The sequence below is a fragment of the Euprymna scolopes genome, chromosome 19 (assembly GCF_053919585.1).
Source record: "Euprymna scolopes isolate OS-2025 chromosome 19, ASM5391958v1, whole genome shotgun sequence".
NCBI classification, from domain to species: domain Eukaryota; kingdom Metazoa; phylum Mollusca; class Cephalopoda; order Sepiida; family Sepiolidae; genus Euprymna; species Euprymna scolopes.
In genome coordinates, this window is record NC_136500.1 from 79,944,745 (window position 1) to 80,088,923 (window position 144,179).

Below are 144,179 nucleotides of genomic sequence, written 5' to 3' on the forward strand. Positions count from 1 at the left end.
GTGAATGCTCTGACGAACTACAAGCACTTGTACCCCCTCAATGTGAATACCCCCAACAAACCCGACAAGCAGCTAAATCCCACCCCTTCACAGTAGAGATCCCTAAGTGTAAGAAAGCCTTCTATTCCAATAGTTTCTTCCCCAGAACTGCTACACTTTGGAACTCTCTTCCAGGATTCTGCTTTCTCAACTGTACCGACATGCAGAAGTTCAAGTGTAATGTGAACAGACATCTTGCTACTCATCTCCCTTCATAATACTCCCGCAACTTATGTCCCCAATAGTAGCCTCCTACTTCAAAGTGGCACTGTGCCTTGTTTGAGGTGAAAATTGAATTAAAAAAAAACATGTCCAAAAATGACACTTTTTGCTCCATAGCGTTTGATCTATCCATTAGATTTTCCTGAAACTTGGCCAAATCTTAATATAAACTCAGTATGGGTGACCCTGGCAAAATTCTGGTTCACATCCCCCTGGGACTTTTATGGCTAAAAAACATGCCTTTCTGGAGCTCTTTTTTTCATTATTACTCAAAAACTTGATATGTATGTCTATATAGTAGTTTTCCATAATGCTGAACTAAAATATACATGTCTTAAGGCGTGAGACTGTACCATTTGTCCATTTCACTGGGATTCGGCATTCCCAGGAGCTCAAAAGAGGTCATAAATTTCCCAAAATTGCAAAAAATGACACTTTTTACCCTATAACTTTTGCCCCAATCATTAGATTTTTCTGAAACTTGGCGAAAATGTGACGGCAACATTGACCTTTCACCTTTCTCACATTCATCATTTCTTCACTATTTTTTTGTGGTATCATCTCACATGCAGCATCAGAGGGGGACCATGCATGCGCAGCTTGTTTACACTGTACCTGCTGGTGGTAGTCACTATTTATTTTTAGTTTATATTTTATTTTGCTTAAATCTAATTTTAGTTATAATTTTATAGGCAAATTAAAATAGCGATCATGGTGTTAAATGCGAACCAATGTATTTTCATTAAAGAAAAAATTCATGTTTCTAACAATCCCTACTGGTTTAGACATGTAACAGATTCTTCAATAAGGCCAGATGATGCCACTAATATAGAATCCATATTATTTCTATAAAGTGCTAACCTTTAAGTGACATGTGTCAAAATTTGAGCCCAGTTTATAAGTTTTGGTTACTCAAGTTAAGTCATGGTTACAAATTTTCAAAACAATGGAAAAATCTGAATTTTGTGCGTTGATAAAACATTGCTTTGACTACTGTTCAAGCAAAGCAGCGCCCAGATACGTGTTCAGCTTCATCAGAAAAAATAGTTAAGAGATGATATATTGACTTTAAATGCTGTTATACAGACATAATAGATCAACCAAATTCGGCAGTTATCCCAAAAAGCATTAAAAAAAAAGGTTGACAACTTCTTTTGACCAATTGTGACTTGAAATTGCGTGAGATAGCAGAGTATTTGAAGATAATTAGTAGACAGAGTATACACCATTCTGCCAGAACATTTGTCCATGAGAAAACCATGTTCAAAATGAGTGTCACATTTTCTCACAGTCGATCAAAACACAAACACATTAACAATTCAAAGTGTTGTTTGTTTTAATGTAATAAAACAGTTTTCCATCAATATGTAACAGTGGATGAAACATGACTCCATCAGAGTCAAATCAGCAGTCAACTGAATGGACAGCAGCAGGTGAAAGCCACCCAAAGCAACCAAAGACACAAACATCAGCAGGTAAGGTTTTGGCATGCACAGATTATTCTATTCATATTCATTACCTTGAGAAAGTAGGAACCATTGATAGCAAATATTATACAACAAATAAATCAAATCGCAAAAAAACAAAAAAAAACAGCTACAAACAAAGAAGAAAAAAGTGTATTCTTTCACCAATATCATGCATTATGTCACAAGTTGATCACAATGATGATAAAACTACATAAATTGCTTCCTCACCCATCCTATTCTCCCAGTCTAGCTCCCAGTGACTACTGGCTGGCTGCAGACTTCAAAAGAATACTTTAGGAAAAGTAATTTGGCTTCACCGAAGAAGTGATATTGGAAATTGAAAATTATTATGCCTTTTGGTTGTCATTCAAATACAAAAAATATAACTTCTTGAATTAAAATGTTTGTGTTAAAATTTGGTGATATTTGTCACATCAAAGAGTTTTAACCTCAGGTTTTCTTTTAGATTATTCCATAAGTTGTGTCATGGAAAGAAGTATGTGGCAGAGAAGTGAGATCAGTTGGTGTAAAGGTGTGTGGATGATATTTTCGAGGGTCCCACTACTTGACCGAGGGTGGGGGTGAAAGATGCAGCTAATCTATACGCATCAGCTGTAAATTGGTGTAAGAAGTAAATCAAATCCCAGAGCAAATAATGTAGTTATTTGTTGTTCTTTTTAATTGCTCCCATTAGTGCAGCTAAAAAAAAGGAAAAAAAGCCAACAACACTACAATTGCTACTGCTATCACTGTTGAGAGACTCATTATTCGTAGCGCTGTCTACTTATGTGTCAACAGAGTAAGCCATTTTCTATCTATGAAGAAATTACACACCATCATGATGAGGAGGATAGAATTGTATCTACCCAGAATTGCTAGGTTAAAGTTCATAATTAAAGTTCATTTGAAGGAATTGTCATTAAAGACAGATCAATAATTCTGACCCTTAAAAGTCTCTGGGAGACATATATAATAATAACTTAGCCTAATCATTTAGGTTTTAAAAATAAAATCTCAAGGAGACGAAGTGTAGAGGCGCCAAATGCCTCATATCCAGAGAAAGTTGAGTTCCATGTTTCTTCCACAGCTGCTTATTCTGGAACTGAAGAAAAAAGGCATTCAAAAACCCGGCAAAACAATCGCTCAGTGGTTAAATCTTGACCAATCTGATTGGTCTAAACAAAGGCAGTGGGTAGCCAATCAGCCAATGAGGGGCTTCCTTATAACTGGTAACATCTCGAAAAGTAATAGTCTTTTTTATCTCCAATAGGAACTGGAATTCAGGTTCAACACTGTTCGAAGATCGGATTAAGGTTGCATTATTACTTACATGTTGCATATATCCAAAATTGCTAGGAGATATTTTTACTTCTACATAAAAATAAATACAGTTTTATTTTAATTTTGAATTTATGAATACATCTTTTACATTAATTGCCCTATTTTTTATTTTTTTTACAAAGGAATCACCAGAAGCCACTCGAGGATAGGGGTTAAAGAGTGTACAGTGGTCAAAAGGACAATATCATAATAATCGTTAGAAGTGTAAATTTAGTAAATTGGAGTACTTAAGGGGAACGGCTCATCAAGAACTTGTTTACATTGGACTTGAAGATGGCCATATTGTAGTCAGCTGGAAAGCAATAAACGGAAGAGAGTTTCACAGGTGTGCAGTTCTTAGAAAGAAGCTTTGTTCATGGAATCTACGTTTAGGTTCAGGCACAGAAAAAATATTGCTTATAATAATATAATAAGAAGATATTGCTTAAAATTAGTTCAATCAATATAATAATAAGATATTGCTTCATGATTAGTTCAATCGTTTAGGAGTTTACCAAGCAAATTTTTATTTACTTAAAAAAAAAAACTTGTTGCATTTGTTCTAATTACTCTGTTACTCATACTGTTACCCAGAATATATGTTCCATAATCTATTATATAAATCTCACCTGTCTGTTTAAATGTATGTATGTATGTTTGTATATCTGCCTAAAATTTTCGACAGAAGCGACGGATTTTCCCAAGATCGGTATCATTTTGAAGCTCGACCCTTCGGACGACAAATATCGAAAAATTAGCTAAAAACATTAATTCCTTCACCCTCAAATAGGCAGTTTTCTACAAGGAGGGTCGTTTTTTGTGTCGCCCTTGCTATTGATGCTCATGCACAATGATCCTTTTTTTAAAAATGTATTATTTAATAACAGTAAAAATTTGATGTAGAAAAAAATTTTTTCTTTATTAAATTTTTTGCATTCAATTTATTTTTAAAAGATTTTGGTGGGACAGATGCCAGTTTAGGTGCCCCTCTCCTAAATGGTGAAGTTTACAACAACAAAAAAAAATTATGTGCCTATGTTACTCATTTGGTTGTCATGAATATATATTCCAAATTTTATAATGATCGGTAAATTATCCTGTATGTATAAACCGCATTTAGAGATTTTATGCAAGTTATGAATTGGTATAACGATTTGCGTCTTTAATGTTAAAAGTTTTATTATAATGTTGTTTAGATTCTTCTCAATATTATTAACCTAGATATGTAGTGATAGAGAAAACTATCATTTTTGTTTGGAAAAAAAATTTTTAACAAGTTAACAAAATTGACTAATTTGACTGTCAGTAGTTTATTTGCAACTTTTTATTTTGACTTTTTGAATTGAAAGCCATGTTTAATTTCAGAAAAGTATTCAATGGGTCGCTAATCTGTATAAGTCTTAGACTTTAAAATTTTGCAGGCAAAGAGCAAAGATCTTTCTTGTGTAAAGACAAAAAAAATTATGTGCGGGAATTCTAAAAGATCCAATATTTTGATGGAGCAATTCCAGTTTCTGATTGGTAGCTAGCAGAGCATAACTCTATTTCATTGGCCATTTCTTATCACCAGTTTCTATAAGTAGAACCTTCGAAGTTTCTTTAATCGTACCTTCATTATAAAAAACAATATTGTAACATTGATACTTTTACATTATCATATCTTGTAAAACTAATGTAAAAACATAATATGAAAACATTTTAGAACAAATTCATCAATTTCTTAAAGGAAAGATATTTTGAAAAAAATTTTATTTTAAAAATAAAAGATAGAAGACAATAAGAACCAACAAAAATTTATTGCACGAATGTGCTTTTCTTTTCAATAACTTATTGTTGATAGTTGATATCAGCAATTTTAGTTGCTGGTGGTTTGTTTTTAACTGGTCCCCCAGAGCTCACACGTGCTGTTGAATTGCCTTCCATGGGATTCCAGACAGCTATTTGAAGGCCAGTCCATAAGAGAATTTTCAACGAATGCTTTTCGTTCAACCAGGAATTAGTAAACTTTGATGCATGTGTGGGGTTCATGAAAAACTAATAAACTCCAAACCGGATGTTTACCAGTCAGCTGTTACAGACAAAGTCTGTAAATGCGTCAATACAAATAGGCTCGATGCACTCATCCGGTCACAAAGAGAAAAATAATAAAAATTAATTAACCAATGTGAGAGCGGGGCTCGATAAAAATAAATTTACCAACCAACGCATCTATGAGAGCCAATAAAAAGAGATAAAAAACCAGGATTTTTGTAAATGAAATAGAAGGGAAGAAGACACCAAGGAGACAGCACAGGTACAGTTAGGCAAGAAGTCAGCCCGCTTTCACTGTTGAAGCCAGAAAACACTTCTCCTCTTTGTGACCACTACTCGACCAACAAAAAGAAACAAGGAATAAGTACTTTTTATGTCCTTCTTTTTCTCCGTTTATTGTAATGCCTAACTTTATACTATTTTGAAAAGCAACGGCACATAAAATGAACCTTTTTGAACACACATATTCAATCTAGTCTTTTGTTGATGATAAAAGTTATTCAAACCTTAAATGCTCATAATTTGTCTTGTGTTGAATGGAGTTTCTATTCCATGCTTTTCTTATGCTGTGATACTCACAAACAAAGCTATAAATGGTGACCTTCCAACGTTTCTGACTATGATTTAAAAAACAACAAGAAACAATTCCACATGCTTCTCGTAAAGCAATTCAGGTGACTGAAAGTTAATTACGAAGTCATGTTTTTTCCTTTGAAAAGAAAACATTGTTTCTAAAACCAAAAACAAAATTTTTATTTACCTATAAAAAAAAAAAATCTGCTGAAATAATATTTCTACTAGCCATTAACATCTCTCCTATAAAAATCTACAATGGAGAATACTGTGTCGTTGGTTTCGGTAAAAATTGTAGGGTTTACGCATGCTGCTGTTGACAAGTGGTTCATTATATGCAAGGCTCAGTTTGAGTTGAGGAATATATCCAATGATACACAAAATTCTATCATGTTCTCTCAAATCTCCCCCCCGGACTTAATCTCAAACCTATCCACCACCATCATTAACTCAAAGAGCTATGCAGAGATGAAGGAAGCCGTAGTAAACATGCATGAGCAATCAAAGCCCGAGACTCATTGGTGCCACAACTATGGTACAAAAACCATCAACTTACCTACAGGAACTGACGGCCATGGCCAGTAAAATAGGTGTCCGAGAGGAACTCGTGCAGCACAAATTCATACAGGCGCTGCCTATTGAAATAACCCCAGTTATTGCAGTGGTTAAAAACACCTCTATATGAATTGGGTACCTTGGCGGACAAAATAGTACCATTTCTGAAGCAAAGATATGTACATAACATGACCACACCACCACAACTAACAGCAAATAGACACACAAACTCCACTGGCACTACCCCAAGGACAAATTAAGGCCTTTACATGAAGACCAAAAACCCTATATATGTTGTCGACACCTGTACTTTGCCGAGAAATCAAAGACCTACAAACCATGGTGTAAATGGCCACAGAAATCGAATTGCAAAATGATACCCACATCAAGATCATCTTCACCTGCCAGACAAGCTAGCCTACAAGCTTTGGAAAACTTATAATGCGAGTTGAAGCAGCAACCTACAACTCGCAGATATTTGAGGTTGCCACAAAAATTGAACAAAAAACAAGCTTCATCATAGACACAAGTGCCTCTGTAACAATATTGCCACACAATTTGACACCTGGTCTAACCATTAATTCCATACCTATGCATTTCTCAGCAGCAAATGGGAAGACCATAAAATGCTTTGGGGAAATGCAGTTGGACGTTGTTATTCCACGCCTATGTCACTCATACCCTTGGACTGTTGTAATCGCAGACACTATCAACCCTCTTCTAGGCACAGACTTTCTTCGCCCTTATGGCCTTATCCTGAACTGCAGTGATGGCAAACTGAAAGACGAAACAACATGCTGTTATGTACAAGGTGGATGGGCCACAGCCCGCATTCAAAATATAACAGTGAAATACCATGATGGTCTACCTTCAAAAATTCCCCAAACTCACTAAACCACGCACTGAACAACCTCTAGGGTCTAACATGAGAGTAACTCATGTCATAGACATTGGAGATAATGCCTCAACTTATGCCAAAGTTCGACAAATGTTTGAAGAGAACTATGAGGCAGCAAAGCAGGAGTACACAGAACTTTTAAAAGCTGGCATAATGAAACCTTCAAAATCTCCATGGTCCTCACCAATCCACCTAGTTCCAAAATCAACTACAGCGAAATGGAGAGTACCTGGTGACTTAAGACAACTCAACGACCTGACAAAACCAAACATCAACAGTCTCGGATCCAAACTTTTTGAAAAGTTATTTTCAAAGATTGACCTATTACAGGCATAACATCAAATTTCTATTCAAAAGCTGATATTGACAGATCTGCAGTGATAACGCGATTTGGATTGAGAAATAGCAGTTTGACATATTTATAGACAGTATATTGATGTTAGATGCGTTTTTGTACATATCTATGATATTTTATTGTTTTCCAAGTCACAAGAACAACACCACAGTGACCTCAAAAAAGTTCTCTCACTTCTTGAGGAAAATAATCTCTGTCAACAAATGCCAATTTTATAAAACCAACATTTTATTTTTTAGGTTACAGTGTAAGTTCTGAAGGACTTAAGCCAACAGCACAGGAAGTTGAAGAGATGCACACAAACAAAGCTATACTTGATGACTTGATGTGTCATCTTGCATAAAGAATCATAGATCAACGCTTAGGTAAAGTCATTCAAAGAAATAGAAAAATCATAGTAACATCTGGATTCATTTTAACCCAATCTGTTACTTTAAAATGAACGCACAGACTTATTACTAATAATTCTAGCTTATCTCATGATTCCACCTCTGCCTTGTTGGCATTTAAAAAATTGTTGAGTCATGTTCTTATTTACTTGTCTCCCCACGAGGCAAGTAAATAAGGTTGGTTTTTAATGTAGGGAAAATCTAGCTCTCCAAAAAAGGGCAGTTTGGATAGGAGTAAAAAAAAATTGTTTCAGTCATGAAGGATTTTTCCTCCACTGACTGAGGACAGAAAAGGTGAAGTGTAGCATCAGATGATGTTTTTATCATTTATTTTCTGTAAATGTAAACATTACAAATATTAGTTAAAAAAAAATAAACAATTAGGTACAAGGCAGATTCCAAAAATGGAGGGGGTAGTTATCCTTGTCACTGTACCTTTTTATTTGTCTAAGGGGTATTCCTAGCTAAAGTTCTCATTCACAACAATCACTCCAGGGGCTGTCCTACTGTTTCCAAAATCAAATCGATTTTTATTATTATATAACAGAAAAGATTGATAGTTTTTTATTTACAAATTTATTTTTTTAAACAAATTTAACGAGAGTAGAAAAAGATTTCATTCTAGGGGATGGGGAAAAAACAATCTAAAAAGAAAAAAGTTGTTAGTAGGGCCCTCCCAACCCTCGCTAGATAACAGACCACCCACTGTTTTCCTGCTTGATGAAGGCCAAAAACAGGCAGGTTGATCAGGGATTTGAAAAACTAAGTTTGGGATAAAATAAAAGATGTTGGAGTTGGTGGGGGGGGGGGTATACTCCAAGTTTGGGAAAAGGACATAAAAAGAAAGGAGGTAGGCAACTTGGAGTTCTCTATCAAGAGAGGAGAGGGGGACCATTCACTCAGCTAGCTAACAGAAACAAGGCTTACCTTACCAGAACTGGGGTCCAGTAAAACTAGGAGCTGCACGCGCCATGCCTAGGCATGGAATACATAATGTAACTTGACGCCTCTTCATACGCACAAGCTCGCTGCCTTAATCCATCGTCTTTTGAAAACCACAGGATGTAATCTCTTATTAGTCCTAATCTTGGCCTTCAATTTGTGTTTGAAAGACGTGATCAGATCCTGATCTGCCCAAGATTCAACCCCATGCTTTTCATTCAATCCCGACGTCCACAACCATTCTGGCTATGGCCAGGATCGTGAGAAACACCATTTGTTTCTCCCCTTTTTGCAGCGGCCTGGCATTGTGCACAACCAGGGACACGTTCAGCAGGTGAGGATGCTTGGGATCAATGCGGTCCATCACCTTGTTGACATATATCTAGTACCGTTTACTGCAATCGAAGAAACCGTACTCTGATGTTTCTTCTGCTGAGGTCCTGCAATGGGGGCACTCAGGCGAACTCACAAGTTTGGCACTGCATTGTATGGCGTTGAGGGGCAACACATTTTGGGACAGTCGTCAGGTTAGGGCAAATTCAGAGTTATTTATCATTCTTGTACCTAGTGCCCAGCTTTACGGGAGCAGATTTCTTCCTCTAACAACCCAAAATGCTCGACGAGCGGGTCGTCAGCAGTCTCCCTGATTAATTCTTTATATAGTTGCTTTCTCGAAGTCCACGAAAGGTCGCTGGACCTAGATAGCCTCTTGAGCATGGCTCAGCATTCTCCGAGAAACTGCATGTTGCCCCGTGGCCACTGATGTGCCTCAACTGTATGGTCATGGATGAGACACATCACACTCCTAGTTGGGCATTCCCAAGCCTTTTTCACAATGTGTTTAGCAGAGTTATGGGCCTGTAGTCATCTAATTCTTCCCCGCCATGTCTTTCCCTCTTCCTCAGCAATGTGATTACTCCCTTAGTGACTTGACCTGGGATGGATCCCTGATCAAACCAATGGTTGAACATATGCATTAGAATCAGTACAAACATGAGCGACAGCCTCAAATAAGTTCATGGGGCAGACCATCGAGCCTTGGTGATTTATTGTAGCTGACCTGCTTCTTCACAGTCAGGACCTCTTGTTGAGTCACCCTGCCTTTGCCACGAGCTGCTCTAGCTGCTCCGAGGTGGGGAGAGTCTGTCAAATAGTCACCGAATTCCTGTATGGGTAAACAAGGTTCTTGCATAAAACGCTCCTCGAAATGTTTCCGAAACCCCTCGCAAATCTTCCGAGTCGATGTCAAGGTTTGTCCATCTGGGTGTTTGACACTTGTGGTGTACTTGTCCGAGTCACACCTAGAGGCTTCACGATGCTTGTCTGCGTCGGAGTTCATGACTTCGTTGGGTATCTTACCAAGTCTAGCCCTAACTACCTGCCCTTCATAGTGCCCACTAACCTCATACCGATGGTCCTTTTCTTTTAGGTGCTTCTTTGTGTAGGCCTTATTTAGAGCAAGGCGCTGAGCATATCTAGCAGAGAAGTCTCTAATCTTAGCCTTAAAACTAACCCACCATCTACTCCTTGTAACTGCCCTCATTAAAACCCTCTGTATGAATAGCATTAATTGTTGGCCGAAGTCTTGTATCTCTAGTATTCAACTTCCAGTACCCTGCTAGCTTAGGTCTATTTGTTAACTTTAGATAGGCCATAACTAGTTTATGGTTCGAAAAACCTAGCCAGTGGAACTCAGAACATGCTATGCCTCTTCTGACTAACATTTTATCCAGGTATTTGGGTAGGAAGATATACTATTAGTCCATGTCTCCCTCCCTGGGTGTTCAACTCAAAACCTGTCAACCAGATCGTATCCAACCATGAGATCGGCTATGCTCGTCTCACACCTCTCTGACCCTCTAGCTTCCCCTCCTACCTGTTGGGTTCAAAGATGGCATTCCGATCCTCCACAAGAACTATCCGCTTCAGACACGCTACAAATTCATCGAGCTGCCGGAAAAACAGAGGCTCTCTCCCGAACGGTGCTAGGCGCATGAACCGCAATGACCAAAAACATGCACTGCTTGATGGCAACATCGACCACAATCAGCCTGCTTCCCTCATCCCTATGCACAATGCTGTTAAAATAAGATATCTGTAATTTCTTCTGTGCAGCTACACTTTTCTTAGCCAAACATCTCTCACTTGCAGCAAGTCTGCTATTCCTATGCTCCGCAAACATGCAGCCCACTAAGCATGCAACCTAGTGCATGTTTACAAAGATACCAAAACAGTAATCTATATATATAAAAGTCTATATATAAAAGCAAAAATGTGTGTGTATGTATGTGTGTTTGTATGTTTGTTTCGCAAAAACGTTTGACAGAGGTGACGGATTTTCACAAGATCGGTATGATTTTGAAATGCGACCCTTCAGACGGCAAATATCAAAAAATTGGCCAAAAATATTAATTCCTTCACTCTCAACGGAGCACTTTTCTCCAGGGAGGGGTTGCTTTTTTTCACCAATATTTTCGAAAGTCATCGCCTCTTTTCGATTGTCTAGCCTTAAATTAAACCTATGTCACTTCTGGTTTGGTAATAGGCACAACAGCAAACGCATTACATTTTTTTTTCACTTTCTTTTCCACCCTCGCATCACGGGTTCGAGCTTGCCTCCCTCCTACAACTTTTTTTTTTTTTTTTGCCTCAACACACACCTACAAATACATGGCAACGCCAGGAACCCCGGCTAGTCAATAGAGAAAAGAGTGTTTAATTACGTGATGAATGTTGGTTACATATTGTCAGCCTTGTATGCAAGCAAAAGAGAGAGAAGAATGAATAATGTAAAACCATACACAACCCTCACGACCACCAATCCCAAGTCTCTGGAATGGTTTTCTTCTCCCTCATTTTCTTTCCATGTTTTGGCATGTTGTTGTTTGCAAACACTGGTTTACAAAAAATCAAACAACACAAACTCAAAAGAGAAAATATGACTCCAATACATTGTGTATAAATAAGTTGTATTCCAATAAAACCTACAAATGTTAACCTTCACATTTTAGTTACATAACTCAATTGAGATAATTTGTTTATCAAGGTCATCACTATCAGTCAGTCGATTAATTCATCTCATTTGCTAAAGCTCTGCCAGATCTGCTCTGAGCCACAAGCTGTTGTTGCTTGTTGTAAACTCAAAGCTGTGCTAAACTAACTCCAAACTTTTAAATATATTGATTTTGTGATAAAAAAATCCTGTGTCTCTTTTTTTGTCTTAGTCTAAGCAGAGAATGACTTGCCATCTTGGCCACTCCAAGCCTACTGCCTTTGATGACCATTTCTAACCACTGGGCTCAGTCAAAGTTTTTTTTATTTAAAATTTTTTTAATTTCCAACAACTTTTCCTCTTTTTATATGAATCACTCTCTAACGCTCCTTAGAGTCCTGATTCAGAGGTGTGTGTGTGGGGGGGGGGTCATAGTATCACAATATGAACAAAGTTCAAAATAGAATTTTTTTTACATTTCACTTTAGTCCATGCTATTGTATTTTTTTTTCAAATTTTGGTAAATATTAAATTAATAGTGAATTAAATAATTAATAATAATTAAAAAGAAAGTAGAAAGTGAACCTTTAAACTCTCGCATTCCTTATTTTTTCCTTTAGTCCTCATATTCCATAAGTGATGTTTCTGACAAAGGGAAAAATTGCTGTTTTCATGGTCTGAATCTATCTAACACTTATCGTTAGCAAATTTTGACCTTGAAGTAGTATTTTTTAAAAACTCCTCACATCAAGTGGTTTCATGCCTTGTCTGGAGTAATTTTCATTTGAAAAAAAAAAATTCAAGATGTAATTATCAAAGTTATTTTGATTCGATAAACAGACACACATGAAATCATCTCATAATTTTATTAATATAGATTAACAATTTTTTTTTAATTTAACAAATCAATAAAAAGATAATAAAAATAATTTTTAAGTAATAAAAAATAATTTTGTCCATTTAAAAAATTTTTTTTTTTTACAATATTTGTAACTTGATTTGTGTTTTTTTTTTTCTTTTTATCAGAATTTGGTATTTGCAAAATGAGGTATTTTGAATTCTTGATAATACCTATTCATAGTCATGGTATCTTGGAATTTGGAAAAGTGTCGAGTTGGTTTTTTTCAGTCGAAAGCTACAATGGTCTTCTTCCTTCCAGGATGTCATGAATGGTGTTGAGACTTTCCTCTAGGGCAGCAATCATATCACTGGAATTTTGATGCGGTTTGTATGTGGTAATGTTAAAGCCTAAGCGTTCATCTTCAATAACGTAGCCTGGATAAAAAAAATGTAAAAATATTATTATTTATTGCAATGATATTCAATTCATTCAGCTTCTACTAAAAACAAGACGAACCACAAAAAATGCACCATATGCAAAACAATGCAAGAACTGCACTGTTATTGCCAAAAGAAAATTCAATTTTCCAATGTGAGGAATGTAGGAAGAACCTTGAAGATAACAGCTGGGTGCAAGTTGAGAATTCAACCTAATTACAAAACAAAACTACAGAAAATTCTTTACGTTTCGGAATTTTTGAGATGAGGATTGGTTATTCGTATTATTTGGATTCATCAGACTACTGTTCTCATCTTGAGTGTGATTTTCACAACAGGAGAATATCACTTGTGCAATAGATTTCTCCAAGTACTCTAACCACTGTGCCACAGGTCCTTGCAAAAGAACCCTCCTGAAAATTGAAGGTTCAATTCTCAGTGTGGACGACCAAAGAATATAATTGCAAATTACTTAGAACCACTATCCAGTCATGGCTGACTGAACGAGAGCATGCTATTCCCCGGAAGTAAATAAAGGGTTCTGTTTGAAATTCCATCCAAATTCCCAAGTTCAACAAGGTACACCTGAAGAAGGTCAGAGGTTACATTGACCGAAACATTATGAAAATGACACTCAAGATGAGAACAGTAGTCAAATGAATCTAAATAAGAAAAATCTTTGATATACATACCCATCACAAAGCAAAAATGTCATATTCCAAAAATTATGTTAATTGATCAAGTAGTTCCTTTTTTTTTTTACAACAAGAAAATCAAATTGTATGACATTATGTTTTGATCCACCATGTTTAATAAATAAGGGGAAGACAACTCAATTTTGACTATCAAGATTAAAATCAGCCTTGTAATGGCTACAATTTCCTATTGAAATTGCTAAAAATCAATGATTTTCTGTATTTAAAAAAATTACTTGATCAATTTACGTGATTTTTGGAATATAATATTTGTATTCTGTGATGATATGTATATGGTAAAGATTTTTCTGTATTTTTTTTTTTTTTAATCAGATTGAATTCTGGAACAGAACTGCTGAAATTGAAGTTGGGGTAATAGCTTTTGGAGATGAGGAATAACAGTATTTATAATTAAACAAATTTACTTAGGCCTCTGTTCAATCTTAAGAGACAATGGATATAATCTGTAAAGGGTGCTGCGTGCCTAATTGTGAAGCAAGAGTTGTACAATCACTGACCATACCTCCCCCGAGTTAGTACTGCGTGATTCCAGTGGCAAGGAGAAGTTCAGGATGACTGCAAACAATACCGAAATAAGTAGAGAACACGTACAACACTTGGTATTCCTAAATGGTCACCTATTTTAGTACTAACCAGGCTCAACATTGCTTAACTTTGTTGATCTAATGAGAACTAGGGTGTCAAACGTGATTAGACCATAAATGGATAAGTAATAAAAATGTGAAAGTAGAGAATGAGAAGGTTTATAAGTATTTGCTTTGACAAGAATTTCTTTGAGAAAGATTAATTCAGGGGCAGTGATGATATTGTTGCTTTAAATAACTTTTCACAGATAATAAAATGAAAAGAATGTTACATGTGAGGTAATCTATGCCAGTAAATAGTGATTATGTAGACTAGTGTGAATTTTGACAAGGGTCACTCGTAGTGCATGTCAGAATAACCCATATTTATAAAACAGGACTGTTTTCAAGGTTGAATGAAAGATGAGCGACAAGGCAGGAGAAACAGATCAAACACTGTAGACAAAAAGTCAAACGATGACATGTTTTCGTGTGAGAGAAATAAAGATTTTCAAATCAGTTCTCCCCTATGCAAATGAGACAAGCCGATGATGCATAAAAACTGATTATCTTAACGAATGTAACCGATGAATGTTTGTCTACGTTGCTCATTTCTTAAGGTAGAAAGAATAAGTTAAGAATTATTTAATTATTTAGTCTATATCTCTTTCTCTGGAAGTAAATTTTCTCCAAATAAAAACCTTGAAGAAACTTCAGTTAATGTCTCCTTGTGCCTTTGATGTGTGAAAATTGTTATTTCTCCAAGTTAAACAGATAAGGCGACAAACAATTACTAAACAAAGACAATGAAAAACAGAAACTATGCTGAGAATAAAAAGAGCATGTATAAACACCCTGCATGTATATATATTTATATATATGACTTTTATTTTATTTACTTTATTGATCACTCATTAATGAAAACATTACAAAAAAGACCAATGAATATTATTTCAATATAACAACATTCATTCAAATCAACTTCTTATATTTCTGAATTTTTGAGATAAGAATTGATTGTATTATCTGGATTCTTCCGACTATTATTCTCATCTTGATCTTGCACATTGATTTATATGAGATTATTTGTATCAATTGTTCTCATCTTGAGTGTTATTTTCACAATGTTTTGGTCGATGTAACCTCGGACCTTCTTCAGGTGTATCTTTTCAAACTCTGGAATCTTTCTGTCAAACTCGGGGATCTGTACAGAATTTCGAATGAAACTCTTTATTTAATCAATAGGGGTAGCTTACTCTTGTTCAGTTAACCATGACTGGGTGGAAATCCTAAGTAATTTGCAATTGTATTTTGAGTGTAGCCCACTCTTAGAACTGAACTTTAAACCTCCAGAAGAGTGCAACTTTAAAATTGAATTTTGCTAAGTATTTTATTCACTATGCTAAGAGTCTCTGCGAATTACTTAAGACTTCTACCCAGTTATGACTGATGAAATGAGGCCATACTACATCTATAGATTAAATAAAGAGTTCCATTCAATATTCTATGCAGATTCCCTAGTTTGACAAAAAGATTCCGAGTTTGACAAAAAGATTCCAGAGTTCGACAGAAAGATTCCGAGTTTGAAAAGCTACACCTGAAGAAGATCAGAGATTACATTAACCGAAACGTTATAAAAATAACACTCAAGAATCTAAATAATGCAAATTAAAACAAAATGAACCAACAAAACTTCTCCATGTGCAAGACCTATCTGCCCTCTCAAAGTCCAACTCTTACTCATCATGGTAGGAGAAGTGTCAACATGATAGTGTCAGAGTTACCCAATTAATAGGGCTCTGTTGAAAATACATGAGTCAGCATTTACCAAGATACACAGTATGCAAGACAATGTACAGCAAAGCATGATATTAACCTCCATCCTACTGTGAGAAGATACCGCATAAATACCCACATACATATTTTAGTTATTTTAATCAACTTTAAATCCATACCATCAAGTGGAACAATGCATATGTAGGCACCCTCCAAGAACTGAGGATAATGCTGTCAGTATACTTCTTACATTTATTAACATGCGATTAATTTAAACACGTTCTGAGAAGAACAAAAGATTTATTCAACCATATGATTGCCCAGTGATTGAAAGGGAGAGGGGAGAAGAGAGAGTTACTTATGTTTCAAGCACATTGCTTAATCATTATCCATTTGTCAGACCATTTCAGCATGTCTTCTCTCATTGAGGCTTCTACCAAGACTGAAGATCCTTTGACCAACATTCTCTTTCAATCATATCGCCTTTTTTTCAGCAAATGGAAACCACACCATACCAAAAGTAGTGCACTTTTTTTTCTTTTTTTTTTTTTTTTTACAGACTCACCACTTATCAAGGCCCAGAGGCCACTCGAGGATAAGGATCAATAGGGATACCATGGTCAATGGGACAATGCCATAGTAATTGTTAGTGGAAATTTGGTAAATTGGATTACTTAAGGAAAATGGCTCATCAAGAACTTGTTTATGTTGGACTTGAAGATGACCATATTATAGTCAACCGGAGAGCAGGTGGATGGAAGAGAGTTTCACAGGTGTGCAGTTCTAAGTAACTTTGTTCATGGAATCTACGTTTAGGTTTAGGCACAGATAAAGAGTAGGGGAAATTATTGATAGTGTTTTCAGCTAGACAAGTGTTTCTCGTGAAAGTTTGGCGAGTGAGGGGGGGGGGTCATAGATTGCAGCTCAGATGAGCATTTGCCATGAAAATAATAAAGCAGAGACAAGCTCACAACATGTCTTCTGTGAGATAGAGGTTGCAGGGAAGAGGCTACAAAGTCTATTTTGAACTCTGTCAAGGCAGGATAAGATCTTTCTAGCAACTCCTGCCCAGATTTGGCAACAGTACTCCATCCTTGGATGTACCTGGCTCTTATGTAGGTAGAGAATTGCATCAGCAGTGAGATATCTATTGGATCAATAGAAGGATCCCACTATTTTCCCAGTGACCTTGGCAACTTTTGGTGCAAGATTTGATGTATGTGTTCGATTTCAGATCAGGAGTGATGGTCAAGCACTATCATCGCAAAGATGCCTGAGCATCCCAGTTAGCATTCCCTGGTAGAGGTGATTTAAACAATTAGCCATAAACCAGTCCCTTCTCAAAGTGAGCAAATAAAGCCTGGGAGTGCACGCTTCTTAGGACCAATCAGACAATATCTCAGCCCAGTGCTGCAGCAATCTACTCTGTCAGACTTCTGTTTGAGGATGTATTCTTGACTTGTTAGAAGCGTCAAATAGAATTGTGTCAGCAGAGCGTTAATGCTGTCAACCACGGAAAGACCATACTAAGCATGTGCACCCAGAACCAATAAATAATAAAAACTTCCAATCTGTGGAACATGTTGCCACAAAATTGCTTCCCTGAGAGCTACAATATGGTTATCTTCAAATCCAAAGTCAATATACACTTATCAGAAACCAGCTACATACAATCAAATTTTATTCATGCCATTAATGTCATCATTTGACTATTTTATAAACCCTTATCCTCAAGTAGCTTTTAGCCTTGATAAGTGGTGGCTCATTAGTAAATATCCCTACCCTCCAAAAAACCAATTGTGATTTGGAAAAAGGCACCATTTTTCTTATAACTAAAAACTTTTTTTTAAATACATTATTTACGAACTGTATTTACCTGGGATCACCTAGGTGTAGACATATTGCGTTCAGACTATGATTAAAGTGTAGTATCCTTTCTGTTTTCCCAGTCAGAGGAGTAAGATATTGGAAAGCAAATAGCAAGTGAGACAACACCCATTGTAGATGCACCATATCAAGAACCCTCAAATGAGGCAGAGATTTTTATATTTCTTTGGGAATTTAGAATAAGCATTTATCTTAGCGCAATGCAATATTCTGATGTCTGTCGTTGAATACTGTCTAACTGTTTACTGTTTATACCCACCTAATCGATATTAATAGAACTTATTTACTCCACTTCTCATGCTAATGCCTGGTAGCTTTGAGGTTAAATGCCAGCATTTGAAGTTAAGGTTGACTTTGTGACTGGGTTCAAATCTCTCGACTGGCAATAATCATCACATTAATGAGAACATAAGTTTGAAACATGTTTGTAGGTTTAAAAATAATTATATTTATTTAAAAATATTATTGCTATATATACATATACACACAAAAATATACACATGCACACATATATATATATATATATATACACACATAAAAATATACACACATATCTATGCCATATCCTGTTTTGTTAAAAACTGGTTTTTAAACCTAGTAGGTGATGCCCTTTTCTCATCCCTATAACCTCTTTCCCACAGAAGAGACATTGTAAGGTTGTTTTATCATTATTTTCATGGCACGTGCTCGTCTGAGCTCCAATCTATGGTTCCTCCTTGCCAAACTTTCATGAAAAACACTTTCCTCCACTCTATCTGTGTCTAAATTTAAACGCCACTTCCATGAACAAAGCTTCTTTCCTAGAATTGTCTGCCTATGGAACATTGTTTCACTGGCCTGCTTCCTGATCAACTACACTATAGTAGCCTTCAAGTCTAATGTAAACAAGTTCTTGTTGAGCCATTCCCTTAAATAATACAAATTCTGCCCAATCTACACCATTAACGATTACTACACTACCACCTTACGTTCACTAACTCTTATCCTCAAGTGGCTTCAGGCCTTGATAAGTGATGGTCTCCTTGTAAAAAAATAAAAAAAATATGCACACATACATATATAAACACACACACATTATATATATATATATATATATATATATATATAAATAAATATAAAAATCAAACATGTGGTTTGTTCCAAATCGATAAACTAGAAATTTACATGCCTGTTTTCCGTGAAATTTTATAAGAGTGACTGTTTATCATCTAACGTTTTTAAATGTTAAAAAGTAAAAAATATTACCAAATTAAAAAAAAAAAAACTATTATTCGACATTGTTTCTTTTCGGTTGACCATTTTGAAATTACGAAAAATAATGATTCTGACTACACGTGTGTATAAAACAAACTTTTTTTTTTAAATCGTTAAAAGAGTAACACAGAAATTGTTAAATTTAAGAAATAAAGCATAAGTAAAAAAAATATTTATTTGTACTTATGCATTTAATGAACCAGATGTAACTCAGCTTGCGACTTGGATTTCTCCGGAACCACAGAAGAAAGAAGAAACAAACAATTCGATCGGTGGATGTGTGTTCCTCCCGGGCATAACAACATAACGACAAAAACCCTACTCACTGGGGATCGGCAATATATATATATGTATATATATACCTCCAAAACCTCGAAAGTCGTTCTTAACATGGGGAGATGGGTGGATTCCTAAAGCCATTTTTAACATGATGAGGTTGAGGTGTTTATAATATGCTGGGGCAAGTCGTAAAAATTAACGAAGTTGCTATTATTTATTGCAAAAAATGCTTAAACTTTATTTTTGTGACGAAAAAAAAACATGTTATTTTTGACAAACATTTATTAAGAAAAACAAATGACCGGTAGGTATTTTTGTTGTTTTGTGTTTTTTATTTAAAATTTTACTTTACTTTTTCTTTTCACATAGCGTTATTATTTCATCGGCAATGCTCGACTTTATCCGGCTGTTGACGTTATGTGAAAGCCGAACGCTGAGAAAATAATTACACAACACTTAAAGTTCAATTCATTCTATCAGTCTTTGGAAAATAAATATTTGAAATAAAGTGGCGCTTACGTTACCGTGCTGTTTTTTTTAAATTAGTATTTACACGTTAAATTCAGGTTTTAAAATATCTTTTTGTTTATTAAATTGTTAGGTGAGAGTACAGATAACCCAGTCAGTTTCTAATTTGTGGAAAATCTAGCTCCTGAAAAAAAACCAAAAAAAAACAACGGTACTCTGGATAAAAAGTACAAAAGTAAAAATTGGCTTAGTCTTGAAGGATTTCTCTGCTGATCAAGGAAAAAAACGGTAAAGTGTACTTTCTCTCCCCCTCTCTAAATATCTCTCCCTCTATCTCAATCTATCTCTCTATATCACCATCTCCATCTCTCTGAGCCCCTTTCTCTCTCTAATTCCTTCTATCTCTCTCCCCTTCTCTCCTTTCCTCTGTCTCGCTCCCTCTCTGTTTCTAACTCTCTCTATCTCTCTCTATCTCCTTCTCTTTCTGTATTTCCCTCTCTCACTTTCTCTTTTCTATCTATATATCTTCCTGACTATCTGTCCATCTCTAATCCCTCATCTTATTGTAGTCTCCTCAATTAATTACAGTGAATAAGGCATTGTCAAAACATGGATAAATCCTATTTTAGTCACCTAATTTACTTATTGTGAGAATAGAAATTATTTGGAAATTACTGCTACCTTGAACAGCACCAGGAGTAACTGGTAAATCCTTTCTAATTAACTTGATTATGGCAGCCATTCAGTGACAAAATGACATAGCCCTTGCTGCATGGGGAATACCTGCTACCTTGCTATCAAGTAGAAGAACTACTTATTCTGCTTTGAAACTACTATTAAACATTCAATTTTTAAAAAATCTCATGTTCAACATCTCCAAAACATCCAGTATGAAGAAAAATATTGCAGAAATGCTAACTTATTGTTTAGGATGAATGCACAATGGTACACAAATAATCACTTGAGGCTCTTGGTCGATCCTTGCAAGATTTGCATGGCAATGGCAGACCATTTGGGAATGCAGTAATATTGCTTACAGGAGATTTCAGACAAATGCTATCTGTAATTCTTCAATCAACACTGGCAGATGAAATAAATGCTTCTCTCAAATACTCTACTTTTTGGTGCCATGTGAAGACATTAAACTTAACTCAAAATATGCATGTCCAGTTGCAGACTGCTCGATCCGCACAGAAATTTTTGCATCACTTGTGCGAAATTGGGCACGGAAAAGTGCTGGCTGATCCGAGTTAAGGGCGACATTCTTTGACGTTTAACTTCTGTAATTTTATTACATCAAAAGAAGAGTTGGTTAAAAAGGTTTTTCCAGATATTCAAATTAATTATACGACTTCCACTTGATTGAGTAAACAAGCTATACTTGCAACTCAATACAAAGACGTCCATGAACTTAACACTATTATTCAACGTAAGATTCCAAGTGAGGTAGTCACATACGCATCCATCGACACTGTTGTGGAAGCAGATAAAGTGGTTAATTATCCAACAGCTAGATTTGCCAGGGATGCCACCGCATATACTGCAACTGAAAATTGGTGTACTAATTATCATGTTGTGAAATATAAACCAATCCAAGCTTTAAACAACAATCTTAATAGGATCTTTCACAGGTGGAGATATCTTCATTCCACGCATTCCTATGATTCCACCGGATACACCATTACACTTTAGGAAACTGCATTTTCCAATTTTATTGTCGTTTGCAATAACCATCAACAAAGGGAACAATCTTTACAATTGTATGGCTTACAGCTACACACCGACTGTTTTTTCACATGGACAATTTATGTTATGTGTTCAAGAGTCACCAAACCAGAAAATCTCTACATCAGCTAAGAAAATGGAAAAACAAAAACTGTGTACCCATACGAAATGTGAAATTAAACCTATAAGAAACATGCATTTTCTCATTTTGGAACTTTTTCCAAAGCGTCAATTTCAGCCACAGCAACGCGTGGTAGGGTACAGCTAGTGTGTGTGTGTGTGTGTGTGTGTGTGTGTGTGTATATATATGTGTGTGTGTGTATATATATATATATGACTAAAGAAGCTTTAAGTAAAAAAAAGAAAAAAAAGAAAAAATGTAAAAATGAAGAATGCAGTTTAAATTCCAGGAAAAAAAGAAACTAAATTTAACCTATCGCAGACTTAGCAACTACATAATCTTACTTCTAAAAAGTTTATAATTACATAAGAGAATTCAATTATATAAAGATCCTTAACTAAAATCGTTAAATAGAAATAGACTTGGCACTTCCATGATCCGATTTCTCAAAAGTCTTCAATTATAAAATAGAATTTAACTATATAATGATGAAAAAAGAAAACTTTCACTAAAAATTTTTAAATAGAAAACAGGGATCATCAGCTGCTTACCATGTAGCTGTTTCAGAGATTTAAAAACAGGACAGCTGTTAATTAAATACATGGCTCTCCAGTGGATAATACTACTTCCCCAATAAGAAAATGTAGAATAATATGGTTAATATTTATACTAATATATAAAAAAAAACTATTAATAATATATATAAGTAAATTTAAGAAGATTACAAGATCTATTCTGCGATATATATATATATATATATATATATATATATATATATATATATATATATATATATATATATATATATCTAGCAATGTAAATATTAGTGTGAACATTGATGAAACATATTTTTTATTTTCTATGATTTTTGATGACGAGTGTACATTAGTTAAATATATGTAAATAAATATATTTGAAAGAAGGAAAAAGAGAAAACAATTAGACTTACCAATTCCAAAGCCGTTGGGGACAACAGGAGCAAATCCTCCAAACTCAATGGCTGGACTACTGAGTGTTGATGTCGAAAGAATGATATGATTTATGAGTTGATAGTGTGGATCTGCAAAGAGGCCAGGCAATGTTCCACTCTGCTCAGCAATTTTACGTAGGGCAAACAAGTGTCGGTCGAAACCTTGGCCTTCATGAAAAAGAAAAAAATACATTTTCATTTTTTTTTTTATTAAGTCAGGGTAAATCTGATAAAACAATATGGTTTTATTGGATTTACCCTGACTTTTTTTTTTTTTTTTTTTTACATATGAAATATTTTTTTATTTCATGAAATAATCTATATATTAATACAATAGCATGTGTTATTTTCCGTGTCTGGGTCGTTTAATTGTTATGTACTTCCATTTCTTGTCATAAATAATTTTACCAAGAATTCTTCATAAGTTTTGGTTTCGGTTTCAATTATAGCTGATGGCACTTAAGTCATTTATTTTTTTTTATAAATAATTTTATCAAGAATTCTACATAAGTTTTGGTTTTAATTATCGCTGAAGGAACTCAAGTTATATATATATATATATATATATATATATATATATATAATATGAGCAAACAATTAATAAAATATGTTAAAAAAACACTTTGAAATGAGTTAAAAACATATTTAATCTGAAAAGGAAACACTAGATAAATGGATAGTCCTTAATCCGCGGAGTTTCGAAGAAATACTCTCCTTCTCATCAGAGGGTAGGAATTAGCAAAATGCGGGATCGGATTTTGCATGCAGAAGTATTTGATGAAACAACAAGTAAGTCAAAGATCTTACTTGAAAACAAAATAAGTCAAGCAGAGGGAATATGGTAAAGAAAAAGGTGATTACACATGAATGGATAGTCTGGTGGAAGATAAAAAATCCAGTGATGGTAAAATCCAAATGTAAAACTTCAAGAAAGTTAAAAGAATTTCCATTTGTACGAGTAAAATCCAAAGACATCCCGTAATTGGAAGATATAATATATATATATATATATATATATATATATATATATATATATATATATATATATTTCATAAGTTTTTATTTTGGTTTAGATTCAAGCTAATGTACTACAGTCATATGGATATATATATATATATTTTTTTTTTTTAAATCACAACTTTATAATACATAAAACTCCATAGAACATAGCTCTATAATAATATATAAGAAATCTACAAGAATTAAAATATCATATTTAAGCGTATTTTACAACCGGGCTTTGCAGTTTTAACAAAAAAGCTACAATATCAGAGCGTCTCCATTTACACTGAACATCTACAAAATGCCAACTTCAATATATTACATATGAATGAGTCCACTGGAATTTCCACAGGTCCCGCTAGTAATAATTATTTTGTTACATATGCAAAAGGACATCATCAATGCATTGAAATGTTACCATTTAGTTCTTTTATTTTGAGAAGGGAAAATTTTCTCCCAAAATTATCAAAGATCTTACACCATCCCAGATATTTTTTATTTATCTATATATATATATAAGACAAAACGTCCGCACACGTTTTTGTATGCCCAGCAAAGGCTTTTTTTGAGAATAAGGGTGGAGATTTATATGATTTGGTTTCGATTCTAGCTGATGGCACCAAAGTCATATATATTTTTTTTAGTTTTGATCTCACTACTACATATTAGGTTTAATATGATAATTGATTAAGAATTGTCTTTATAATAATAAATATGTAATCTGCATGAATTAAAATATCATATTCAAGTGTATCTTACAATCAGGCAATGCTGAGCAGCCTGCTAGTAGCTAATAAACTGTTTTTTTTTTACCCTCCACCCTCTCATTTTTTTCAGGATGTTCACACATAATAAAAGTAGAATCTCGTGTGGAGGTGGTGGGGATTTAACAGAATGAGTTAATCTACAAATTTATACAATGTACATCTTTCTCATTATTGTTATTTTTTTTAAGGTAAAAAAAGAAATAATGCCGTAGTGATGCCAATACAAAAACCAAACAAACCAAAATGAAATTGCTCCATTCGTATTACTTGGATTCTTCGCACTACTGCTCTCATCTTGAGTGGTATTTTCACAATGTTTCAGTCAATGTAACCTCTGACCTTTTTCAGGCATATCTTGTAAAACTCTGGAAACTTTCACAACGTTTTGGTCGATGTAAGTCTTAACCTTCTTCAGGCGTATCCGATTGAACTCTGGAATCTTTCTGTCAAACTCGGGAATCTGCACAAAGCCATGGCATAGTGGATAAAGTACTTAATAAAATTCAGTTGTAAAGTTACACTCCTCTTAAAGTTAGAAGTAAAATCCTCTATGAAAGGCAACACTCAAAAGAATACAATTGCGAATTATTTGGGACATCTACCCAATCATGGCTGACAGAATGAGTGTATTCTACTTCCATGGATTAAAGGGTTCTGTTTGAAATTCTGTGTTGATTTCTATGTTCGACAGAAAAATTCCAGACTTTGACACAATACACCTGAAAGAGGTCGGAGGTTACATCAACCAAAACATTGTGAAAATAACACTCAAAATGAGAACTGTAACCCAAAAAATCCAAATAATCATTCTCATCTCTCAAAAAAAAAAAAAAAAAAAAAAAAAAAGAAAAATGCAGAAATGTGAAATTGTTTCAGTCAAGAAAGTTCAATCGTTCTACTAAAGGTTAGAAATAGTGTTTAAAAAAAAGAAAAGAAAAAAAAGAAAAGGAAAAGGACAAATGAACTTACCCATTGCAGCTTCTTTGGTTAACTGAAAATGTGCTTTCGAACAATCTTGAAGAGTTGCAGACATTTCCGCAACAGAGGCTGGAGAATTAAAAATTGCCTCACAAGCTTTTCTTGTAGCTAAGGTGCCCGACCTTACAGTTTCTGTTCGACCATGTTTGTAGGCGGACGTACTGCAAGACTCGTAGGTGGCAGCACGTTTACCAGAACTGAGTTTGTAGTAGGCCATCTGTTAAATAGTCAGAGAGGAAAATTAAATTCAGATGTTGAAAAATAAAATATTCAATTCAATTAATTTGGCAAAAAATAAAATACAGTTGTCGTGTAGTAAAACGGTGATAAAAATTTACTCAGAAGACGATAAAGTAGCCCCAATGTTGTTGGTTGGTTGGTTGTTTTTGTTTTACGGCATATCAACCCTTTTCAGGTTATTTAATGCTGAATCCAAAGACTTTGAAGAAAATTTTTTTTAATAGAATATATTTGTTGTTTTCACATCGGTTTCTATTTAACCCATAGTTGGGACCCTAACAGGTACTACCACTCCGGGTCAGAGTGGACCTGGGAGCAATGGTAATTAAAGGATGGCTCCACACTCCCCAAAGCCCACAAGCTGGGACCTCACCACTGGATATAGTTTAAGGTCATATCCAGAACCCCCATTGAGGGACTTTTACCCTCTGCAGGGGGGCAGTTGGCGTATTCTAATGCCCCACCGACAGGGCCCCGAATGTTGTATTTTATCTGTTTCCATGTTGCAATTATGCACAGAACCACTTTCATCTTTGCTCCTCCTATTGTATCCTCACCGATGGGGTTACTGTATTGAGAAAATCTTTTAATTCACAAGATGCTATGCAAACATTCATGTCTGTGGTAACTTTAATGTTCATAATGTTAAACGAGTAATTCACTCATAACAAGATTGATGAGGATGGGAGGTTTTGTCATGACTTTTACCTTGCTTATGATCTAACACAGATTCTAGACAAAACTATTTATGTACTCGATACCGACTGACATTTTGCAAGTCTTTTTCACCTTTTCTGACAACTTGTCCTGAACTGTGCTTCTCCATTGTTCTGTCTTCACTGGGATCTTCCAATCACTCAGTTGAAGATAAAAAAAAAGAAGTGCAACAAGACTTCTGAAGTCCCTCTCCATCTCAACGTGTATCGATACTCAACGGCTGATTTGGACCGTGCCGTGTAACCTTGAAGAAATTCCAATTGAAACTAAACTGCCAGCACCATCACCATTGCTCACAAAAAGCACCATCTCAATTGCTTTCAACAAATTAGATATTCTGCAATCAAAACCACTGCAAAAAATTTTTAACAAATGTGAGAAAATCATATGCCCAATCCGTTAAATCTGGAGTGGTTCAGCAGCTGTTTGGTTTCCACAAGTTTTGGTGTATAACACAGGGCTCTGAACAGATTTGTGACCTCTATTCCAACCATCATCAATGAATCAGAGGCCATTTCCACAGTATCTGATAAATCCACACTTTTTGCAAAAAACTTTGCATCAAATTCTACTCTTTTCAACACACCTGAAGTTCTGATTGAAAACACCGAGTGATATCCACATTTGTGTCCGGGATGTTGTCAAACTTATCAAGAAACCCTGATGTCAGCAAAGCGACTGGTCCTTATAACATTATTTATAATAATAGTGACTAAGAAGTTGCAATCTTATAAAGCTGTTCAATCATTGCTTAAAGGAGGAAAAATGAGAACCACATGAAAAAAAAATATTTTTCTCTTATATTTCTAATAGAAAATTTTTTTTTTTAATTTTCCAATGTTTCTATCATTTTCTAATTTTCATGTTTCAGTTTTGATAGAGTTTTTTTTCTTTTTTAATATCTACTATCTGCTTGTCTTGTATATCTACCTGCCTATCTATGCATTGCATGGAAAGAAATGACATGAGAATGATATGATGGATGTGTAATGCCAGTCTTAAAGACAGACTTTTTTCTGATGACCTCAGGAATATTAAAACTGAGCAGTATAGGAAGATGTGTGCAAAAAATTAGACTTTGAATGTCCACATTGAAAGAATGGATGAGAGTTCTTGGGTTAGTAGGTGTAGAACACTGCTTAAGAAGTTGCAACCAGAACTAACTCCTGTGCTAACAAAACTGTTCAATCACTGTTTAAAGGAGAAATGCTTCTCATCATCTTGGAAAACTGTCAATCTACACAGTATTTAAAAATACTGGAAACTGGTCTTCTGCATCTTAGTACAGACTAGTCTCATGTGCATCTGTGATAAACCAACAAGTCGCCAATCATCTGAACAGAAACGGCCTACTCAATAACAAGTAATATGGATTTTGCCCCCCAAGCTCAACAGCTGATGTGTTGACTGTAATATCACACAAAATCAGTGAGGCTTCATTTCTGAAGTAATAGTTCAATAGTTTGACATATTAAAGGCCTTTAATATGGTTTTGCCTAAAGATTTACTTCACAAACTTTGATGCAAGTCTTCAATTTCAAGTCTAAAGTTAGAATCAATAATAGAAGCTTACCAAAGCAGGGGATTTTATTCAAGGAGAGAGCCATTCAGTTAAATAGTTTTCCTCCTCAAACTGCTGGATTTTGGAATTCTTTTCCACTTTCCTTCTTCCCTGATTATATTAGTATGCATAAATTTAAATGCAATTCTGAACACTCTACATAGTATCACTGCAAACATGATCACAAATAGTAGCACATTATGTCCAAGTGGCAAAATGCCTTGCTTTGGGTGAATAAAAAAATAAGAAAAACTTGCTAGCTATGGAATATCTGAAAATATCCTCTCAATCATCAAATTCTTAGGTTTATATTAGTAGTGGTTGATGGACAGAAATCAGAAGCACATCGTATCAAGGCCAGCATTCCGGACCCAATTTACATTAATGATCTCTCAAATCATTTGTGAACATTTATGCAGATGACACCACTATCTATAGCAATACTTTGAAGAGCATTAATGATAGGTTGTTGGTTTTTTTTGTTTTGCAGCATATCAACCCTTTTCAGGTTATTTAATGCCGAATCCAGTTATTTTGAAGAAACATATTTTTAGTAGAATATATATATTTTTTTCAAGTCAGTTTCTATTTAACCCATAGTTGGGACCCTAACAGGTACTACCATTCCGGGTCATAGTGGACCTGGGAGCAATGACAATTAAAGGGTGGCTTCACACTCCCCAAAGCCCGCAAGCTGGGGCCTCACCATCGGATATAGTTTAAGGTCATATCCAGAACCGCATTAATGATAAAGATCTTTCTGATTTTCTCTCTTCTAACCTGGAACACGCGCAACAGGGAGAAAGGTGGCTGATTACCTTTAATGCATTTAAAATCAAGCTTCTCTCCTTTCACCACTAATGCATGGATACTCATTTTGTTCCAATTGAAATGAATGGCACTGTCTTTCCTTGAAGAAGCCCCTTGCTTTGATAAGCTTCTGGAACTGACTTTCACTTCAGACTTGAAATGGAAAACTTGCATTACATCTGCTGCTAAAGTCGATGGAAAAATGGTTGGATCATTCTATCACTCCAGAAGATATCTCATGCCTGATGCCTTCCTCTACCTTTGTAAGAGTCAAATGCATTCTAAGATGGAGTACTGTTGCCGCATCCAGGGAGGTGTTGCTCAGAGCACCTTTTCCTGCTTTGACAGAGTACAAACCAGACTTCGAAATTTAGTGGGGGGGGGGGGGGATGTCCTATTCTTTTACCTACAGCCACTTTCTTACATAAGAGACCTTGCTAGTCTTTCCTTGCACTATCATTATTTTCATGGTAGGTTCTCGATTGAGCTTCAATCTTTGGTCCACCCTCTCCGTAAAACATTAACAAAAACCCGCCTAGTTACAACTGCTGTCAATAATTTTCCTTTCTCTCACTATGTACCTAAAACTAAATGGAACTTCCATGAACAAAGTTTGTTTCCTAGAATTGCTTGTCTGCTGAGCACAATATCGTGGGGCTTCTTCTCAGCTGACTAAAACAGTTCTGCCTAGTTTTAATCATCATGGTGACAAATCCAAAACCAGAATAATTTACAGCAGCTTTCTTGACTTTGTCTTTACTTGATTTTGACAGCATTCATCCAAGATGGGTTAAGTTGGCTCCTTCGATAGAGCACATAGGATTCTGGATGAATGCAGACCATAAACAATGGTTCACAGCAGTTAAGATAGTTATAGATAGCCAGTCCAGGGAGCAGCGGTGAATACTGTGGATCTGAGGTAACCACATCTTAAACTGGCCTCCCGAGTGTCTTCTGGAGCTATTGCTTCGTGAATGAACTCTCCTGCATTGCAGTATGTAGTGTGGTCAAATCAACAAAATCCCCCTTTGAAAACAAAATGGTGCCAGCAGAACTTCAGAATTCATTGGAGACACTATAGGTCAAAGACGATTAATCTTTTGAGAGCCACAACTCATAAGTGTCGATTAATAAAAATAAAAAGTTCAGAGAAATATCAAATGAGAAATTGTTACCTGGATGGCCAACTGCATCACAGAATCGGGACTGAGTTTCTTTCCTTTCACATAAGATTTATTGAATCCCTTATAATCCAGAAAATCCTTCTCCAATGTTCCAGTGACATCATCAAATCTAGCCTTGGCTTTCAAAATCGCGTCTTTCATTTTTGAATCTAAATTGAAATCTGAAATGTTGAAAATTATGTCAATTATTTTGGTTTTGAAAGTTAAAAAATTCAAATCTTGTTTTTTTTTTTTTTTAATTTTAAAACTTTTTTGGCACAATGACGAACAACCCTTTTCTGGTGGGAGCTTTTAAGCTCCCCACATTTAAAAGCTTTCTTCCCAAACTGCCTCGTCTTTTTGGAGGGAGACAAGTAAAATGAAGTCAGTGCTGTTTTCATTTTGAAATGTCAGCACCCATCAGCTTGGCTGAGGCTGACAAATGTTTATAAAACCTCGCTGGTGTCAATGTAATCAGAGGACACAGATGCAAAAGGTCAAACCTACTTGGCTGACATCAGGATTTGAAAAAGAAAATAACATTTTAGACTTTTTGTTATTAATATCTATCTATCTCCCTCTGTATCTCTCTCATGTTTTTCGACGAGAGAAGAATTCAGTTGGATTTTAGATGTCGTTCAGCTTAGATCAATTTTTAAGTTCTAAGAACAAAAACTCCTTAAATTTTATAAGAAAATGTGCCTGTTGTTCATTTCATACAGCGGTCCTGACAGTAATGTCGCCGACAGAGAGCTTGAAGAGAAGACACATCAGCAGACACAGCCGACAACATATCAATCATCTGATGCAGACGTACTTATCATTTTATTGTGTCTGATACCTGCGGAGATAGTTTCTGTAGCCAGGATGTAACATCCGTTTCAGAAACATCCCCACAACATGGACAAACTGAGACACTCTCCCTGCCAAACGTTTTTGCCATATTTTATTTAAATAATCGCAGACATATTTTCAACATTTTTGAGATTATGATCAATGATGTGGATGATTCAAACTACTATCATTCTCATCTTGATTTTAATATATCTACAGCATCGAATGAAGGCAACATGTAGCAATACATACCAAGAAGAGATGGACAACCTAAAAACTCCCTGCAGAAAGTATGACATTTGAAAGAAATCTGCATCACACATGAAAAGAAATTACCTCAAAACATTTTTTTTTTTTATTTATGGAAATCGCATCAGACAAGGCATGAAGCCACTTGATGTAAGAAGCTAAAAATGCTTCAAAGTCAAAGTATAGGTTCTGACCCCAAGAAACAATTCTTCCCCCTTTATCAGAAACACCGCCCATAGAATGTGAGGACTAAACGACAAAATAAAGAAAACGAGAGTTACGAGGCTACCAAAAGTAAACCAAAGAGCCACTTTATACCACAACGTGATTTGTCTAAAAAAATTCAGAGGATACGTAATCATCAGGACAGTGTGCTTGAGCTGACCATAGAAAACGTCTAAAAACTGTGAGTATTTCATGCAAATGTGGAAAGATATACAAAAGTGAGAAGAACATCGGAAAGCCATAATATGTGGAAAAATTGAAAAATCAGGTATTGCTGACCGCATATGGAGGAAAAAGGAAATCAATTACCCTTGTGGGATGAAGTAAAAATTAAAGACAGATGAAGGACCTTGTTGTAATTAATTTTGTGTCGTTTACTATAACTAAAGATAAACATCATCTGGAGACAGTTGTAAAGAACTTGAATGCTAATGTGTGAACTATTTATTTGGAATATGGCTTTAAATAATTTTTAACCAAAAATTTAATATATTAAAATACGTCAACAATCGGCAATGTACATATAGCAATAAAAATTTAAGTCAAATCAAATTAACTCAAATATTAAGTTTCATGATTATCCGCTTCTATAATCGAGCATTCATATACAATTTTCACAAAAACAAGACAACAAATAAATTAGAGCATCATAAATACACAATATTGTGTATTTTTTTCTCATTGTTACAATTCTTTCGAAACCATCTGGACAATTTGAAACTTTGTTATTTAAAAATATTCCAGAATTACCTCTCTTCAGACGGTTAAAAAAATACCTACCTCCCCTCAGATTTTTTAGTTTAATCATTTACCAATTGCTATGAAATTTAAGAATACCCCTTTTTTTGTATTCCTATTTTTTTTAAATTTATGTTTCAACTAATTATCTATCTTTATACTACTATAATCCACCGTGAGTTTCTAACCTAAGTAAATTTTTTTCCTAAATTATTTAATTTATCTATTTTCAAAGTACTGGACGACACCTTCAAATCCTCGATTAAATTTATATGTCTCAGCTATATTCTAATTCAATATCAGAAAGTTTCGGATCTTTTGTTTTTATCTACGATCTTCTGATTGATTTTACTTAATGTTTTATTCCGTAAGAAGAAATTGTAATTAAGAGATTAGTCTAAAAAGTTTTTTTTAACAAATCAAAAATTAATCTACATTCCATACTCGTTAAGTCAAGAATTTAAAATTTATTTTTATAATTTTATCGCTGTATAATCATTCAAATTTCCTTTATTTATCTCTTCAATAACGATTCTTAAATTCCTGTGTTCAAAGGGAGATAAATCTGGTTATTTAATCCGTATCGATTCACGAAAATCTCCTAGTTGTAAGTGTTTAAACTTCTATATTTTGACTTTAGTATTTACTAGCAGGGGTACCCGGCGTTGCCCGGGTGTGGAGAAATGGTGTAATAAAGGGATCGGGGGGGGGGGTCAAAACAACTGTAGGCAGCCCGGGTTGAGATAGGTGTTTAAAGAAGAAAAAAAAGTGGTAGTAGGCAGGTAGGCTTGAACCCGTAACGTGAAGGAGGAAAAGAAGGTGTAAAAAGAAAAAACCTACTGTCTGAGATGATGTGTCTATTGCAAAACCAGAAGTCCTGAGCTTTGGAATTAAGGGTAGTCAATCGAAAATATTGTGAAAATATTGATGCAAAAACCGACCTCTCGTTGTAAAAGAAATGGTCTAGTCGAGCATGAAAGAATTAATGCTTTTGGCCAATTTTTCAATATTTGTTGTCCAAGAGACCATGCTTTAAAACGATACCAATTTTGTCACATTCCGAACCAGTAAGTTCAACCGCTTGGTATCGTGAATAACAAATCGAAATCTGTTCAGATATGTATTAATCAGTGTTTTTTTTTTTTAACTGTCTGAAGCAAGGCTATTCTGGAATATTTTTTAAATAACAAAGTTTGAAATTGTCTGAATAATCTCGAAACAATTGAATCAAAAGGAATATACAATGTGATGCTCTAATTTTTTGTTGTCTTGTTTTTACAAATATATATATAGTGTATTTATTTACACAAATATTATTGGCTACATATATGTATACATGTTTCTGCTGCAATCCCTTAAGTGAAATGTGTCTTCAGGCCAGATTTTTTTCTTGTAAACATAGAAAAACATCTGGCCGGAAGACACTGTTTCTCTTTAGGGGTTACAGCAGAAATATGTATGTACATACACAACCAATAATGTTTGTATAAATAAATACACTATAATTAGGTTCTGCTTGTCATTGAGCACTCTTTGATAAACACTGGAATTTCAGTGGATCTACATCTAGGAAACAATAATGATACAATCAATATATATATATATATATATATATATATATATATATATACACACACACACACACACTGGTAATAAACTTTTATTCATATAAACATAATTTGGCTACACATTAAAAAAAATACTTCAGTCAATTATAAAAAGACTGATTTCTTCAAGCTAGAATGTCCTTTCTTTACTTTCATTTAATGAAACAAGGAAAATTCAATCTTTAAAAAGGTCATGTGATTAATAGCAAAATATTTTAAGATCAAACTTAATGCTGATCTTTTTTAATTCTTTCAAAAACATTTAAATCAAGATTAAATAAGAGAATATGTGGTAATGATGTAGAGAGACAGTGAAATAAGCGGCCACGGTTATCATGCGCCTACTGCAAGGAAACAGTGGTACGTAAACCTAAAACCATTAAGATACATAACAAGGGCGATTATGCAAATATAGGCGCTGAAGGAGCAGACTATTTCCTAAAAAAAAACAAAAAACTTTTGTCATTTGAACGTTTTCTGTTTGTGGTGAAAAAACAAGAAGGAATTCTGCTGCTTATACAGAGAGTGAACATTTTAGTTGCTTATACAAAGAGTGAACATTTTAGTTGCTTATACAAAGAGCGTACATTTTAGTTGCTTATACAAAGAGTGTACATTTTAGTTGCTTATACAAAGAGTGAACATTTTAGTTGCTTATACAAAGAGTGAACATTTTAGTTGCTTATACAAAGAGTGAACATTTTAGTTGCTTATACAAAGAGTGAACATTTTAGTTGCTTATACAAAGAGTGAACATTTTAGTTGCTTATACAAAGAGTGAACATTTTAGTTGCTTATACAAAGAGTGAACATTTTAGTTGCTTATACAAAGAGTGAACATTTTAGTTGCTCATACAAAGAGTGAACATTTTAGTTGCTCATACAAAGAGTGTACATTTTAGTTGCTTATACAAAGAGTGAACATTTTAGTTGCGAGTGAAAAGAATAAAATAATCCAGCTTGAAATACGTATTCTTTCAACTTGAAATAATTTACATGACTGAAATTGGAATTAATTGCCTAAATACATTCTTCAGTGATGTAAATTATAAAAATATTTGAAAATTACGTTCTAAGAAGTCGCAGATGAGCAAAAACCCTGTAAACCACACTGTAAGAAAATAACTATCAACAAACTGAAAGGAGCAATTAAAGACACTTTAGACAAAAGTGATAAATGTATGTCTATTTCATGGTCTCTACAAAACTATTTACCTTTTTTTTTTAACTTAAGATTTATTTAGAAATTGTAAATATATCTTTCAGAGCATTAATATGAATCTCAAGGTCATTAGAGTTAAAGTGGGTCAATCTTCAATGAACAGAATATATTACTAAGCGAACACACTAACCGTAACTGCCTGGTTAAAAAAAAAAAAAAATGCACACTAGTTTTTGTCCAGTATTTCCTCTATATTAGATAGCAAAAGAAAAAAGAAAAAAAAAATTCTGTATGATGTATGTACCCATGATGAAAGAAAAAAATCATATTCCAAAAATCATAAATTGATCAAATAGTTGTATTTTTATAAAGAAAATCATTTTAAGCGATTAATGGGAATTCGTAGGCAATACAACAAAAATATAACAAATTTGAATTATTGTTGAATTATCTACCCGTGTTTATTGAGATTGTTTTCAAAGTGGCAACGCAAGACAGTCGCTCCTAGGGTGATCTTAAAAATTTGATTTTCTTATTTAAAAATAAAACTGCTTGGTCAATTTATGTGATTTTTTTTAATATGATATTTTATCTTGTTTTTTAAAAGAACCCATACATTCTATTAAATATTTCATTAGAAAGTAGTTTTATTCTTTTATCTTTATTTCTGAATTCATTCAGTTCATTCTTAAAATACTTTACATCTGTGCCATTTGTAATTTGGGGTGATCATTTTTTTTTTTTACAAGAAATATATTAAACTATCAGAAAAAAAAAAAATTGATGGAAATCTTTTTGCCAATAAATTTCCAGTAGAAAATTAAACATTAAAAAAGGAGTGGAATTTACTATATATATATATATATGTGTGTGTGTGTGTGTGTGTGTGTGTGTATATATATTATTCGTTTTTGTTTTTGCGATACGTTTTGAATGGATTCAATTATTTACGAAAGTGTATTTTTACCTAAATGCGAGTTGGGAATAATTTTCCCTTTAACAAACTTGGTACCCCCACATGGGGAGCGGTATACATATTGTTTTTAAAATATAATTTTTAAAATATAAATTATATATATATATATATATATATATATATATATATATATATATATATATAATTTGTCATTTATTCATTATATGCTCTGAAATTACATAGAGCTTCTTAAATAAGGAGATATACATATATATACTAACCAAGATGTTGAACACACTTGGAGGAGTCAACAAAAGTCGATGCTTCAGTACCAGGGTGGATCGCAGGCCTTTCTATCGAATCCTTGACGGTTTCATTAATGTAACGGAGTACAGCAACTCCATCTCCCCAAGAGTGCTCAAAGTTGATGCTGGCACGTCCATCAGAGGAAATTACTGGATTGATAGACTTGTCAAACCACCTGCACAAAAATAAAAAAAAAGGCATAATATCTACTTGTTATTTGGCATCATATAATTGTTAATGATGATTAAAATGACAAACATACAAGACAATAGTTTCTTGAATTTTTGAGATAAGGATTAATAATTTGTATCATAAGGATTGTTCAAGCTACTGTTCTCATCTTCAGTGTTATTCTCATGTTTCAGTCAATGTAACCTTTGGCCTTCTTCAGGTGTATCTTGTCTCGAGTAAAAATTCATTAGAAAACTTTTATCTTGGAAAAATTTGTTTTACTCTGGAAAAGACAAACAAAATCAAGGGAAATAATTCATCACCAGGGCAGTGCTTGTTTATGTAATTTTTTAAAACAATGCATTTCAGGTGAAAACATTATGTACTTATGTGTTATAGTGAAATTAATATAAATTTCCAAATTTACGAAAAATGATCCAGTAATTAGAAGTAAAAATAGAATTTATTGAATTATCAAGTTTTATCGTATGTTTTAATGTGGAAGGGTTGTGCGACTAATTACATATGACAAACAAGGGAGGGAACTTTTGATTTAAATTAAAGGTTCAACATCCTTAAACACACTATCTGAGAATGTAATTGTGGCTAATTTTTTTATTTAAAACACTTCTAGCACATCATCTACTAGATCATTTTTTTTTTGTAGTTTTTAAAATGTATACTAATTTTGCCATGACACATAAGCACGTAATAATGTTTTCACCTGAAATGTATTGGTTCAAAAGATCACTAATGTAAACAAGTACCTCCACAGTGGCTCAGCAGCTGTCCAATTTTGTCTTCTTAAATTGCTGCGTCATTTACGACATATCTAAGCCCATTCGAAACTCTAGGGATCTTGATTGAGAAAGTGTCCCTCCTCCTCCTCTGGTTCAAGCGGAATTGGCAGTGAAATAGTTTTGCAGACCTCTTTCTGATGCAGGAGGGAGATTATAATGGTTGTTTGGTTTTACGACATATCAACTCTTTCCAGGTTATTTAATGCCGAATCCAGTAAGTTTGGAAAAAATGTTTTTCTGCTTCAAGTTCTTTATATCTTCAAATGTTTATACATGGTGTTTAGTTTGGTTGTTTTGTAGAAAAAAATTTTTTTTCCTGTTTTTGGCTTTGCAGAAAATGATTGAATTTTGGCAGTCAAATTGTAGATGAAAATGAAATCACGATGTAAACATCAGCACTGTAGGGGGGAATAAAACTATGCTCCCAAAGTCAACATTTGTAGGGAAGATCCCGTAGACCCTTAACCATTCAAGTAGCCAATGCTTGAACTCTTCCCAGATTCTGAATAGAGATATGAAGCAGAAGCTTTGACATCAAACTAACAGCGGTCCGATGAGAGAAATAAAATAGTAAAAATAATTTCACAAGTGAATCAGCAAATGTAACGTCAAATGAGAAATAGGGAACTCCTTGCTTTGTTCTTTTTTTTTTTATGCAATTTTTATATGCCTCAGGCGAAAATAAATTATCTTACTACTATCTTGGGCAACACCAGGTAGCCCTGTTAATTCAAAATAAAGTGTAGCATAGTATAAAATGTTTTACCTATTTGTGCCATCTCCATGCAGAAATGTTTCAATCATCTCCATTGGTGTCTCCACAGAGTGACAATCTAAAGAAATCACAAATGTCGCACTATCTACCATTTTTAGAGTTTCTTCATTACCTGAAAATAGAAAATTCACATATTAATTTGCCATTTCTATAATAAAGAGCAATGCGTACATATTTCTGTGTGCATGTGTGTGTGTGTGTGTGTATATATATATATATATATATATATTGGTGATGGGATGATTCTGATAATAGAAAAATTCATATATTAATTTGCCATTTCTATAGTAAAGAGCAATGCATATGTATTTCTGTGTGCATGTGTGTGTGTGTGTGTATATATATATATATATATATATATTGGTGATGGGATGATTCCAATACAATTATTGATTCTGTTCTAAATTACCAGTTCCGATTCTTTATAAATTTCTAACCCTAACCCTTCTATAATAAAGAGCAATGCATACGTATTTCTGTGTGCATGTGTGTGTATATATATATATATATATATATATATATATATATAGTAATTTATAAAATATATATGGCGATTAAGCTACACTGAATATTCGGCGTTTCATCCACTCTAGGATTCCTCAGGCTTATGCGCGAATTCTGTAGTTGTTTATTGTTTTTATATGGTCCTCTTCTATTGCGGATTTAGTTAGCCAATCAGCTTTCTCGTATCCACCGCGCCCCTTCCTATCAGCCAATGGGCATGCATTTTATCGGACAAAGGATCTGTTTTAAAACTAGGTTAGTGGGTTTTTTTTTTGTTAGTTTATATATAAATATATATGTGTACATATATATATGCACATATATATACATATATATACACATACATATATGTGTAATCGTTTATGTATATTCATGTTTGTTTAATTTATTTATTTGTTTATTTCTATTGTTTTTGTTAGTTTTAAAACTATTTTGTATCGCTATCCTAGAGTAAATTTTATTTTGTGAACACAGTTATTTGCTATTTCTCTTCTACAGTTTAATAGATGTTGGGGTTCTTTAAAGTACAGGATAGCAAATTTTTCATGAAGGCATAATCTACATGGGTCGTCTAGATGCCTATACGTAGTAGCTTTTCTTATTATTTTTCATTCGACTACCGGCGAATGTCCGCTTCTTTGAGTTCCCAGTATTTATTCGCTAGTGTTGTTTTTATACAGTGTTTTTTATTGTTGAATGTACTTTTGTGGTCATAGTATTGGGTTTTGAAATCTAAGGAAGTCATGCCTACGTAATATTTCTTGTTATTCGGGTTTTCTTTCGCAAATATTGTTGCCTGATAAACTACCCTTTTAGTTAGACATTTATTTTGAACTGGGCAAAGTGTGCGGTGTCTACAGTTGCATTTATCTTGTTCGTTATTAGTATTTTTATTTATAGTATGGTTGTTCTTGTCCGGGGTTGGTTTATTATTATTATTATTTCTGCTAGTGTTAGTTTTATTTTTGTCATGGTGTTTACTTTTTTTATTGTTTATTTTGTTGTTGTTTACATTGTTTTTATTTAGTATTTTGTTATTATGTGCTTTAATTATCATCTCTAAATTTTCGCAACAACTGTAGGATAACTTTAAGGTATTTTTATTGAAAATTTTTTGTAAGGGGTTGGTTGCAGGAAAGTGTTTTTCAATAAGATCTAGAAATTTCTTGCCAAGTTTTGTTTTTAACATTTGATTGTATGGGGCCATATACCAAATTATAGTTCTTTTTCTTCTATTTTTAATTTTATTATAGTTATTGGCGTTTTGTTGCTTATATTTGATATCGATATTTTTGTATCCACTATTTTTTAGGGCTGTTTCGTAAATATTGGTTGACCTGTTAAATGCACAAATTTTTCAGGTTTCAATTTTTTTATTCCTGATTCAGATTCATCATCCCAATACTAATATATATATATATATATATATATATATATAATGTACACATGCTCAGCAAATATAATGAAAGAATTAAAGAACCTCTTTAATGAGGTTAAGTTTTCGGCTACTAGATCTTTTTTGCTGAATTTTTTAGACAGTGTTATTTTTATTTATTTTTTTTTATTGTAAAATTCAGTTTAGGAACCTGTTGAGATGTGTAAAACATAGGTAAATCAGTGTTGGTACCTCCTAATGATTATATCATTTTATTTCTAAAAGCTCTATTCACATATTAAGCACTTTTGAAAACATTGGTTTTGTAATTCATGCTATCATTACACTTGAACTATATATATATATATATCCATTAAGTAACACAAAAGTTAGCCTGTACAAAACTGCCTGACCAAGAAAAAAAAAGGAAATCAGACTACCCCCCCCCCCTTCCATCTGTCTCCCTTCATGGTTTTCATGAGACATTTTTTCTTTTTCTCTATCCACTTCCATAAAGATTCATATATTTTTTTTTATATCTTCTGTTATCTTCGTCAAATGTCTTTGATATTTTTTAACATCCTGCATCATAAATATATATTAGATGCTTTCATATATAATTCTTGAGTAATTAATTATAAATTGATGGTGTTTCTGACAAAGCTAAAAATCTTGTATCAGATAAATTGATATTTATTTCAAAATAATACCCCTCTCTTCAGTGCTGCTACAGAAAAAAACAAAAACAAAAAAACATGATTTACTTTTACACATTTTACCAAAACAATAAAAAAGAAAAAATAGAAAGAAAAAAAACTATACAAGCCACCATCTTTGATTTTAATGGATCAAACTATTCCTACAGAGTTATTTTTCCTTCCAAAATATCACAAAACAAATCAACCACTGGGGTTTGCAGAAAAAAAAAAATGATTATTTATTTTATTTTACTTTATTTTTTTTTGTTATTGTAACATTGAATTTCTAACAGCTATGTTTGGTGGGTGGGGGGTGGGAATTATATAAGAATGCGCTTTCTAATTACCTCCTTTGGATCTTTTCTTCAAAACAATTCCATTTAAAAATGAACTATGAAACAACCGATAGTTTCTTTCACATTCATTTGTTTCTAACATCTATTCATAGTATACCTCCAAACTGTTAATCTTGTGATATTGAGATCATTATTTCTATGTTTGTGAGAGTTAAGTTGCAATTATATATTACTATGTACTTATATTAATTTTTGCCAAACCTCATTTTTATTTAATTACTAGCGGGGGTGCCCGGCATTGCCTGGGTGTGTAGAGATGATGTAGTAAGGAACTCCAGGGGTAGAAGTGGAGAGAGGTGTTAAAAAAAACAAAAAAACAGTGGTAGTAGCGCAGGGTGATTAGGGTGGGGGGAGAAGATACCGATTTCGTCACATTCCAGCACGTTTGTCAGAAGTTTTTGCGAGACATACAAACACACACATTTTGCCTTTTATATAATAGACTAGCGGGTTTAGATAAGGAACCAACGTGTTAACCAACTGACCTAACGCGACGTACATGAAATTTAGTCAGTTTTTCAACTATTTAAAGTAAATCAGGTCATGACGTCATCTGACGCATGCGTAGAACCGGTCGTCATCACGAGAGGACCGTTTTTGTTGATCCCCCTGTCGAAAATTGTCGATTTCGGGGTGAAAAAATGAACGTTTTTGGTCAATTTTTCAAGCGAAGGATGGGGCTTCAATATGATACCGAGTTTGTGAATTTTTGTTCTGTCTGTCGAAAGTTTTTAGCAGGCACACAAACATACACACATACATACATACATTTACACTTTTATATATATAGATTATTAACAAAGTTTTTTTTCTTAATGAAAAGTAATGATACATCTGATCCAAATATATGGTTACTGCTTAAGAGAGCTAAATTTTGAGGGGAAATTTAATTAAAATTTTAAATAAATTAGCAAAATGTCTTGTAAATCATGTTTAAGATGCAAATATTTTATTAAAATTGTTAAATGTTTTTGACTCCAAATAGGAGGGTTTCACACCAATGATTTCGACGATCGTTTTTATAACCTCAAGTTATAATAACCAACCAATGGAAAGCTTCCAAAGTTACTATAAAAATTGTCGAATTTTGGATTCAATCAGTTCGCCGCCATCTTTGTTACTGGCAATTGGTTCCGCACTGCTTTTTTACCGTCATCTTTATTCAACATGATGTCTCAACACTTAACAAAAATTTACTTAGATTTTTGTTTTTGTTAAAACTTTTTTTCTTATTAATTGCAGATAGCAAAATATTCAGCATCCGAGAAGGAAAGGTTTTTTTTTTTTCTATAAGGTGTGCACTCTCTATCTCTCTCTCTATATATAGAAATTAAACAAGTTCAAATATACTGAATTAAAAAATATAGTTTTTCAAAAGTTCTCAATACATAAGTAGAACTTTTATAAGTACTTTGATAAAAACATTAGAAAAGGCTGTACATGGATCTACATTTTGAAGGTTAACCGTTTCCTCAGTGGTTCAATAATCAGTTATCGAACTGGTAATGAGATGATTGACATCATCTAGACATAGATCGATCAGCATAGGGCCTTTTCTGAGGTTTATATAATTTTACTTATGTACATATATGATGAGAATTCACAAAAAAGCTCTTAAAAGCATTTTTAAAAATTTTGAATAAACAGGCAAAATGTTTTGTAAACCATGTTTAAAGATGCAAATATTTTAGTAAAAATTATTTAGATTTTTTTGAACCTAACTTTTTTTTCTTATTAATTTCCGATAAATAAATTTCTTATAAAGATGCTTCTAATCTCATTACACTACATGTTCATAAAAATATGTTCAAATTAAAGAGATTTTCTCCATCATACAACATCTGACCACTGCTTCAATAATAAGGACATTTCTAATTATAGAAAAAAACAAACATTTTCTTTGATAATAGATATTTTACTATCAAAAACGTCCAAAAAGAAAAACCTAATGATCTTTCACAAAATATTTGCATTTTAAACATGGTTTATTCAAAACTAGCAGGGAGAGGGGGTCCGGCTTTGCCCAGGCATAAAATATGCTTAAATATGATATTTTAATTTGTCCAGATTTCGTTGTGATTTAAAAAAAAAAAAAAAAAAAAAAAAAAAAAAAAAAAAAAAAACTCTTTAGGTGCCATCAGCTAGAATTGAAGCCGAAACTTTCGCATTCAAAGCTGGTGACGTTACCACTATACCAACATGACACGCATATAAAGTGATTAAAAATTAAAAAATTAGAAATAAGTTGAATGTAGAAAATGTTTAACAATTATTTTCTCAATTCTGACACATTTTTGACCCCTTAAAAACAAGCACCCAGAAAAGAACAACCTGTAAAATATCCAATCATTTAAGGCCCTTAGCGCCGCTCTGCGATTTTCAGTTTCAGAGGAGATGGAGTTAGAAAATATGGAGACAGACAGACAGACATATAGCCGTTTATATATTTTTAATTTCTTAATGCTTTTAACTGCTATTTTTGCCCAATCTCATTATTAATTATTATTAACAGTGTTTTTTCTTAATGAAATGTGATTATACATCAGATCTGCATATATGGTGACTCCTGACGAGGAGGACTAAATTTTTTGTATCAGAGGCAAATTCATTTCTTACATGGTTTTAACATATGTCCAAAGTGCAAATGGAGATGACTAGATTATTATGTCATCATCATCATATTTGGTTTAATGTCCATTGGATGGTTTTAAGAAATTGACTTCCAAACTCATATCTCTACACAGGTCTTTATTTATCCCTGAGATCCATTCTTATGACTTCCTCCCATATTTTTCATGTTTCTCCTGTGAATTAAATCTGATATCTCAAATGTTTTAGATTATACATAATATATTAACTCAAAAACTCTCATCTATTTTTTCACTATGACCATACAATTGAAATCTAATCTTTGGCACATATCTTCCAATATTGTCTAGATTCAATCTTCCTCAGAGCTCATCAGAACTAAACCTGCCTTTAAAATAATCTTCAGGTAATTATTTTGTTTTATGTTAAAGAAATAAGCATCTCAAACAGACAGACTTTTATAGTCATGAATGGTTCAAATAATCTTTAACTTTTCTCCATCTCTTCTGAACACTGATCCAGTCTACTACTACTATTACTATTAATAATAATAAGACAATGGGGTTATGAGTATAGATTAATAATAATCATAGTCGTACTCAGTTTAACGTTTGTTTTACATCCAAGGATGGAGTACTGCTGCCACATCTGGGCTGGAGCTGCTAAAAACAGCTTATCCTGCCTTGACAGAGTACAAAATAGACTTTGTGGCTTAGTGGGGGATGCCCTTTTCTCTTCCCTGCAACCTCTCTCTCACAGAAGAGATATTGCAAGCCTGTTTTTGTTTTATCGTTATTTCCATGGCAAGTGCTCATCCGAGCTCCTCCCTCACCAAACTTTCACGAAAAACACCTGTCTAGCTGAAACCACTGTCAGTAATTTTCGCCACTCTTTATCTGTGCCTAAATCAAAACATAGATTCCATGAACAAAGCTTCTTTCTTAGAAGTGCATGCCTGTGGAACTCTCTTCCGTTTGCCTGTTTCCCACCTGACTACAACTTGGATGTCTTCAAGTCCAACATAAACAAATTCCTGATTAATCGCTCCCTTAAGTAAGACACTTTATCAAATCTCCAATACTAACGATTACTACGATACTATCCCACTGATTACTGTACACGCAATAACCCTTATCCTCGAGTGGCTTCCAGGCCTTGATAAGTGGGGACCTCCATGTAAAAAAAAAAAACAAAAACATAATAAACTGACTTCCAAAATAACCCAACTGTGGTCAGGTCTTTATTTATTCCTCATTCTCTTCAGTCCATTTTTATTACTTCCTTCGATATTTTCCTTGGCTTCTCTCTACTATCTCAACAGTTCTACATCTACTAAACTCTCAGCCATTCTTTCAATGTGACCATACCATCAAAGTCTACTCTTCTGCACACATCTCTTTATACTGTCTAGATTTAATCTTCCTCTGAGGTCATCAGAACTATGCCTGTTTTTAAGACTCGCATTACACATCCATCATATCATTTTAATATCATTTCTTTCCAAACAACGCATGTCCTCAACCTTCACTGACCAAGTTTCACTTCCATCCATCATAACACTGCGTACACATGCCTGATAGACTCTTCTGCTTTTCAAAATGATTTTTTATTTTGGGAAATAATTAAATTTGAAGACAGTTGACCCGCTGAACAATAGGAAGAGGAGAATGAACTGGCATAATCTGAGTAAACGTCTGCCCCCTGAATAAGGGAAAAGTGACATTTAATGAATAGAAAAAAATATCACATTCAATTGTGCTTGCAATGCAGAGGTGCATATTGAATGGTAAAAATAAAAAATAAAAAAATGAACACTCATGATTGAAAATTGGTGGACAAGCTACACATAGACTAAAGTTTTTGGACCATATATGGTCAGATTTCAAAAAAGGATTGTGAATTTTATCAACGATTTCATGAGTGACATTTCTTGTAGGGTCACCCTGTATAATTATGTAATACTTTTTTCTTTCTAGTAAAATAGTTAAACCTAAAGATTCTAACCTATTTTTATAACTGAGAAATGTTATTCCTTTTATTGGTTTCTTCTTCCTTTTCTATCTAGTTAACGTCACTTTTGTCTTCTTCAGAGGTCAAACGTTTTCTGATATTATCCAGGATCACTTTCTAATCAAGCAAGTCAACTGTCTCCAGATTCACCTCTGTGCAGTCTTGTCCAATCACTTGCTTCCAAATTGGGTGTAACTACGCTATGATAGCGAAATTCGGAAAAAAATAAATAAATGGTATCTACTGACTTTTTTGTGCTAATTTCAACTAACAGCAATGATATTTACTTAATTGGCATGTCAGAAGTACTTAAATATTAGCGCATTATTTAAAAAAAAAGTTTTCAATCTTTATGGTAAAAAAAAAAAAAAAAAAAAAGTCGCCATATTTCTTAAGGAAGACACAACATAAGGGATATAATTTGGTTATGCTAAAAACAAAGCAAAGTGTACAACTTATTTAATAGTTACATGCTATTTACCTACCCCTTTGGAACTCTCTGGTGTTTTTTTTTTTTTTTCAACCAAACATTTTATTTTTGCTAATTTTTGTCAAAAAAAAAAAAAAAATGTTTTTTTAATTTTTTTTTTCTACCTTATCATTTTTCAGAATTTTGGGATATATTCATGAGTGTAGCATTTTAATTAAGTAGATGTAATGTCATTGTAGGTAATTTCATTTCGTTCTTCTTCTCATCTGTCAACCCGAACAAAGTGCCAAACAAATAAAAGAAATTCTTTGAACTCACTTTTTTTTTGTCCGTGCTTTCCATATTACATAACAAATTTTTACAGGGCTGTCACCTGCTAGTGGAAATTCATTGTTGTCTACTGTCTTTTCCTGCTGCTCATGCTGTCGCATCTTTCCCACTCCGCTCTCTGTCTTACTGCTCTGCTGCTATCTCTGTGTGACGTCACCAATCCTGCTACCTCCTACTGCTCCTCTCTATTTCACTGTAGGACTTTTCTCTACGTGACGTTGCTTCACATTATGGTGTATAGAGACCATTGGTTTGCCTTGAAATTCAATATTAAAAATTTTGAATTTCACTATTATTATAGTGAAGTTGTATGCCAAGTTTTCCTTGGCTAGCCAATCTTCTTGCAATTTAAGGCATCCATGTTTCTACAGTGATTTATCCATGAGGATGAATGCTCCATATGACCATACCAACGTAACCGATTCATCCTAAGAACGTAGTGTTTTCAACAAATCCTCTGCTGACCTGATGTTTGATTCGATTTCACATTGCAGATGCGTCTTTGTCCAACATCAACAAGTTCTTGATGCGCCGTCCCTTTAAGTAATCCAATTTACCAAATTTTCACTCTTAACAATTACTATGATATTTTCCCACTGACTACTGTACACTCATTAAGCCTTATCCTTGAGTGGCCTCCTGACCTTGATAAATGGTGACTCTTTTAAAAAAAAAAAAAAATTTTTTTTAATCTAATTATGAATCTTCCCTTGCATCACAGTTGAGCGAATTTGAAGACAAAAACAGAAAAGTATAAATTTAAAAAGATTTTTAAAAAAAAAAAAAAAAAAAAAAAAAAGGCAGAAAATGTATTACCAGCTGCTAATAAGTGTGGTCGCAGATTTGCCCATGTATCCCTGTTCTCTGTGCTCAAAAGACCAACAGGATATTTAGTAGGAGGTCTAGAATCTTGGGAAATATATTTCAGGTGGGCAAGGATCTCGTTTGCTGGTTTGATGCTGCCTAGTACAAGAAGTAAAAAAAAAATATGTATACAAATTGAATAAAAACAAAAAAAACAAATAAAACATCATTTAAAAAAAAAATCAGTCTTTAGAACATCTAATTAATAATAAATCAATTTGATATCTATCAGTTTATATGGATAACTCTGTACAATTTTAGACCCAATGTCAGCTAAATATTTTAAAAGTGTTTAAAAGCGAGATAAATTCTGCATGTTGGTGGGGGTGGGGTGGTCTATCATACTGATACGTTAGTAAAAAAAGAAATAAATAAAAATATTACACCCTCACACTAACCATAGTTCCACGTGGCACTCTCTAACGCCACTTTCCTTAACTCTACCACTTACTTTAAGTCTGAATGGCAAACCCCCAAAACTTCTTAACCCTAACTTAGCATAGCAAGGTAGCCTCCCCCCCTCTGAAAAAAAAATTGCAAAACCACACACAATCGCTTAAAGAAAAAAAATTTATTTCCCATGACCTAAAAACAAATGCTAGAATAGTTCAAAAATGAGGGATAATTAGTGCCAAATTTTACTCAATGTGAAACCTCAAAAATGAGAACTTAAATAGGAAAGTCAAAAGCTAAACAAAATTACAACTAATAAAAATATACAGATCTGTTGAAAATTACATTTTCAACCAATCAGTAACACAGTTGTTAGCTGTATTCTTTGTTCCATTTTTGAATTTTTATAGTTGTTAAGTCTAGGATCTTTAGATTTTGTATTGAGTAAAATCTGGTGTCATCTTTAATCCATTGGGTTTAGTAAGCTACAAATGCAATGGATAAAAAATGTAAATAAAAACTTTTAAAAAGACTTTAAAAACACACACACAAAAAAAATGATGATAATGAATCCTGCAAGTAGAAAAGTAAATTTTATTGCCTTTGGTAACACTACTTATTTGCTGATTATTTGTTTATTTTGCACACTTTTTATTTGTCTGAAACCCTTCCCAATCACCTGATATGCAATATTTATTAACATAGTAACCCCTAAAAGAGTTTTATCTATCTGTCCATACATCTTATGCCAGATTTTAACTAAATTTCCAAGAATTATTCAACTGATCTCTATGAAAGTTTTAAAATCATCTGTCCACACAGTTAAAACGTTGTTATTTCGAGTCTGATTCCAATCCAACTCTCAGGAATTGTAAGGATATTTCTACGGAAAGGTTTTAGGCTTTTGAACCAGGATTATTTAATTGGGCTTCCTGAAAGTAGTACACGTACACACACACACACACACACACACACACACACACACATACCTTATAGATTAAAAAGAAGAAAAAGAAAAAAGAAAACAGGTTAATGGTAACAAAGATATATAAAGAAATTAGGAAAAAAACAAAACAAAAAAAAAAAAAAACAGTGAACCGTTGAGTCACCCATTGAGCTTAGGTTAAATTATTTGAATCCAGAAAAAGTGAGTTTGCAAAGCCAGGCAATATAAGAAAATAAAAAGATAAAATTCAAAATTAACTTCTTTCTGCTTGTTATAGATCTATCTCTCCCTCTCCAACCACAGGTTAAATAGTATTACTGCTTGTGGTTATATAACCCTTTTGTTTATAATGGACTATTCAACTTGTTTTATTCTTTCATTACTTTATTATCTTTGATTAGAAAAGAAGAAAGAGATTATATTTAAATTAATAAATATTGGACATTCAGTGATTGAGAAGGGTTTTCTGATGGATGAAAAAAATTCACAAAATAAATGAATAGTCAGCAAATAAGTGTAACCAAAGGCAATAAAACTTAGACAAATATTGTATAAATAAGAGCGTGGCAGTGAGGGAATGCACGTGAATTGTAAATTATGGCTAATTTGAATAAGGGATTTAATTCAATTGTAATGAAACCACTAACATGTACATAGCAGCAGCAGCAGCTAGACATATGCAAATGACCAAGCCATGGCACAAGGTGATGTCACAGCGGAGGAAGAGGAAGGAGAGAAAAAAAGAGAGACTGAGAATCACATGCCGAGAAAAAGCACGAGACAGCAGAGTTTTTTTTGTTTTTTTTTAGTCATGTGGTGGTAAACTTTTAAACAAGATGCAAGACGTGCTAACCCTCCAGACTTTCATCAGATTTTTGGGCAATCATGAACCATTAAACAAACTAAAAAGAAGTTATTAATTGGTCTAGAGAGGGGGGAAAAGCAAGAATCTACCACATTGTTGCTGGCTCGGGAAATATGTGTCAAGCAGCTAAAATGACCAATAATAAATGTCTTTTTATTTTAACTGAAAAAAAAAAAAAAAAAAAAAAAACTTGTGTAGAGTTTCTTTCGTTTGCTTTTCGTTTGCTTTTTTGCAAGATTCGTGTTAAAATCTAACTACAACATTACACAATCTCCAAATTGGGGAATATTTTAACATGTATTTCGAATGACTAAATATACAGGGGAAAAAATAGGCATACAATAGAACCCTGGGATACGGTGGCCCTAGGATACGCTTTTTTCAGGTTACGATGTGGAATACAATGTTTTTCTGGCCCCTGGTTATGGTATTTGCCCCGCCTTACAATATTATTTGATTATATACATGTGTATTATATACTGTACTGTATTTTGTTCCTAATTTTTAATGCCATATCTTGGGGTTCTACTGTATGTATCAACAAATGTTGATTAAATAGATGTTTGAAATTTAATTTTATAATTATAAGCTATCACCTCAGGATATACAAATATTTCTATTGGTTGAAAAATAAATCAAAAAAAAGAAAAAAAGAGAAGCAAGTCATTGGGATCAAGACTTATGTCACAAAAAGCAGTCTTACCATTTTCATCAAGAACATCAAATGAATAAAAATGTCCTTTTCTCATTACTAATAAATGACGGCTTCCTGGAGAGATCAACAGTTCATCTTTCTCTGGTCTGAAAAAAAAAAATTTTTTTTTTAATTATATGGAAATGTAAGAAAATATGGGTTAAATAGAACAAAAAGTTGTTAGGTAATATAAAATTAAGGTGCCATTTTGGAACCACCTTCTGTGAAGACACATTTTTCATTAGCAATCGGATCAGGTCTACAGTTGAACCGAGATTTGTTGCTCAAGCCAACAAAGATTCCCAAAAATAGATGAATATTCACCTCTTGCTGATAGATTTATTTTTATTCCAGTAGCAGTGGAGACTTCTGGAGTTGTTGACCCTAATATTATTGCACTGTTTAATAAGATTATATTTTAGTTAAAAGAAGACAAAACTAAAAAAGATAAAGTACCATTTCACTGAAAATAACTTGGATGACTAAAATAGAATTTAAAAAAAGAAATGCAATGGGGACTCGTTTGGGTTTACTTTCAGTAGACTCACAACTCTCACTTTCCTTATTTTGTCCTTTAGTCCTCACATTCCATGAACAAAATTTCTGACAAAAAGGGAAAAATTGCTGTTTTCTGGGTCAGAATCTATCCATCTAATGCTTATTGCAGGCTAGGTTGTTTTTTTTTTTTTACCTTAAAATAGTTCTTTTAACTCCTTATATTAATTGGCTTTATGCCTTGTCTGGAGAGATTTAAATAAAAAAAATTTTTTTTTTAAATAGACAATCACAAGCAACAAATAACAACAATCAATAGATAGTCACTCTGATGGATCCATAATGCCTACTTTTTTCATCCTGGTTAAATAAATTCTTTTTCTTTTCTATTCACTAGTTTTTCAATTGCTTACATTTATGCTATGTTAAATCAACCTCAAATCACAAATAAGAGGCAATACGATTGGAGCATAAGGTGGAGCAGGTGCTCATTGATTGCAATAATTAGGAGTGGATACAATAAGTTTTAGTTAGCTTAAATGTTGGCACTTATACAGTTTAGTCAAGACATAAAAAAATGAAAATATTGAAAAAAAAAAGTTATATTGTACGTACTCGTTATGGAATGAAGTTCTCTGAAAAAAAAATTTCACTTAATTTCATCAAGTAGTTTTTATTTTACAGCGAAAAAACAATTTGTTATGATACCGAGCAAAAGGTTCGATTTTTAGGAAGAAAAGCTAGTAATAAAGATGGGGAGGGGGTGTCGGCGTTTTAACCGGAGTTATCTCCCTTTGGCGTGTTCAACAAATTTCGTAATGGCTGACTTCAACGCGCTCTCATAAAAACGTGTTTTTCTGCTGTAAAATAAAAACTACTCGATCAAATTAAGTGAAATTCTTTTTTTTTCGGAGATCTTCAGTCCAAAACAGATACGTACAATATAACCTTTTTTTTCGATATTTTCATTTTTTAATGTCTCCATTAAACTGTACAAGTAGCTAGATGTTAGAACAAACATGTTTGATTTTTCAGTTTAAGTGATGTAGTATTGTTTAACAAAGACTGATATCTTAATTATAGAAAAAAAAATACAATTAAAAATAAAATAATAAATCTAACAAAATATTTTTAGGTTTAATTATAATTAAAAAGGTGAATGAAACATGTTCTGTTTTTGATTAAATAACAGAAATTGTCCCTTCATTTCTGTTATTGGCAAGGATTTACGGCATTTCTTTGTTACAAGAGCGAAATTCGAAAATCAAAATATTGAATTTCAAATAAAACCAATGCTTAATTGTCATGTTGCAATGAACATATCCCCCCCTAAAAGTAACAAGGGCAGTAATCATTTTCTGAAAACTTTGAAAATCTTAGGCCAATTTAGCAGAATTCAATGTTCATTTTCTTCCAAAACTGTTTTAATTAAAAATTATTTTTTACATTATTGTTTTATCATAATTTTTGGATATGTTAATTAGTGCGACATGAAATTAAGTAGATACCACTGGTTTTATTTGAAATTCAATATTTTGATTTCAAAATTTTGCTCCTATAACAAAGAAACAAAGTGCCAGATTTCCTTTGTACAAAATTTTTTAACAAAAACAGCATCCATGTGCCTAAATTGTCAAAATATATGCAAGTTTTTTTTCTTTTTTGCTAAGAAATTATTCAAAGTGTAGTATCTGTTCAGACACTACAAACTTTTAGTTAACTAAACATGAAAAACGGGTTTGATTTTGTTTGTAGTTTTGTTTACGAATTCAACTGTATTGTATGTATCATTTAACAATGAATGATATCTCAATTTCATAGAAAAAAAAATTACAGAGAAATCTATAAAAAAAAAAAGAAGTCGACAAAATACAATTTTATTTTTATTAAACACATTTTAGGTTCAATTTAAAGAAGGATAAAGCAATTTTCAATTTAAAGAAGGATAAAGCAATTTTCGATTTAAAGAAGGATAAAGCAATTTTCGATTTAAAGAAGGATAAAGCAATTTTCAATTTAAAGAAGGATAAAGCAATTTTCAATTTAAAGAAGGATAAAGCAATTTTCAATTTAAAGAAGGATAAAGCAATTTTCAATTTAAAGAAGGATAAAGCAATTTTCAATTTAAAGAAGGATAAAGCAATTTTCGATTTAAAGAAGGATAAAGCAATTTTCAATTTAAAGAAGGATAAAGCAATTTTCAATTTAAAGAAGGATAAAGCAATTTTCAATTTAAAGAAGGATAAAGCAATTTTCAATTTAAAGAAGGATAAAGCAATTTTCAATTTAAAGAAGGATAAAGCAATTTTCGATTTAAAGAAGGATAAAGCAATTTTCAATTTAAAGAAGGATAAAGCAATTTTCAATTTAAAGAAGGATAAAGCAATTTTCCTTCCATTTCTGCTATTCGTCAAATTTATTTGTTGGAATGTTACCATGTTTGTTGAACACAAAATTTTAACAAAAACAACATCATGTGCCTAATTTTTCAAAATATATGCTATATTCTGACTGATTTATATCACGATTCTAGTGTATCAAGACATGTTTTTGAGGCTGTACACATCACAATCATACATACCAGAGAGCGGGTGTAGGTTGAGAATTCATCTCAATTTCATTCTTTTTTTTCCCCACTGGCTTCTTACATCCCAGATTATGTAAATGGACGGATTGCTTCCCTTTGCAGAATTTCCCATGTTCAGTTCTGTAGGTGATTAGTAGGGCTATTGCAACAGCATATTCTTTTCATTGTTTTGACTCTCGAGTATATATCCGACACAGTTAACCAACCGAAAACCACTTCACTCTTTATAGAAGCATATAAGATATCAACGAATACACACTCGAGAGCCAAAACAATGAAAAGAATATGCTGTTGTCCTAGCCCTAGTGATTAGTATCAATTTGAATTATAAACACTTGTCTACACAAATGTGATTTTCTTCAGAAATGAGCAACTGTAGTTTTCTTTTTTGTACTGGCCTATCAACACATACCAACACACGGGGCAATGGCTTCCCAGGTTGGAGAAGCCACCTGAATTTCGTTTTTTTTTTAATTTATTGACTACTTACATACCTGATTATATAACTTTCAAACTAATCTATCTCCAACAACCAAGTCTTAGCTATCCCTCTTTCTTAGCACTTCTTCCCATGATTTTATTGGTCTTACCCTACCAACTGACCCAGATACATCAGCTATTCTACATCTACTAACCCAATAATTCATATATATTCTTTCAATGTGACCATACTATCAAAAACTCCTGTTCTGCAAACATTACTCTATACTGTCCACATTTAATGTTCCTCTGAAGTCATCAGATCTAAGTCTGCTTTTAAGATTCACATTATACATCTATATTGAAGCATTCTCATATTATTTCTCTACATGCAATGTGTGTCCTTAACCCTCATTGGATAGATTTCACTTCCACAGACACTGCACACACATTGCTGGATAAATTCTTCCCTTAGTCAACAGTGGCAATGCTCTGCTGGTTAGTAATGGCAAACATTCCTCCAACTTAATTCATCCACTAATAATTCTTGTAATTACATCAGAACCTGCTCCTCTCTGTGCTCCAATCACATCATCTAGATAATAAATCTTCTGAACAGTTACAATAACTTTTCATCTGTCCTCACTGTCTGATCATACGGAAAAAGAAGTCTTAACATTTACCTTGGAATCCTAGTTGACCTGAAGAGATTTTTGTATTGGCTCATGTCCAATGGATAAGCATTGAACATATAAGCCCCATACCATGATACTGCCTCAGGGAGCCACCTAGAATAGATTGAAAAGAAATCTAATAAATATTTATTTAATCAATTTTTTTACAAAGTGAAGAAAATTTTATTCCACCAGAAAAGAAGTTATGTTTTTCATCAAACTTGTTTGTTGGCATGTTACCATGTTTGTGTATTATGTTACAATGTTTGTTTGTGTATTATATTACAATGTTTGTTTGTTTGTGTATTACATTACAATGTTTGTTTGTGTATTACATTACAATGTTTGTTTGTTTGTGTATTACATTACCATGTTTGTTTGTGTATTACATTACCATGTTTGTTTGTGTATTACATTACCGTGTTTGTTTGTTTGTGTATTACATTACCGTGTTTGTTTGTTTGTGTATTACATTACCGTGTTTGTTTGTTTGTGTATTACATTACCGTGTTTGTTTGTTTGTGTATTACATTACCGTGTTTGTTTGTTTGTGTATTACATTACCGTGTTTGTTTGTTTGTGTATTACATTACCGTGTTTGTTTGTTTGTGTATTACATTACCGTGCTTGTTTGTTTGTGTATTGTGTTACCATATTTGTTTGTGTATTACGTTACCATGTTTGTTTGTGTATTACGTTTCCATGTTTGTTTGTTATCATGTTCATTTGTTTGTTTGTTGGCATGTTATGCGTGTTTGTGTGTTATCACGTTACCATGTTTGTTCGTGGTAACTCTTGTATCTACAATACTATGCAATTTCAGAACAATGTATTTCGATTTTATTTTGAATATTTAAAAAATATTTATTTTAATGATATTTTTATTAATACTTAAAAAAATAATTTAATAGTATTTATTTCAATTTTATTTTTAATATCTAAAAAAATATTTTAATGGTATTTTTATTAATACTTAAAAAAATAATTTAATAGTATTTATTTCAATTTTATTTTTAATATTTAAAAAAATATTTTAATGGTATTTTTATTAATACTTAAAAAAATAATTTAATAGTATTTATTTCAATTTTATTTTTAATAGTTAAAAAATATTTTAATGGTATTTTTATTAATACATAAAATAATTTAATAGTATTTATTTCGATTTTATTTTTAATATTTCGTCAATTTTTACTCAACATAAAGATTACAATTTTCAAGGCCTTGTCAAAAAAATTTTCAAGACATTTTCCATATTTTTAAGGATTTTTCATGGTAATAGAAATAAGGCTTTTTCAAGGCAAAAGTTAAAATTCAGGGACTTTTCAAGTCTGTACAAACCTTGTAGTAATAAAAAAACACTAACTTATGTTAAGTTTTATTGTAGATGAGAAAAGATAAATTCACACAGAAACACACATGCACATTTGTCATTCAAATAATTTAATAGTCTATTTTGTGCTCCGACAAGCTCAATGCACTTGTACCCCCCCTTGACATAAATACCTCAGACCAACCCAAAAAGCTGCAAAATTCCACCTCTACACTGGAGAGATCCTTAGATGCCAGAAAGCCTTCTATAATAGTTTCTTCCACCAAACTGCTAGACTTTGGGATTCCCTCTCGGATCCTTGCTTTCCTGACTGTATTGACATGCAGAAGTTCAAGTGTAATGTGAACAGACATCTCACTGTTCAACCCCTTACATAGTGTCCCTGTCAAATTGGTCCCAAATAGTAGCAACTTTTGTCCAAGTGGCACCATGCCTTGTTTGGAGTGAAATAACAGTAAAATAAATCAATAAATAAACAAATAAAACAAATAAAGCAATAAAAAAATAAAATAAAAGCCAAAGTAGGTCATCAAATAAATATGCATTTGCTGAGAAAGAAAAAATACTTTACAAAAATCAATTTATAAAGTCATTTTAAAAGTTTTCGGGGTTTTTTTGGTCTGAATTCACTCGTATTATAAAAACAAAGATAAAGAAAAATCTGTGTGATGTACGTACTCATAGCAAAACAGAAATATCATATTTCAAAAATTATGCAAATTGGTCAAGTAGTTTTATTTTTATAAAGAAAATCATTTTTAAGCAATTTATGGGAATTTGTACGCTTTACAACATAAATCTAGTAAGTATGAACTATTATTGAGTTATCTTTCTTTGTTTCTTCAATTTTTTTCAAAATGGCAGGCAAGAATCACTTCTAAAATACTCATAAAATTTCATTTTCTTATTTAATATGATTTTTTAAATATATTTTCATTTCATCATGGGTATGTAGATCAGACAGATTTTTCTTTATTTTTGCTTTTTTAATATAAGGAAAATTCTAGACAAGAGCCTTTTTTTTATTCAGCAAAATATGGATTGATGTTGTAATTACTTTAAAAAGTAATTTGATTATAATATTGTTTTGTTTTATGCTAAAAGAGTCACCTCAGAATTCAGTTTTCTTAGTTAGAATAAATATTAAAAAAAAAAAAAAACTTAAGCAAAATAAAATATATTCTAGTCAATAATAGTGTAAGGAAAAACAAAAAAAAAAGGCTAATCCAAATCGAGTATTGATATGTCAAATAGATTGCTTTTTGGGTCAAACTTTGAAAATCTAACAAGATAAATTTATAACTTAAAAAAAAAATTATGAAAGAATATTTTTTTTTTCAATCAAATTTTTTTTATATCTGTGGTGAAATCACTAATTTGATAAAGAAATATTAGTAACTTGATTAACACAAAATCATTTTTAAGCAATTAATGAGATGTGTACGCATTACAACATAAATTTCCCAAGTTTAAATTATTGTTGATTTATCTCTCGTTATTTTTTCTTTTTAGATCATTTTACAAATGGCAAACAGTCACTTCTCAGTTGCTCATAAAATCTGATTTTCTTCTTTAAAAATAAAACTACTTGATCAAGTTATGTGATTTTTGGAATATGATTTTTTCGTTTTGTTATGGGTATGCACATCATACACATTTTTTTTTTATTTTTGTTTTTTAATATAGGATGAATTAGGGACAAGAACTGAAAGCAATTTTCTTACCTAACAACATTTCGAAATGTTTCTGTGTCACTTTTCTTGGGGTTCAAGTGGAATACTTCTGGTTCCAAAACTTTTTCTTCAAGTGTCTTCATAAAACGAAGACTTGAAACAATTAAATTTGTACATCGAAGAAGCTGTTAAAAAAAAATAGTGTATGGCGATATCAAACGTCAATTTTAATTGACTGGAGAGCTAAATGTATTTAAATTACAGAACAAATATCTATGAATAAAGGATATCAAAGCTTAACACATACAAGACAATTTTATTTTGCCTTAACTGGCCTTTTCATGTATTTTGATTGGTTGTTTTATTTAACTGTATATCAACCATTTGGAGGTTATTTAACGTCAAATTCAGTAATTTTGGGAAAAGTTTATTATATCTTTATATCTTTAAACATTATTCATGGTATTTCATTTATTTTGTAGAAGAAAATTCTTGCTTTTGATCTTGTAGAACATGGTCAAGTTTTTCAAAGGGAAAGAAAAAAGCAATAGCATTAATGTTTGGTGCATTTTGAGCCAAGAAGCAAGTATCTTCAGACAACCTGATCTAATAGCACTAGACACCTTAACAAGTATTACCACTGAGTTACTAAGGAGCAACTCCACATTCCGCATGGCTCTCAAATGGAGCATCACCACAATATGTCTTATGTCATGCCAAGGACTTCATATGTTTTGTTTTCCTTTATTGATAATGTTACACATGCGATAAAAAGGGGGGTATTAAAATAAACAGCAAAAAAGGGATATAAAAATAAATTTACGAAAACAAATATTTATCGCACATGTGATAAGGGTAAAAATAAAAGGGAGACACGAGAGTCTGAACACAACAGAATGCGATAAAGAACGATGACACAAATGCAAGTAGTAATGTTTCAGAGTTAATTTTATTATAAAAATTAAACTATGGTAGGGGGGGTGAGATTAAATAAAATAAAAAAACAATTAAGAGGAGTTGGAAGGGGTATCTTAACTTACTATCTGAAAATACTGACAATAAATATATCGATACAAAAAAAATACATCAATACAAACAGAACAATGGCAAAATAAAGGGACTCACCAATTTAATATACAATAGAAAGGTATGTAGAGAGAGAGGGGACTTACAGTCTTTACTTTTTTTTATTCTTTTCTACATGAAGTTTAACCACCATTCTATTTGCTTCAGACGACCGTTCGTAACATGCAATACTCCTATGTATTATTCTTCACTGTATGTCTTTTTGGTGCGCCATGTTCCTCGTGTTTGTATGGATCAACATTATCTGTTTCGACAACATCAGCACGTTCATACTTCTTTGCCATTATCAGGTGGAAATTTTCCACATTCATTCGGCACGGCGGAGTGCATACCAAAACTGTCTCTTTTTCTCTCTCTCTCTTCTCTGTACCTTTCTTATCCTTCTCTTTCTTTCTTTATTCGTTTAGTAACTAACAGGGGTCAGAAAGCATGTCGCTGACCAGGTGACCTATCAACTGGCTCTCATCTGCTGAATGTATTTCTCACCTCTCTCTTTCTTTTATACTCTCTTTCTTCTATACTCTCTCTTTTTCTTCTATGTTCATTTTGTCTCGGTGACAAACAACAAAAAGGAAATGATACATTTTTTGTTGGCCTAAAACAAAATTTTCTTAAAACACATAATCTAATTAAAGGATTATGTCACAATAAATATTTCCTGTTTAAACTACTTTGTTGACTTTAATTGTTCATACAAGACCTAAAAATGAAAATGCATACAACTTTGTTTTAGTTGTTGGATGAAAATTTATTTTATATTAAAAGGAATGTAACTCTTTGTCCTTAGTTATCTCTCTTAATCAAAGCAGCATTTTGGAAAATAGAGTTATCTATTCATAAATTTAAGCAATTGAGAACAGGCAAATATTTAATGGACGTTTGTTCAGTGGCAGAAAATTAAATACATCTTCGTATTCAAAGTAATTTTTTTCAGTTACTATTTATGTACGAAATAAATATTGTTGATCTATAAAAACGTTTTCATCGAATTTATTTCTTCACATTTGTGTCTTTAACACTCATATAAGACTCTGGTAGTTCATACAAGACCCGAAGAAGATTCTTTATTTTAGTTGTGTATAGATAAGTTATCGACTCCTATGTTGAAATTGTATTCTGGAGTTTTTTACTCCTGATGCAGAAAGTACCTGGGAGTTATCTGTCCCTTAGAACTATAAAAAAAATAAATGAAAGCATCCATTTGCTTTTTGAATGGAACTCAGCAATGAACTGTAGAACAAGGTTTTCCATACTTTACAAGCTGTAGGAAAAAAAAAAAAGGTTTTCTTTTGATTTTATTGATACAGGATGTCCAAAAAGTCACTGAATAGTTGAAAATTTTTATCATTTTATCATTAATGATTATTTTTTTCTCTATTTCAGATATTTTACAGATAATATTTTGAAAATACTTATGGATAAGTATAGCATTGAAAAACGTAAACAAGTTGTGAAATTGTTTGACCAAAATCAAGGGTCAATTGTTTGGACTCAAAGAGCTTATCGATGGCATTTTCATGTAAGAGATAGCCCAAGTCACAACACAATGTTAACAGACCTCAAACCCTGTAAGAATTAAAAGAAAACATCAGGAACGAAATAAGGGAGTTAAATCGCAATCCATAGATTCTGCAATCTGTCATGAATAATGTTTTGGAAAGAGCACGAATATGTGAAGCTGAAAATGGGCAACATTTAAAAGACATTATTTTTTCATAAATAAAGACTGTTTCGATTTTGCATTTATTTTTTTTTTAAATTTCCCACTGTCTTAGTCAGATTGTGTTAAAATTACAGAAAGATATCAAAAATACAGAATCTATTCAAGTTCAAAACCCTTCAATGACTTTTTGAACACCCTGTACAATAAACACACAGCAAAATTATAGTAAAAAAGTAGATAGTGATCCTCATTCAATCCCGAGCAATGTTGTGTCTTCCTGCTAGTATATAAATAATTATAATATAAAACAAATTTCATAAGAGAGACCAGGTATTATTTTCTATAGTCCTAAAATGATTTAATCTAATCTTTAAACCTATTTTTTTTAAGAGAAAGGAAATTGGAAGTAAAAATATCATTAAAAAATTCAAAGTAGATTTAACAATGGTTGGATTAAAATGTAAAGAAAAAATTACCTGTTCATTGTATTCTGGACGGTGATCATTGATTAACGTCATAAAAGGTGTGTGATTCAGCACAACCGCACGCCTGTCTTTCAAGTACATATCAAACCAAGGTTCTACAAGAGGGAAAAGGGGTCAGGAAAATTGAGGTAAGTTTTTTTTTTTAGAGTTTAGTTTATAAACATTGTTATATTGCTAAATAACATATCTCCTTTGATTTACAAGTACAAAATGTAAACAGTACTTGGAAACGAAATGTATTTCTTGCCATAAATAACACACATGAAAATGTCAGACTATTTTTTAATATCCACATAATCGATACAACAACATAATTCATTTTGGCATAAAAAAGAAATTTAAAAAAGCATATTCAACTTAAAAATAAGTAAGTTCAAGGACATTACAATTTCGAGGATTTGACAATGCATATATTACATGAATAATAAATTCAAAAACCACCATGAGAATATAATTTTAATTTGAATCTGTTTGCAGATTTATTAAAATTAATCCAAAATGGATGGATAAATGTTTCCCTAAACAAACAACACCTCACCGAAAGACAAAGACACAGAAATAAACACATCTGATAATCGTCTTTCACGCAAGCTTTCTTATATCCACAACTGTATCGACATATCAGATATAAATTTGACCATCAACAGACAGTAGCAGCAGTATGGTTGATAACAGTGTGATTATTGTCGTCAAGCAGAGCAGTTTACAGCGTCACAGTCATTTTCAACAATTTGCAACAAGCAGTTAACAGCTTAAAGACAAGGACTGGCATCTCCCTGTGACTGACCAAGTCTCAAGTCGTCAAACAGCAGCAAAATCTGATGGTTAACAGAGGAAAATCCTAACCTTACTCACCTATCCAGAATAAAAGTTATAATTTGTCTGTGCTTGCTTCATACACTCGTTTGCATTCCAATAACCGATATCAGAAATTAAGATACGACAACTGATATTTTTTGTTATGAAGTTAATTATTTTCAACTGCTTGATTTAAGTTTCTATATCTTTTCATGGATTATTAACCATCATTAGGTTATTTTATACTAAAAGCATACTTTTTTTTTTTTTTCTTTTTTGTATATGACTGATTTGTGAATTCATTTGAATTCTAATATTTGTTACATACATTTAAGAAATTGCTACTTCTGCATTTAACGACTCATTTTTCCATGAATGTTGCCTCAGTATATCTTGACAGCTTGCATAAACCGTCAGAATATTGCTCAACCAATGAGAAAAAAAAAAATCGCCAGGCTGATTTCCTTAGGAATACCCAGCAGCCGAGGCCCATGGCACATTGTGGAAATTAGCGAATCTCTCTTCAACAGGAGGAAATAACATTAAGAGGCTTTTCAAACCGCTTTGGGTCTTCAGAGCGTATGACGCCACCAAAAAGGAGGTTTTCTGGTGACAGTACCAACTAAACTGTAATGCTGAAACCCTAACCCTTCCTACAATAAAAAAAGTATATTCTGCCGGGGACCACAGACGTATCTGTTGGAAAGCCCACTGAAAATTAGGATCATAAGGGTTGAAAATACCGAATGGTGAACCATAATCTTAATTTTGTAGACCCTACAACAAAGGTTACTACGGATCATGTAAAATCCTTCTTACAAAGAAAAAATAATGCTTTCAAAAACTTTTATAAAAAAAAAAAAATCTTACAAAAAAAAAAATAATGCTTTCAAAAACTTTTATAAAAAAAAAAATCTTACAAAAAAAAAAAAAATAATGCTTTCAAAAACTTTTATAAAAAAAAAAATTAAAAAAAAACTTTTCTTACAAAAAAAAAATATTTTTATTTGTTGCTATACATTCTTTAAAAAATAATAAAAATGAAAATAAAAGAAAATTTATTCATGAAACTTATGGTAGGTTAATGTTTTATTTATTGCATTCCCATTTTTCATCATTGAAATTACTGTAATGCAGTTATTATTCTTCTTCTTCGTCATTATGTTTTAACACTTGGACCCAACACGTTGTATCTGAGACTGTTGCAAAGCAAAGCGGGAAGAAATTTGACTCAGCTTTTCCAATTAAAATGAAATGAATTTATTCATGGTTCTTCGAAAATAACGCATTGCATCTCGTTTTGAAAGTCTCATATTTTATGTCGTCTGCCATGTAATTAAAAGTCTCACACAGGCCATACGTTCATCTTCCCCTGCACGCAATTTCTTATCCAGTCATCACCACGTGGTGCACTTTTTTCTTTTTCTTTCCTTTCTCCGCTGTGACATCACTTAGTGGACTGGTTTGGTCATTTGCATATGTGTCATGCAACTGCTGCTGCTTCCAACACTAGCGGATCTGTTACATAACTATACGCTAATTATTCTTCTTTTTTTTTTTTTTTTTTCTAGTATTTTTTTATTTGATCAGCATTTGGCATATTCCAACGGTTTACATAAGCTGTCAGGATCTGCTGAGGCAATATTCACAGAAAATGGGTTGTAAAATGCAGAAGTACCAAAAAGTTGCTACAGTGTGCCACTTTTTGCATCAATCGCATAACATGCCTGGATATTCTATGTATTTAGGGAGCATGATAGATCAACAAATATTTGACCTGAAAAGTGATATAGGACTCCATGCGACCTTACATATCAACCCTTTGGACAGGATCATATAGAGAGCAAGCCTAAGAAATTGCTTGATTTTCAGAACATTTGCAGTATCCTAAATAGCTAACCTTGATGATGATGATGATGATGATGATAAGCACCTGGTTTTCCCAAATGATCATCTATTTTGTACTGGTCGGGTCCAACATTACTTTCAATAATCTAATGAAAACTTGTAACTATAACCTTATATATTAAAGTTGAAAGAGTTGTAGTAAATTCACTCCAAGACAGTAGCAAGTCGACCTCGAGTTTACTTTCAACAGCCTCGTAACTTTTGCTTTCCTTATTTTGTCCTTTAGCAATGTTCCTGACAAAGGGAAAAGAATTGCCGTTTTTCTGGGTCAGAATCTATGTATCAAGCGCTTATTGTTGGCTAGTTTTTAACCTTGAAGTAATATTTTTGTTTTGTTTTGCTTTTAGCTCCTTACATCAGGTGGCTTCATGCGCTGTCTGGGGGGGGGGGGGGGGGATTTCCAGAAAAAAAAAAAAAAAAAAAAAAAGACAAGAAAAATGCAATGTATTACAAAGCAATTTGTAGAGTTTGGGCAAGAGAAGATATCAGCCCGCTATCTTGTAATAGGATTGCTGCTTCGATACCCAAATCGATCTTATTGGCTTTGTTTGAAAAGGATCACCAAGGTTTGATTAAAAGTACAAACAACTGTGATAAAACCATGTAGTCCCCTACACGACAACATGTTTCCAGTGGTCTTCATCTTCTCTTCTCGTTCTAGCTGTGCCATCATCTCTCACATTGGCGACTGCTGAGGGGAGAGGGACACAGGTTCACAATTATATCATATGAAATAAAACAAGAGAAACAAAAGCAAACACAGATCTACACATCCTATAAATAGTTGCACGTTGGGTATGTGTGAACGTGTGTGTGTGTGTGTGTGTGTGTGTGTGAACGTGTGTGTGTGTGTGTGTGTGTGAACGTGTGTGTGTGTGACACCAGTGATCCTCTACATGCTAACGTCCACATCTTAGTTTTCTGTCAAGGCTATATATTTGTCAGTTTTTCAATTCATATCAATCTCCCAAAGCTCTATCGATCTGATACAAACCATGACCTGTGTTTGACTGTCCAACTGCCAGTCGCCATATTTGCTTAGGATACATTTAAATTCAAGGGCGGACAACTCTATTTGATTAACAAGATTTATCTATTTTTCTATAATTAAGTGATCATCAATAGTTGCCAAAAATACTTAATTGCTAAAAATCGGAAAATTTGATTTTGAATAAAAAGAAAAAAAAACTACTTGATAAATTTACAGGACTTTTGGAATATGACATCCTTGTTCCATGGCAAGTATATACACCATAAAAATTTTTCCGTATTTTTTTTTTTAAGTGAAATTTTAAATATGCACTGTAAATTCAAACAATAATGATATTAAATCCTCAAAAAACTCATCATATCCAAAGTATATAAAGTTGAATTGACAAGAAATAATTTTGTGTCACTTTTGTATAGGCGGTTATATGCTGAACACAAAACAGACAAGAAATATTGAATGCAGCAACAAGTCCTAGGAACATGTACCAAAAAATTGTTGGAAATAAATTATGCACTAACCACTATGACTATGCAATTTCTACAGCTACATACCTAGAAAATAGGGCTCTTAAACTTGACAGTGATATGGGACAAGGAAAAAATAGCAACCCGAGTAGAAATTAGTGTCTCCAACAATGCTGAGTAAAACAGAACAGAAAGGGAAAAGAGAAACTGAAATCTTAGGAAGATCTCCATCATTTTAGTAATTAGAGGAGCAACCTGATCTATGAAAAAGAATTTCAAAAACTACTTAGCAAATATACCCGGTAAACCATGTGCAAGAAAGATACAAATAATTGCACTTAAAGAGACTGTTAGAATCTTAAAATAATCTCATGGTTGGAATGTTTGAGATAGCAGATTGATGTCTGGCATTTGGTAGAACAAAATAAGAAAATTAAAAGAAAAAAAAAAAAGAAATTGATAATAGATGAAGGGAAGTAACTCCTGCCAATATTGCGCTTCAAACCTAAAATCACTTTAAACATCAAAATTCAACCCATTTATGCTTTACCAGTCTTCAGCAGTTCCACGCGCACCATCGTATTCGGTTTAACATCCATAAACTATTTATTGTAAAATTTTATGCTAAATAGTTCACACATTGTTTTGTATGTAAATGGGCATAGTTGCATGTGCATGTTTTCGCCAGTGAGCAATCAAGTAACCAAATAAGGCAAACAGTCTCTTTTATACATGCATGCAAGGTTGCTGATCTTCCATTCATTTGATTGTCATTTTTCCATCTATGGGCCATGATCTCCACCCCCTCCCCCGGTTGTTGATTTTCTTTTTAACTTGAGAGGAAACTGCTCATGCATAGAAACACAATGGAGACTTGTTTCAAAGGTTTTATTTAAAGAGTTTACTCTATGGGGGAAAGACCACATGAATTAATTTTCTTAATCTTAAGATGGTTGACATATGGACAAAGTTTTGAGGCAATATTCATTAAAATCCTCTCTACATTTTTAGACATATCTTACTTCTCTCGCTTCCTGGTTCCAACTGAGTTGAAATTCTGTTCTATACCCCAAGCATGTGACGTCATTTCTATAGACTTGTTGAGGTTTCCAAAGTTTTATGTAGAGAGAGATAGTTTAATAATTTCGAGAAGAGATCAATATATAATTAATTAATTACTTCTAAACTTATTTTCCAAACTTAGTCTTAATGATGGCGACGCACAGGCAGAGTCTCGAGGCAATATTCACTTAGTTCTATATTGTCGGGCACCTCATCTGTTCTGTTCACAACGATCAACTGACTAAGAAAACTGTTCTTCCTCAAACACGTGATGGCCTTTCGTTCCCCTGTATTTTCAGGCTGCTTTTGTCTAGGTAGCTAACCTTTGCACACCCCTCCTCCGCTTAAATCTTGCCACCTGCAGCTGAGTCTATTTCCACTTTCTGCCAGGTTATGCTGATGTACTAATGTAACTCCTGCCAAAATTCATACTAGTTAACATAATTACTACTTACTGGCATAGATACATAACAATTCTGAACAATTCTTTAGCCTTTCCCTGTGAGCTGACCCTGCTACCTCAACTGTTCTACACCTACGAACCCAAAACTTTCATCCAGTTTTTTTCAACAGAGCCATAAGAGTTTAGACTCTGATTCTTCAAGAATCTCCCTATATTATCCAGATTTAATCCTCTCTCAAGGTCCATCAGATCTGAGCCTGTCTTTAAGACTCATGTTACGTATCCAAGATGTCATTCTCACATAATTTCTCTCCGTGCAACACATGTCCTCAATTTCACTGGCCAGGTTTTACTTCCATACATCATCATATTGCATACACATGCCTGATAGACTCTTCCTTTGGTCGACAGTGGTAATGCTTTGCTGATTAGTAAAAGCAAAGCTTACTCCATCCACTTCTAATTCTTAAAATCACACTAGCACCTGCGCCACCCTGTGTTCGAATGGTATCATTAAGGTCACAAAACTTTGACACCCTCAATAGCTTTGCCATTAATAAAAAAAAGGTTTAATTTAAAAAAGAAAAAATATGTCCAAAAGAAATTATGTTTACTTACCCGACACATAATTTGTGTGCTTGTTTTTATTATCTTGTTCGACGAGTTTACTGTGTAAAGCTGCAAGATGAAAATAAAATTTTATACATATTAAAAAAAATATCTTTCACCTCAAGCTGACAAAAACAAAGATTAATTATTTTGAAAAGGCGATACGAAATTCTGTATTTTCTTGAAGATTATGACTTGCTGAATGTACTGGAGTTAAAAATGAGTTTAGTATTGTGTATTAAATCTGAAGAAAAAACACCTTTTTAAATGAGTTCTAGTATCATCAGCTTATTTCCTAGATGATGATGACATGTTAAAAAGCATCTGGAATCAGTAGTATACTTGATAAAAAGAAGTCTTTTAGTGACTTATATCAAAATAGTTATAAGAATTATATTGTGAAATAAGTATTTTTATACATAGTTTAATTTTTTAAATAAATTATTTTTATCACTATCACTGCAATTATATAAAAGGAAGTGTGCATGTGTAAGTTTGTTCTCTATGGACTCTGAAACAACTGGACCAATTTATCTTTTTTATTTCACACAAAAGTACTTGATGTGTCTGGGAGTGTTCTTACATAGGTTTTATATCAGAATGCATCTGATAAGTATTGAAAATTGATAATTGAAAAAATCCGATTAAAGAAGAAAATCCGATTTTGACCAAAATCTAACATCACATGTGTATTTGAGATGTTTTATCACCACACAAGTAGAAAGGAGCCAATGAAATCGACTGTAGATTCTTTTACAAGACAAGGGTGCATTTGAAATTAATGCTTCTTTATAGAACACAATTGAACCATGATACTTGACTTTTGAACTTTAAACTTTCAATGTAGGCATTATTTATAGATAATTTTTATAAAATCAACAGTAGATTCTCCACAGTGCAATGTAGACTACAATATATTGTGGACTGCAGAGAGGCACGTGAAACTAACTCGTGATACACTGCAGGGGGAGGGTCTAATTAGTGCAGACAATCAATTTGATTAAAAAATGGCCAATTCCACAGATTTTAATGACAATAAAATTATGGATGGATGGAACATTTATTGATCCTTATTTAATCCCGGGTAACTTACTTGAGAGAGATTGTTTATAAGAGAAGAGACTAATCTAATTTTGATTACTTCTAAACTTTTTTTCTTTTTTAATTTAGTTTTAAAAATGCTGATGCACAGGCAGAGTCTCAAGACAATATTTACTTAGATTGCTACATCGTCAGGCACATCTTGTCTGTCCTGCTTCTCGACTTAAACTTACTAGAAACACCATTCTTTCCCCTGAACATGTGACATCATTTCTATGTAATATCATTCAACAATTGTATTTCTAGCATTATGTCTATGGAGGTAACCTGTGACACCCTCTCCCACTTCAATCACGTCAGGTGTAGGTGGGTTTATTGCTGCCAGGTTACTCTAACATGCACTAATGTGACCCTCGCCAAAATTCATACTAGTTAACATAATCTTTACTTACTGGTATAGGATTCCAATGTATAACATTGATAAACAGAGACTCATTATACATAGAAAAAAATTGTTAATTTGTTTTTTTTTTGCTGCTCTTTAAAGGATTAAAACTTATGATAAGCAATGTCCCACTTAAGATGTCCCTAATAAACGGTAGCAGCTTACGTCTCATTAGCAGTGTGCCCTGTTCAGGAGGAATTGCAACCAAACAAAAAGAATCATATAAAATGAAAATACATAAAATAAAATATAAAGTTGCTTCCCAATTTTAGACAAGATATTAAGTCGGAAACTATTACTGACCGGGTCCTTCTTTTTCTTGGAATAATTTAACTGCTGCCTCTGTTGATCGAAATTCGCATTCATCGAGTAAAGCTTTTTGAGAAAGAAGGTAACGCCGACATGTATCCTCCAGTTTCGGAACTGGAAGACGAGGTAAGCTCTTCTGAAAATGATATGTTGGAACTTTGCTTCGCTTTATGTAGTCAAAACTGTTGGAAAAAAAAAAAAAAAAAAAAAAAAAAAAAAACAGTAATATAAATAATCGCAATATTGACATCAATTTTAGTATTTAAATCCTCTACACTGCAAGATCTTTACAGCAAAAACTTCATCCTAATCTCTCAAAGAACCATAGATCTGTACAATGTGAATATTTCAAGTCTACAAATGTATATACTACCAATGGATTTATGGATTTTGCCAACCAACTTCGCTGATTGGATCTTGTTACTGTCTAAATACATCTTCATGCATGGACTTCAATTTGTATATTCTGACCAACACTTGCACCAAGCATTGGGAGAGGCAAGTGTCACTTAATCACCTTCGAATTTGCAAAGCCTCTTTGTGATAATTTTAATGTCCTACAAACCAAGAAATTCTTTTGAACTTTGGAAACTTTTTGTAATATAATCTCCAAAGACATTCTTCACAGAAACTGGCAAGAAGTTAACACTCCAAAACTCTTTGCCTAACTGAAGAAAAAGTTCTCCTTATAGGTGATCAACTACTGGCAAGTTATCAATTGCCTGCGCAGAAGCAAAGAGGAAATGAAAGACTTGCAAGAGAGTATCAATGTGAAGTAAATTACAATATTGAAGAATTTTCCCTTCAAGCAGAAAATTTGCGAGAAAAATTGACAGATGATCAAAGAGAAGTTTACAGTTCTTTCATGGCGATGTTGGAAGCACAAGATGACTTGAACAAAAATAGTAGCTCCCTGAGTATGTTTCTTGATGCTCCAGGTGGCACGGCCAAGACTTTTGTAATCAATTTGATCTTTGCAAAGATTAGATCCATGGTAAAGATTGTGCTGGCCACACACTTCACAGCACTTTTATAGTACCCTTGGATACTCATTGAAGGAATCAGCCAGCTTTGGCAAATGTCATTTGAGATACATCAGCAATCATTGTAGATGAAGCCCCAATAACACACAAGAATACTTATGAAGCAATTGACTGAATACTGCAAGACATCATAGGAAACAAGAAGCCCATTCCAACCTTATTTTGCAGTGATTTCTGTCAAATCCTCCCAGTGATTAAAAATGGCATAAGGGCAAACATTGTCAATGCAACTTTGAAGCAGTCCTATTCTCTAGAGGTACGTTATAGTGAAGAAACCGACAACTAATATGAGAGCCCATATCTCTGGAAACACAGCCGCAGTCAACTTCTCATAATTGTTTTTCCAAATTAGTAATAACCAATTTCCAATCACTTCACCTGACACAACTAAGATTCTGACCGAGCTTGGTAAATGTGTTGGTAATCTGAAGCAACTGAAAGACAAAGTTTACTTGTACCTGCAAAACAATGGAAAATTACCGGAGTGGCTTGCTGAGAGGGCTATTGTTTCACCACTAAACAGCAATGTGAATCACTTTAACAATTGAATAATGGATTAATTTCCAGGAGACTCAAATAAATACAAGTTCAGCTACTAATGAAGGTGAAACTGTTCACTACCCTGTGGAGTTTTTAAACTCTTTGAAACTAACTAGAAAGCCTACTCACATTTTAAATCTCAAAATCGGACCCCTAATAATGATTCTTCAATCCTTGAAATCGCCAAAAACAACTAACGGAACCAGATGTGTTCTCATCAGATTGCACATCAATGTGATGCAGGCCACTGTTTCTTGTGGTCCCGAAATGGTTCTACTGTCAAGGATCCCCTTAATTCCATCTTATAACTCCTATTTAAATTCAGGAGGCTCCAGTTTCCTGTGAAGATGTATTTTGCAATGCGCATCAATAAAAGTTAAGGTTAAACATTTAAAACCATTGGCATAGACCTGACATTAGAATGCTTCAGTCATGGTATATTCTATGTCTTCAGCAGCCAGACAGAAAGTTCAGAAAAACTCTATATTCTGTCTCCAAATCAAAGCAGCAGAAATGTAGTCTACTTTCTTTAATAAAAAGTTCTAGAAAATGATATGATCTTGACTGTGGTAAGTTTTATGTATTGAATGTGTCATATAAAATTGAAGGAGGTTGTTAAAAAAATTTAAACACCTTAAGCAATATTTGCTCTTAAAGCATCCACTTACTGCAAGTCTTGCACAAAGCATGGGTATCTTTGCTAGTATCATATTTTTATGCATCAGAGTTGTCGTGCTTTTGAGCACAGCAGAAATATAGCTAGAAATTTTTGTGGAGGAAGCAAGACAAGAATCACTTCTCTGTACTGCTTATATATTTATCGCCTGCATTGACCAGTACGGCAATCAGGCAATTAGTAATAAACTAACAATTACTCAAAGAGAAGGTAAAGCATGGGAAGGTGGATTTCTAGAGCTGATCTGACCTATACAACATCTCAACAGCAAAAAAGACAACCACGTATCCTCAATTTTTCACATGGTTATGAAATAAATTTGAAAGTTTAAACTTCAATCACGTTGACTCAATTGCAGTGAAAGCACTTGATGGGACTCTGCTCAAGGTTGTTGAAAACTTCAAGTACCTTGGAGCATGGTTTGAGAGCGCTGAAAAAGATTTTGAAGTGAAAAAAGCACTGATATGGAGTACATGTCACAAGTTCAGGAAAATATGGTCATCCATTCTCTCAGAAAAGTTGAAAGTAAGACTCTTTGGTGCTACAATAAAAAAACAGTCCTTCTCTATGATGCTGAGGCAGAGATTCTTACAAATACGCTGAAGAAGATACTGGATGGTTGTTACACACGGACGCTCAGGATGGTCCTCAATACATCATGGAGGAGCCACACAGCAAACCAACAGCTTTATGGTGACCTACCACCAGTATCACTGAAAGTACAGCAGAGAAGGATGAGAGTAGCCGGTCACTGCATGATGAGAAAGCCAGCAAGCTAGTTTGCTGGATACCAACAGATGGACACCCAAACTGTGGTAGAAGTATGACTTACATTGACCACCTGCTACAGGACACAGGATTGGAAAGTGCTTGGGACTTACAACCTGTCATGCGAGATCGAAAGAACTGGAGAAGTCGTGTAGACTCGACGGTGAAGCATCCTGAAAGACGATGGAGATGAGATAAACTAAAAATAAAGAACAAAAAAACTTTGGAACATTATTCTAGACTATGAATCTATTTATCTATATTTTAATTTTATATATATAATATTATATAAATGCATATATAATATTATATATATATATATATATATTATATAAAAAATATAATCTTATTATATACCCAGCATTGCTCAGGGCAAAAATAACCTATTTTAATTAAAATTTCTATCTCTACTTGTTTGTCTATTTTTATATCTATATTATATATATTTATATATTTTTATATCCCCATTCTCCTCTGCCCATTCCCATCTAGCTAAACACACACACACACACAACTCTCTTTTATAATAGATTGTGACTAACGAGTTGGATTTTCTTTCCAAATTAGCACATAATAATATTGAAAAACCGAGCCTCCACTCCCACCCGACAAAACCTGGTTGACTTGACCTCCAGAAATGAATATTTTTTCTTAATTTTAAGTATTATTCATCCCGGACATTGCCAATCAAGAATATACTAACTTTGTGGGTGTTTGTTTTGTAGTTTTTTACTGTTAGCTGGATATATGCACACACACAGACAATTGCCCTTTAATACATATATATAAAATTATAATTTTATTATATATCATATTGTCATTTATTTTTAGATATATACAATGGAGCAGTCTGTGAATGTACCTCCACCATAGACTTGTGAGCATGCCTCTGCTCTACCGTTACTTTCATGGCAAGTGCCTATCTGAGCGTCATTCAATGGTGCCCCCCCCCCATCCGTTGCCAAACATTCACAAAAAGCACTCGTCAAGCTACAGCCACTACCATCACGTTTCCCTACTCTCTATAAGTGCCTAAAACTAAATGCAAATTCCATGAACAAAGCTTCTATCCTAGAACTATTCCACTGACCCGCTTCCCAGCTGATTACAACATGGTCATCTTCAAGTCCAATGTGAACAAGTTCTTACTATCCTGTCTCCTTAAATAGTCCAATTCTGCCCAATTTCCACCAAAAATGATAACTGAATTACTGTCTCACTGACCACCTTGCATTCCTTAACCCTTATTCTCGAGTAGCCGCCAGGCCTTTATAAGTGGTGACTTCCTTGTAAAAAAAAAAAAAAAGTTAAAAAATAAATAAAATCGTTAGGATATTTGTCACAATTTATTAACTTACCTGGAGGCAGTTCTGCTTGGACACCATTGATACAAACCAGTCTGAAAAAGAAAAGAAAAAAATAAAATGCTATAATCTTACTGATAATCAAATTGATTTGACTAAAACACCACCCAATGCCACCCACTCCCTCAATACATATTTGCGTTTGTATATCATGACTCATATACACTTCATTCCCTAAAAATAGTACATCACCCAACGTACTAATACATGCACTTTTTATGACTTGTGGATTATCATCTACAGACACATGTTTCACGTTCACTAACAATCATCAGTATAGCTTATATAATGTACTGTCGGGCGAACAATTTGAACCCTGGAGTCAAATCCAACATCTTAAATAACTCATTAGTTAATATTTTAATTATTTCTGTGTACAATTACGTTCACAATGATTTCAGTCATCATGATATCATTTTCAATCTCCCCTGATCCATTCAGGCAGAATAAAAAATATATAAAAATATAATTATATATAAATAAATATAATCTTAAAATTCGATGATACTATTGCAAAATTTTAAAAAGTTCAAACTGTATTTACTACAGCACCTATGCATTGTATGGTACACTCGACAGATGTCTCCTCATCAGTAATCACAAAACTAACCCGTGTAGACACTATGTAGGCAATACAATTCTTCATTTATAGGGTTGAATTTAATGTTTTATTTTTTGTAGATTAAAAAAAAAATGCTAATTTTATAAACTTCATAAAAATTGTGAACTTTTAAAGTTTTTTGCATATATTTATTGACCAATGATATTAAACTTCCGCATTTTAACGTACAATTTTAATTCTGTATTTACCATCTTTAAAAACCAAGGTTTAATATATTTGTGAAGCTTTCAATAATTTCTTGATTTCTCGTGTAAGTAATTTCAGGAAAGTTTATTGAAAATTTGGCTGTTGTTCAGAATTCAACCTTATAAAAAAAAAATTAAAAGTAGAGAAAAATCTTTATGTCACAGAACGAAAAATGTCATTAAAAAAAAATCATATAAAATATTTTTAAAAATCATATAAATTGGTCCACTAGTTTTTTTTATAGAAAATCATTTTTTTTATGGGTTTTAGCGATTTTAATAGTAACTTGTTATACATTACAAGGCTGATTTTGATCTCAGTAGTTCGAATTGAATTGCCTCCCTTTAAAACAACATGGCAGATCAAAACAATATCTTGCTTCCTCATAAAATTTTATTTTTTTAGTTAAAAAAATCTATTTGATAAATTTACGTGATTTTTGGAATATGCCATTTTCATTTCATGATAAGTATGTACATCATAAAGATTTTTCAGCAGTATTGTCTTTTTTTTTTTTTTTTTAATTAGGGTGAATTCTGGACTTCCACAGAAAATCTTTATCTTTTTTCCCCACATTGTCAATGGAAAACTAAAAAATAAATGAAAGTCTATATTAGTCGTGTCGTTACATATCAATGCCTTAGAAATAGCAAGAAAAAAGAAAATTATGCTTCTGAATTTTTGCAATGAGAATTGATAATTCGTATTATTAGAACTACTGTTTGCGATAATGTTTTATCGAAGTATGATAAATTCTAACAGAGGCACCGTTATGTGATTAAATGTTTTATTTACGATATATACATCAGAGATGCACTTGTTGTTTTAACCCATGTCTTCAGCGTACAAGACGGTTTATGTCAGACCTATGCCAAGTTACATTTATAGTGTGTATGAAAATAGTTCCATATTACTACCAGCCCCCTTACCAGATTTTTCTTTTTTTTTTTTTACAAAGAAGTTACCACTTATCAAGGCCCGGAGACAACTCAAGGATAAAGGTTAATGAGTGTACAGTAGTCAATGAGACAATATTTTAGTAATTGTTAGTAGTGTAAATTTGATAAATTGGATTACTTACGGGGACAACTCATCAAGAACTTATTTACATTGGGCTTGAAGATATTGTAGTCAGCTGGAAAGCAGAGAAACGAAAGAGAATTCCACAGGCATGCAGTTCTAAGAATGAAGCTTTGTTCATGGAATCTACATTTAGGTTTAGGCACAGATAAAGAGTGGGGGAAATTATTGATAGTGGTTTCAGGTATACGAGTGTTTTTCATGAAAGTTTGGCAAGGGGGGACCAAAGATTGAAGCTCAGAACAGATGGGCACTTGTCATGAAAATAATGATAGAGCAGAGACAGGCTCGCAACATTTCTTCAGCAGAAAAGAGAAAAGGGCATCCCGTACTAGGTTACGAAGTCTATTTTGAATTCTGTCAAGGCAGGATGAAGTGCTAGAAGCACTCCTGTCCAGGTGTGGCAACAATACTCCATCCTAGGACGTACTTACTTAGCTCTTATACAGGTAAAGAACTGCATCAGCTGTAAGATATCTACTCAAGCGGTAAAATGATCCCACCATTTTTCCAGACACCTTGGCAACGGATTTGATGTACGTGTTCCATTTCAGATCAGGAGTATAGGTCAGACCCAGAAGCTTATCAAAACATGGAACCATCCAAAAATGAGACCATTCATTTCAATTGATGCCAGAGCTTTGATTACAGAAAGACAGAAGTTTGGTTTTAGAGGCATTGAAATTAACCAGCCACCCCTAGCCTATATATTTCACAGCCATTTCTTGTTGTGTTATATGTTGTTTTGGGGTTAATTGGTGTGAGATATTCTTTGCCCAGTTTGTGATGAGCTGATGTGAGGTGATCATTGAAATGAACCTGTTTATGAGCCGATGTTTCATCTGCTCTAATTTGGATTTTGTTTCATCTTTTTGAAGATCCATCTAATAATTGAAAGGTATATGATCTTGGTTCTGCATATTTACTCAGAACCATTGCTGGTTTCTATTTCCTCATTATTTATCCAGCATACATATGTATTATCTAGGGACACGTGCTCATAAATCATGAGCTGCTCTGTCATGATAAACTTTCTGCGTATCCTGTCTATGTTCTAGTTATTCATGGATATGATCAGAGTTAGGAAGTCTTGGGTTTGGAATGTTTGTGTTATGTTCGATCCCATAATGCAATTATTTAAAAGTTCAGCTGGGCTTGAAGTTTGTGGTTGATTGGTATTATTCATAGGCATAGCATTGCTAAGTTAGACTCTCTTCCTATTTGTTTTGCCTTAGTTTATGTTTTTTTTTGACTATCGTTCAATAAAACCATTTGATCTTGGGAACTTTGGAGATGATCTTATGCGCTCAAATTGCCATTGTCGAGCAGATTCTTTGAATGCTTCACTGGATTATTGTGGTCCATTGTCATTAACAATTTTGGTGGGAATACTATGTTCAGAGAAAATCTGTTTCATTGCTGATATGATCATATTACTTGTAGTCAGGCCAGTCATTTTCCGTATAATTGGAAATTTGCTGTAATAATCAGCAATTTGTAGGTATTCTTAATAATTACGGTGAAACAAATCAATGTCAATAACTTCCCATGCTCTGCTAGGGATGTCATGTGGCTGCGAAGTTTCCTTTGTTTGTACTGGTAGATTTTCCTGGCATATTAAACATTTCTTGATCATGTTTTCAAGTTCCTGTTTTATGCAGTCTTTTAAAGCAATCATGGTTTTCCTAGGTGCATCAAAGTATGATTATGATTGTGTGCTTTTATTGATTGATAGTCTCACAGAGCCAATTTTATCAAACTGGTCTGGATCTATCTGCACTATGTCTTTCATTGCATCGATTGGTTTTACTGCAGGAGTTTGGTGTGTACTTTCTTTTTTTTTTTTTTTAGCTGTGCAGTGAAGGATAATTAGCTTGTTGGGGTTATGTTGTGTTATTCAAAAAATGTCAAGCCAGATCGCTAATCAGGGTTTGTTTGAAATCCGTACAACTTAGGTGTACCTCCACAATAGACGTAAACATAAAATAAGTCTCTTGCACTTTTAAAATAATACAAACAGTAATGAAATTATTTCAAAATAATGTTTATTTTCCAGTGACTACGTTTGACAGCGTGGAGGGATTGCGAGGTGGGGTGTGTGTGCAAAATAGCAGAGAGATAATGTGTCTGTGTGTCCTGCCCATGGTCGCTGCTCTCTCTTCCTCTCATCGTTGTCTACTGTCTCTATTGACACGGATGAGATCAGAATATTCCACCATGCATTGTCTGAAATGCCGGTCAACCTCACTGACCTAATTTCTGGGGATTCTACATCCCCCATTTTGATTTCTTTGACATCATGCCTGGGGCACCTGGATCCAGGATCTGATCAACTTTACTTTGACATGATCTTCGAAAGCCTGGACAGTCGACCGTCTCCTCTGCTACCTGCAACTCCACCCTCCATCTGTAACAGTTAATGGAGAGCATATTTTCTTAGGGGTGGGAGTAGAGAGAGAATTCAACATTTTTAGGCGATTATATGTGATTTTACAACCTTGCCACTCGGATTTGGGAGTAAAGGTAAATATTTTTTTTTATTAATTGGTTTACTGCCTTAAAAAGCAAGAATGACTTGGAATTATTTCATTTTCATTATGTACGAAACTGATCTTTCACTCTTAATTCTAAATTTAGATTTTATTTATTTTTTCTTCTTTCTGCCGATTTTTTAGGGTGTTTATATGTAAGAGTCTTAAAAAAAAAGAGACAAGAAAAAAAGGAGCATCTTAATGGAAGGGGAGGGGGGGCGGAGTGATTCAGCGAAGGGTGTTAATCTACAAATTTACCAATTCTTTTATACTTGTGTAAATTGGTGATTTTTTTTTTTCTAAACCAATGCATTTCAGGTGAAAACATTATTATATTCTTACGTGTCATGTCAAAATTAGTATAAAGTGGAATGTATTTTTAACAAAAAAAACATCATCCATAATTACGTTCTCACATATTGTGTTTAAAAAATGCCAGACCCTTAATTTACGCTAAGGTAGATAAGTCAGTTTGTCATACTGAATTGGTTGCACAACTCTTCCACATTAAAACGTACGATAAAACTTGATGATTCAATAAATTCTATTTTTACTTCTACTTATTTTTTTACTGGATCATTTTTCGTAATTTTTGGAATTTATACTATAAAAGTACATAATAATGTTTTCACCTGAAATGCGTAGGTTTAAAAAAAAAAAAAAAAAAAGAAAATGTAAACAAGCATAAATTTTATTATTATTGTTTTTGTCAGATCAAGGGGAGATAATCCCGAACTCTAAAATTATTTGAGGAGAATCAACAAAGATTCTGGTGAAATTTAAGCATTTTTTTTTTTAAATACATTTTTTTTTTGTTTCTATCTAGAATGACTTCACTGTATCTTGTTATCTTTCTTTCCTGTTGCAGATAAAACATTGTAATAGGGCAAAAAGAAGAAGTGGGGGGTAGGACTAAATCTAGAACAACTTGTGCTAGTTTTTGACACAAAACATTTAGTTGCATGTTTTTGTTATTCGAATTGACAAAGTTGTTATGTTACGTTTGCTTAAAGTGGGGTAGAATCATATTCACCCAAATTATATAGATTGAAATGGGTTTCGCCATTATTCCCAAAACAACTTTATTTTTACCGATTTTTTTTTTAAATAAAGGGGGGGGGGGGAGATAAATAAAATAAATAAATAAAAAATAATTTTAAAAAAAAGTACTCATACAGTTTAGTTTACGGTCTGTGTTATTTTTATAGATAGAATTTTCAAGTCAAATTCAATTTTTACGGTATTTTTATACCTTAACTTGTTACATAGAAAAAGTAAATTTGTACCTTCTTTCCATCTTAACACTTACCTTTTAAATGACGACTATTAAAGGATTCTGGTATGCTGAGAACGAATATCACATTCAAATTTGGTGCAGACAAGTTTCTGGATATTAAGACATTTTTTTTTTTCCAGTGTATTACTTAATAAATTTCAGTGACATTCACCAGTCTTAACATGGGGAAGAGGTAAAATTTTACATTAAAGCCCGCCTCACATTCGTATATAACAAAATATTTTTTTTTTTGTAGATCTCTGTGTGCTAAAAACGAATCTGCAAACCGTTTCTGTCGCAAAAAAATAGTTTTCATAATATGAGGAAATTACTTTTTCGAAAAGTGGGAGATCACTTTTCCATGTAAATTTAACTTAAAATGAGCACCCACTTTCTGGCCACCTGAGAGAGGAGGCATTTTTTTGAGTGTTTATTGGCTAAAAGGTTTTTTTCAATTTCTTTTTCTGTTTTCATCTTTCAATAAAGACACGAGGAAATTAAGAAAAATCGGTATTATTTTACTTTAAGGCTTGTCTCACCATTTGCATAGAAAAAAAAAATAGTTTTTTTGTAGTTTTTGGTGTGCTTTACAAGAATATGGTAACTGTTTCTGTCGCAAATTTACCGTTTGTATTGTATTAACCCCTTAACTCTGGGACTATTTTCCATTTCACAGCCCAGCCTTCATTTACGTTATGTGCGAGCATAAAAAAGGCTGTTAAATGTGCACTCGCGTACCAAACTGCCTTGTAACAGTGTAGTATTTGTGAAAAATTAAAATTAGACTAAAAACAAGTAGTTTTCCAAATATTAAACCATGTACTTCTATATGTTATCACGGGTGGCCATTTTGTATGCGCAAGCGTGCGCATATGGTGAACGCACGCGCTTGCACATAAAAAATGGCCACCCGTGATAACATAGAATTACATGGTTTAATATTTGGAAAACTACTTGTTTTTAGTCTAATTTTAATTTTTCGCCAATACTACACTATGACAAGGCAGTTGGTACGCGAGTTCACATTTAACAGCCTTCGTTTATGCTTGCGCATAGCGTAAACAAAGGCTAGGCTGTAAATGGAAAAGAGTCCCAGAGTCCAGGAGTTAATACCATGCAAAAGAAATCAAACAAAAAACTTTTGAGCCAATAAACACACAAAAAATGCTTCCTCTCTCAGATGGCCAGAAAGTGGGTGCTCATTTTAAGCTAAATTTAGATGGAAAAGTGATCTCCCACTTTTCGAAAAAGTAATTTCTTCATATTATGAAAACTATTTTTTTGCGACGGAAACGGTTTACAGATTCGTTTTTAGCACACCAAAATCTACAAAGAAAATATTTTGTTACATATGAACATAAGACGGGCCTTAAAATAAAATAATACTGAGGAAGAGGGGTTGTTTTGTAACATGCAATTAGGAAAAAACATAGCCTCCAGTAAAATCATAATGTATTACATTGTTTAATAAAGGTCTTAATATTCAGAAAACTACTTGTCTGCCCCAAATTTAAATGGGATATTCGATTTCAGCATACCTGAAAGATTATAGAAGTTATCAATTTAATAGTGAATGCCGAGATGTAAAAAAAAGTTTTTTTTAAAAAATACTGATAAAAGAACAGAATTAAAAAGCTTCTCCCACTTAATGTTGATAATGCTTTTCTAAATAACATTATTTCAGCACGGTCGGTAAACTGTACAAAAAAAAAAAAGAAACATTAAAAATACTAAGTTATAATAAATTTCATTGTATACGTAACACGATAAAGTGAAGATTTGCCAAAACAAAAATAAAAACTGTAGGAATAGTTGGCCGAAACGTCGTTAACAACAATTATTAAAAATGAGGATAATAGTTTGCAAGCAAATAAATAAAATATACAAATTACTTATCTCAAAAGAATTCCAGTAATTAAAATTTTTTTGCTCAAATCAAGTGATTTTTTTTTTTGTATGAAAACTTTATTCCATAACAAGTATATACAATGTAACTTTTTTTCAATATTTTTATTTTTTAATATCTTACCTAATTTGAATTATCTTTAATATCTTGCCTAATTTAAATTAATTGTAAAAACAACCCTAAAGAGTTTTCTGGAACTATTTCAAAGATAATTAGAAAAGAAAAGTCTTAAAATACTGAATAAAAAAATACTTTGTTTTTACTAAAAAAAAAATTGTTTAATTATCCTGAAAAAGCGCGTTTAATAGTGACAAACAAAATGGAGGTGGAGGGTGTAAGGTTTTTTTGAAGGAGGCTCTAAAAAAAAAAAATAATAAAAATAAAAAATCTGCCAAAAATCAGGTAATTATCTAGTCAATATGAAATTTTCACCGATTATTAAGTGAAGAATGAACTTTTGCAAAGATGCAATTTTTTTCATAATTGACATTAAATATTTGCCTACATAACCTCTCTTCTTCATTTGTAGTCACTCCTACTCTTAAAATAAAAAGCCGGAACTGAATATATACTTTCTGTATGGGTGGGATGAAGATTGTAGGACCCCCCCCCCCAAAAAAAAAAAACAACAGTTTTTCAAATTCTAATATTAAAAATCTGAAGTTAGAATGTGTTTAATTTTTCATCCTTTGTGTTTTGAAATGTGAAATTCGTTGAATATGTTAATAATTATCTTTCAGATTAGCATTAAAAAAATTATTTTTAGAAAAACACTACTTTTAAATCTTTAAAGATAAATTTTAAATTTTCTTTTAGAAAGTCCAATTTTGCCAATATACCATTAAATAGGGAATGCTTTGAAGAATAGATACAAAAAAAAAAAAAATTATACCTCTGTGAAAGTTTAAAAATTACAATTGTTTCTGCAATTTGTTGTTTACAAGAGTTGTAATTAGTGTTGGGACGATTTATTGGAAATTGGAAAAATCAAAGCTTTTTAGGGTATCGGAATTAATATTGGAATCAGAAAAATTTTAGCCTATTTTTCGATGCCAAAACCAATTCTTTAAATTATATTTTATTTGATTTCCACTGTTTGTAGTCTTCCAGTAAGACTAAAATCTCTAGATCACCCCCTCACAAATGTGTTTTTACATTTGAGAAAATATAGGCACGTTTAAGATGTGTTTTTACAGTAATTGGGACAAAATAACATGTTTATAGTTAAATATTTAGAGATTTATAAAGAATCGGAATCAGTAATTGTATTGGAATTGGGAATTTAGTACAGATTCGGTAATTGTATCAGAATCGTCTCATCACTAGTTGTAATGTAAAGTAGCTGAGAGGTGCTGCAACCCAAAAAAATATAAGCTAAAAATAACATAATATTGAAGATATCTATATATCTATAAAAAGTGAAAGTGTGTACATTTCCCTCGCAAATAACTGTCAATTTTCAGTCTACAGACTCGAGATTTGACATAAAGGGTACTGAGATTTGGGAAAAATCTTTTAATCAGTTTTCGGCCAGAAATTTGGTTGTCAAGGGGTCAAAGTTCAACGATTTGACCTTTGAAAACTCTACCAAACTCCTCTGCCAATTTTGGGTCTAAACACTTAAATGTAGGTTGCTTGGACACAGATCAAACTTTTTAATTTGATATAAGCCCCAAAAAATAAATGTTAAGGTCAAAATTGGGGTCAAAGTTAAAAAAAATTTGACCTCTGTGGTCTCTACCAAATTACTCAGCCAGTTTCTGGTCTAAGCATTTGAAATTTTACATAAAGGGTATTCAGAGATAGGGCAAGCATTTTAATCAGTTTTTGGGACGAAAATTTAGCTGCCAAAAGGTCAAAGTTGAAAGAGTTGACCTTTGCAGATACTACCAAATTTCTCCGCCAATTTTGGGTCTAAAGACTTGAAATTTTAGATGTTTGACATGGGTAAACCTTTGTATTTGGATTTGGGACCAAAATAATAAATATTAAGAGGTCAAAATTTGGATCAAAGTAAAAAAAAATTGACCACAGCAGTCTCTACGAAATTACTCTGACAATTTTTGGTCTAAACATTTGAAATCTTACATAAAGTGTATTCACACGTAGGGCAAGTTATGAACAGGACATAGGGCCCGAGCAAAGCCGGGCTGAACTGCTAGTTTTACTATAAAATGGTGTTTGGAATTATAATTTAATTCAATAATTATTAAAAAGAAAATGGTACTTGTCTATTTGGTTACATAAACATTTTAACATTCATGAAAATGCTTCAAATAACATTTAGACATGCTCACACTTTCATACTTTTAAATATTTTATAATCCGCTATGGTGCTGTCGTTCATGTGTTTACAAAATTTTTCTACTAGTAATAAAAATTGAATTATTTGAAATTCAGGTACTTATATTCTAATATTTTTGCATATTCTTATAGGAAATCATCCTATATCTTATTTAGAAAAAATTAGTTTACTTCATTCAAAAGCCTTTTTAAAAAAATATTTATTATTTTCATCTTCAGCAAAAATTACAAAAATTGGGTCAAGTATATTTTTTTGGAAAAAATTTAAAATTCTATTAAAAATTATAGAAAAAATATATTATTATTATTATGATAAAATTCGGGGTTTTTATCTTTCTGGAAAAAACAAAAAGGTGTTTAGAAATAATGGATTTTAATTAAAATCCATTATTTCTAAACACGTTTTGGTTTTTTCCAGTTATAAAAAAATAAAAAACAGTAACTGGGTTTTTCTGGGTCCATTGGCCTTCACTAGAGTTTAACATGCACTGGCCTTCACTGGATCAAAACAAAATAAAAAAGATGATGCATAGAATTTCTATGGAAGTTCAAAATGTTAAAAATTCAATTTTGGAGAAATTGAAACATCATTATACCTTAATTTCTGTACTTTTGAACATTAAAAAAAATATATTCATCAATTTAGGTAATCCTATCGTGTTATAAAAAAAAATGCTTATTTAATTTGAATATTTTTTATGGTATACAATTAAAGTTTTATGAAGATTAAATTTAACTTGGTATTAGTTTTAAGTTCAGGGTCATTTTAAACAATAGTTAACAGTAGGCACCGCCAAAAATGGCCGAAAAATCAAGTTGTTGTTGTTTTTTAAAACGAAATTACATTTATTAAAATCCATTATTTCTGAGTAACTTTTTTTTTTCCAGAAAGATAAAACCCTGAATTTTATCATATAGAAAACAGAATAATGTAAAACTTTTTCTACTATTTTTAATTAAATTTTAAATGTTAAATTTTCCCAAAAAGTTAACAATTGACATTTTTTGTCTTGCACAAAAAACGTACATAAATATTTAAAAAAAAAAAAAGGTTTTTGGAATAATTTATTTATTTATTTGTTTGTTGTCTAACTAAGATTTAGGATGATTTTCTAAGAGAATATGCAAAAATATTATAATATAAATACCTGGATTTCAAATAATTCCACTTATTCATATAGGCAACCAGTTACTTCGCGTCGATCTAGAGTCTAGATCGACAATGTTTACGTTTGCATTTGATAAAAAGCAAACTATGGAAGACCAAACAGGCCAAAAAAAAATTATTTTTCAGTGACGAAAATTTCAATATATTATTAACGCTGAGGCTGGCCAGTACCAGATGGGTGACCATTTGTATGAGTTTGTTTTTTAATGTGTATGTGTGTGTGTGTGTGTGGGGGGGGGGCCAGGCTCCCCAAAATGGGGGGGGGCAATTTAAAGCAGAATAAAAAAAAATTATTTCAGCGCGTTTGGTCCACCGTAGTCGAAAGGCGGCAAATGTTTTTAAACGGGATCGAAAAAATGATGCTATTTTTAACACAAAGGGCACAATATTTATCAAATTTTTTTTTGTATCGATTCTTCAAAGCATGCCCTGTTTAATAATGGTCATGCATTATTCGGCTCGCTAAAAAAAATTGTTAATTTATTTATCAAAGATTTTAAAATGGCTTTTTTCGTATAAATATAAAAAAAATTTTTTTTTTGTTTTGCTTAACTTAAATTAATTATTTTACTTAACATATTCACCGAATTTCACACTTCAAAACTCAAAAGCGGGATAATTAAACACAATCTAAGTTCTGATATTCAGACGTCAAAATAAGGTATGCAAACAATTTTTTTTTTTTTTTTTTAATCTATAATTCTGTCCCTTACAACAGCACAATATGTTGTGTTCGGTTTCAGATGATTATTTTAAGCATATTTGTACCCCCTCAAAACAAGGGGGTGGTTTGTAAGCAAAAAAAAATATATAAATATCGTTTATGAAAAGTAAGTACACTGTTATAAAGTTCATTCTTCTCTTAATAATCGCTGAAAATTTCGTATTGATTGGATAATGACCTGATTTTTGGTAGATTTTTAAAAAGACCGTCCGTCAAAAAGTACTTACCTGCCTCCTCCCCCCCGTTTTGGCGGTGCCTAGTTAACAGTATTATTGATTAAAATTTCACAAATTCATCAATATTCTGAAAATATCGGTGAAATCTGTTCATTAATGGTTTTCCTTAGAATTTGAAATAACTTTTGTAAAATGTCTACAGTGTCAATTTTAATTTATTTATATATTTTTTTCATGACTCGATTCATTCTTAAACATGTCATAAGGATTAATTTAAGTAACATTTTAAGTGCGAAAAAAGTAAATTAAAATCACAATTACATACTAAAAAAAAGTACAAATTACATTTTATTCCATTTTTCTGAATATCTGAATGTGAATTCTAGAATCTGCTTATTCAGTCGCAGATTTCTCTGAAAATGATGGCAGATGTGCTGAAAAAGATTTTTTTTTTTTTTACATTGTACATCCATACCTATTCAAATTAAATGTTAGTAGAAATCGAAATTTTCCTATTTTTTTAATTATTTTACTTTTTTTTTTTCTTTTTGTGTTTCTGGTCTTCAATGTTTTCAATTTTTTTTTTTTTTTCAAGATTATAGAAAAGATTTTTATGCTAATGCTTACACAGAAAATATTAGAATATTACATTTAAATTTAGTCTAAAAAGGTCACATTTAAAATAACATGAAATATTTTTTGGTGAAAACATTGAATAAACAATGCTTAATTCATTAATATAATATTAGTTCAAGAAATAAATTTTTTTTCGAATTACATTGATGACATTAAACATGGCTTTTTTCGTAACGTTCCTAAAATAATTTTTGAAATGTTTTTTAATTCTTAACATCTACGATGTTTGATTTTCATAAAAAGGCAAAAATAAATTGATGCTTTTTTTAGCACTTAAAACTATATCTTTAGTAAAGGCGTTTTTTTGTTTAAACAAAATACATTTTCACTAAGATTTACAAAAAATCATTAAAATCTATTGATTTCCTAAATTTGAGTGAATTTTTGATTGAAGGAAGGGATCAAAGTGCTTATACATTTTGGAGACTGACCATTCATTTTGCATGTACCTACTTTACAAAAAGGTGGGTATATTGAGAAAGAAACTAAGGGCACATAAGTTCATAATTTTCTAGTTGGGATAGAGAATCATTTCTGAAAGTAAATAAAAACAAACAAAAAATAAATAAATAAAACATGTTTTTACAATTTTTATGTTGAAACACGTTTTTTGTCCAAATAATTTGGACAATTATATTGGCAATCTATCTAAAATGTTTGCAAATATTACATTCATTTTCATTGAATGTAACAGTATTAAAAATAACTAGCATAGACACCTGGCATAGACAGGTTGTAAAATGCACTTAAATATGATATTTTAATTTATGCAGGTTTCATATATATCATTATAGTCATTTTTCTATCGATTCTTATTTCCATATATAATAACATTGCCCGGGTGTGAAGAAGTTTTGAGGGTATTGATCAATGGAGGATATTGGTGAAGGGCGCCTTAAAAAAATGTTTCAAACCCCCCTAAAAAAAAAAAGTGAAAATAGCAGCGAGTACCTGTGTGAGCACAAAAAAAAGAACAGAGATAGTGAGCAAGCAGGCAGGCTCAAACCTGTAACGCTAAGAGAAAAAGAAGGTTAGAAAAAAAAAAGAAACCATTTAGTAGTCTCGCCCATGCGACTTGTGATGTCTCAGGCATTCAAAATAATACGTTTTACGCGTACGTTGATGTCGTGAGGTGTGAATGACTTTACAAAAGTGTCAACAAAAAAAGTGACCCCTCCTTGCAGAAAACGGCCCAGTTGACGTTGAAAGATTTAATCTTTTTGACAAATTTTGGGATATTTGTTGGTCAAGAAACTGAGCTTTCACACGAGACCAATTTTGTCAGTGTTGGTCATGTGTTAAAAGTTTGAGCGATACATACACACGCACACAAACCGATGTTTGAGATTAAAATTATAGATGACTATAGAAATTTCCCTCTGGACCAAAGTACCATAGGTTTGCAACAACACATTCAACATACAAATTCATTACATCTAGACTAATAGCCACTATCTTATGTAGCTTCTGAACACCATTTCATACACATTCAGTCGTGATATTAAAATGCTACATTGCATCCTACAAGCAACACCATCATAATTGCAACATTTTTAGAGGAAGGAGTCCCAATTTTTCTCTCTAAATATTAAGTCCAACCACTACTACCAGTAGTCATCAGCACAAAGTCAACATGTTCCACAGATTCTGTGATTACACCGATCATAAGTGGCTAATGCATACACCTACCATAATCTTTGCAGTTTCCAATTTATTCACCAGAGTCTGTCCATTCTGATTGGTTGAGCTCTGAAAAGACTCATATTCCCGAATACATTTCTTTGCTTTATAAAAAAACACTTACATTAAAATATTGCGTCACAAAGAGACATATTACTTCACCCAGCATGAAGTTCATTTAATGCATAGGTAATTTCAGGCATGTAAGATCGAAAAATAAAAGACAGAGAAAATCACTTAACCGACATTAAATAAGCCTTTTACTTGCTTTCTTTTATTTAGTTTAAAACAAATGATCCACAAGAAAAATTTCCATCATCATCGATGAAGACGATTTGTTCGTCAAAACAACAACAAAATATTAAACAGCACCTGCTATTGAGTTTTGTTACCAGTAAACACACTACGTGTAGATTGCTGAGGTTTCAAACCAACGCATTTCATATATATTAAGATATTGAAGACTTCAGCTCCCAATTATTTGCGGATTTAATATAAGGATTTCTCATAAACAAGACGAAATAGTTTCTTACAAATAAGGAAGTGTACTTGCTTATTATTTTATCTTGTTCTCTTATCGTTGTTAGTTTTTGGCATCTACGAGACTTTCTCCTCTATTGTTGTTACTTTTTGGTATCAGCATTAAGACTTGTTCCTCTATGTTTGTTACTTTTTGGTGGGGACAAGACATTTTCCTCTATTATTGTTACTTTTTGGTATCGGCAACAAGACTTGTTCCTCTATGTTACTTTTTGGTAGGGACAACATGACTTGTTTCCCTGTTGTTACTTTCTGGTATCGACAAGACTTTTTCCTCTATGGTTGTTACATTTTGGTATCGAAAACAAGACTTGTTCCTCTATGTTTGTCACTTTTTGGTAGATAAAACAAGACTTGTTTCTTTGTTGTTGTTACTTTTTGATATCGACAAGACTTTTTCCTCTATTCCTGTTACTTTTTGGTATCGACAACATGACTTGTTCCTCTATGTTTGTTACTTTTTGGTAGGGTCAACAAGACTTGGTTCCCTGTTGTTATAACTTTTTTATTCTGACAAGACTTTTTCCTCTGTTGATGTTACTTTTTGGTATCAACAACAAGACTTGTTCTTCTATGTTTGTTACTTTTTGTTAGAGACAAAAAAACTTATTTCCCTGTTGTTGTTACTTTTTGGTATCGACAAGACTTTTTCCTCTATGTTTGTTACTTTTTGGTAGAGACAACAAGACTGGTTTCCCTGTTGTGGTTACTTTTTGATATCAACGAGACTTTTTCTTCTATTCCTGTTACTTTTTGGTATTGACAACAAGACTTGTTCCCCTATGTTTGTTACTTTTTGGTAGGGACACCAAGGCTTGTTTCCCTGTCGTTGTTACTTTTTATCTATCGACAAGACTTTTTCCCTTTTTTTGTTACTTTTTAGTGTTGACAACAAAACATGTTTCTCTATGTTTGTTACCTTTTGGTAGGGGAAATAAGACTTGTTTCCCAGTTGTTGTTGTTATTTTCTGGTATCGACAAGACTTTTTCCTCTATTGTTACTTTTTGGTATCGAAAACACTTGTTTCCCTATTGTTGTTACTTTTTGGCATCAACAAGACTTTTTCTCTACTGTTGATACTTTTTGGTATCGATAACAAGACTTGTTCCTCTATGTTACTTCTTGGTAAGGACCACAAGACTTGGTTCCCTGTCGTTGTTACTTTTTGGTATGGACGAGACTTTTTTCTCTATTGTTGTTACTTTTTGGTATCGACAACAAGACTTGTTCCTCTATCTTTGTTACTTTTTGGTAGGGAAAATAAGACTTGTTTCCCTGTTGTTGTTATTTTCTGGTATCGACAAGAATTTTTCCCCTATTGTTACTTTTTCATATCGACAAGACGTTTTCTCTATTATTGTTACTTTTTGCCATTGACAACAAGACATGTTCCTCTATGTTTGTTACTTTTTAGTAGGGACCACAAGACTTGTTTCCCTGTTGTTGTTACTTTTTGGTAATGACAAGACATTTTCCTCTACTGTTGTTACTTTTTGGTATCGACAACAAGACTTGTTTCCTTGTTGTTGTTACTTTTTAATATCGACAAGACTTTTTCCTCTATTGTTGTCACTTATTGGTATGGACAACAAGACTTGTTCCTCTATGTTACTTTGTGGTATGGACAACAAGACTTGTTTCCTTGTTGTTGTTACTTTTTGGTATCGACAAGATTTTTTCCTCTATTGTTGTCACTTATTGGTATCGACAACAAGACTTGTTCATCTATGTTACTTTTTAGTCGGGACAACAAGACTTGTTTCCCTGTTGTTGTTACTTTTTGATATCGACAAGACTTTTTCTCTATTGTTGTTACTTTTTGGTATCTAAAACAAGACGTGTTCTTTTATTGTTGTTACTTTTTGGTATCTAAAACAAGACGTGTTCTTTTATGGTTGTTACTTTTTGGTAGTGACAATAAGACTAGTTTCCCTGTGGTTGTTACTTTTTTATATCGACAAGACTTTTTCTCTATTGTTGTTACTTTTTGGTATCGACAATTGGACTTGTTACTCTGTTTGTTACTTTTTGGTAGGGAGAACAAGACTTGTTTCTCTGTTGTTGTTGTTGTTGTTATTTTCTGGTACCAACAAGACTTTTTGCTCTATTGTTGTTACTTTTTGATATCGGCAAGAAGACTTGTTCATCTATGTTACTTTTTGGTATGGACAACATGACTTGTTTCCCTATTCTTGTTACTTTTTGGTATCGAAAAGACCATTTCCTCTATTGCTGTTACTTTTTGATATCAACAAGACTTTTTTCTCTATTGTTGTTACCTTTTGGTATCAGCAAGAAGACTTGTTCCTCTACGCTTGTTACCTTTTGGTAGGGACACTAAGACTTGTTTCCCTGTTGTTGTTACTTATTGTCTATCGGCAAGACTTTTTCCTCTATTTTTTGGTACTTTTTGCTATTGACAACAAGATTGTTTCCCTGTTGTTGTTACTTTTTGATATCAACAAGACTTTTCCTCTTTTGTTGTTACTTTTAGGTATCGACAACAATACTTGTTCCTCTATGTTACTTTTTGGTATCGACAACAAGACTTGTTTCCCTGTTGTTGTTACTTTTTGGTATCGACAAGACTTTTTCTTCTATTGTTGTTACTTTTTGGTATCAACAATAAGACTTGTTCCTCTATGTTTGTTACTTTTTGGTAGGGAAAAAGAACTTGTTTCTCTGTTGTTACTTTTTTGTATCAACAAGACTTTTTCCTCTAGTGCTATTTCTTGGTAGGGACAACAAGACTTGTTTCCCTGTTGTTGTTACATTTTGGTATCGACAAGACTTTTTCCTCTTTTGTTGTTACTTTTTAATATCGACAATAAGACTTCTCTATTTTTGTTACTTTTTGGTCGGGACAAGACGACTTGTTTCCCTGCTGTTGTTACTTTTTTGTATCGACAAGACATTTTCCTTTATTGTTGTTACTTTTTGGTATCTAAAACAAGACTTGTTCTTTTATGGTTGTTACTTTTTGGTAGGTTCAACAAGACTAGTTTCCCTGTGGTTGTTACTTTTTGATATTGACAAGACTTTTTCTCTATTTTTGTTACTTTTTGGTATCGACAACCAGACTTGTTCCTCTATGTTTGTTACTTTTTGGTAGGGACAACAAGACTTGTTCCCCTGTTTTTGTTACTTTGTGGTACCAACAGGAATTTTTCCTCTATTGTTGTTACTTTTTGGTATCGGCAAGAAGACTTGTTCCTCTATGCTTGTTATTTTTTGGTAGGGAAAAAAGAACCTGTTTCTCTGTTGTTACTTTTGTGTATCAACAAGACTTTTTCCTCTATTGCTACTTTTTGGTATTGACAATAAGACCTGTTCCTCTATGTTACTTCTTGGTAGGGACCACAAGACTTGATTCTCTGTTGTTGTTACTTTTTGATATGGACAAAACTTCTTCCTCTATTGTTGTTACTTTTTGGTACTGAGAACAAGACTTGTTCCTCTATGTTTGTTACTTTTTGGTAGGGATAACAAGATTGTTTCCCTCTTGTTGTTACTTTCTAGTATCAACCAGACTTTTTCCTCTATTCTTGTTACTTTTTGATATCGACAACAAGACTTGTTCCTTTATGTTACTTTTTGGTAGGGTAAACAAGACTTGTTTTCCTGTTTTGTTACTTTTTGGTATCGACTAGACTTTTTCCTCTGTTGTTGTTACTTTTCGGTATCAAAAACAAGACTTGTTCCTCTATGTTTGTTACTTTTTGGTATGGACAAGACTTGTACCATTATTGTTGTTACTTTTTGGTAGGAACAACAAAACTTGCTTCACACTTGTTGTTACTTTTTGGTAGGGAAAACAAGACTGGTTCCACTATTGTTGTTACTTTGTTGTAGGAACAAGAGTTGTTCCTGTATTCTTGTTACTTTTTGGTAGAAACAACAAGACTTGTTACTGTATTGTTGTCATTTTTTCTTAGGGACAACATGACTTGTTCCACTATTTTGTTTTCCCCATTATTTTTACTTTTTAGTGTGACAAGACTTGTTCCATTATTGTTGTCAGTTTTTAGTAGGGACAACAAGACTTGCTCCATTATTGTTGTTACTTTTGATGGAGACAACAAGACTTGTTCCTGTATTGTTGTTACTTTTTCGTAGAGACAGCAAGACATGTTCCTCTATTGTTGTCGGCTTTGGGTAGGATTGAAACCGCTATCTTGAGACAATGCTCATCTAGAACCGAATAGTTGGCCGAAACGTCGTGAAACAACAACTAATAAATATGAGAATAATAGTCTGCAATAAATAAAAATTAATATAAATAATACTCATCTCAATAATGAATTCCAATTAACATAATATATATACAATTCGGTACGGACCCGACCATGGAAGATCAGATAATAAATAAACGTGGATTTATAAGATAAAAAAATCCAACCTTGATCGCTCTTCGGGGTTCGTGGTGCAGTTGATAGAGATGAAGGCCAGAGAAATAGTTGGCCGAAACATCGTGAAACAACAACTAATAAAGATGAGAATAATAGTCCGCAATAAATAAAAATTAATATAAATAATACTCTTCTTAATAATGAATTCCAATTAAAATAATATGTAACAAAACTTGTTCTCCTATTGTTGCTACCTTTTGGTAGAGGCAACAAGACTTGTTCCATTATAGTAGTTATTTTTTCATAGGGACAACAATACTTGTTCCACTATTGTTGTTATTTTTTTATGGGCACAACAGGACTTGTTCTCCTATTGTTGTCACTTTTTGGTAGGAACACCAAGACTTGTTCCACTATCGTTGTAATGTTTTAGTAAGGGACAAAAAGACTTGTTCCTCCATTGTTATTACTTTTCGGTAAGACAAAACTTGTTCCATTATAATTGTTACTTTTTGGTTGGGACAACAAGATTATTCCCATATTCGTTACGTAAATGACAATAAGACTTGTCTCTTTTTTTTTTTTACTTTTTGGTAAAAGCTAACAAGACTTGTCTCTGTATTATTGTTACTTTTTGCTAGAGACAACAAGACTTGTTTTAGTATTTTTGTTACTTTTTTGTAGGGACAATAAGACTTGTTCCCCTGTAGTCGTTACTTTCTGGTGGGGACAAAAAGACTTGTTCAATTATTGTTGCAACTTTTTGGTAGGAGAAAACTTATTGTTTCGTTTTTGTTGAGACAACAACATTTGTTCCACTATGATTGTTACTTTTGAGGACAACAGGACTTGTTCCACTATTATTTCTTTTTAGTAAAGACAACAAGACTTTTTCCTTTATTGTTTTACTTTTTGGTATAGTGGAACAAGACTTGTTCTACTATTGTTGTTACTTTTTAGTAATGGACAACAAGACTTGTGCCCATATTGTTGCTACTTTTTGGTAAGACAAAACTTGTTCCCTTATCAGAGTTACTTTTTGGTAGCAACAACAAGACTTGTTTCACTATTGTTGTTACTTTTTGATGGGGATAACAAGACTTGTTCCATTATTTTTGTTACTTTTTGGTAGAGACAATACATATTCTCCTATTCTTGTTACGTTTTAGTAGGGACAACAAGACTTGTTTCCCTATTGTTGTTACTTTTTGGTAGGGACAACAAGACTTGTTCCACTATTGTTGTTACTTTTTGGCAGGGACAACAAGACTTGTTCCACTATTGTTGTTACTTTTTGGTAGAGACAATACATATTCTCCTATTCTTGTTACGTTTTAGTAGGGACAACAAGACTTGTTCCCTATTGTTGTTACTTGGTAGGGACTACAATACTTATTCTCTTATTGTTATTTTCTTATAGGGACAAAAAACTTGTTCCTCTATCGTTGTTACTTTTTGGTTGGGACAACATGACTTGTTCCCATATCATTGTTACTTTTTGGCAGGGACAACAAGACTTGTTCCACTATTGTTCTTACTTTTTGGCAGAGACAAGAAGACTTTTTGCACTATTTTTGTTACTTTTTGGCAGGGGCAATAAGACTTGTTCCCATATTATTGTTACTTTTTGGTTGGGGCAACAAGAATGGTTCCACTCTTGTTGTTACTTTTTGGTTGGGACAAGACTTGTTCCACTATTGTTCTTACATTTTGGCAGAGAGAACAAGACTTATTCCCCTATTTTTGTTACTTTTCGATAGGGACAACAATACTTGTTCCCTTTTGTTGTCATTTTCTCATAGGGACAAAAACACTTGTTCCCCTATTGTTGTTACTTTTCGTAGGAGGAGAAACAAGACTTACATAGTCATAATTTTTCCATATTTTATAGACGATGATCAATTAATAATAATATTTTTAATATTAAGACTACTATTCTCACCCTGAGTGTTTATAGGCACAACATTTAAACTGATGTAACCTTTGACAGTCTTCAGGTGCATCTTGTCAAACTCTGAAATCTTTCTATTAAACTAATTCTTTATAGAATTTCAAAATGAATCCTTTATTTAACCCATGGGGGTAGCATGGTCTTTTCTCATTGGAATTCCGAGTAGAAGTTTGAAGCAATTTGCAATTGTATTCTTAGTATTGCACGCACTGACGATTGCACGCTTAATTTCTAACTTTATTTTACTCAGTACTTTATCTGCTATGCCACAGCCCTTTGCAAACAATTCTAGTATCAATTTTGAGAACCTTAAAACTATTTTTTAATTTTTGATATACAGTCTTATTATTTATTACTACAGATCACTACACACACACACACACACACACACACACACACACACATATATAATACTCAAGAGTAACACTCAAGATGAAAACTGGGGTTGTAATAATCCAAATAGAAATAAAGTCCTTCTAGTTAAGATTTCTGTTTACAAAAAATATGCCTTATATCATTGAAAAAAAATTTTTCATCTAATAATCTATATATATAAAAGCGAAAATGTGTGTATGTATGTTCGCTTTTTGTGTATGTCCAAGAAAGGCTTTTTTTCAGAGAAGCAGTCGGTTGGCTCACAACTTCTTAAAACTTTTTATATCACATAGAAATTATAATATCTCCGAGTTAACAACGGAGCTCGCCTGTCTATTTAATTTGCTCGACTTCGGGAAGATAAATATTCAACATTTGTCGCTCGCCGCATGTGGATTAGTCTTTTTCCTATAATAAAAGCGACACTAATTCTGGCGGTATTTTCCGTCTATCGGCGAAAATGTCCGAAAGCAATCAGCTTTGATCAATGTGGAAATATTTTCCTTATATCAAACAATTGTTAATCAATTTGGACCCCACCAACATCTTGGGAAAATAAAAATAAAAAAAAGCGTTCCTGCAGTAAATGAAATACTATCCTGCAGTCACAGTTGACCTCATTAAGTCCTTAAAACGTGCACCTGTCAAATCTAAGTAATTAAATAAATTCAAACATGTTTCCGTTAGTATCTCGCGGTGGGCCAATGGTTAACGTCGCACGCTTTTTTTTTTCACACTTTAATTTCCAACTTCGCCTCAAGGGTTTGGGTTCGATTCTCATACTCACCTACCAAAACTTTTTTTTATTATTTTAACCCCCCCCCCCTTGGAGTTTTGATTTACCCAAAACCACACACACCTCCAAACATCCAGGCAACGCCGGGTACTCCCGCTAGTCTATATATATAAAAGCAAAAATGTGTGTATGTATGTGTGTTTGTGTGTCCGCTAAAAACTTTCGACAGAACAAAAATTAACAAATTTGGTATCATATTGAAGCCCCGTCCTTCGCCTGAAAAATATCGAAAAATTGGTCAAAAACGTTCATTTTTTTCACCCTGAAATCAACAATTTTCTACGAGGGGGGTTCAACAAAAACCGTCCTCTCATGATGAGATAGGTTCTACGCATGCGTCAGATGACGTCATGACCTGATTTAGTTTAAATAGTTGAAGAACTGACTGAATTTCATGTACGTCGTGTTAGCTCAGTTGGTTAGAGCGTTGGGTTATTATCTAAACGTTTTGGGTTCGAATCGTGGTGTGAGATGTCTTCTTTTTTTTTTTCGATTTTTTAAATTTAAATATTGAAGCAGGGTTATTTAAGCCATTTTTCACGTAACATTCATTTTTCTGTTTTTTTTTTTTTTTACTTCGCTTATTCTTAGGTTTTCATTAACACCCCCACCCCCGACCGACCACACACACCCAAAAACACCCGGGTACTCACCGATTTTTTAAATTTTAATATCGAAACAGGCTTATTCAAGCCATTTTTCACGTGTTTTTTTTTTTGTTGTTTTTAGTTTTAACGTTCGTTTTTCTGTTTTCTTTTTTCGATTTTTACATTTAACATCGTTCGTTTGCCTTACGTTAGTTTTTGTGTTTTTTTTTTTGATGTTTTGATATATTTCCTTACCAATGTAGCTATGAAGAGATAGATAAGAAAGATTTAATATTAAACGACTTGAAAAAATGAATCGAATTTGGGCATGCGTAGACAGAAGTAAAAATATGTCAGCAAATTAAAATGAACAGTTTGCGTTTCAACTTGTCCATATATACCCATGCGCATTATTCATCCATCCAAGATTTAATTTGTTATAAACCATCCTTGGTGTATAATTACTATTTCCTGTGAATTTCAGTGTGATGTGACCAGTAGTTTAAGAGTTTATCATTTAAATATTTACACACACACACACATACATCTGTTTTATTTATATAGATTTTGATGAGGCTTATTTTAGCTAACCCAAATTACCCAAGTCAATATTTTAAGGTCATAAAATGTTGATATTCAGAACCCCAAATCTGAAAAGACGTTGAAACAGTACACTAATACTTTCCCATTATTAGTATCTTATTTGCTAACTTCAAATAATTTCCTTTTATCTAAATAACCTGAGGAGATCGAACATGTTTGAATTGACTAAAAAGAAAAAAAAAGAAAAGTGACCCATATTCTAAGGGAGATAACTGCAAGCTTTCAAATTTAGTTCATGGCACAATAATAGCATAATAGCAGTGGAAAACGAGGTTTCAGTCACATCAGTTATAAAGTCAATATTTACATTAAAATTAAGTGAATTTTAGCGAAGTGAATCAATTTCGCTGCCAAAAATTTTGGTGCTAATGCACTTATTGATCCGCGTTATTTTTTTAAATAGTATTTTCAAGTTTAATTAAAGTTTTATGATATGTTTTTATTAAATTGTAAGGTACAGAGGTACAAAATATCCTTCCTCCCCATGTTAAGAATGGCTTTCTAAATAAAAACGTTATTATTTCAGTACAGATAAATAAGTGCACTGCAGCCACTGGGCACCCACTGCACTAGTAGGTGTGTCAGAAATTTCGTGAAAATAGTGAATAATTCCACCCCATCTACTGCTTACTGCACTAGTGCACTGCACTGCCCACTGCACTGCCACTGCACTAGTACCAAAATTTTTTGGGTACTCATGCAGAGAGTGATCCGTGCTGAAATAATAACCTTATTATTTAAAAAGCCATTCTTAACGTGGGGAGGGGAGGCTGTTTTGTACCTATTCTGTACTTTAACCTTACAATTAAAAAAAACAAAAAAAAAAACATCAGTAAACTTTAATTAAACCTGGAAATACGATTTAAAAAATAGCGCGGATCCACTCTCTGCCATTAGCACCTTTTTTTTTTTTATTTATTTAATTTTCGATAACCCTGCTATAAACATGGTAATTGATTAAAAAAAATATGGTGCTTGTTAAGATATAGTCGACAAATCGATTTTTTAATACATCATTTTAAGCAAAAAACAATATTACGTACCGAATTGTCCTGTCGAAAACAGTAATGTATCCAAAAATTACGAAAATTCATCGAGTAGAACGACTGTTATTGTTTTTAGTAATAAAAATAAAAAAAGGAAGTCAGAGAACAAATAAAACAAAAGTAAAACTCGAATTTAACTTGAAAATAATACGATTTTTAAATTTAGCACGGTAGCATACGTGCATAAGCACCAAAATATTTTTGTGCTTGTGTAGATTGTGATTAATTAAAAAAATAAAAAACGACGCATTTCAGGTGAAAACATTACATTTGTTTCTTCACTATTATTTACGATCCGATTTTTTAATACACTGTTACTTCCGTTTGTACTGCTTAATCCCTTAACTTCTCAATATACGAATAATAATAATAATAATAATAATAATAACAACAACAACAGGCTAGAGAAGAGGGTGATTTTATTAAAAATACCTACTTTTTCTGGTTGTTTACAGGTAACCGCCTAAAAATAGAATCGCATTCTTATTTGTAACAGAATTAGCGCAGTAATACCAAATCGCGTTATATATATATATATATATATATATATATATATATATATATATATATATATATATACCCAACCTACCACAAAAAAGAGACGGTCTCTATTCAAAACCGATGTCAAATTAAAATATGGGCCAAAGTCGACTTATACTTGTGATGTTTCTCTTCGAAACCAAAGTAGTTATAGAGAGCGAGCGGTATCATTATTCTAAAAATTCGAAAAGAATAAAAAATTAAAATAAATAAATAAAAAACACTTCCTTAGAAAATTAAATCAAATATTTTTTTTTTTTTTTTTTGGTAGATCAATAAATTTTAAAGAACGATCCCAACTAAAACAAGAGAGAAAAAAAAAACTACCAATTTTGTAAGTTCTATTTCGTGACCTACAACTCGTTCGACAACTGTTTACTGTTATATTATCGTTTTTAATGAAAGGTGAAGAAATGGGTTTACCTGTTGTAAGATATTTGTTAGACCTGGTGTGTACCGAAAAGATGGTGACACTTTCCGTAAAAACATAATGTTAATGTTTACGAAACGATTTCTATTACACAACTGAAAGCCGGTGCTCTCGTCCGATTGTCCTCCCTTCCCCAACTCTTTCGACGTAACTCTGAACTTTGACCTGACCTTCCTAGGTGCCAGAGGTTAAAGTTCATTTCCAGATTACGCTGTTTATTTCATTGATGAAAGAAGATATATATAAACTAAAAAAAAAAAAAAAAAGATTGAAAGAAAAATAAAACGTAAATATTATTTTACTCCTAAATAATAAAATAAACAAATGGTGTCAGTGAAAGCGATTTTAGAATTCGTGGCTCGATTTTTTTACCTTACCTTTTTTTTTTTTTTTTTTTTTTTTTTTTTTTTAAATACAAAGTCAGTCTAAGAAAATAACGTGGCGGATCTGTACGAGAGTGCCCACCCCCTAAAAAGGCCATGTTTTACATCTTTTTTAAAACTTTTTTCGACGATTACATAGATTACATACTTAAATATCATATTAACAGAAAAAATTTGAAAAAAATCAAATTTAACGACATTTAAGAAGAGGGTTCACTTTCTCGTTATAACGTTCTACTTTATTGCTACCTGACTTAGTGTCCATTTCTTTACTGACGTGTCACGTGATTAGAACTCTGTGCTGTCACTCCCCCCCACACACAAACTCGTGCGCAAATAAATAAATGTTTATTAATTTTAATTTCCCCGCGCATTTGCACAAAAATAAGTTCTTCCAGCAACGACATAATTTCAAGTACGCCCATATGCTTTTCTTACAATAACAAAAGTAAAATTGACATATTTCTGGCGGACGTAGTTCAAGACAGTACCACGTGACACAAGCGACAAATGAGAAAATTTAGAAGATTGTCTTTTTAATGCTTTTCCAAAAACCAAATACCAGCAGCAGCAATAGTGTGCTGGAGCCGGTTCCAAAAATATTTAAACGCAACAAAACATTCTTTCTTCCCTTTTTTTTCTTCTTTCTTCTCTTCTCACTCCGACGTGACATGAGAACATGCCTCTCGTTTTCATCTCATCGTCGTTTTCAAATCTGTCGAAACCACAATTACACACGCCACGCGGGCACCCCAAAATCACCCTTATGAACACACGCACCCATTCCGTACATTTTCTAATAGAATTGATAACAACGGATTACTTTCCTTATGGGACTTTTGAATAAGGCGAACTTCGCCAGTTAAAACACAACCCTTGGAATAAGGACATTATTTTCATACAAGACGTTCACCTTCTAATCTAATTAATTTAACGAAGGACTTTCACTAACATGACCTTTTAATCTTAATAATTTCACAAAGGATTTTTCACCTATTTTGAACATTCTAATCATAATGATTTCTTGAGAACTCTTACCGATCGGGCCTGTACTTGTTCATCTTGTTATTTTTGTGGAAAAATAAATGCGGTGCATTTTAAACGAGAAGGAGGTGTCATTTTGTTTTATTCCTTTTTTTATTATTTTGTTTGGGGCAGAGAAATTTAATTTCACTTAAACTTCTTTTCCCCTACAACCCTTTCTTAAAAGTTATTAAATTTTTTTTTTTTTAATTTTGTTATTTTTTTAGTTTACCGACCCCTCGGCATTCACCTTTTGTCGACATTTTAAGTTTTTGAGTATGCTGAGAACGAATATCGCATTTATTTTTTACGCAAACAAGTAGTTATCCATATTTGAAGACACTCTGTATCCAACATAATCACTATAGTTTTTTTACTGGAGGCCATCTTATTTCCCATTTAGGAAAAACGCCCAAAAAGAGCCAAATGGAGCCAAAAGGGCCAAAACAGTTTCATGTCATTATCCAGAATCCAATAAACTTTATATGACACGTTCAATTATCCATTTCCCTTCCTTTCTTTTCTCTTCTTCTTCTTCTTCCCTCTTGCCTTTATAATTTTACAAATTTTTCATTCAATTAATTTTTTATTGCTTTTTCCCCCCTCCTTTCGTTTTCCCTTTCCTTTCTTCCCTTTCTCTCCCCTCCTTCCTTTCTCTTGCTTTTTAATATCCATATGTAATCACTAAAAACCATATCTTTCCTTTTTATTTTTATTTTAACTTGAATCATCTGACGGTATAAACAGATAATTTTTATCCTGTCTATTGAAACAATTTGTAATAAATTAAGTTAATACACTTGAGGTTGTAATAAAACACACACACACACACACACACACACACACACACACACACACACACACACACACGTATGTTTTATATATATATATATATATATATATATATATATATATATATATATATATATATATATATATAAGTATTACAGTTAAGTTTACCAAAATAATCCAAGATGGCAAAACTAAAGTATATTATAACTATTGAAGAGTTAATATTTATAAAGTAATCTCAACCAGATGTAAAAGCTCGATAAAACCAAATAGGAAATAGAGCTTATATATATATATATATATATATATATATATATATATATATATATATATATATATATTTAAAATGACCATGTCTGTGTGTGCAGAACTGTTTCAACCAGACTACTCTTGATATATAGGAGATTTGGACCTGTGGAACAAATTCGATTTTGGTTTTTAGCTTGTAAAAATAGCTGCTAAGGGGTCTGTAATGTTAAAGTTAAATTAAACGACGGAGGCATTGTTGTTTTATTAATGTTTTATTAACATTTATACAAGATGACTTTTTTACACGTTAGTAAGGCCATGTTCTTTAACTCCAAATCACTGTTGTTCTTGAGTGTGTTCCTATGCTAAAAGGTCACAATCCTTGCGCCTAAGAAAATAGTGCTGATATTACTACATCCCCATACCAGATAGAAAAGGAAAAAATATTGTTCTAATATTTGTGTTATTGTATAATTGCGTTATATATTTTTTGCCCGATGTATTTCACGGCCACTTCTTGTTGTATATGTTGACTGTCTTAGATTTCTTTGGTGTGAGATGTTGTTTGTGTTAGCATGTCTGGTTTATAATGAAGTGATATGATCATTGAAACGAACCTGTTTATGAGTTGGTGTTTCTGCTGCTCTTGTTTAGAATCTATTTCTTCTTTTTGATGATCTGTCTGGGAGTTGAAATATGTAGGATCTTGGTTCTGCTCATTTTTTTTTTTTTTTTATATAATTGTTGCTGGTTTCCATTTCCCTGTTTGGTTATCCAACATGTGTACATCTTATCCATCATACATTTTCTGCATATTCTGTCTGTGTTTCAGTTCTTCACGAATATGGTCAGTGTTGGAAAATCGTAGGGTTGGAATTTTGCAACAATGTTTGATCTCATTATGTGGGTGTTCAAAAGTTCAGCTGAACTTTGAAGGTTATGGTTGATTGTTGTGGTTATTACTGTGCAAGTGTCTGCTGCTGTACTAGATCTGCTTGTTACTGTTGCTTTTGCTGCTGTTGTTATTGTTGCTATTGAACCAGTGCTTGTTAGATCAGTGGATCCTGCAGCTATTGCTAAGAAAGAACTTGATGTTGGCCAATAGGAGAAACTTGCTGTTGAGCTAATATTGCTTTTTATCTTTGTTGGGCAAGTTGGGCAAATTCCTGTTGTTGTTGTGCCGAAGGTTTTTGAGGTGTTGACATGGGAGATTGGTGTTGATACAAAACCTGTTGTTGTTGTTGTTGTTGTTGTTGTAGAACAAGTGTTTATTGCTGGGCCAATACTTACTGCCACTGCAGAAATTTGGTGTGCATCGTTTTTGACTGTGCAATTAATTGTAATTAAGCTGTTCTAGCGATAGTAGTCCCAGAGCTGCTGGCCCTTGTACATCTACAATGTAGAAATTGCTGTTATGCCAATCGGAATTATTATATTTATATGGTATTTTGATGCTACCATTGTGGCACTGTTTTGTGCCACAGCTATTTTTTTTTTTTTTTTTTTTTTGCGCAGTGAATGGGCCGTTATGTAGAGATACAGCGGTTGTCTTTCTGGCCCCCATTTTACCTTGACTCATCCTCTTTTTCGGCTGACCAGCATAGAGTAAGCATTTTATCTCTCTGAAAAAAGGGGGACGGGGGATTACTCCCTCATCCCCAGCACCAGTTAAGTTAGTTAAGAGTAGCTAAGTCCGTTAAAAGTTTTTTTGTAATTAATTATTTTTTAATGGTAACATATTGTAATTTTCTTGTAAAATAAATAGATAAGATTCTTCTACATAAAATAAACTGTATTGTATGTCATTGTTCATCACCGAGCACGTTCGTGCTAGCAGCCATTCCAGCCAGAAAAACAACACCAAGAAAACGTGGACAGCCCAACAAAAGAGGTACATCTCCATTTAATTTTCCAGAGAATTACAGATAGGAGCTGGTTGAAAAACCAAGAAACTCTCTCCTCCCCCCCCCAGAATTGTTGCTGTTACAACCAGAGATGGACAACAATGAAGTCCAACAGATTGACGTATGTTTTTATTTTTCCTGGAATATGGTTTGTTGAAACTGGTGGGCCTGTGGTCATCCACCAGTGGAGCTGAAGAGTTCCAACAAATCTTCGTTGAATCATCATCATCTGAAAAGACAAACAAAAATACTAGAAAAAAATAAAAAGGAAAATTTCAAAGTTAACTTAAGAAACGCCATGTGAAGTCAGTTAGATGCCAAAATAACGTTTTTAAACTATTCAAAGCTGTTAACAATTTACATCCCACTACCAGAATTAGTGGCACAGGATCAAATTGTATTATGTTAAGCACTTTAAAATGTTGTTACTGGTTTCATGTGTAATGTTATTAATTGTAGGCTGTTGGATTTTAATGAAGATAACTTTAAGTATTTTATTTTTAAATTTGTTTGAGAATGTATTATTCTAGTATTATTAATTAGAATTTCTCTTAAATAGCATACATAGGTTTTCGTAAATTGAACTAGAGTTTACAAGATGCATGGTGAGGTGGCGGGATAGGGTAGTGGTTGTAAAACCAATGTAGCTTTTTTGCTTTTTTATTATTCTGGGAGTACCGTTCTCCCAAAGGACATTTGAACCTATAAATAATATTGGTTCTTTCTAATGTTTTAAGGGTTGGGAGGAGTTGTTTTTTATTACAAGATTTTTGGTCTCATTATTTACTATGTTGCTTGTTTAGTGTTTGATAAATCACTGGATAACATTGGAACATTTCAGGATTTTCTTTTTTTTTTTTGAATGAAAAACACTATTTGGGGGTTACATTTTTTAATATAAATGTATTGGTTTTATGTTTATTTATTTATTTTGGGACCAATGTTTTGAGCTGTCCTTACTAGCCTATCTCATTTAGTATTTTATTGATTTATTTATTTATCATTATTTATTATTTTTTTTAATTGTTGTTTTTTCTTTATTTTGTTTCAGGTATCCCTCTTCCTATCATGCATGAAATTGTACAGACTTTGTAAAAAAAAACAAAAAAAAAAAAACAAAAAAACATTTAAATCATCAGAGGATACTTAACCTATTAACCTATAGAGTAAATGTGGTATTTTGGTGACAGGAATTAGTTTAGACAATAAACTCAGTGGTCGTGGTCGACTCCCGACTCCCATCACACCCAAGACTTTTTGGTCTTGTGCTATATCTTTTTACTTTATAAAATTATTGTACAATAAAAGTTTGTTTTTGTTGAGGGGGGGGGGGAGAAAAAACACACACAAAAAAGATCGTCTGCGAATTCTCACTTCCTACCCCCCCTTTCTATTTATCATACATACTCACAAGCAAGAAACCGTTTAGATTTTTAACTGAAAAGAAAAAAAGAAAAAAAAGAAATTAATAAACAAATAAAAATAACCCCCCCAAAATAAACATTTACGAGTACAATAATTCTTTTTATGGCTATAAAAAATTTAGATGTTAAATTTAAGTAAAAAAATATTTAAAACCATATATTTATTTTTCGCCGGATAAATTTACGTATCGGTGAATCTTCCGAAATTTGACGGACTTTTTCAATATGGCGGGCGAAAGCCACGTTTTGAAATACACTGTATATAAATGGTCAAGTTACTCATCAAACTACGTCCCAGAGTAAGTAAAAATATGTTCAGTATACTTTTATAGGATTGTTTTCTATAATTATTAAAATTATGCACCATTAGGGGCTTTCGTCTTTTCGCAAGAGGCTGTCGTAATATCACGACCTGCTTAAACTTTCTCATTACACAATGTATTTCTCTACACTGAAGCCTCTAATTCAAAACATATCCCCATATTTTATACCCCCTTGTTTTGAATTGTTTATTTGTCGTATAGAAACAACCACAATCTCTCCCGCGAGCTAGCAGTAAATATTTATTATTAAATACTTAATATTATTTTATTATCGTAAAGCTTGTTTATGAAGGGGTTAAGTGTAAAAATTAGAAACAAAGTTTCGTTCGTCTAAAACTTTGTCATGTTGACTAGATTTGACGTCTTGTTTGTTCGGCTTCAACTTGAAGCAAAAATGGTTGGCTTTGTTTATTTTAGGTAAATTATTTTATTATTCTCTATCTATCTATATATATATATATATATATAAGTATTTCTCTGTTAAAACGATTTTTTTTTTCATATTTAAAAAAAAAAAAATGTCTGATGGAAAAATATATAAAAACGTGGGGCATTTTTGCAGTATAAATAAAACGATAACATTTATTTGGAGTGGGTTTCTATCTACGTTTTGTTGAATTTTCGATTTTTGAGCGATTATCGAGACTCAAGATGACCGTTTGATGTCGGCCATTTTCCTTGTTCTAACGTAAGATTCGACATTATTTTATTTCAAGTTAAATAAACGCCTTAAAAAAAACAAAAGAACTTATCCAGATAGGTAGAAGAGTAACTTATCTTGTTTTTGGTGACATTTATTTGTTATATTTTTTTTTTTTACCTTCTGTTGTCTATGCTGAAAATTGTCCAAAGGAGTTATTAATAATATAATTTTTAATATTTCGAACACAACCGTCATCTCTCCCTGTCTATTTGCGTCCTTACGAGGGCAGTTAAACCACGGCCACCTAGATTAATCTCGGTAGCCACGGTTAAACACAAGGTCAGTTTTTAATGTGTGTGTGTGTGTGTCGGGGGGGGGGGCGTCCAGTTGCCCCCATCCCCCCCCAAAAACGCCCTGGATTAGGATAAGAGTAAAAATTGTTTCGGTCTAGAAGGATTTCACTGGTTGAGGACAGAAAAGATGAAGTATGACACAGATACTACACTTTGATCTTAGTCGAAAATTATCCATTATGGTCCAGAGACGGACAATTGGTATAAATTGCTATTCTTTACTTAATGTTTACATATTTAAGTGTGCATTTTTCAATAGATTTTATCTAAAAAAATATTCCTCCTATAAAAAAAAAAAAAAAAAAAAAAATTATGCCTACAGATATTTTTTCTTTTTCACGCAATAAACTCGTGCCGTGATTTAGTAACTTTGTCCCTAAGTCCAACCCGGTTATCTTGAACATTTCAACTCGGTTATGGCTGCCAAAATGTTACATCACACATTTCGACCGGTGTCAACAAAAAATATGCCCTCGTTTTTTTTTTTTCTTCGTTTGGTTCGATTTTGGCGGATTTTCATTTTTCTTTTGCTTCTTGTCCACGTGGTAATTAATCATGTATGTAATATAAAATAAAATGTTACCATAAAAAGGTTCATGTCTCACATTAAGCTAAATAATAGAAATAAATGTATTGGTGGTTGGTAGTTAGAAAAGTTCCAAGTACGTATCCCGCCAGACTGAGGTATCAACCCTAAATTTAGAAGGATGAAGGACAATTTATTTAATATTTTAAAAATAAGGTACTCATACAGTCATGCACTTATTGATCCGTGCTGAAATAACGTTATTATTTAATAAGCCATTCTTAACATGGGGAGGGTGTTAACCTTACAATTGAATAAAAAAAAAAACAACTTTAATTGGAAATACGATTTAAAAAATAGCGCGGATCATTAAGTGCATTAGCACCCAAAATGAGAAAAAAAGGGTACAATACATTTCAATTCCTATAATACGGCGTATTTTTTGTCCTTATAGCGATTGGAATATGACATAACATTTGACAAACTATAACTGATGACAATTCAATTTGTTCAAAATAGCTCCCAACCTTAACTGATAGCCACTCGAATTTAGTGGTATAAAAAAATTAACTACTCTAAAACGTTAATGGCCCGGAAATAGATACATTTTACGGAAAAATTATATATGAAACTAAAATAATAAAATAATCGGCTAAAAATAATCTCATTTTGGGTGGGGGTGGCGGGATCTACAAATGTACCAAAAATCACGATCTTATTTATTTTTAATCTTTTGGTATTTTTGCAGTTTGCGGGTCGTGCTGAAATAGTGTTTAGAAAGCCGGGTAAATTTTTACATTAGGTCCACCTTCACAATTTTCTTTAAAATGACGATTTTTATAGGTTTTCGGCTATGATGAATAAGAAAATCTCATCGAAATTGTGCAGTTTTCGAGATATAAAGACCTGTATTATGCACTGTAATTCACTGGCCGCCATGTATGCATGTGCGTGTGCGATGAACAAATCTACTTCTCTGCGACCGACACAGCCACCTAGCGGAAATAAATCCACTTATTTTTTTTTTTTTTTTTTTCACAACCGAGAAATTAGTAATGTGCATAATGCGCGTAAAACAAAACAATTACGACTTTTTTCACTTCCTTGTGTAATTTCATGTTAAGAACGGCTTTCAAAATACACTCGCCAACCTCCCTATGCTAAGAACGGCTTTCTGAATAAATACCCCGTGCGGAGGGGGTGAAAAGATATTTGCCCCAAATTTAACTGTGATATTCGTTGTCAGCATACCCACCTGTATAAAAAGAATTGGGGGGGGGGCGGTGTCGGTCGTGGAAAAGTAGATTTGTTGGGTTTGTATTACTGTACACAGATTCGAAAAAGTTGTCAAAAAACAAATATATAACAAATAAATGTTATCAAAAGTAAGATATAAGTTACTTTTCTACCTAACTGGATAAGTTTTTAGTGTTTTTATTTAATGTAACATGTTTATTCAGCTCGAAAAACAGTGTTTACCGATGTATTTGAAAATTAAAAATGGCGCCCGACTCTATTTGACAAGGTGAGTTTGGGAAAAGGAGTTAAAAATAAAAAAGGAGTTAAAAATAAAAAAACTAGACAAAATACTGTTAGAAACTCGCTCAATATATGTTACCGTGATATAGGCTGACATATATTCGGTGGGTTTTAACAGTATTTTGTCTAGTTTTTTATTTTTAACTCCTTTTCCCAAACTTACCATGTCAAAGAGAGAGTGGGGTGCCATTTTTAATTTTCCAATACATCGGTAAACACTGTTTTTTGAGCTTAACAAACATGTTACATTAAATAAAAACACTAAAAAATTATTCAGTTAGGTAGAAAAGTAACTTATCTTGCCTTTGATAATATTTATTTGTTATATATTTGTTTTTTGACAACTTTTTCGAATCTGTGTACAGTAATACAAACCCGATTTGTTTATTGCACGTGCATACAAACATGGCAGCCAGTGATACACAGTGCATAATACAGGCCTTTATATCTCAAAAACTATTTGTCTCTGCAAAATTTAAATGAGATTTTCTAATTCAGCATAGTCGAAAACTTTTAAAAGTTGTTGTTTAAGAAAAAACATTGGAAGTGGACGTAATGTAAAATAAATTACCAAAAGCCGTTCTTAACATCAGGAGGGGGGTGCTTTTAACTATTCTTTGCTTTCAGCTAACAATTTTATAAACAAGATACCGTAAAAATTGCATTTAACTTGAAAATCCTATTTTAAAAAAACCAATAGCACTCTCCATAAACTGCATAAACACTATTTTATTATTTATTTTTTTAAGATAAAGAAAATATTGTAACATTGTAGTCATAGGCAACGTAAAACCCAAATTAATCAAAATGGAAGGCAATTTATAAAGATCTGTTTAGGCATTAAAATTAATTTTATGACGTTATGAGCAAACATTTCCATTAAAAATCCAGTTATTATCATGCATCTAAAATTGAGAAAAAGTACACTTGAAAAGTGTTTATATGAAAAAGCAAAAGTAAAACAAATTGGTCATCGAATTTGGCCTGATGTCATGCTTATCTACTAATGAAATTTTAATTCAAAAGGATTCTGTAGGATTCACAGCGGAGTTACCAATTTGTAAGTATTGACCATGAAGTCACTAACTTGTAAGGGTGTGAGTCGGCATTCACCAATTCATAATCGGGATCTATCAATTTTTAGAACTGAGGTTGCGGGTGCAGAAATCTCTTCAAGTTGAAATTAGTAGGGTATCCAAGGGACCATTAAAGGTAAATTTAATGAGATTGCCAATTAATAGAAAGGTGTCACCAGATAACATCCTCATATACATAAAAATAAAAAAAAATAGAAATAATTAAAAAAAAAAAAAAAAATGACACTTGACAAAGAACTTGAAATCTCTGCATTAATATGAAATAAACATTTATTTACGTGTTAGGAATATTAGTTCAAATTGTTCCAACGTAAATGTCTTCTTTTATGCAGGATTAGCTAAATGAGGATTTTGTGAGAATAGCATGGAGTTCAAAATGACTGATTTTTTTTGTGTCCAGAGTGTCATGCGTGGCTTGGAATTAATGTGATTATTTTTTAAGAGAAAAATGAACAATCCATAATCATGAGAGCGAAAGTGTGCGTGTGCAAAACAGTAGTTCAAAAAAACAGTTTAAAAAGGGAGAATTAAATTCCCATTCAGTATGGTAATTTTCCATGACGAGGGTTAACGTACATGTACATGGCGTGCAAATTAAAGGCTAGGGATTTTAACGCTTCCCAGTGGCGGAGTTATTCCGACGTCCAGTCTTGGGGAAACAAGAGAAAAACTGATTTGATTTTCGCAGCATTCTTGGCAAAGCTGTTTTATATCTAAATAGACTGAGTCCAGCGTAAGTGATGACCACGAGCAGCGGGGATGGTTACTTGTAGATCTGCATCCAGGACTGTTTGAATTTTAGCTTTAAATAGATGTTCTCGAAAGTTCCAGGCAATTTGCTGTATCTCTACGTGAAGAAACTTAACATAGTTCCTTTGTTCCATGTATGCGGGTGGCTTGATCACGACGTTGTGTGCTTGCGTGTTCTTCATACGTGCTGGTGTTGACACGCTGATTGCTATGAAAATGTTCCGGCCGGAGATTTGTTCCGGCCATATGTAGCGGTTGCTACAATTCCTTATTTAATAATATTAATAAACAGAAACAGCTTAAAACTCTTAAATTTTTTTTTTCTCGCCTTCCATAACTGCGACCTTTAGAAATTTGGCAAGAACGTTCAAATGTACACCTAAGAACAATCAGTGACTCCTTTGTAAGAGATGTCTCCCTGCTTCTACTTTGACTTTTTCTCGCTCACAGGCTCCTATTCCGAATTTGTAGCTGCAGGCCGGCATCAGCAGACTTTTTTTCTATCAAAACTCATTAGCAGTGTTTCTTTTGTACCACACAATTTTTTTTTTTTTTTTTTTTTTTTTAAGTTAAATTCAAGTTTTATGATATCTTTTTTTATTAAATTGCCAAGTGAAAGTAAATAAGTTAGAAAGCACCCTCCCCATGTTAAGAATGGCTTTCTAAATTTTATTTCAGCATGGTAACAAAAGTGAATAAGTACTTTTTTTTTTTTTTAATGTTCAACATATTTCAAACTGATATAAATTATTGCACAATAAAAATAATTAAATTAAAATAAAAATCATTTTTCTTATTTCAAATTATTTAATCAAATAAAAATATTTTTACTTGATTACTAAATTTAAAAAGCTATTTTAGCAAATTATGGTACCTTACAATTTAATAAACATAAATCTAATGAAAATTGAATTAAACTTGGAAATGCTATGCGAAAAAAAATAACCTTTTAAATGTATTAATGATATAAATGATTGTAGAATAAAAAATAATTAAATTTAAACAAAAAAAACATTTTTATTTTGAATTATTTAATCAAGTAAAAAAATCCACTAAAAGACATTTTTAATGACTGTTTTGGTAGAAAAAAAAAAAATCCACTGGTGTCTGTCCACTGCCACGAATTCGAAATAGGGGTGTGTAAACAAGGAAAGACGAAAGTAGAATTGGGGAGACATTAGTAAGTAAACAATGATAGAACCATCTCCAATGGTTGAATTCCTGGATTTTTAAGTGACGTGATGGCGGTCAATATTTTAATTTGGGGGATATCGGCTATTCATTTTGCCCATACCTAATGGTACTTTTTTTTTTTTTTAATGTTCAACATATTTCAAACTGATATAAATTATTGCACAATAAAAATAATTAAATTAAAACAAAAATCATTTTTCTTATTTCAAATTATTTAATCAAATAAAATCTGTGTTTACATCTGCCAAGTTCAATGCACTTTCTTTTAAACGTTATGGTTTAAATTGAAAATATTGGTAAATTTTTACTATTCATATCCATCTTAATTTAGCAAAAAAATCCAAATGAGATTTTATTTATTTATTTATTTTTTTTTTTTTTAGGCTCTCGCATGTAAATAGCCTGAACAATATTCGCAAAAAAAAAAGGATTTTTAAAAAATATTTTAAACTTTAGAGCAAGAGATCGCAAGGGCTGACCGGGAAGCCATCAGAGAACTTAGAGATATCCCATGGACCAATATCTTCTCTCTTCCTACTGAACAGTGTCCGAATGAGACAATCAAATAGTACAAACCGGGCATTGAAGTATACTTCCCCCATACGGAAGTACTATAGTAAGCCCCACTCACCCCTATGGTTCACTACAGATTATGCAGCTGCCATTGTACAAAGACAGCATGCATTCTGCCGATTTATACTTCATAAGTCAAATACAAATAAGCAAAAATTTATAGATGCTAGAAATCATTGTATGAAAGAAATAGCCACAGCCAAAAGAAGACATGCTGAAATAATCAGGGAACACATAGATTTGCAGAAGATAGGTACTCGTGATTTCTGGAAATTGATAATAGTGTAGTGAATAAAGGCCAATCAGTAATTCCTCTATTATCCAATAACAAGATCGCATGCACAGCAACCGTGAAGGTGTAACTCCTTGCCTGGCGATTTGCCTCCAGCTCCACCTTGGAGCCAACAAATAACTCCCTCCCAAATTTCCCTATGCAGATTGAAGCCACTCTTGATGATCTGAAAATCACTCCTTCTCATGTCTGCAATATCATAAAAAACTTAGACACCTTCAAGTGTGTAGGCCTGATCTCATCCCTGCTATAGTAATTAAGAAATGCTTAGCTGAGTTAGCCCTCGTACTTTCCAAACTCTACGATAAATGCCTTGCTGAATCTTGCTTTCCTAATAGCTGGAAGATGGCCCTTGTGGTACCAGTGTACAAGAATTCTGGTGATATGACTGACCCTCTCAATTATCATCCTATCAGTCTTCTCCTCTTCGTTAAAACCTTTGAGGCCTTAATCAAGCAAGTACACCATCTTACAAAAACTAATTTTCTCTGACAAACAGTATGGATTTTGACAATGTTGTTCTATTGCAGATATTTTAACAGTCATCTTTAAACGCATATACCATGCACTGGATAAGGTGGGCGAAGCCAGGGTTGTGGCCCTTGATATGTCCAAGGCCTTTGACAAAGTCTGGCACAAAGAGCTGTATAACTGGATGTATACTAAATATAATTAGATCCCTCTTAGACAATAGTAAATTCAGATTGTCATTGATGGACATACATCTAAACAGTATGACATTAATACAGGAGTGCCTCAGGGATCGATCCTTGGACACTATTATTTTTGATATTCATTAACGACCTCCCTGATAATATTGGGTTTGAGATAGGTATATTGGCTGATGATACAATGCTCAAGGGAAGAACAAATGTACATAAATCTAATGGCAGAATCGTTAGAAAATGACCCCCCAAACCGTAGTGGAATGGAGCCGTAAATGAATGGTAACATTTAATGCTTGTAAGACTAAGCTGCTCTCCTTTTAACAATTACAAGAAACCTCTCCAACCACCGATAACCATGACAAACATCCTACTTGAGAATTCTTCCTTCTAAACTCCTCAGCTTAACATTCACAGGAAATATAAACTGGAACAAATACATTGGAGATATTATGATGGTTGCTGCAAAGAAGGTGGGTTCCTGCTATCATGCTGGAAGACTACTTACGTACACCTCGAGTATCTTGTACCTCTACAAAGCGACTATTCAGCCATGCATGGAATATTGTTGCCACATCTGAGCTGGTGCATCTACGACTAGTTTCTCCCTCTTAGATAGGATCCAAAATAGTCTTCAATCTAATGGGTCCCACTTTGTCAACTAAGCTCCAACTTCTGTCGCATCACCGCAATGTTGCATCCCTGTGCCTGTTTTACAAATATTTTAATGAAATGTGCTCTGATGAACTCATTGCACTTTTGCCCTCTTGATGTACATATCCCCTGACAAACCTGCCTAGCAACAAAATCACACCCCTCCACTGTTGAGGTCCATAAATGCCAGAAAACTTTCTACTTTAATAGTTTCTCCCCTCGAACAGCTTGACTTTGGAATTTCCTTCCTGCTACTTGCTTCTCTGACTATACTGATATGCAGAAGTTTAAATGTAATGTAAACCAACATCTTGTAAATCTTTTCCTAGGCATAGTCCCAAATAGTAGCCCTTTATGTCAATGGTGATGTGCCTTGTTTGGGATGAACGTGAGTAAAGAAAAAAAAAAAAAAAACTTCATCACATTCACTGACAAGATCATTCATCATATAATCAGTTATACACAAGTTTCACTCCCCATTCACCAAAACAAAATTTAATCTTGTGGCAGTTGGTGCTGACCCAGAGGTAACGTCCTTGCAAATAAAGTCCAAATTGATTTTGTAACCGAGTTCAAATCTCTCAACCAGTAGTAATTGTCATTTGCTGCACTAATCATTGCAAAAGCATGAAAAACTCTTGTCTAGAAGTTAAAGAATGTTGGAGATTACATAGGCTGAAACGTTTTGAGAATAAAACCTCCCAAGATGAGAGCAGCAGTCCAAACAATACAAAGGATACATACTATCAATCCTCATCTAAAAAAAAAAAAAAAAATTAAAAACCTTATATTAAATTTGTATGGATTCAATTTAATATAAAGACTTGGAAACTATTCAACATATTTATTCTTTTTGGGAACTGTTTTCCTCATCTTTATAGTTGTTTCATCACGTTTTGGCCAACTCTGGCCTACTTCAGGTGATTAACTGTGATAGGATAGGAATGCTGAGTCTTCTAACTGTATCCCCAGTAATTACTGCTTTCCATAGTTGTTGTTGTCTCCCCACGTTTTGGCCAACTAATCCTCTGGCCTGCTTGGGTAGGATCGAAACTGCACTCTTCAGACAGTGCTCACCTGGAACCATAGAGACTCTACGCCTTCGGGGCCTGTAGCATAGTAGATAAGCGTCAAGTCTGGGGAACGTAGTGCAATTTGGAGAAAAGTGGCTCGTTAATTCTAACGCGTAAAACCGAGCTTCTGATCTTTGTTAAAATGAATAGTTCTCCCCTTGTTTTGATAAGCTTTAAAGGCTGACTTTCACTCCAGATCTAAAATGAAAAACTTACATCCAATCTGTTGCTAAGATTACTGGAAAAATGGTTGGATCATCTTGACATGCTTGTCATTTGAGTCGGGTAGGTCTCCTCACTGCTTTGATTGCTTGGAGACCTTGGTAGAAATAACAGTTGAGAATCCGTTCTTGACAATTGGTCCTACAGATGCCAGATAATTGGCCAAGTACTTGTCAGACTGAGGTATGCTGTTTGGGTAGTAGAAATCCATCCTTCCAGGCCTTACCACCTGATTTTCGGGTGGAGTAAGCTCGTTGCTTACTGTCTTAGGTACCCCTACCAAGGAATGCTGACAAAGCTGTGCAAAAAAAGTTTTGCTAGGTCAGAATGCTCCTCATTTAGAGGCGCGGACCTGACACTCTCCACTTTGACCTTGTGTTACATCTTGCTGAATAGAGAAGCAAGCAAATATCTACTCCTCCATAAAGTACATGATCTGATGTAATACTCCATTTAAGATGCAGGCCCTGTCGGTGGGGCATTAGAATATGCCGACTGCCCCCCTGCAGAGGGTAAAAGTCCTTCAATGGGGGTCGTGGATATGACCTTAAACTATATCCAGTGGTGAGGCCCCAGCTTGTGGGCTTTGGGGAGTGTGGAGCCACCCTTTCCTGACCTGGAGTGGTAGTACCTGTTAGGGTCCCACTATGGGTTAAATAGAAACCAATGTGAAAACAACAAATATATTCTATTAAAAAAAATTTTTCTTCAAAATCTTTGGATTCGGCATTAAATAACCCGAAAAGGGTTGATATGCCGTAAAACAAAAACAACTAACCAACCAACCATTTAAGATGCAGTATTGCTACATCATTTGAGGAGTTCTGCTTGAAATGCTCTTTCCTGCCATGAATACAAAATCGATTTTGTAATCTAGTGGCAGGAAACCACTTTTCTATACAGCTCCTTTCTCACAGAAGAGATATTGCTAGTCTTTCTCCACTTATCATTATTCCCATGAAAGGTGTTTGACTAAACTCCAATCTCTAGTCCCTCTTTATCATCATCATAGTGTTTCACTTCGTCTCGAGGTCCATCATCGGGCAGTGCCTGAGGCATCCTTCAGGTTCACAATGGAGTATACTTCACTTAGGAGACTGTGTTTGAGGATGTGTGTGATAGTCTGCACTTTGGCGCCACAGGGACATTGAGTGTCCTGTACATAGCACCACTTGTACAGGTTGTTCTGTGTTTTGGTAACCTTTACTCAGGCCAGGGTGAGTGTTACTTGGCAAAAGTTCCACCTTGTATGACATCCACAGCAGAAATTCAGCTACCGCCATAGAGAATACCATTCTTCTTCCATGTGTCTAATGTAAGGGGAAAATGTCCAGGAGCATTTCTTTCTGTAAAACACATTACCACAAAATTGTTTCCCTACAGATTACAATGTGGTCGTCTTCAAATCTAATGTCAATAAATACTCGTCATAAAACGTCCTCGTAAGTAATCAATTTTTTTTTTTTTTTTTTTTTTTCAATTCCATTTCTCATTTTCAATTCTAATAATATTTTTCACAATCACGTTCTGCAAAGCCCAAACAAAAACAATTTTCCTCTACAAAACAACCAAACCAAATGCCATGAATAAATATTTGAAGCATAAAAACTTTTATGAAAATGACCGGATTCTGCATTAAATAAATCAAAAAAGGGTTGACGTGCCATAAAACAAAACAACCAAACCTAATAATTATCGTCATCATTCAACCAATCGTACATCCATATCATTAACCATTAATGACTTTTGACTTTGATGTGGAGTTACTCATTAGTAAAAATAATGATTATCTTTTTTTTTCTTCCAGTAAATAAACAATAACATTTTTGTTAGGTTTAATTTCTATTTACTATATAAACAAACGATTCTCTTATCAGTATAGCCGAATAATCATCTTGACGGTCACGCTACAGTGAAAACAGCACATATATAGCCCAGTTGTGCATGTGATCTACATCTTAGCTAAGGTTCCCTAAAAAATGTTGATAATTGTCTGATCCTGTCTGCTTCAGTGACAATCTTACTTGATTCTTGCACTCTCTTGGCGATCTTCCCTAAGTTGAACTCTGAAAAGGAAAACGAAAATACTATAGTAGGCAATTCTGATCCTCTCTTTTCTGACTTTGAGCACATATTGTAATGGGGGGGATGGTTGTGGTCTGTTACATTTAATACCTATAAAATTAAGCTTCTTTCCTGTCATGACCAACACTTGGATCTCTTAGACCTTGTTAAGCGATGATTTTTAGTAAAAAAAAAAAAAAAAGGTTTAATTGGTTTGCTGAACATTTGTAGTCTACACTGGGTATTATAATATACTAGTGTAAGAAGTAAAATTAAAAATATCCTACTTTATCATGGTCACCACATTCAAAATTGCAAACTGCAACCTCGTGCTCATTTTAAAAAAAATATTCCCCAATTAAATTTTCTGCTGAATTTATTTATTTTTTTCAAATTTTTCGACAGTTTGTTTTAACAAATAAGACCAAACTGTGTTTTTATACTTGGAAACTTTTTTAAACGATAAAAATATCCATGCAAACTAAAATAATTGGGGCCTTTTCTGAGCCAATTCTGACTTCAAATACAGCAGCCATAATGAAGTGGCTACTTTCTATTTTACCCCAATTTTATTTAAAAAGTTCAAATTATAACAAAACCTTCCTTCACTTTTTTTTTTTTTTATTTTATTAAAAACTGTTGAATTTGCTTTTTATTCAGCTGATATTTTTCGCTATTTGACTAGGAATAAAGTGTAATATCTGTTCTGTAGGCATCTCTAAACCATTGTGGAAAACGTCACTATTGTACACATTAATAGCAATGGTATCAATTCGTGTGTTTACTATAGTCTGGGTCAATTTCTATGGAAAAGCATTGACACTACAATGAATAAATAAAATTTACAATAAAAAAAAAATGGATAAAAACATAAGACATACCTTTTGGAAAACAAATAGATTTTTATTAACGAACTACACAGACGAGAAAATTAATTTTAATGTTTTCTGTTGATACTTATGTATCTGAAGATAATGTTGCTTACAGGCCTCCATACCTTTTTGGAAAAAAGGCACAAAAATTGATTAACACCCTTTATCATTTTAATTAATCAAATCCAAACGAAATTTTTTTAGTCGATTTTTGCTTTTGCAATTTTTATTATCTCAAGCTGTTATATTCTATCATATGAATGTATTTTTTATTATTGGAAATTGGAAACCTGTTATAAAAAAAATCTTTGTTTAAACTTCATATCATATATTTGAATTTAATATCATTTAAAGCTTTTTAGAAATAATTATCTTTCAGAATTCTGTTTTTTTTTTTTTTGTTTTAATTCAAATATTACTGAGAAAAAAAATTATCAAGAAAAAATATTTATTTTTTAACATAATAATATTGATTTATGTCCAATTACAAAATTAAGGTAAGTGAAAAAAAAAATAACGGGATTTTATATTATCTATATATCTATAAAAGTGAACATGTCTGTGTAAATTTTCCAATGCAATAACTCTGTCAATTTTCAGTCTACAGACGCGAAATTTTCTATACAGACTATTGAGATTTGGGAAAATCTTTGTAAATGTAAATCTTTGAAATTTGGCTGTCAACGATTTGACCTTTGAGAACTCTACCAAACTCCGACAATTTTTGGTCTAAACACTTGAAATTTTAGATATAAGTTCCTTGGACATGGATCTAACTTAACTTAAAACAAATGTTAAGGGGTCATAATAGGGGTCAAAGTTTTAAAAATTTGACCTCTGCGGTCTCTATCAAATTACTCAGACAATTTCTGGTCTAAACATTTGAAATTTTACATAAAGGGTATTCTGAGATAGGACAAGCTTTTTTATCGGTTTGGGTTGAAAATTTTTATTTACCAATATATAAATGTTTGCATGTCTGCCCAACACTTTCGACAGAGGCGACGGATTTTCTCAAGATCAGTATCATTTTGAAGTTCGACCTTTCAGACGACAAATATCGAAAAATTGGCTAAAAACATTAATATCTTCATCTTAAACTGGGCACTTTTCTACGGGGGGGGGGGTCGCTTTTGCGCCGATATTTTTGAAAGTCATCCTCTCCTTTCGATCGTCTAGCCTTAAAAATGTCACTTCCAGTTTGGTGATGGTCGTAACAGCATAGACGTCGGGTTTTTTCCCATTCTTTTCCTCCTTTGTGGTACGGGTTCGCGCCTACCTTCCTACTACCACTTTTTTTTTTTTTTTTTTTTTTTTTGCTCAACATACACATCCAAACACCCGGGCAACGCCGGGCTGAAATGCTAGTATATATATATATATATATATATATATAACTATTTTTAATTATTTGATTTTTTTCAGCTTTAAAAATGTTAATTTTTATCAACCTACATTTATTTTTAGTTTTCATAACATAAAGGGGGGGGGGGCGGGGAAGAACACGTTAAAAAAAAATTTCCTGTAATAGATTTAACGAAACCTACTTTTATTTATATAAGTTTATTTCATAATGAATAAATATAAAACATTTCAGGAAAATATGACGATTATTTGATTTTTGCTAGTTTTATTTTTAAACCTGGGTATGTCTACGGCTTCAAAAACGTCACTATATAGAAACGTTGTTTTAAAGCATCGATAACGTAAACATGATTTTTGTCTCATTTTCATCATTTTGTATGCTGTAAAATTTTTTAAAATATTAGTTTATTTGAAGCTTCTTTGAAATGGTAAAAAAGTTAGGATGATAATAAATTAAATTGGAGTTACATAGTGTTACATACGGGGGGGGGGGGTAAAACTGTAGTGCGTGTTGTACTGCTCTGATACTACACTTTCAGCGTTTTGGCTTCTGTCAATGAAGACGTATTTGTTAATGTAATCTATTTTATTTTTGTTCCAATCTAATGTACCTATTTTTGTGGAGCTGGATTTTTCTCCGCACAATTAAAACTGGCCTTGTGTCTAACTCTTACCCCCATGCTAAGTAAATAGAAACTGTTATTTTTGTGCTTGTTTATTTATTTGTGTTTATGCTACTTATTTACAACAAATGTTTTCGCCCTCGTTGGTATTTGGCAGTGATTCTAAATTTACTTCCTGACAATTATGAGATCCCCCCTCTCCCCCTCTCGCCTTAAAAAAAGTAAAGACTTTTATTCATCAAGGTTTTTCACCGTATTTACCTATATCATCTTGTCGAAAGGGATTATTTTTGTTTCTGTTTTTATATTCCATCCACCTCTAAAAGTGCAAGTTTCAATTTTGGGTGCATTGCTATTTCAGTCATGTAAACTATTTAGAATGAAATGAGGTTTCATGTAAAAAAAAAAAAAAAAAAAAATTCATTTTTATTTTTTTTTTTATTTTTTTTATTTAATAGTAAAAGAAAGATTAAGTTACGTAAAATTGTTATGCACGTGAAACACTGAAATCAAAACAAGACCAGAAAAATGTAGTTGCAATCTTTATAAGTTAAGGAAGAGGCTAAGGGCACATAACTCTTGTTCAAAAGTTTCTTGTTAAGGAGAGAGAACCGGGTTTTGTATTGTTTTGTTATCATTATTCTTTTTAAAGTTAAAGAAAAACATTATTTTACCATTTATGTTGAAAAATTAAAAAAAAAAAAATGTTAAAATATTTTACTAGTTTTATAAAACTTGAGTTATGTGCTTTTAGCCTAATTTTGATTTATTTATAAAATGGCACTGAATTTTTCAATTTGATATAACTTGCTGTTTAATGTTATTTATTCACATGGTTGAGTAAAAATAAGTTTAGCTTTTAATAAATTGACTGAAATAAGAATTAACCTTGTATTTTGTGATTTTTCTAAAAAGAATGACAGTTCCCAAACTCTACCTGCACTCTGCTGCTTTTGACAAAAAAATGGCAAAAGAAAAATAATAGGTCTTTTTATTTTCTTTTTTGTAACTAAATTATTTCAGTATTTTCACAGTTAAATTAATTTTTTTTTCCCCTTTATTATGCCATGGTCATAAAACCATTAGCAATAGACAGTTTACTAAGCTAGTTAGGGAATGCATAAAATTTAGGAACATCATGATAGTTAGCCAATACAGAACTCTTAAAATGTGACAGTGATACATGTTCATTCACACAATTCTGAGGTAGCACATTCAGGACTACAGAACACAATGTGAAAGGAGATCGCTGGTACATCTCTGAGTAAAAGACCCGTTTGATTATGCAGAGGGTCTCTTGTGAATGTATATATCGTCACAGGTTTGGTCTGTTCAGCCGCAGCACAGAGCCGTATTTAAGCAATGCGGTGGGCCAAGAACCATGAAATAATCTGTAGACGACAGAAGCAACTTGTATTTCGGCGAGTAGATAGCAGATCTAATCCAAGTAGATCATATACTCTAGAAGGAACAGGATCGCAGCATGGAATGTAGTATATATCTGATGGCATGAGATTGAAGATGCTCAAAAGAATCGGAAAACCCCTTGTCAACTCCAGCAGACACTAGGGACCCGTATTCCAAGTGGGGGCATATGATTGCCTTGTAAAGCCTAGTCAGCAAATGCCATTCATGAAGAATTTGGTAGCTCAGCTTACGCAACATGTACAGCTCCTTATTAACTCTATTAGATATGATATTCACCCTTTGTGATGATTAAATAGAAATTGTCCACCTTTACCCGAAAATGTCTAAAATCTTGCATTTTTAATATTTAAAATCTTTCATATCTCATTTCTATGGCAGTTTCTTTCTCTTCTTTTTTTCTTTTTTTTTCTTTTTCTTTTCTTTTTTTTTCTTTTTCTTTTCTTTTTTTCTTTTTTCTTTTTCTTTTTCTTTTTTTTTTTTCTTTTTCTTTTTCTTTTTTTTCTTTCTTTTTCTTTTTTTTCTTTCTTTTTCTTTTTTTTCTTTCTTTTTCTTTTTTTTCTTTCTTTTTCTTTTTTTACTTTTTTCTTTTTCTTTTACTTTTTTCTTTTTCTTTTCTTTCTCTTTTCTTTTTCCTTTTACATATCCATATATTTACACACCTCGTATCAAACTAAAAGGCTTTAAGATACACAAGCTAACCCAAAATGTGATTTTAGATGGATTTTCGTTGACTAGACAAATGTTTACTATATTTGGTTAAGTATAAATAAATAAAACAAATAGTTATCCTTTAGATAAAAATCAGTGATTGTTCTAGTTTGCTATTACATTGAATCAAAGTCTAGGACGATTTTCATGTGTAACTTGCAGGAACGCATCAAAGTTCAGAATTGCATTCCTTTTCTTTGTCTTCATTAAAACTAAACTGAGAACCCTTCCTCCCACAAATATGATGCTGGCATCTGTACAGATATGGTTATTGTCTGCTGAGTTATATTTGAACTCTGGAACACCAAGCAGGGTAACCTAGAAACCCATGGGATGGCTGAATGTCTTAAATTATTTTTTTGTGAATACTCCGCTTTAAGTTCCAGAAACGCATCACAATAAGATCCTTCATCTGTGAAGGGATTAAGCATCCACATATTGGAGGGTCGTTTGTTATTTCACTTGGTTACTGTCTATCATCTTTGGCCTGCCAGAATGAGGAGCATCTTTCACAGAAAATTTTTTTTTTTTTTTAATTGAGCAAACCGTTTCTGTATTTCTGTCACACCTGTTCTGTGATGGCATTCTCCCCATACACATGGCATATCTCTCCTCATTCTTTCATCATGGTCACATTATCGAAGTCTTCCATTCAACACACATCCTACTATACTGTCCATATTTAATCTTCCTCTGATGGTCATCAGATCTAAGGATTCACATCATTTTTCTCCATGCAATGCAGGTTGAAAAAAAATCTTATTTACAGACTTTAATTAGAAAATGTGCTTACAAAACAAATTCATTTTCACACCTTTTATATACACATGGCATGACCACATTGACATGCTGGTTCTTGTTAGATCACCAAAGTTAAGCAACGTTGAGCCTAGTCAGTACCAGGTGAGTGATTATATTTGGAAATTCTAGCCGCTGTATGTAGGAGGATGTTGATACCCTCCTGCAAAAACCTAATGTAATTTCTGCTGACTGGTATATACATGTGACTGGGGACCGCTTGTGAACTTGATATTCCCATGAAACTTCCTTCTTCAGGGCAGGCCGGATCAACTCCTCTAGAGTGAGTACCACTAGTTCTCTCATTTATACACAAAACATGTTGAGGTTCAGTATATGATGCAAGTTTCTTCCTGTTTGAGCTTATGAGAAACGAGTTCCATGTACAAGCGAACACACAAACACAAAACTGGTGACATTATGGTAAACTTATCACGATAGTGATGCCATTTTTTGCCACAATGGGGCGGCACATCTTACTTCTGCATCCGGTTCGTATTGCTTTTTCTCTTTCTCACTTGGACTGCAGACCATGCAGACGTGTCAAATCCATTGTCCTGTTTTACACCCACACAAAAGACATTTGAACTCCCACGAAAGACTCTTGAGACGATCACACAAGTAATGTTTACTTATGTCTTCGGCACTGAACTGTTTAACATTACACTTATATCCATTTTGTAAATAAATGTACTTTGTTTGTAAATATAATTTCGACAAATTTTGTGTACTTAATTCTTCCCTAAGAGGACCATGCAACTAATCTCTTCATTCCTCCACCAGTAACGAACTGTAGGTACATTCGCCCGCTACAAGATTAGTGACTCTCTTTTTCCTCTACTTAATAGAGGGTACCTTCGTCCTCTATAAGCTAACATCACACCAGCAGACTTGGAATAAGATGTGGAAACACTGAAATTGTCGTCATAGTTCTTTTAATGATTTAGTTTCAAACATTTTTTGGCAATCTTGCAGTATAGTTAACAGCTGAGAAATTAAATTATGTACAAAAAAAAAAAAAAGAAAAACCTAACTAATAGCTTTCACCAAACATGTTTTAACATTTAATTTTCTACTGGCCTGTTTACTTCTAAAGTGTGGAAATTGGTTATAAGATTTCTCTGAATTTATCGTTAAGTTTACTTATCAAAATACAAAACAAATTTTTACACTATTCTGTAAGGGATGAAGACTTCCCCCTAATAACAGAGCAAATGGCTGTGATTTTGTTGCTCGTGTGATGAAAAAGATATTACTAAAATCAAACTTTGAAACACGAAAAAATTTAAACAGTTTGAGAACATTAAAAGTGTACAGGTTGGTGGAAAATGAAAACATTTCAACAAACAATTTGTTTACATTGAACTTAAAAATTATCATGTTGTAATCAGCTGGGAAGCAGCCCCAGCAGTATTGCGTTCCACAGACGGACAGTTCTAATATTGATAACTCGAAGAACATAGTTAACAAATTTCAGAGTTGCTCTGCAGGCTTCGATGTTTTGAAGGTATACAAGAAAAGCATATGAAATATTGCCAAAAAATTGTTCGATGTTCTATATGGGCTTCTTCCTTATTTTGACAGATGGCTGGAACACGTTTATACATAAAACAGGAAACAAAGACAATATTTTTAGTATTAAAATATTTTGTGCATTTGACTATTAATCCATTTTTTTATTTTTTTTAAGAGTTGCTTCTGGACATCTTCAAAGAATGCACAAGAATCCTAAAGTTCCATCTCAAGTAGGATGCCACAATACTAATACTCTTCACTCTGACTGGAACTGATTTCTCACCTCAAATCTTTTCTATGTCACATGATCAAATTATAGGTGTACCTAGGGTCAAATCTGATCTCTTATACCAAACCATGTACATTCTATATTTACACTCAGTATATTATTGCTGAGTAATATGTAACCTCTACTTGCATTCTTTTGAATATAACATTTGCACTGCAACTGTCTTAACTTCAAATCCTATTTCACATTAAATTTACCAGTCCACTATCTGTGTTAACTAGATGTACCGTAAAACCCAATGCATTGTTCTAGTCTGAGCTGATGTCACACCTGCAGTCGTACAACAAGATGCTAAAATTTAACACTGAAATTAATCAACGTGAATGTGAAACTTGCGTAAAGGTCTTGTTTGTCACACCATATCCTCTTTTTTTTTTTTTTTTTTTTTTTTTTTTTTTTTTTACAAACAATATGATGGATATTTGAGCATGTAGCAACACCAACAAAGAACTGCAAGCAATAAAAATATTTTGGTCTTCTCGACAAATTTGTGTTCAAACAGATCTTCATTGAGATGTGGAGTGATCAGGGCACCATCACATGGAGCTTTCTCAGTAGCCTTGGTCTTTTAATGATGTACCATACTGAGTACCATCATGAATTGACTTTGCTTTACGAGCCCCTCTCCAGCGCCACTATTTTAAACAAAAATAATTCCAAACAAGGCATGAAGCCACTTCATGTAAGAAGCTAACTGGAACGAAAGATGATTGTTACAAAGGCAGAAAAAACGACCCTGGTGTCTAACTCTGTCCCGTGGGGAGGCATAGTAAATAGGTACAAAGGCAGATGCCTATTGTTAATCTTGCAAAGACCAAGGTTATAGGTAGGAGGAAATGGTTGGCAGCAACTTCCACAATCCTACTGTTCTTGGAAAGATACTATTGGAATAGGAAGCTGTATTAGAATGAGGTATCAAAACAGCAAATTGATGGAGACCACTAGACCAATAAGTTAAATCAGCTAGAATAAAGGAAACAGGGGAATAGACCAGACAATTCTGAAGAATGTGTGCCATAACTTTATTTATAGAAAAGACTGAGACTAGCAACCTCACATCTGAGACAGAGAGTTCAAAGAAGAAGAATGAGTGGTGGCCAATCAAGTTACAGATACATTTCCTCAAAGACACCTTCAGCCTACAAAGCCAGTAGATGATCCAATAAAACTTTCTGGCATTTGCATATCGGTTTTGAAAAAGGACATTTTATTAATTAACTATTATTTGTTGTTGAATAAATTTTAATTTTGTTATCACACCAAGTAACCTCATGCATCTGGCAAATATTTTTTTAAAATTTGATTCCAAAACATTACTACTAAGTAATATGTAACATATAGAACTCTTCATCTTTTCCTTCTTTTTCTGGCCTCTTGCTAACTAATTCAAATTTCATTGTGTATTAATTGTTTTTATTTTCTTTGTTATAGAAATATATACCATGACCGTCCTCAAGAACAGTCTTCAAGATGGTCATCCGATTCCAACAACTCCCCACAGGTATTTCTCCGAGAATTTAATCTTTTATGTCTACTTGAGTCATATCCAACTAATATTTGACATTTCCTGGCTGGTTTATCTTTATGAAATGAGAAATTAAAGAAATAATCCAGAGATAATGTTAAAAATCTGATTGCATTTCATTTTGTCATTTAATTTCACTGACTGAGGACAGAACAAATGTAGTAGCAAAACAGATACTACACTTTGCATTTGAATTATTTGAAAAAAATATATACATTTTATATTTAAAAGAAATTTGGCACAAGATCATCGGAAGTGTTTGTGTCGGTAGGGGAGAGGGTCCTCCTTGGTGTAATTTTACAAAATTGATCGGTTTACACTTGGCTAGAATCATTGCAGTCACCACAATACCACATTTAGTTGGTTAGTGTGGATCCTACTTAAAAATATCCCCAAATTTGAAATTTTATTTTTCATACAATACTTTGCTCCTAGTCAGAAGGCTAAGGAGTTTTACTCTTATGTACAAATGCTTTCTTCAGTATAAGAGAGAAAAAAAGATGGAGTGTGAGTGTATCTTTTCACATTTGTAAGCATTGTTTTAACTAAGAAATAAGTTGTCCGCGAATGATGCTGAAATCCATTACATTGTGAAATTGCGTTTGGATTCTATCTAATAATCCACATGGTATTTGCAGTATCTTTGTCCATGGGTTGCAATTGAAAACCAATCTCTATAACCAAGACCAACCACCCGTTTGCAGAGTAAAATTTTACAAGAAAGCCAATGATGGTATTAACTTTTTTTTTTTTTTTTTTTTTATTGGAGGAGGCTTACAATAACATTATGGAGTCTGCACTGGCGGATTGACATTCATAGACAACAAAGGCAGCATTTTATTTAAACAGATTTTGTTTTCCTCATCATATTTAGTTTAATGTTCATGAAATTGACTTCTAAACTAACTTTATTCCTTTTTTACCTTATGTCTATCCCTATCACACCCATGTTTTCCTTGCCTCCTGCCCTTTTAAATTAAACCTGCTACTTAAACTATTCTACATCTACTAACCCTAACCCTCTTATCCATTCTTTCAACGTGGCTTTACCAACAAAATTTCCTGTTCTACACAAATCTCCTCATATCGTTCAGATCAGAATGGGGGGGGAGCTTTTCAGTACAAGGGCCACATTATAAAAATTTTAATTTTACTGGGCCGCAAAGTATATTTTCCAATATAATTGATATCTAAAATAGACAAAATAAATGGATTTCAAAGAAAAAAAATGCAATTAACTTTCACATTGCTGAATATAAAATACTTTCGGGCATTCAATATTCAGTACTTGGAGGGCCGCATGAATTCTTTTGGCTGGCTGCATGTGGCCCACGGGCTGTAGTGTGCCCATCCCTGGTCCAGATTTAATTTCTTCTGAGATCATCAGAACTAAGCCTATTTTTAAGACTTGCATATAACACATTCATTATATCATTCTCGTATTGTTTCTCTCCAATTAATAGTAATTATAATCCAGGTGCTTGATTTTTACCAAATAATAATAAAATCTGTAAAAAATAATCTGATTAGAAAAATATTTGCAAGTCCACAGTTCAGCCTAAATAAAAAAGCGAAAATACAAAAAAAAGCTTTGATGTATGTACCCATCACAGAACGAAGAGGTCATATTCCAATGATCATATAAATTAAGTAGTTCGGTTTTTTTTTTGGGGGGGGGGGGGTAATTAGATTGAATTCTGGACACAAATGTTTTTAACTACAAAAACTAAATGAAAAAAATATTTGAATTTTTGCAATGATAAATTGCATACAAATAAAAAAACAAAAATCGAAATTTGAGTTTTGTTTTTATTAATATTAATTTTTATCCAATAATCAAGGATGTCAGTTTTACACTTTCTAACAGAATTCCCCACTCCTTTTTCTTTTTTATCCAGAAAAAGTGGATTTCTGCTTAAATTGCCTCCAATAGACTTTTTTTTTTTTTTTTTTTTTTTTTTAATATAACTATGAAAAACTGATTTTTGGCAAATCATTGGATGTCACTTTTCTCTCTCTTTCTATTTTTTCTCCTTGTCTTGCCTTGCCCTGCCCCCCCCTCTCTTTTGACAGTTCTCTCTGAAAACTGAAAACGTTAATTTTGCCATGAAAACTAAGATTTGAAACAATTCTTGATGGGGGTAAGAAAGTTAGATTACTTTTTTCATCAAATGACGACTTTGTCTCCTTTCTCCTGACATGGTGTCTTTTATTTTTTAATTTTCTTAATTTGAAACTGATTGGAGTTGTTTAAAATAAAGTTGCTTTTTATTTTATTTTATTTTTTTTTTGTGTGTGTTGCCCTCTCTCTATATATGTACACACACCCATCTATTATAATTAAGTTGTATCCTGTCTGTTTGTTCACAATTTGATTAATATGTACAAAAGACATACTGTTTTCACAAATGAATTTTTATATTGAAAAGTGTTGTTTACACTTTCATTCCAGCATAATTTCTAAATATACTATTTATTCAAAGGAAGTCTACATTCAAAAAATGACTTCATTTCCATATTACATTAAAGACAATCTATTTTCATAATTAGCTCCATGTTATTGTTTGCTATGATAGAATTGTTTTGATTGTTGTATTGAGAAATATTATTTAAAGTTTATTTAATTTATTTTAAATTATTATTATCCCATACCGGTTGCCTTTTTAAAAATGGAAGTAAGTTTATTTAAATTGTGCGAGTTATTTCCCCTTTAAGCTAGGAGTTATTTCCCATTTAATTTTCATAAACGAAAATGGTTGTTTTGTTTTTGTTTTTTTTCTTCCATAAATTCAATGTGGTTAATTTTCAGGAAAATTGTAAGTCTGGATATTTGTATCTCAAATAGTGACTAAACCCTCAACCTGCTAATATATTTAAACCCTGTGTGCCAAGTATATACAGCTAGTATGTGTGTGTGTGTATATGTATGTATGTGTGTATATATATATATATATATATATATATATATATGTGTGTGTGTCTGAGAAAGCTTTGAGTAAAAAATAAAGAATGCAGTTTAAATTCCTGGGAAAAAAATTTAACCTATCACAGACTTAGCACCTACATGATCTGACTTCTAAAAAGTCTATAATTACAAAAGAGAAATCAATTATTATATAAAGATGAAAGAAAAAAAAAAAGCCTTAAATAAAATTTTTAAATAGAGATAGACTTAGCACTTGCATAAACCAATTTCTCAAGTCTTCTATAAATATAAAAGCGAAAATGTATTTTTGTATGTGTGTTCGCTTTTTCTGTATGTCTACAAAAGGCTTTTTTCAGAGAAGCGATCAGCCGGTTCACAACTTTTTAAAACTTTTTATATCACATATAAATCGTAATATCTCAGAGTTAACAACAAAGCTCGCCTGTCTATTTAATTTGCTCGACTTCGGGAAGATAAATGTTCAACATTTATCGCTCGCCGCATGTGTGTTAGTCTTTTTCCTATAACATCTTGGGAAAATAAAAATAAAAAAAGCCTTCCTGCAGTAAATGAAATACTATCCTACAGTCAAACTTGACCTCATTAAGTCATTAAAACGTGCACCTGCCAAATCCAAGTAATTAAATAAATTTAAACATGTTTCTGTTAGCATCTCACGGTGGCCCAATGTTTAAAACAGTCGCACTTTTTTTTTTTTTTTTTTTTTTCACACTTTAATTTCCAACTTTGCCTCAACTGTTCGGGTTCGATCCTCATACTTACCTACCAAAACATTTTTTTTTTTTACCCCCCTTCCCCCCAGGTTTTCACACACTCCTCCAAACACCCGGGCAACGCCGGGTACCCCTCGCTAGTCCATTATAGAAGAGAATTTAACTATATAAGGATGAGAAAAAGAACCTTAACTAAAATTTTGTAAATAGAAAACTGAGATCAGCTGCTTACCATGTAGCTGTTTTGAAGATTTAAAAACAGGACAGCTGTTAAATACATGGTTCTCCAGTGGATAATATCACTTCCCCAATAAGAAAAAAAATATATATATATAAAATGCATACATCATAACAAGGGAAGGAAGTAATTCAATATATTTTCCCCGAGAAAGCATCCATGATGTAATGCGTGTTGTCCCTATTTATTTGCCTTCCCCACAAGAGTAGTTAAACATGTGCTTTTTAAGGTAGGAGAAAATCTAGCTCTTTAAAAAGTGAGATTAATCCTTCTAGACTGAGGCAATTTTTATTTTTTATCCCAATCAAGAGTACTCTTGTTATTTTGAAAATAAAATAAAGTAAAAACTTAGAATCTACGAAAATTCACAATGAACCTCACTGAGAGGGGAGTAATATTTCATTTGACATGTGATGCTTTGTATACAAATACTTTATCTTTTTCATTTATTTCAGTATTTAGTGCTTAAGCTGGAACGGCCTGCCATTGTCGAAACCCTTACGTTTGGAAAATATGAAAAGACGCACGTGTGTAATCTTAAAAAATTTAAAGTATTTGGAGGCCCCACTGATGATCACATGATTGAATTACTTGAAAGGTAATTATTTTTAAAACCTTCAGTTTTGAACCATTTTAAATTGTCATTTTTGGGTATGTTTTGCTGTTTACAGTCCTTCGAAAAAATGGTAAAAAAAATCAAATATATAACAAATGTTACCAAAGGCAATATAAGTTACTCTTCTACCCAACTAGGTAGGTTTTTTAGTGTTTTTACCAAAATGTAAACTGTTTACTCGGCTCAAAAAACAAGCAAGTTCAAAGGGTACGCGAGCACAAGAAATAGTGGACACAATGTAATTGTTACGCAGACATTTTTTCTTGTGGTCACAAACCCTTTGAAAACCCTTGTTTTTCGAGCCAATTAAACATTTTTACATTTTAGTAGAAATCTACCAAGTTGGATAAAAGAGTAACTTATCTTGCCTTTGGTAACATTTGTTTGTTATATTTTTTTTTGACCACGTTTTTGAAAGACTGGACAATAAAACATACCCTAATTTTTATTTGTATGCACATTTCTTTAAGGGAGACAACTATTGTACCTCCTTTTTTTTTTTTCCTGGTGAGGTCCCCCGACTTTATCTGATCCTGGGTTCTAACTAGTCACTTGGTACCTGCTTGTAGAAAATTTGCCGCTCTGATGAAGACAGCAGGTATCGGAGAATCCTGTTCCGTCAGATTACCACTTACCCCACATTGTTTAGATCATGAGTGCAATCGTCTGGCATTGGTCATCAGAGTAGTACTGCTAAAGAACAGAGATCATTTTTAAACAAGAAAAATAAATTTAAAAAAAAAAAACATTGAATGGTTATTTATTTTTGTCCTCTGACAAAGGAAGGATTGGACCTAGTAATTTATCCCTGTTTGTTCTTCTATTTGTTTGCATTTCTCTCAATAACCATGTCTTGGAATTTTTTAAAATTTTGCATAAACATTAGTCATGGTGAAAGTAAATTTTTCACTCGAGGAGAGGAACCCTGCATGCTCGGCTTGTTTTTATATGAAAATAAATATTTGAATAAATGTTACAATATTGAGTTAGGAAAGAAAAATATATAATTGTATCATCTATTTAAAGTATTTTTGGGTTGGCTTTTGGTTCTTAAGTTCTGGACTATTTTAGTGGGCGACAGAACCAAAAACAGCCTATCATGCCTTGACAGAGTACAAAATAGACTTCGTGGTTTAGTGGGGGATGCCCTTTTCTCTACCCTGCAACCCCTCTCCCACAGAAGAGACGTTGCGAGCCTATCCTTGTTTTATCGTTATTTTTATGGCAGGTGCTCGTCTGAACTCCAATCTCTGGTCCCCCCTCGCCAATCTTTCACGAAAAATACCCGTCTAGCTGAATCCACTGTGAAAAATTTCCCCCACTCTATATCTGTGCCTAAATCAAAACGCGGATTTCATGAACAAAGCTTCTTTCTTAGAACTGCACGCCTGTGGAACTCTGTTCCGTCTGCCTGCTTCCCTCCGGACTACAACTTGGATGTCTTCAAGTCTAATGTTAACAAATTCCTAATGAACCGCCCCCCTAATTAAACACTTCATCAAATCTCCTCACTAACGTAATGTACTTGCAATAACCCTTATCCCTGAGTGGCTTCCGGGCCTTGATAAGTGGTGATCACTGTGTAAAAAAAAAAAAAAAAAAAAAAAAAAACTCTAGGGGTGGGGTCTATCTGTGGATTTCTTTTGTCAAGCAGAAGCAAATCGCTAATTTGCATTTTACCTTTGCTTATATTAATTTCTGTAACTCCCTCCTCTCTTTAATATTTACAAATTCTAAATTAATAACCTTTCTTTCTCTTTACCTTCGTCTATTTCTCCAGTCAGGAAGATGTTTTGTATTCTCAGATTCTAGAAAATATCTTTCAACAGTTTTGTTTATCGCACTGTCCACTGACCTTGGTGACCCCAGCTGTAAACAATCTCAGCAGGGTCACAGGTCACACCAGTTATTTGAATATCTCCTTTTCTGTGGAATAATATTTACGAACTTGCTAAATTTAATAAATTTTTAGGTTTCTTTTTCCCTTTTCAATTTGACAATATTGTGACGTGTAAGAATGTACCAACAAGGCACAAATACAGTTATACTATTATATTCTTCAATTTAAAATAAGTTGTTCCTGGTGCTGATTTTTTTTTTTTTTTTTTTTTTTTTATCTAACCGCTAGACTTTAATTCTGTTTCTTGCTTCTCCAGTTGTAATAAAATGCAGAAATTTTAATTTTCTGAAGACCTGTTGCTGTCCAACTCTTTATTTAGTGCCCCTGCAAGCATTTCCCTTTATGTCTCTGTGGCAATGTGTACAATAGCAGGGTACATTTGGTATATAGCTCTAGAGATGAAGAGAGATAAGCTGCTGAGTGTGTGATTAATCTTTTCAATTTGTTCAGACAAGCATTTACATATTTGCCCTTTTTTTCCCCAAAATCAATGTGCCACCTAACAGCAGACCCAACCTCGATCTCTATTGATGAGTCCAAGAGGGATAACTGTGGATTCCTGCAAACCTTAAGCTACTGGGTCTAACACTTATATTGAGAAATAATAATGTAAAGTACTTTATATTTATGAATTCCATCATTCTGGATTGACTCGGACATTTGAATCCTTACTTCAGAAAACTTAATGATCATCATATTTGGTTTAACATTCGTCTTACACGTTAGCATCTATTGGACATTTTTAAGAAGTTGATTTCTAAAGAAGCCTACCTCTGACCAGGTCTTTAACTCTTTTTCACTGAAGTCCATTCCTATTTCCTCCCATGTTTTCCTTGGCCTTCCGCTGTGAACTGAACCTTCTATGTTTGTTCTACGTCTACCCACGAACTAAATTATCTCAAAAATTCTGAAAAGGAATAATATTATTCGCTTAAATGTTTCTTTAATTTATCGTATTATCTCATTTATTACAGTGGGCTGAAAAATGATCACGTTCCTGAAACGTTTTATCCTCTAAATGAAATAGACGATAACCATTTTCCTGTAAGATATCTTAAAATTGGTGAGTATTATTTCAGGTGAAAGGTTGCCTGTAAAAAAAAAAAAAAAATTTTCTCAAATTTCTAATATTTTCTTGTAACAGTTTTTCATTTATTTATAAATGATTATGACCATTTATATATATATATATATATATATATATATATATATATATATATATATATATAGGGAAAAGGGTGGCTTCATGGCTGGATTCGAATCTCATGAGCAGCAGGAATTATTACCTTACACTGATGATTGCGTAAGCATGAGACACTAATGTTTGTAGATATAAATGAATAATTATTTAATGTGTGTGTTAGTGATCTTGTTTGTCCGTTTGCAGAACAGTCTCTATCTATGATGTCAATTTTTGGACTACAGACTTTGAATTTGATATATAGGGGATTTGGATTTGTGGAACAAATTCAATTTAGTTTTTTACTGGTAAAAATAGGTTCTATGGGAGATCAAAATATTTTTCTTTTTAATTGTAACTTGGCAGGCATAAGTCAACTAAATGTGTTATTTCTATGCATTTGCAAATATACATTTATACATTTAACATTATTTTTCCAAGTCTTTATATGGATATGGACTTAGCTCAGATAACGAATAATGTTAGAAAGTTATATTTAAAAATTCATTTATTTATGATCCAATTATTTATTTAGATTACATTGTACATCGATTTATATAAATATATGCACACCTAACTTCATCAGTGTGGAGGATGATTGTTCTGCTGGTTACATAGTTCAAAACTCCAAACCCAAGTCAACATTTTAACTTGTGTCTGAACTCCTAGAACCACACAGCAGCCAACTTAAAAGGAAGAAAATGATGGTCTAGTTATGTCTTTACAAACGAACATACATAGAATGCTGTTATATAATTTTTTGTAGTTAGATTTTAAGCTCTTAATTCTCCAGCTGATATACATATATACTAGCAAAGTCCCAACCTTAACATTTGATAATAGTGTGCATCATCCTTAGGTCAGAGACCATCACTATCGGATTTGGTAATGATCGGTTCAGTGGTGTGAGCTGTAGAAAAGTATATATACATATGCTATGCCCTTGATCTTCACCTTGAAAAATAGTGTGCATCCCTAAGTGGGGGAGGGGGGTATCATCATGCCAAGTTTGGTCATGATCGGTCCAATTGTGTGGACTGTAGGAGTGTGTGTGTGTGTGTGTATATATATTATATATAATATAAAGCTGAATGTCTGTGTGTGTGTCTGATCACGAATAGCCTCCTATATGGTTGACTATTATAGAAAACTGATCACATATAATAATAGATGTATCGAGACACAGGAATGAGTATGTTTGATCTGGCATAATGATGATTCATTAAAATTGTGGGGTCTGCGTACGTGCCTGGTCCACAAAGTATGGAAATAAAAAATTTAAAAAGAAAAAAAAAAAACGTTTACAAGTGTTTTTGATATAGATGTACATAATACTTTGATATTTAAGTTTTAACTTAAATAGGGATGGTATAATAAAATTGTGGGGTCTGTGTTCGCGCCTGGCTTCCATAAAATGGAAATAGGCACAAACTTTTATAAAGACTTTTCATATCTATCTGCGTGAGTATACTTTGATAATTATGTTTCAGTTTGAAGAAATATGGTATAATAAAATTATGGGGTGTTCGTTCGCACCTGACCTCCATAGAATGGAAATATGTCACAAAGTTTAACAAGGTTTTTTAATATAGATCCACAGAATATTGTGATAAGTGTGTCAGTGTGAACAGGTCTGGTATAATAAATTATGGGGTTTATCTATTTTATTTTTACTTTCATCACATTTTGCTTTGGTTTTGATAACCCCAAATTTACCAGCCTTCCTTTTCATAACCTATCACTCTTTCATAAATCAAGAGTTCATTTTCTGTAGGCTGTTTTTGAACCCAGTCAACGACTGGTACTTTTGCTAGTGTGTGTGTGTGTGTGTATATATATATATTGCTAGTGTGTGTGTGTGCGCCCACGTACGCACACACACACAGGTTTATTAGAGTCTTTATTCTGATTCGTTAAATACTTTTTGAATAATTTATATTTTTGTTTCAGTCCCACTGCAAGCCTGGGGCCCCAGTTTTAATTTTAGTATTTGGTATATAGAAATCCGTGGCATTGATGATACGACTGCTGTAAAACCATGTCTCAACTGGTACAATATGGTAAGATGTTTTGATCATTATCACAAAGAGCCTTCAATAAGTTTCCAGACTTCTTTCGTATGGGCACTTTTATTGATAGTAAACACATGAAACTCTAGTTCCCTTCCAAGTAATCTCCTCTGGCTGCAATGCACTTGATGCACCGTTCCAACAACTTCTGGAAGTCCTCTTGTGTGAGCATGTCAGTGACCCTCGTCACACCTTTTTTTCATCTCCTCAATTGTCTCATAACGACAGCCTCTAAGGTATTCCTTGAGCTTAGGGAATAACCAAAATTCATGGAACAAAGTTTGAACTATAGGGAGGGTGAGGAGCTATCTTGATGCCGATCTTGGTCAAATAGTCTGTGAGACGGATGGAATTGTGGACTCCACCCTTGAGACAAACGTCTTAGATTCCTTGAGAATAATTGTGTGTATAGTTCCCACACTGACAGCAAACTATGTACGTATTGCCTCTATAAACACATGACGGTCCTTATCCATGAAATTCTTTATTTGGCCAATCAACTCTGATATTCCAATTTCCTTACGTCTCCCATATCTCTCATTATCTCTCACAGACTCCTTGAATCTCTTATGCCACTCAAGAACTGATGCTTGGTTTATGGAAGACTGTCCAAAAGCAGTCTGAAGCATTCCATACGTTTCTGTGGCATTTTTCCAAGTTTAGAACAGTTTTGCTGCATATTGTTTCTTCTAAAGTGTCCTCACGTCCAGATTGCATTTTTCACTAGCTGTGACAATCAGGCTTTAGTAAGGTGTATTCCAATTTCTGTTGTAGCTGTTCATTTGAATCTGAAATCATAAATATTAGTCGGTCATTTCATGTTATATATAGCAATAACATATTGTCTAGAGACTACAACAATTTTAAATACCTGCACAAAAAAATGTTTGGAAACTTATTTAAGGCACCTCGTATTTATGGATTATATAGATTTGAAGCACCCCCACACGGAACGAAAGTGACGCTTTTTTTTTTTTTTTTTTTTTTTTTTTTTTTCCACCAGATTTAAAATTTTTGCTTTTGAATCCTAACAATACACTTTCTTTTCCATCAAAGAAAAAATTTTTACTATTTACAAAAATTTTTTTGCATGTGTATACTCCAATCAAGGCATATTGCCACTTGAAACATAAGGGCCACTATTTGGGATTATGTCTAATGGGAAATTGAAAGTAGTTGAGCTGTGAGATATCTGTTCAAAATTTCTGCAGTCGGTCAAAAACAGGAAATAGGGAGGAAATTCCAAAGTCTATCCATCCGAGGTAAGAAATTATTAGAATAGAAGGCTTTTCAGCAGGTATTTAAACAGTAAAGGGGTGGGATTTTGCTGCTGGTCAGGTTAGTCATGTACGTTGCAGAGGCACAAGTGCTACAAGTTCATCAGAGCAGATTTCATTAAAGTACTTATAAAACGGACACAGGGATGCAACATTGCGGTGATGAGACAGAGGTTGGAGCTTAACCGATAGTGCAAGATCTATTAGCTTTGAGACTATTTTTTTTTTTTTTTTTTTTTTTTTTTTTGACTGTTTAAGAGTGAGATTAGTGGTAGATGTTCTAGCGAAAATGTGGCAACAATACTCTATGCATGGACGAATCGTGGCTTTGTAAAGATATAGGATACTCTCGGGTATGAGTAATTAAAAAAATGTGTGTGTATGCCAAAACATGCTTGTCAATAACTTGTTTTTCTAACTTTGCCATTAAACTTGTAAGCAAATAGGGGAACTCTAAATCAGGATGAAAGTTGATATTGCTTTAGTCTGGAAGGATTTCAGATAAGTCAAAGACATTATTAAAAAAAAAAAAATAATAATTGTGCAGAGATTGTGTCTTTAGTTACTTGTCTTTCTATGAGAACGGAATTAGAAACATGGTCAGTTTTTAAATGTAGGGTGTATTTTTAAAAAATTTTATTTATTTTTCACATGGTGGTCACCACTTATCAAGGCCCGGAAGCCACTCGGGGATAAGGGTTATTGTGTGTACAGTAATCAATGGGATAGTATCGTAGTAATCGTTAGTATTGAAGATTTGATAAAGTGTCTTAACGGGGCGGTTCATCAGGAATTTGTTTATGTTGGACTTGAAGACATGAAGTTTTAATCAGGTGGAAAACAGGCAGACGGAAGAGTTCCACTGGCGTGCACTTCTAAGAAAGAAGTTTTGTTCATGGAATCTGTTTTGGTTTTGGCAGAGATAAAGAGTGGGGAAAATTTTTGACAGTGGTTTCAGCTAGACGGGTGTTTATTGTGAAAGATTGGCAACGGGGGACCAGAGATTGGAGCTCAGACGAGCACTTGCCATGGAAGTAACGGATGGAAGTAAATTATTTGTTTAAATTTTGCAAATTTTTTTCAAAACTGTCCTTGATCAGGAACAAAATGTAAGTAGTGTTTTGATACTGCACTTCATTTTTTTTTTTTTTTTTTTTTTTTTTTTCTCCTCAATCAGTGAAATAAAAATCCTTCTAAACTGACACAATTTTCATCCTGATCTAGAATTCCTCTTTTTTGGAGAGCTGGATTTTCCCTACATTAAAAACTAGCTTTTTGTCCAGTTTACTCTAGTGGGCAGGCATTTTTCAGTTATAAATGTTTTTTGTTTATAAATATTTGAGATCGGATTATAATGTAGCTACCCCCAAAAGGAGGCACTGCGAATTGGAAGAAAAATATAAATTGTCTCTGTCCAGACGGATTTCTCCTTAACATACATACGAAAAAAAAACTAACATAGAATAGTTTTAATTAAAATAAAAAAGTTTTTGCATATTATCAATCTCTGCTTAAATTCAATGGCAAAGTTATAAAATACTTAGTTTTATTTCTAAGAATGTTTTTGTTGTACATACATTTTTAATTAAAAAAAAAAAAAAACTTCAAATAAAATGATTTTGTTTTTATAGTAAAACTTTTTCCTTTTAATAAAAATCTGTGATGAAAAACTTACAAAAGTGCGTATTGTTTTGTTTCAACTGGATTTAAAAAACTTTTGAAAATTTAGTCTTACTAAAAAGTATTCCTTCGGTTGCTGTTCATTTTGGGGCGTGCTTGAAATTCTATGTGATCCTTATTAACTAATTAAGGGGCTACAAGTCTGTTAATATATTCCAACACAGATCATTCATTTTAATAAGTATAGATTGACCCAAAAGATGCCACCAATGGAATTGTTAATAAAATTCACATTCTTTTCTGTAATCTAACTTTATTGGTAGAAATAAACCTCAGGCTATGCCTGACTTGTCCACCAAGTTTCAGTCATGAATGTCCAGCAGTCTTTACTTTATTGCCATTCAATGATATGCTCCAAAATGTGCACCTCTGCATTGCAAGCATACATATTAAGTATTAATTCCATTTCGGATCACACCTGCTGAGAAGACTATCATGAAAGTGCTGCTGCAATCACTTTAATGAATCATTTGAAATGTGAAGAGTTACACCATTTGCTGAACCACTTTCAATCTTACACAATACCTCTTCGTTTTCCTCAAGACTTAACAAGCATTCAGTATTTATTGATCAGTACAGACGTTCACGTTTGGAACATATTAAACCATAATAAAACAAAGACTGTTGGACATTAATGATTATAAGCGTACGTCTATTTGTAACAAATATCGTTGGCTTGCAGTAAAGATTGAATTTTACTAATGTTTCCATAGTTGGCATTTTGAGAGATGTTACATTGTACTTGTTAAACTCTCTGTCAAATATCTTTCAATTTAAAAACGGCAATTCGGGTTTTTCCTATTGGTTTGATAAATTAAAAATATTTTTTAAGGGAGGTTTTATAATTTTTAAATGGTTTGAATTAAAATTTTTAATTTTAAAATATAAAAATGTCTGTCACGAGTTCATATTTTGAGTAGAATGACCGTATACTACTGGCTAAATATTCTATTAAATTTGGATTATTCGGACTACTATTCTTATCTTTGTTTATCATTTTCACGTTTTGGATGTTTGTACCTCCAAACTTCAAGTGTATCTTCGAACTTTGGAATTTTCAGGTTTTGGTTTGAAATTCCATATTGGTTTCAAAGTTTGATATAAAGATTCCAAGTTCCAAAAAATGTACCCAAAGAACATCCAAGATAATATTGGATGAAACGTGAAAATAACAATCATGTTTCTTTGGCTTTGGAACAAAGTGTAGTATCTGTCACGATGCTACAATTAGTCTATTCTGTCTTTGGTCAGTGAAGAAGTTTTTCTAAACAGACAATTTTTCTTTTTGTTTCAATCTAAAAGTGCTTCCTTTTGGGCAAATAAATTTCTTCACATTAACTTTTCCCTTTCTGGTACCAAAAGAAAGATAAATTCTATCTATGATTAAATGCCTTGTTTTTGTTTAGCCTGTAGGTTCCTGTGCAGTCAAAAAGAATAAAGGAAAAAAATGGCCACTTTTTCTCTTTATATGCTTGGCATATTGTCACCTAATATGCAAATGAGATGCTCCCAATTTGAAATAAAAAGCCTAATTTTGCAGGAACTGTTGATTTTGGAGTTGGGTTTGTAGTAGCAAAACTTGTCAGCAGTGCGTTGTTTTGGAATAACAAGGTTTTTGGCATCAGTGTCGAATTATCACTTGGAAATGTAGAACTTGATTGTTTTAATTACGTCTTCATAGGTAGGCAAATTAATAGGAGCAATCAAGATGACAGCAGTAGTTTGAATAATGCAAATTAGTAATCCTCATCTCAAGAATTCCAAAACCTAATTTTGCTTAACGTTTTAGCATTTACTGTGATGTAATCTCATTGCAATGTTTATATTTTTTATTCTCTAGTACCGAGAACGAGAGGCAATCCGACTATGTCTGAAACACTTTAGACAACATCATTATAAAGAAGCATACGAAGCATTACAGAGGAAGACGAAAATTGCTTTAGAGCATCCAATCTTAACTGACCTTCATAACTTGTTAGTAAGTAACAATCATTATTTACTTTATTGGCTTTTTTATATCTAAATCATATAGACATTTAGAAGCTAAACAATGTGTGTTTATGTATAAAATATTTGAGTTTCTTAAATATTGGAAGTATGCTCCATAATCATAGAATCAACATTGTTTTGTTTCTAATTCTGTATATTATAAAAGTGAACTTGTGTGTATGTGGAACAGTCTCTACCAAACTACTCAGTTAATTTTTTGTCTACAGATTGAAACTTGATATATAGGGAATGGAATCAATTCGATTTGGTTTTTAACCAGTGAAAATAGTTGGTATGGGGTCAAAATTGAAAAATTTTAACTTGGCTGGCATAAGTTGACTTATGTATCCCTTTACACATGCACAAATATACTATAGATTTAAGTTGGTTATTTTGTAAAATTTTGATATGCATGTGGACATGGTACAGATGATAGATAATGAATAACATTGGAGACTTAAATATGTTTTAGTTTCGATTCTAGTTGATGACACATAAGTTTTTTTTTTAATTTTGGAAATCACTATTACAATATTAGGTACAATATAATAATACATAGAGAATTAGCTCTTTAATAATAAAGACGAAATCTGCATAAATTAAAATATATTAAGCATATTTTACGACCAGGCAATACCAGGTGGCCTCTTAATTCAAAATAATTTTAAGTTCATAATATTTTTAAGAAGAGGGACTAAATTTCAATTTCTAATAGCACTGCCAACATGCAACCTTGCAGACTAACTTTTAATCTCAAGTCTGGCAGATATTTTTACCGAATAAGAAAATAGTGTCTTCAGTAGATGTAAAAAAAAAATATGATTATGATCTATGTCTATGCCGAAAATTAAGAAACTTTAAATATTTTATTTTAAGATAAAAAAAACACATTTAGTTTCTAAATTCAAGATATTTTGAAAAAGAGGGACTGTATTTTGATATATAGAAATATATATTGATGAATATGCTATATTTTTTTTTAGATCTTTATTTTTTTATTTATTTTCTTTTTTTTTTTTTTACTGGAGGAGGGATCACAATTTGTCAAGGCCCGAAGGCCATACAAGGATAATGGTGAATGTCAGACAGCCAGTGAAACAACACCATGATTATTGGTGAAACTTGGGTAGTGTTTGTTAATTTGAGAGGACAGCTCAACAAGAACAGTTTTGGGAGATAAACTTTGCTCATGAAATTTACGTTTAGTTTTAGGCACAGATAGATAAGAAGGGAAATCATTAGCAATTGTGTGACCCGATGGGGACCGAGTGATGCCGAGTCAACACGAATTCAGAGGAATTTGCACGCCTGAATTCTGATGATGGTTTGATGTTGTTTTAAACAGAAATGTCTATGGGATTTTGTCAGAAAGAGAAAAAACAAATAATTGTTTTTATCTCATTGTCGTTATATATGTTAACAACGAAAAGGTTGTTTTTAAACCCTCTGTTGAGCGATATGAAGAGATCTAGATATCTTAGCTAACAGCTTGGAGTGGGGGTCGGGGGTTAGGGTCGCCGCCGAGCGTTGTTCGACCGGGGCGACTAATCACCCCTAATTTGATAATAAGTTGAAACACCTCAGTGCAAATGGGGGTTAAAAATTGGGTAGAGATAAGTTCGAGAGAAGGAGTAGAAATTTATAGGATAAAAATAAAAAAAAGAGAGGGAGAGGAAAAGAAAAAGAAAGAATAACTCCAAAAAGGCAGAGGGAGGAATTACCGATTTGATAAAAACGAGACACTTGACTAATTGGGGTCTTCTTTTCGCTTGGACAGTTGATCCCTTCCCGTGGACTGATGGTAGATGAAGAACAGAGAACTTGGTAAAGGAAAGAAAACTGCCAGCCCCCTAAGTTGCATGACTAGGCCAGTGTGTAACTATTATTTGTAAAGTCAAAGAATAATCAATTCTATGTTAAGAAAAACCAATTAAGTTTTGACTTTCTTTTCTTTAATTGGAAACGCCATTGTGAATGCAATATATTTCTCTGATAGCCCAGGTGATGTTTGGAAGCTGATTTGAAAGCAGAACCGGAGAGCGACCGACGACTAAGACGAATTCGACCACTAGACGAAAATATGGGTGATGCCACAGGTATCGGCTACAGGTGCATCTCAACCACGAGCCTATGCACCTGAGCTGCCCTGTAGGGGTTACAATTGTAGCTAGACGAGTGTCTCCAAATATTTTATAGGGGAGAGGTGGGGGCATAAATAGAAGCACATTTGAGCACCTGCCATGAAAATGATAGCCTCACTACTTCTCTTGCAAGAAAGAAGATGGAGGAGAGGTGAAGTAGGTTTCAAAGCCAGTTTTGAACCGTCACGGCAGGAAAAGGTGTTCTTAGCAACTCCTTTTCAGATGTGACAATAGTACTCCATGTTTTGGCTCTTCATCATTTGGTGGGGATGAAAATAAGTCTGAATGCCATTTATTGCTTATTTAGTTTCATAATTTATATGGCATAATCACGTTGACACACTGGTTCTCATCAGATCACCAAAGTTAAGCAATGTTGAGCTTGGCTAGTACCAGATGGGTGACCGTTTGGGAATTCTAGGTAGAGCGCTGTATGTTCTCTCTACTTATCACGACATTGTTTCCAGTCGTCCTGAACCTCCACTTGCCAACGCAGACTCGGGAGAGGTGTGGTTGGAGATGGCACAACTCTTGTACAGAAATTCCTAGCACAGGCATCCTTACTGTGCGTATCTATAGTCTGTCAAAACTGAAGGAAGCTTTTTAGTTTAATAGTTTATATAGACTTTACAATTAAATGAAAGTGATTGTCTGGAAAAGCGTCATGTGAAACTAGCAAGACTCGCTAACCATCTAACCTTTCTGTACAGATGCAGAGACTTAAAACTCATACCAGCAGGGTTGACATTACAAACAACAGTGGATTCCAGGAAGGCACGTAGAGTCGCGGAAACTATGTCCCAGAGCCTAGCTGGAGTCCGAACACAGTACCCTCGTAATAATAATAAAGGGTTGGGTTTGAGACTCCTAACAGATGGTTCCCCAGTTTGATACAAAACACCTGATAAAGGCCGGAGGACAAAACGGCCGAAACGTTGTGACTATAACAACCAAGATGAGGAAGTCAGTCCAACAATCTCAATAAATAAATGGAAGTGATTGGAAAATCTGCTTTTCACGCTAACCCGAATGAACAATATCTAAATTTAAAAAAAAAATTATTCGTTGTTTGACCCTGAACTGGCACACATTTAGTCGGGGGTGGGGGTCTGTTTTGTTTTTTCTAACTAAAAAAAGAATCGCTCTGATTTTCTGTTTGGCTTCCTCATTCCTTGAGGAATATATAAAAAGTGTGTGTATATATATATATATATATGTGTGGGAAGGAAAAGAGATATGGAAATGTTCATATAAATGTATTACACTTTTGCCGTGGTAGCCCTGCTAGTCTTCTATTATATAAAGGGCAGTTGTTTGTGTATTTGTATGCCCAGCTAAAAATCCAAAACTACTAAATAAAGATCCATAAAGTTGGTATTGTCTTGACTAGCATTGCTTCTGATGTATAATATCTAAAATTTAGAAATATTCTGTGAGGGATAGCTTTGGTATATGAATTACATTATGATTATTTTTAAGCACAGGGTTGGGCAGTAATAAAGAAAGGTTTTAAGGAGAGAGAGGTATAGATGAGATTATATGATCACGGGCAACACCAGGTAGCCCTGCTAATTCATACATAAAAGTAAATGTAATAAACAATTTCTGCTTTTTTAATCCAGGTGATGAAAGGTGATTTTGATGCATGTGAAAGAATGATTACCTGTGCTGGTGAAGGTAAGCATTTTGCATATATTATTTATATTCACTGTTTCATTCCAATAATTCTTCTCTTCTCTTATTTTTGGATTAAAAAAAAAATAATTAACTCTTAGCTAATTCTTTTTCGTGAAAATTTGCTTAGGAAGTCTGTCTTTTAGTGTAAGTCCGATTCTTTTTTTCCCTACCAAATTTAGAAAAGGCAGATTTCTGCTTAAATTGCTAGAGACTCTCATCGATGCTAGTTCTCAGCTTTTTTAATTTTTTTTTTTTTTTAGCAAAGTTCATATTTTATTTAATAAGAAAAAGCTGATTTTCCCTTTTATGACAATTCTCTCTGAAAATGTTAATTTTGCTGTGCAGCAATTCATGAGTTCGATGACTTTGGTTTCCCCAAAGAATGACTTCCTGTTTCCTTCCCTCACGTACTTGGTGCTTTTCTCTTAATTTTGATTTTCTTAATTGAAACTAATTGATGTTGTTTAGATAAAGTGTTTTGTTTTTTTGTTTTTTTTTATGCTGTGCTGCCCATTACACACACACACACACACACACACACACACACACACACACACACACACACACACACACACAGGGGGGCCATGGCTCCCGAATTGTGAACTTATCTCTATTTCAACTTTTTTTTTTTTTCAGCTGCAGACT

General features: G+C 33.0%; 2 protein-coding genes across 4 annotated transcripts in view; one reads left to right on the plus strand and one right to left on the minus strand.

Moving 5' to 3' along the window:
• Positions 1-12,634: 12,634 nt before the first annotated feature.
• Positions 12,635-98,403, minus strand: LOC145239780 (carnitine O-palmitoyltransferase 2, mitochondrial-like). 3 transcript variants are annotated; one of them, XM_080103254.1, is made up of 15 exons: positions 98,235-98,403; positions 72,729-72,769; positions 68,338-68,525; positions 66,558-66,617; positions 60,305-60,408; positions 57,131-57,264; positions 54,083-54,187; positions 49,907-50,004; positions 46,952-47,098; positions 37,835-37,955; positions 36,073-36,272; positions 30,073-30,242; positions 25,561-25,786; positions 22,802-22,990; positions 12,635-13,060 (listed from the first exon to the last, which is right to left on the minus strand). In XM_080103254.1, the coding sequence occupies exons 1-15, from the start codon at positions 98,298-98,300 to the stop codon at positions 12,921-12,923; spliced, it is 1,989 nt and encodes a 662-aa protein (XP_079959380.1). In that variant the 5' UTR covers positions 98,301-98,403; the 3' UTR covers positions 12,635-12,920. The 3 variants fall into 3 exon arrangements, with proteins under 3 accessions (XP_079959380.1, XP_079959381.1, XP_079959382.1); XM_080103255.1 differs by lacking the exon at positions 98,235-98,403 and adding an exon at positions 87,577-87,595; XM_080103256.1 differs by lacking the exon at positions 72,729-72,769 and having other exon boundaries at positions 98,235-98,382.
• A 5,772-nt stretch (positions 98,404-104,175) lies between these two features.
• LOC145239781 (muskelin-like) overlaps positions 104,176-144,179 on the plus strand; it is a gene marked incomplete in the record, with an annotated part of 94,653 nt that continues 54,649 nt past the window's right edge. Inside the window, 7 exon segments of the mRNA XM_080103257.1 lie at positions 104,176-104,315; positions 125,014-125,083; positions 129,461-129,603; positions 132,496-132,584; positions 134,652-134,761; positions 139,568-139,705; positions 143,480-143,534. Of these exon segments, the coding sequence (XP_079959383.1) occupies positions 104,242-104,315; positions 125,014-125,083; positions 129,461-129,603; positions 132,496-132,584; positions 134,652-134,761; positions 139,568-139,705; positions 143,480-143,534 (679 nt within the window).

Coding starts and splice junctions, on each gene's coding strand:
- LOC145239780 (XM_080103254.1), bottom strand. CDS start 98,300: ATGTTTTTACGGAAAGTGTCACCATCTTTTCGGTACACACCAGGTCTA. Junction 37,956..46,951: donor ACCACACTTATTAGCAGCTG/GTAATACATTTT, acceptor TTCTATTTTCAG/GTAATGAAGAAACTCTAAAA. Junction 36,273..37,834: donor CATGGAGATGGCACAAATAG/GTAAAACATTTT, acceptor ATTTTTGTGCAG/GTGGTTTGACAAGTCTATCA.